At 30.5% G+C, this 129,938-nt stretch overlaps 8 protein-coding genes across 12 annotated transcripts; 4 read left to right on the forward strand and 4 right to left on the reverse strand.

Moving 5' to 3' along the window:
- Positions 1-449: 449 nt before the first annotated feature.
- LOC130445939 (S-adenosylmethionine synthase) lies at positions 450-15,876 on the forward strand. 2 transcript variants are annotated; one of them, XM_056781851.1, is made up of 9 exons: positions 450-704; positions 3,526-3,802; positions 5,394-5,471; positions 5,671-5,793; positions 8,178-8,290; positions 13,077-13,220; positions 13,730-13,948; positions 14,128-14,444; positions 15,082-15,876. In XM_056781851.1, the coding sequence occupies exons 2-9, from the start codon at positions 3,691-3,693 to the stop codon at positions 15,185-15,187; spliced, it is 1,212 nt and encodes a 403-aa protein (XP_056637829.1). In that variant the 5' UTR covers positions 450-704; positions 3,526-3,690; the 3' UTR covers positions 15,188-15,876. The 2 variants fall into 2 exon arrangements, with proteins under 2 accessions (XP_056637829.1, XP_056637828.1); XM_056781850.1 differs by lacking the exon at positions 8,178-8,290 and adding an exon at positions 11,415-11,527 and having other exon boundaries at positions 556-704.
- A 1,912-nt stretch (positions 15,877-17,788) lies between these two features.
- LOC130444975 (unextended protein) lies at positions 17,789-58,086 on the reverse strand. The gene is made up of 10 exons (XM_056780378.1): positions 57,532-58,086; positions 55,102-55,339; positions 54,006-54,303; positions 51,822-52,195; positions 24,955-25,318; positions 23,284-23,430; positions 22,999-23,136; positions 22,246-22,512; positions 21,903-22,132; positions 17,789-21,215 (listed from the first exon to the last, which is right to left on the reverse strand). The coding sequence occupies exons 1-10, from the start codon at positions 58,011-58,013 to the stop codon at positions 20,943-20,945; spliced, it is 2,811 nt and encodes a 936-aa protein (XP_056636356.1). The 5' UTR covers positions 58,014-58,086; the 3' UTR covers positions 17,789-20,942.
- Positions 58,087-59,123: 1,037 nt separating this feature from the next.
- Positions 59,124-69,070, forward strand: LOC130445901 (double-strand-break repair protein rad21 homolog). Of its 4 annotated transcripts, none has more exons than XM_056781789.1 (14): positions 59,124-59,301; positions 59,410-59,819; positions 59,931-60,114; positions 60,325-60,463; positions 60,519-60,681; positions 61,208-61,404; positions 63,690-63,925; positions 63,994-64,164; positions 64,224-64,650; positions 64,785-64,912; positions 64,995-65,192; positions 65,306-65,410; positions 65,675-65,830; positions 65,890-69,070. In XM_056781789.1, exons 2-14 carry the CDS (start codon positions 59,446-59,448, stop codon positions 66,013-66,015), a joined length of 2,604 nt encoding a protein of 867 aa, XP_056637767.1. In that variant the 5' UTR covers positions 59,124-59,301; positions 59,410-59,445; the 3' UTR covers positions 66,016-69,070. The 4 variants fall into 4 exon arrangements, with proteins under 4 accessions (XP_056637767.1, XP_056637769.1, XP_056637771.1 ...); XM_056781791.1 differs by having other exon boundaries at positions 64,224-64,626; XM_056781793.1 differs by having other exon boundaries at positions 63,705-63,925; positions 64,224-64,626.
- Positions 67,169-73,654, reverse strand: LOC130445903 (valacyclovir hydrolase). The gene is made up of 5 exons (XM_056781795.1): positions 73,004-73,654; positions 72,615-72,872; positions 72,197-72,350; positions 71,419-71,671; positions 67,169-70,572 (listed from the first exon to the last, which is right to left on the reverse strand). The coding sequence occupies exons 1-5, from the start codon at positions 73,088-73,090 to the stop codon at positions 70,482-70,484; spliced, it is 843 nt and encodes a 280-aa protein (XP_056637773.1). The 5' UTR covers positions 73,091-73,654; the 3' UTR covers positions 67,169-70,481.
- Positions 73,655-74,168: 514 nt separating this feature from the next.
- On the forward strand, positions 74,169-77,920 carry LOC130445902 (T-complex protein 1 subunit alpha). The gene is made up of 7 exons (XM_056781794.1): positions 74,169-74,326; positions 74,492-74,733; positions 74,786-74,967; positions 75,871-76,135; positions 76,558-76,901; positions 76,987-77,366; positions 77,641-77,920. The coding sequence occupies exons 1-7, from the start codon at positions 74,254-74,256 to the stop codon at positions 77,826-77,828; spliced, it is 1,674 nt and encodes a 557-aa protein (XP_056637772.1). The 5' UTR covers positions 74,169-74,253; the 3' UTR covers positions 77,829-77,920.
- A 4,618-nt stretch (positions 77,921-82,538) lies between these two features.
- Positions 82,539-84,233, reverse strand: LOC130445802 (39S ribosomal protein L32, mitochondrial). The gene is made up of 3 exons (XM_056781686.1): positions 84,098-84,233; positions 83,775-84,020; positions 82,539-82,869 (listed from the first exon to the last, which is right to left on the reverse strand). Exons 1-3 carry the CDS (start codon positions 84,183-84,185, stop codon positions 82,607-82,609), a joined length of 597 nt encoding a protein of 198 aa, XP_056637664.1. The 5' UTR covers positions 84,186-84,233; the 3' UTR covers positions 82,539-82,606.
- On the forward strand, positions 84,103-127,028 carry LOC130445797 (all trans-polyprenyl-diphosphate synthase PDSS1). The gene is made up of 8 exons (XM_056781679.1): positions 84,103-84,488; positions 100,101-100,310; positions 105,985-106,124; positions 106,831-106,972; positions 119,671-119,760; positions 120,164-120,295; positions 123,433-123,627; positions 124,456-127,028. Exons 1-8 carry the CDS (start codon positions 84,336-84,338, stop codon positions 124,675-124,677), a joined length of 1,284 nt encoding a protein of 427 aa, XP_056637657.1. The 5' UTR covers positions 84,103-84,335; the 3' UTR covers positions 124,678-127,028.
- A 146-nt stretch (positions 127,029-127,174) lies between these two features.
- Positions 127,175-129,524, reverse strand: LOC130445804 (uncharacterized). The gene is made up of 3 exons (XM_056781688.1): positions 128,898-129,524; positions 128,553-128,733; positions 127,175-127,687 (listed from the first exon to the last, which is right to left on the reverse strand). Exons 1-3 carry the CDS (start codon positions 128,936-128,938, stop codon positions 127,580-127,582), a joined length of 330 nt encoding a protein of 109 aa, XP_056637666.1. The 5' UTR covers positions 128,939-129,524; the 3' UTR covers positions 127,175-127,579.
- Positions 129,525-129,938: the final 414 nt, after the last annotated feature.

Below are 129,938 nucleotides of genomic sequence, written 5' to 3' on the forward strand. Positions count from 1 at the left end.
GTTTAGGTTTTTGAAGGAACAAGTGTTGTTGAAAATAGTCTTCGAAGCGACCAGCAAAAACCGCATCTAATGATAACATACCTACTCTTAGATGCTTTTATAACTTTTATACAAACAGGGCCGGATAAAGGGCGATTGGGCGCAATCGGGAACCTCATTCGATCCGCCTGTATACAAAAAGACAAAAATATGATTTAAAGGATGTACAACGCTCTTTATATTGTCACATTTGTTTGTTGATATTCTTATTTGGATTAATTAATTCGTTCACATGCCTATTGACAACTGAGTAAAAACTTTCAGTGAACCAGATTAAATATTATCAAACGAACAACGGGAAATAAAAGGAAATGTTGAATACTTGAATGATAATATTGGATTTTCCCGATGCTCTTAAAACTTAATTGGCTTTATGCAACTTTTAAAATCACAAGATAAATTTCTTTAAAATATAAATTTTTATTATGTACTGATAAAGTATGATATGGCAGAATACCGTCGACCAATAGCGAAAATTTCGCCATCTTTTTGCATCATTGCATATATAAGTACGGCGTGAAACTAACCACGCACTCAGTTAATTCCCTCTTCTGTTCGAGACAAGAACAAACCCATTTCTCAATTCTCATCAGGGAAATCCCATTTCAAACAACTATAATCAGTTGACTGTGATATTTTAAGTGAAAACTACTTTTGTGAACTCGGTAAGTAACGAAATTCAATTTTCAAAATACTTTTTATCTAATTAACGATAAATAAATGAAAAATAATGAGAGGAACAAGTGGATGAAGATGTAATTTTGAGTAAATCGAGTTTTTTCTTTTGGAAACTTGAGTTATACTAAACATAAATATTTTTATAGCTAAAATTTGTATTTTTGTGAAACTTTAGATGATATGTACATTTTTTCAGAATCAAAACCACCCACAATAAATAAGATTTATTTGAGAAACATTTTTAGGTATAGCAGATAGAAAAAAACTTAAATAAAAAGTATTAAGAATATTTTTTCATCAGGTACAGTCCCATACATATTTCTCTTCCAATCTAATACCGATGTTTCATTTCAATTTTAGAAGTTGTTAACTTTTCTAATACCTAAAACTACTATTTTATAATATAACTCTGTATAAATGCAATCTAATCTATTTTATATTATCCTAAAATATTACTAGTTCACTCAAATCTAGTTTCTAGTACTCTAATCTTTCTAAAATTTCCAATAAACTATTTTTTTTTTCTGAAATTATGGTATAACTAGTCTCGTATTTACGTATTACACGTTCAATTCTGGAAAATCTTCGTCAAAATTTAACTATTCGAGCATTTTCAGATGCATTTACACAGTCCTTTATTTAGATTATAGTTGTACTGACGAGAACTAAGAACACCAAAACCTGTATATAACTTATCCTGCCCTCCTTTAACCCCAAACCAAATGTGACATTTTTCGCACTTTCCTTGTGAAAATGTAATTAAATATCAGTCGTGTTAATTAGTTTGGAAAGAGACAGCAAGTCTGAAAAAATCGAGTATCTGACTTTTCCGCATATAAAGATTTTATGGCCCCCACGTCAACCTTGACTTCTAAGTTAGCGATTAGATAACGTATCCTGTAGATATCTTTAGAGATATGTTTGGTTACATTTTACTTAAATATGGTCATTTTCTTTTACAAATATAGATCATTTGATTGATATTTCGTATTATTGGGTCAGGGGTTATCTTTTATTTCAACGTAAACTTATGAGAAAAGATTAAAAATAATTTATTGGAATGTAAATATAATCAGAGTTCAATGTTATGAAATTATTAAAAGTTTTTCGAAAACATATTTTAACAACTTTTTAATTCATCTCGAAAAATAATCTTGCCTTTACGAGGTTTGATCAAAAAAATACGGTGGACCAATTATTATAGCAACAATCACATATATTTCAAATAGTTTTAAATTGACAGTGCTGCCAACTTGAAAATCTTTTAAAAATGCTTTCAGTTATTGATTCAATTTTAATATTATCTTATAATAAATTTTGATTCCATTAAAATGCATTTATACACACCTCGTATTACGAAACACTAAATTCTGCTAACCATTTTTAAATTGGTTTTTTTCTTTCCTTTTTCTCCTTCAAAGTATATGTTTAATGGTACTAAATACTAATATAATCATTAATATTAAAAATACTTTATTAAGAAAGAAGTAGTGTTAAATTTGGCAACGTAGCAGATAATTTAAATCATTTTTCTATAATTTATTGATAACGTGACAACTGGTTTTTTGTATCATTCATAAGATACTAATAACCTTAAAAATATATATATTTAATAATGATTGCATGTCCTCGTTACAAAGAAAAATTTTATTGAATAATAATTATTGTCAATGTTTACTTTCATTACAGTTATATAGTTCACAATTCAACCAATTACAAACATATACTTGAAATTTGTAATTCCCGCAAATACTAATTTAACCTATAAGCACGGTCTTACATACAGGGTTTGAAACCGAGAACAATTTCTACAGAGCAGCGTGGTTTTCATGTTGTCAAGGTTGATTGTTTGAAATAGTCATGACGCGGCGCTGCTATCTAGAGATGGATACTTACATCATAACCTACTTTTACGTATTAACTACTTTTATTCATAACAATTACTTATAGAAATAATATCAATTATTATTATTATTATTATTATTATTATTAGGTTAACACAATTTGACACCGTTGAGCTACATTGCACATGCGCTTAATTTGTATGTAAGACCATGCCTATAAGTAACTGCCATCTTTATTGATGATAGAATAAATTTCAGCGTTGCCAAATTTCATTTTCTAAAAGTTAGTTATAACAGAATTAAATAGTTATTGAGTCCAAAGAATAATAAAACTACTAAAAAATGTCTTTCAACATACTAAGAAATTTTTTGTAAAATAATCGTTATTTCAACATCTATACAACATTATAATACATTTAATCGGTTATGAATATTTCAAAATCTCCAAACTTCTCAAACAATTGATTCACATTACAAACATTATTGTCACATTATATAAAAAAGAGTTTATCGAAAAATCGTTGTTTTTTTATATTTATCGGAGTGTGGATAATATTTACTTAGACTTAGAATTTTAATTGGTAATTGGGAAAATCATTAGGTATTTACATAATGTAATTGTACAATTTATCATATTTATTGTGAATAAAAGGTCTCTATGATTAAATTTAAACTTTGACCCAAGCCTATCAGTTAGTATTTAATGATCTATTTAATTCCTTTATAATTTTAACATATCGGTTCATTTCTATAAGTGCATAAGCATTTAATGAAAAAAATAAACGCTCCGCTACTGTTATTTGCTGGAGGTAAAGATTTCAGTTATCGAACTTAAATAATACGATTTTAATAATAAAAACCACTGTAACTAACTACTTCCCTCATATTTATTGTTATAATTTATTCTGTTATTCTAATTACATCGCCATTATATACAGAGCAGCTACTATTCTATTTATTTTAGTTTGTTTCGTCGACGGGACGCCAGGCTAAATCCAATTGAAGAAGTGGAATTTGTCACGTGACTAATACCGAAGTTATAAGTAGCGCCGAGATCACATCGACGTTCTCTTTTCCACAGTATCTAATTCGGAAGTAAATTCGTAGATTCTAATAATCAAGGTTCAGAATGCCAGAAACAAATTTGTCCAATGGATACACAAACGGCAATTCGGGATATGAAATGGTGGACGGAACAGAATTTTTATTCACATCTGAATCTGTAGGCGAGGGTCATCCAGGTTAGTACGTTTTATTTTTTTAGAAAATGGCAGAATAATCCAATACATTATGCCGCCTCATGGCTTGACTCTACATTATAACCTTTTAAAATAGTGTTGTTCATATTTTGTTATCAATACGTGTTATTTGACGGTATTTTTTAAACGGTTGTGATTCAAAATATTTTGTTTTTTTTTAACCTACAGCAACTGTTTGTTTACAAAACAGTAAATTTTAAAAGACTCGGTAATTAGGTTAATAGTAATCGAAAAGTTATTTTTATGTTAATCTACATTGTTGTAAATTGTTTTATACAATGTGGAATCAATTTAAAACCGGTTCATATTTGTGATAAATTGAAAACTGATAAATGAGGAAATTTGTGGATATAATTACTGCTTTAATCATTTTTTAAATATCTACGCAAATACAAGTTAAATTCCAGCTTCTTTCAACTTTTAATTTTATATTGAAAGTTGTAATTTTGCAATAATGTATTTTTAAAATTGTACTTGAAAAAATTTAGTTTTATATTTTTTGAAATGATTACAAAATTGTGTTTTCTTCATAGAATAAAAACAAATTAGAGATGTAAAATTCGGGGCAATAAATTGTCATTAAAGAGAATATTCAAGAATATTTTTCCACACATTATTCATAATACTAATATCTCTTTAAATCTTTTATGTATGAATTACTATATATAAAATAAATTAGTATATATAAGGAATAAAAGGAATTTATCTGAAAAATAATCTGAGAAATAATCATGTTTTAAACACTTTTATACATGAAATAATATAATTAATTACGAATTATTTATATAATTAATTGAAATTATCTTAATCATACAACAGAAGAGCAAATAAGAGGTTCAGAATTTATTCACCAACTAGCAGAAGTTGTTGAAAGTGTTTCAGAAGAGAAAATTATATTAGAAGTATCCTAATATCGAGCACAAGGTTTTTGTTGGCAAATATTTGTTAGTAAAACATTTGAAAATACAAATTCTACCACATGGTGGAAAGAGACATAACAAAAATCGGATTAATATTATTAACTGTGCGTTACAACTGAACCAAGTACTTTGAATTGATACATACTGCAAAAGGAAGAAATGGAAAACTATCTTTTGTAGCCCATAACATCAAATTTTTAAAACACGAAAGCGGAACCAGCAATGCTGAAACTCAAAAAAATATAAGTGACACAGAAGACTTGAGCAGAATTACTAAGTGATGCAGAGTCAGCCAACATAGAAATGAAAGAAAATATTTATGATAATGAAAGGTCATTTTCAGAACATGAAAATGATTTTTTTTTAAATTTGTTGCAAGGCTTGAATTTATTTTCCATTATTTGTCTTATGTAAAATAAAACTTGAATTGAAAGCTTGTAGTATTTGAGGGTTTCAAATGTTTTTATTTGAGAGTAAATAAAACAAATTTCAGTTTCTAGATAATATTCTTGCTTCACTCTCTAAAACATATAATTCAAAATTGAAAAATCTCTTTTTTTGTTCATGTATGTTTTAGCTTCTGTTATCTCAAAATATTTTTCAGATGAGTAAATTCAAAGATGTAAAAAATTAATTTGTTAAATATGTTGTAGATAAAATGTGTGATCAAATCAGTGATGCTATATTAGACGCACATCTTGAACAAGATCCCAACGCAAAAGTTGCTTGTGGTAAGTAGTTGAAATATTTCCTTTCTATAAACAAAAACATTAAAAATAATAAACTATAAATCCTGAATATCAAATTAGTGTTAAAGCTCTTCATTTGTAATGGTAAGTTTCAGGTGTTCAAGGATTTGAACAAATCTACAGAATTATTAATCCTGTATTATATAATCGGTGAAATACAAAACTATTATTTTTCTTGCAGAAACTGTTACAAAAACAGGAATGATCCTTGTTTGTGGAGAAATCACATCAAAGGCTGTTGTAGATTACCAAAAAGTAGTCAGAGAAACCGTCAAACACATTGGTTATGATGACTCTTCAAAAGGTGAGTATTTCACAATTTAATTTTATGTCAATGTAGTTGCACACTATTGCTATTTATTCTTTAACACTTTCTTTTTGTTTTGCTTATATTACTTCTGCACAGTAATTTTGTCCTTCATTAATTTCTCTTGAATTACAGTATAATGTTTTTTTAATAGATGTGATTATTACAATATTTAATCCACATATAACTAATATTAATTTCCTTTTTGTCCTTATATAAATATATATTTGGATATTTGGAACATTGTTTCTTAAACATACTCATACTTCAATAATTTTCATCTGTGTTGCTCATTATTCCAAAGTTGATTATTTTGAACTATATACAAGATGTCCATCAAATACATTCCCAAAGTACTGTGCTAGATTCTTCATAACCTTTTGTATTGGTAGTTCTTTCGATCTTTGTTTTGTTATATTGGGTATTTCTTTCCTTTCTATCATTGAATGAGTACTATGATCACGATTGATATAATCAGTTATTTATGTGTTTGGAACTTTATGTTTCAAATGTATACCAAATTCATTATGATACTCCATGACCTTCTAGTTGATACGAATGTTTCATCAGGATATTCCTGTCCTTATACAAGTGTCATTACATATCCAACACTTGTCTTTGCTCTCTTTCTTAATTTCGAAATATTCTTTCTTTTATAGCATTTTTACATTTGTTATTCTATATTTATTAATTGTTGCACTTTTTGAAAAATTGATATTAGTACAAATCGTGTATTTTATTTTTTTAATTAATCCTAAGCCAGCTTATATGTTTGATTGGAGGTCATGTATTCGATTTTTGTAGCTATTGTATTGTAATAATCGTATTCTGAATTTTAGCATAAATGTTGCATTTACTTTAGCGAAAAGATTTCATCAGTATATTTTAAATCCTGTGTGTAAAGTAAATACATGTCAAAGCAATATATATATATATATATATATATATATATATATATATATATATATATATATATATATATATGAAATGAAAGATACTGATTTTATGTTTGAATATATATGTTGAATCCAAAGTAAAGAACTAGTAGATATACTAAAAAGTAATTAGGGAGATTAGTCGACCTTGGCAACTGTATGGCATTTATAAAGAAATTCTGTATCAAAATTTAAATCATATGCTAAACATTTTGTTGAATTTTTTAGAATGAAAATTTGTTTAAACTAGATACAAATCAACTGAACATGTTACACATTATGAATGTATAATTAAAACGATTATAGATTCATCATATTTAAAAGTGAAAATAGTTAACATGTTTGAAAAGTAGTGCATTGTGGAACTTTTTTTTTAATGAAAAATTTGAAATAAATAGAATTGATGACATATAACCTCCAAAAATTTGCAAAGAATTATTGAATGGAATAAAATGAACAAAAATTTTGGAAAATTAACCATATCCAATTCTGAAGAACAAAACGGTTCAGCTTAATAGTTTATCTGCTTCAAAGATTTCAAATTTGACATAGAATATAATTATTATATTCTTTAAATAAATTTACCTCCATTCAAACAAATTTCCAACCAATTGAATGTACACAGTTTATCATTAAGTATTTGGGGAACTACTGTTATTTGTAAAATGGTAATTAATCTGTTTAATGTTTCTCGGAAGTCGAAGCAATCCTATAGTATAAAGTCAATGGATTTAACCTCTGGTAAAAACATTTTCTACTGAGAGGGATTCCCGTAACTTGAATTAGCACAAGTGTATAATAATAAAACATTTCCTGTTCATTTAATTTTTCCCCTAAATGACCAATAATGAATGATACAGACAATGCATGCATATGTATTTGAGAAAAACTATTAATGCAGTTTATATATATTAAACTTGAGATATTGAATTAAAATATAGTGATGTCAATCAAACTTTTTGTTTGTAACTACTGTCTAGTCTTAACATCATTAGAGCAGTCCTCGTTCGGGTTTGAGACCCCAATTGAATACAACGCTAAAGGGCATCGCAAACACCATGTGGCGCCATCCTCACTTCCAACTGTGAACCACTGGTCAAGTAGAAATCTAGCGTAATCGCCGTTAAATAGATTCCGATAATAAATGAGGTGTGAAAAATGTATAAATATAGAAATCTTTTATTTTGATACATTTTAGAGTAGAAATCTTTTATTTTAATACATTTTAGAGTAGAGATTATTCTTCTTTTTCGTGATTTAAAAACAAAGTAACAGTAAAGTTTTTCGTAAAACAAGTGTCACCTACTCCTTGTTGGTATGAAACATAAACTCAGTATCTTTATCATTTTATTTTAATTCCAAACAAAATAAAAGTGGGTAACAAATAAATTTTCGATGTTCGAAGAGGGGGTTATATCATATTTTCAAAATTTTTGAATCGTATAGGCTTCGACTGGCGCACTTTGAACCTGTTAGTAGCAATAGAACAACAATCGCCAAATATAGCAGAAGGAGTACATGTAAATAGAGAAGAACAGGAGATTGGGGCAGGGGATCAGGTATATCTAAAATTTTGTTTACAAATAAGGATAAAATCAGCTTGAGTACCACTCAAGTTTTATATAAATGTATAAAACTATGGTGTTACAAGGGGATCTTAACGCTTTTTAATCACGCTTTGCTTCTGCTTTAATTTTACACTTTCTAAAGCTTTGCTTAGTTTTAATATTTTATAACACTAATATTTAAATTTATTGTATGGTTTACCGAAATATGTATAAGGAAATGGAATAGAATGTAGAATAACCTCAAATTTATATGTAAAAAATTAAAAGGTACCAATGAAAATCCACAAATTGATTTATTTTCATAAGTATTACCTTAGTGGATACTAATCAGTTGATATGTTTCAAACTATCGTTTCTTATTTTGTTTAAAAAGCTTATTAACAATAACTTTAGTCGCATATTCATATTAACGAAATGCATATTACATTATTTTTATAATAAAAACTTTTGAATTGCAGAATTTCATCTCGGTCTACACTTTATAACTGTTAATATGCAGTTCGTTGTTGTTTGGAGTTAGAATATAATAGTGTGACTAAAATTAAAATCAAGGATAAAATACTCATTTTAAAATACAAAATATCATATATACATAATAATCATTGATTCATTGATTGAAAATTGATGATCAAAGTGTACTAATTCTAATATATTTCCAAACTTATTAATTCTGAATTCGATAGTTTTAATGGAGAAATAACAGAATTTAAAACACTACAATTTATACGTGGATATTCAAAAGCTTTGAAATATATTAGGATTAGTACACTTTGGTGTTTAATTTTGTCACAATCCCACTAAGAAAATTGTCATGAACTAGTTCCCATTCACATAATAATGAGTGGGGTCATGAGTGTGCTTTGGTTTCATAAATTTACCATCATAATGTACCAAGTCGAATTATCGATATATGATTGAATTAAATATTGTCTGTTGACATTTTGACATAATTACCTACTGATAATTGACATATCTGTATAATTTAGTATTTTACAAAAATTTTTACAGCTTCAGGCACATATCTAATCATTTTTGAGCCAGCTTTTTATTTTCTATTTGCTACTTTTTCCAAAAAAAATTAGAATCACTTCTAGTGTAGCTTTTGGGCATGATTTCATGGCTCTAGTTGTACATAAACAAACCAGTCTTTGTACCCCAAATCACTGCCCCATATGTGATGATTGGTCTCACAGTTGCCGTGCACATCCACAGTAGAATATTTGGGTTACAACCCCAATTCCTCCCTGCGAATTATCTGCATACCATCGGGGTTTTTGTGATCTCTTTTTCATGTTTGTTTACTATCTAAATTTTTCCATTCGATTACTTACCCGTCTAACTTGATGGACTTAGGTTGAGTTGTTTCTTCCTAGTGAAGCAAATTAGTTTATGATCGACATCACATTTTTTGTGTAGTTAAAAATTTTCTAATTCCATTTTATACAATATTCGTAATTAAAAATTAAAAGTAAACAACACGCTGTGTCATATAATTATGTTATTTTCATCATCAACAAGAGACAAAACAAATTTAATTGAGACTGTTTATCGTAAACTTTCTTCTTTATCGAATATTCTTGATGAACTTTATACAATAAACATAAATGCAATTGTACATCGTAATTAGATGTATATAAACTTATGTTTTCCAAAATAAATCATAGTTTTCTTAAAAGATTTCAAATTGATTTCATCTACGTTTTCTTGGAAAAAAATACTATCCTTTGACAGGACTATTTCTAAAAGGATGTGAGGAACATCACCTAGTATTTCTACGTAAAATAATGACCTAAACTTTTGTATAAAATAAACTTGAAACAAAAAAATGCGAACGATTGGCCTTGCTATTTATTTCTGGTCGTCGCAAATTCCAGACGTACCGGAAATTGTAAACTTTTAAAAACGAATGGTAAATCCTTTGGAATCATCGGTATACGTGGGATTTAGACATCCTCTCCTTTGTATTTTCCTTTTATGATTGTTACCACGATGACGTTTTTTATCACCTTTTTCACAGTCTTGTTTTATTGCACAGTCGAGGTTGATTGTGGTGAAGTGGTAATCCAGGCAATTCCAGTGAATTTAAAAATTGATTAAGAGAAACTTGTCATCTGGAAACAGCTGTTATATTTCTGAATAATGGTCAAAAAGTGCTTAGAATCATTTTCAATCCCAGAAACTAAAGAATGTAAAACATCTGGAGGTGAAATCAATTATGGCAATTTTAGTTTGCCTCCAGCACAACATAATCCAGTAGATTCATCACTGTATTTTAACGCCTCACAATATTTACAAATTATTGTCATTTACCCAATGGCTACCGATTTGTCGGCACAATAATCTGTTGCCGGATCAAGAGCACTGCGTCTGCGAAATCGCTAAATTTCATTATGTCTTGCTCGCTGTTGTTACGTTTGATGTGCACGAACTAGTTGCGTTCTAATCCTATCTACTACATGTACACTCACTAAAGAAGGCAATTCTGATATAGCAGTACGACTATTTTCTTGATTTCTCTCTCTTTCTGGTCATCGGTGCGGTTAGCGCGTGAAGTAGCTCACAATCAACAAAGAAAATTCTCGCGCACGTAGCGATAATCGTCATTCACAGAGATAGAAGGATGCACTCTTTGTATGAGGTGTCGATTGACATATTAATTCGTTGTCAAATGTCAAATAGCATGGTTGCGCTCAGAAATTTAATTTCTGGCAAATTATCAAGGAAAAACAAAATTTTTTCATATTTATTCGCCTTGTAAACCCTCTCTATACTTCCACGTATAATTCAAGACCAAAATTAGCCAAATCGGTCCAGCCGTTTTCAAGTTTTACCGAGACTAACGAACAGCAATTCATATTTTTTTTATTCAAAATGCAAACATACAGTATTGATAAAACTTTATGAAATATACACTGGTAGATTGAAATTATTTATTTTTTCATGTCGAGTAAAATTTTTTACGATACTTAGGAATCATATAAAGCCCATGATGTTATAGTATTTGCTACTATTGACTTAAAATGATACGAAACTTTTTCTGAGGCTTGAACGGTAAACGTAGAACTACACAATAATGACACAGTGACAAACATATTTTAACAACTAGGGTTTGTAGGGTTTGATTACAAGACGTGCAACGTTTTGTTGGCATTGGATCAACAATCACCAAACATTGCTGCCGGAGTTCACATAAACAAAAACGAAGAAGAAATTGGAGCTGGCGACCAGGTGAATTTAAATAATTTTTTTTTGTAGAGATGTTAGAGCAGCCTATGGAGCAGGATATAATTAATTGTAGACAATCTTACTTTTTTTATATACCTAATGCTTTTATTTTGGCAGCTTAATGCTGATTATTTTTCGAATGCTTTTCGCTGGTACTGTTTTAATCAAAGATACTTCAAACACTTCATTTATCGTCGTCGAAAACTAGTAACTAGTTCCTCAATAAACACGGGTGTCTCGTTTATTTTACTGGTTTAATCTATATTAAGTTTTGGTTATATTCGAATTGAATTTCTTGATACAATTAACGTTTCATTTGCTTCTGTAATTGTTTCAAATTGCATGCATTTATACCCGAAATTTTGTTATAATAATTAATTTAAAACGAATTTCATCATAAACATCATTAATCTAGTAAAAATTGCATGATTTATGTTCATTGAGTCATCAATTATTGATTGTATATTTGCGAAATCGACTGTGTTTATACAAAGTCACGTCTATTTCTGATAAAGCAAATAAAATTTAAAATAATTGTAATTTCTAAATACTTGTTTATCTTGGTGACATTCAATTCAACAGCTAAAACTTTGCACCTGTCTAAAAATTTATCGGAAATATGACTAGTAACTTGTAGGTGTTACAGCTAAAACCCGTTTTCAGTTGATTCTAGTGTAAACTAGAGAAAACTAGTTTTTACAAAGCCCCAGTATAAACTGAAATAAAATTACATTTGTGCCAATCGGTACGTTCCCTTATGCCAGAGCTTTTGTGCATGGAGGAGCATTTGCTATATAATAAATATAATATATATATAATATAATAAATAAGATAATATTGAGGTGTGGAACAAAGCAGTAATAGACATGGGCATAAAACTAAACAAGAAAAAGCTAGAAGTAAAGGAATAGATACAGAAAAACTGTAACAGAACAAGAAAAAAGTAAAATTCAACCGACAGAGGTGAATTATTCTAGAAGTGTGGAAAGAGTGACACAAAAAGATAAAATAAGAAACATATTTATAAGAAAAAACCCAAATATACAACCTACATGGAAACTATATACCCTAAAAGAACTTGGAAAGCGAAAATTAAAAAACAAACACAAAAAGATTGTCAAATAAAAATATAATGTATATCTAACATTTGAAAACTGGAATTTCCAGAAAATATTCGAATAGAACAACTGCAATATTGAGTGTTTTCCTCGAAATGCTTCAAAAAAGTAAACAGATACTCTTCGCAGAGCTGCTTAAAAATGATTATTATATCATAAATTTTTCTTTTAATATTCTACTAAAATGAATTTTTGAAAAATAAAATTGTTTGTAACTAGTAAATTCTAGTATTTCTCAGTCATAACTAGTATTAGCTGGTCAAACATGTAAAAAAAACTAGTTTCATCGCCGAGGATACTAATCAAAACTAGTTTAAATGATAGAGGTTTGTGAAAATTAGTTTTCCCTAATCAAAACTAGAATTAATTGAAAACTGTTTTTATTCGTAATAATATATAAACACACTACATGTATTTATTTACTTTTTAAACAGGGTTTAATGTTTGGTTATGCCACGGATGAAACTGAAGAATGTATGCCACTTACAGTAGTTTTGGCGCACAAACTAAATCACAAAATTGCAGAATTGAGAAGATCTGGAGAATTCTCATGGGCAAGACCAGATACTAAAACTCAAGTAAGTTTTAACGCATCTATATGATCATATATTATTTTTCTATCGGGTAATGAAGCATGGTCGGCTGTTATGTAGCTGGGTCTACCTCTATTTTCATTTAGCAGACCTGTTTTTATACACTTTCATTACTAGCTCCCTTCCATCTCCTTATGTATGATGAAACTTTGTACTATATTTTGAACATTGATGATACTACCTGGTGTATTTGGTTTTTCTTGAAAATCAATTTTATTTTCCACAAACTGTTTCTTGCTTTTATGCATGGAATCAACCACCATATTAACATCAAATTGGACATTTTCCTTGTATATCAGTACAAAACCCAAGCCTTGAACTCCTAAATCATCAGTTCATTTTTCTAGTCAAGCAGCTATCGAATTCCCAAGTAATCAATTCAAGACTTATTTTAAAATGCCATAGAAAACTTAACGAACTAGACATGATCCATTTGATTTGATTTGTATATCAAGAAGACAAAAAAATCATTTTGAGGTTTTCATTAATTTTAGGTTACTGCTGAATATACTTTTGAACGCGGAGCTTGCATTCCACGAAGAATCCATACAGTAGTTGTTTCAATGCAGCACAGCGAAAAAATTACTTTGGAAGAATTACGTATAGCGATTAAGGAAAAAGTGATCAAAGAAGTAATACCAGCTAAATATTTGGACGAAAAAACAGTAATTCATATCAATCCATGTGGACTCTTCATCATTGGAGGACCACAGGTAACAAGATAATTTTTAAAAAAAATCTCTGTTAGGTTTGGAAAAATGATGTTACTTTTAGAGTATTTGCTATCTTGAGTAAATATGATGTCAAAACCTCACTGATTTAAATGTATATTTCATCTATTTTTCAAATTTTCATTATGGAAATTGTTTGAATAAATAAATTTTACTTCCAGGGAGATGCTGGTTTAACTGGAAGGAAGATAATTGTAGACACATACGGTGGATGGGGAGCACACGGAGGTGGTGCGTTTTCAGGAAAAGATTTTACTAAAGTTGATAGATCAGCCGCTTATGCCGCTAGATGGGTGGCTAAATCTTTAGTAAAAGCCGGACTCTGCAGAAGATGTTTGGTACAAGTATCTTACGCCATCGGTTTAGCTGAACCTCTTTCTATTACAGTATTCGACTATGGAACTTCCGAATTGACACAAAAACAGTTGTTAGACATAGTAAACAAGAACTTTGATTTGAGGCCTGGCAGAATTGTGAAGTAAGTATCGTGTGACTATTACATTATCTTCAAAGATTGAAGATGAACTCATATATTGCCTGGTCTTTCGAGCCTTGCATTCATATCAGAATATTTTTTTCTAATTTGTTTGCCTATGATGTTTTTTTTAGTATTTGCTACTCTTGAGTACACATGATGTAAACTACTAGCTGAGGCAACAAATTAAAACTAGTTTGTTATTAGATTTTTCAAAATACCAACATTTAGATCTTTATTTGTAGTTATTTACATTTTTTGTTACAGCATTTTTTTGTGAATTCCTCATAGTTTTCGAGTTATTCGAGTTTAAAATTTTTTTTAGTATCAAGTCTCAAAATTTCGAAAATCCGTGCCCGTAATTTTGCTAAAGAGTTGCTAGACTTATTCGGTATCCCAACACTTCCAAAATCTAGAAAATCAAAACCGCCCAATTTGATTTAAAGTTTTAGATAAAAATCTCCTAATTTGCCTGTACTATTATGACCATTTAGTTTTTTATTACCAACTGGTTAAAATAAAATTTGTAGTAGATGGTTACCTTATATATTTTTATTGACATTTGTGAATTGTAAACTATTTTTTACCATGTATGTATAACATATATATATGAATAATAATGTAACGAATCTTTTTTTAGGGAATTGAACTTGAGACAGCCAATTTATCAGAAAACTAGCACATACGGACACTTTGGACGAGAAGGTTTCAGCTGGGAAGTACCTAAATCATTAATTCTACAATAGTTACTTTAATTTTATTGTTAATACCCATTTAGTCCTTCCCTAGTAAGTAGATGTTTAAGAATAGGAGAAAAATTCTGTGATCGGCGCTCTGAACCTTGAGATGAACGCGACATTTTGCTTCCTTGAAAAGTAAAATCGTTTTCGGAGACGAAACGTCGCGTATTTGCAAGTAAGTTTGGTAAAAATTCGCCCCAAGTTTTCCGATACAACCCACAGTGGTACTAAATGTTAGTGTCGCTGCAATTTAGTGTGAGTCAAAACGTTCGATTTCAAGTTAGGTATTTTACTCGCACATTGTGTTGTGTTTAAGAGAATAAATAAAAATTTGGAAAAGAGCATTTCTATAAACACTCCGGGATGTATCAGGAACGAGGAGGGATAACAAAAAATCAGACAAACTGTTGAATTTGGCGTTTTATAACTAAAAGAGATAAAATATAATCTATAAGTTTTATTATTTAATATATATACGAATATATTATTTTGGTGGATTATTTAATTGTATTTTATTTTTTGAAAAAGAGAAAAACATTTCACATAATAATATGTATTTTTTAATATATTTGTTATATCCAGTGTAGGTCAATAAATCCATGTAATTTTTTATAGTGTATTAATATTTTTATTGACATAATATATAAAATAGGCTCTTTGTCCAAAATAAACAATAAAGTAGATATTACAACAAATGTAGTTTGCATTATTTTTTTCTATAACCAGTATATTTTCATTCCTTACATAAATACTCATAAATAATTGAAAATCCACCTATAACTTTTACCTGCAACTCTCCACATTATTTTTACTTCTTACGATTAGACCTTTTTATATGTGTTATCTTTATGAAAAATCAGATTAAAATGAAAGGTAAACATTTTGTTTCGACTTATTTATTTGTAAGATTTCTATTCGTTGGGTTAATTAATAAACACTGTCTCTTACGTTCCTATTTTATTTAAATATTATACACTACACTTACCTAACTTATAATAATCCATTTATCACTATCACTCAACTAACTTAATTTATTTAAATTCTTCAATTACTTTGCTAATTCGTTCTGCAGACACGCAGAACTTCAATTTATCGGGACTAATTTCTTTGGAGGTGTAAACCTGTGGAATCAGCTACCAAGGCACGTATTTCACGAACTTCAAAGATTCAACGAAATTCAAGATCAATTTCTACAGATATCCCTATACGGTAGGCACTACTCAAATGTAATGGGGTTTACCCTCTTGGAATTGCTTTCTACATAAAATTTTACACAAAAATATCTAATCCAAAGTTTTTTTTTCTGCCAAAAAAATATACAGAACCTATTGATTACTATCCGCATAGATGTTATGTTACATCATGACACACTTTACGTTATTTACTTTTTAAAGAGTTTGGTTAATTACCAAAAAAATCCAGTTGTAACTAGTTTTGAATTTGACAGACAACTATTTGACATTTAAAATGGATCCCAACAAAAAATTATCTTTACTGGACCCCAGATTAAAATCCAAACTGTATACTACTTGGTAAATACAATATATTCATAAACTGTTTTAGGATTATTTGATATTTTGATAAATTTTACTTTAATGTAAACCAGTTAAGCACTCCACTAAAAAATTACAAATTAATAATAAAAAATAACAACTTACAATTACAAGATAACCTTTTAAAGCTTTCGCTTTATTTTTTCTATCTTACCATTCCTTAATATTTATAACAACGCTCAAAACGCCTCTTATGAAACTTATGAATATTTCATCTGAATGAAAGGGAAGAATTGTTTTTTTATATTAATTATTTTAGGAATCAAAATGTTTTGAAATTCAAAGCGCATCAAAATATATTCACACATCCTAAGGTACATTATAATGAGAATAATTATCTTATAGAAGTGAGAAATGAATTATATGATTTAGGAAGAATAAAATTGAAGGTAAGTATCAAATAAATGTTGAGTCCTAACCACTTACAAAATGGCTGCAAAATCCAGCTCGTTTATCTACTCGGTAACATGGATAACGAAGAAGAGGATGACACTGCAGACCACGTCGTCTGTGAACGGGGGCTTCTGCCATGTTAGTTGTTCTTTTTCTTTTCAATTCAAATTTTCTCTTATAATGATATTCCTTATTTTGTCGTGTCTTGTTTAAGTTGTCTATTTTTTGTTAGAAATCTTATTTCTGTATTCTGTGTTAGGGTTTTTTTGTTTCTGCGTAAGTATACATGTTTCTGTTCCAAATGTCTATATGGGTATGGCTATTTTCTTCATTTGTTGTGGTATTTGATTTTTCGTTAGAAACTGTGTCTTAAATGCGTGACAATGTCTGGTCCTTCTAGCCGGATTTGGCTCAGTGTGAGGCTCGAGAACCAGAAAGTATATAAATGACAACAAAACTTCCAGAAATTTGAGCTTCGTTATATTCTTAGAGTTTATCTCTATTCACAACACATTTTCCATTGTATCCTATTTCTGGCAGGTTATAACTTTTCTGTTATATTTGTAGGAAAGACGAGAACGCCTTTTTAAAAAATTTTTAGAGGATTTTCGACAAGAAGAAAGTGAATTAAGAAGTGTAGATCTGGCATATATAAATACACAAATATAAATTTCAATAATGTTTATTTAAATTGCATCTACATATATTTCAACAGGAAATTAAAAGCACCATCCATTACTGATTTCTTTGCATTCAAAAATTGACGATAAAAATAACAAAGGACCTAGAAATCCATCATTTAGTAACACGAAAATTATAGAATCATCAACAAAGAATTTGAAAAGACATACCTTATAAAAATATCATTTTTATATGTTTGAATAAAGTAAAATATTCATAATTGTACTTCGCCAATTATATACAGTGAAAAAAAACTGTTATTTGATAACATTACAATAAAATGTGGAATATAAAAAAATAATCAAACTGTTATTTATGCATAATTTCATAAAAAACAGTTCCCTCAATGAATTTACCTACACTGCTTAATAATTTCACAGACTATTCTTACTACGCTACAGAAAATGTTTTATCAAAAAAAAATTTTTTCCAAAAATTATATCGATGTATAAGGGTATGGACAAATATACCACCTATAAAATTACAAAATAATATAACAATAAAATATATATACTAGTAGTACAGAGTGTCAATTAAATATTCTCTTGTATTAAAAGCTTCAACTTACAATTTCGTTCTATAATAATTAACAATCTAATAATGTTAAAAAAAATTAAACACCCCGCACTGCAGAACTCTTAAAGCAGATTGTCCCTGGTAAGAAACGACAGACGATATCAAAACGTTGATTAGACTAATTTTTGAAAATTTTTGTTGTGGATGACATTATTAATGTAGGAAAAGTTAGATCTTCAATTTACCGAAATATTTTAGAGATGAAAAGATTTTTTGTATATAATTAATATTGTAGGAAGACACCCGAAAGCTTATAAACAGAATTGTTGAGGTATTCTGTGTCAATTGACTAAATTAAGTTTAGACAATCAATGTATGTTCCAATGTAGAAAAGCCATTTTTCAAACAAATTAAACTTATGGCACTTTTCTATTAAATTAGCCCGGGATAACAAAAACAATTTTTACAAACTTGAACTCAGGAAAATCGATTCTTCATCAAAATGAACTTATATGATCCTATTTTTGTTCAAATTGAACGTATGGTACATCTTGTGCTAAATTATACCCAGAAAAACCAAAATTTAGCTGAGGAAAACCAATTTTTGATCGAAATAAACATAAATATTCTTGGTTTTGACCAAATTAAAGCCAGCACACAAACTCAGGAAACCAAATTTTTGAATAAAATAAATTTAGAAAGTCCCATTTTTGGTCAAATTAAACCCTTAGTATTTTTTTTACTTAATTACATCCAAAAAACAAATTTTGACAAAATTTAACTTAGGAAAACCATTTTTAATGAAAATAAACTAAAAAAATACTATTTTTGATTAAATTAAACTTTTAAATCAAATTTTGAATAAGTTCAATTATATTAAATAAGGAACTGTTAATTACTATCCAAATTAGTGAAAATTTTTCAAATATAAAACCACATTTTGAAAATTCGTGGAAATACTTGATTTTTTTTCGGTGACTGTTATATTGTTTTGGTTGCAACGTGTAATTATTTTCATTTTAGTTGTATATATTTTCAACGATTCTGATTTTTCTACTTTTACAGTTTCCAATTTTGTTCATGATATATTAAATTTTATAAGTACAAGACATTGAATCGAGTGTCTGAAGACATGTGAAGAATGGTTTTTTAGCCCCACAACGGCACTGCTATTTTTTGTCATAGATAGCAAACTTCGATTAAAAAAATATACTGTATATCTTTTAAATATACTTTATATTTTTTCTAGACCACACCATGAATTACAACTACAACAAGTTATATTAATTGGATTTTAAGTACTAAAAAACGTTTAAGTAAAAATTATTGCTCGTTTAAATGATTTTTCCCAAGTAGAAACCTACCAGGTCTTGATTGTTAATTTAAATCTTCTGTGTAACATAGTTTTATATAATCTACATATTAAAATTCAAATCAAACTTACGCTTATGGGGTTTAAGTACATATTGAAATTCTTAAAACTTTTATACAACGAACAATTTTTTTAGTAATATTAGTTCCTTAAACAATAAGTTCAGAAAAAATCAAATTAAGTAAATTTAGTGTTAGATACACTGCCCTAACGAAAACTTATTAAACAAAAAAATTGTGTTAAATTAACTAACAATAGAAAACAAGAAACTCAGAACATAAGACAAAATACGAAGGATCAGCATATGCAAAAATAGAGATCAGAGACACGGAATAAAAAAACTGTTGAAAGTTCCTGTACTTCTTGTACCCATTACGTCCATTTCTCTTAATTCACCGTTAGTTGTTAAAAAACATCAAAGCCCATAATTAGAAATCAACAACAACGAAAACGTTACTAAGAGAATTAACAGAGGGTATGCAAAGTCACCAAAGCAATGCAGTTGCATGAATTAACAAATTAACTTGTATGTGTTAATTAATTTGTTTTTATATCTGTATAATGTTATGATTAAATTTAATTTTCTGAACTTACCGTTATAAATCAAGACAGCTAAATATTGGTTAAAGGAAATTTAAAAAACAGTAAGTACCACTAAATAAGTTGCCAGTAGATACATCTATTTCAAAAAGTTGTTATTTCTATGATAAAATAATATAAAGAATAAAATTTGGCCTAAAAATATGGTATCAAAAAAAGTAGTAGCTAAAATAGCTAGTTAAAATTTTTGATGATGTTGAAGGACCAGAGAGTATAATTTTGAGTATTGCTGTATAGTAACAGTGTTTTCAATAGAAACACAAGGAATAGTGAAAAACTAAAAACAAAAAAAAACTGGTTGTAAAAAGAAAAATGAAAAAGTCGGTAAATTAAATGCCAGAAGTTCAGTCATAGCAATAGATGAAGAATAAGAAAATTTGCAGCTTAGTTTTTACAGTGTAGGTACTCTTATAATAAAATAAAGTTTTTTTGTAGAATTTGTAATGATCAAATAAAATAAATAAAAACTTTTCCAAATAAGATATATCCAGTGTCAGTTCTTCAATTTAAGATAAAAGATAAATGCCAATAGAGAATAACCATAAATAATATTTCTCCATTAACATTGAACTTAATTAAATAGAATACAATCATTTAAGTAGCGTTTTAAAAGTGGGCCCTAAATAAATAGGACCTTGAAAATTCGTTATGAATTTTTCGGCAAAAGCATGGTGTTTTCTTCATCCTTAGCCCCCACTATTTGAATATCGTCTACAGGACTTGCTTTAACGGAACCGTTTACGTCACGGGAACCAATACGGTGCGGAGGACTATTACTGCTGAAATGTGATGGTGTCTTTGGGCTGGTCTGACTCGATAAACTGTCCGGTTTTAATTCTTGAGATTTTCTCAAAGATTTCCGTTTTGGTGTTTGACTACCTGCGCTTATTATGTCGTCATCAGCCAATGAATGCATAAGCTAAAAAAATAACGTGTTAAATCGATACAATTACCATTTTTGAAATATTTATACATCACATAATTGAGGAAAGTAAACCAGGCACATAATGTGAGAATGGATCTATATCAAAAAAAGTACTTTTTGCCAACGACTTAGTAATAACGAAAGAGGACTACAGAAAAATATACACTTGGTACAGAAAAGAAGTTGAATGAAAATAAATATGATATCAAAAAAGTGACATATTTCAAATAGATTGTGGCAGTAATAGATATTAATGGAAACTAAGAACAGAAAAACATCAAGTCAAAGGTTTGTTACATCTCCTTTGCTTCAACAAGATTTTGTGTTACTACATTAACAAAAAATAAGTAATAACTTAATAAGGAAGTACGTTTAGTCACCCCAACTGTACTTCTTTTAACCCCTGAACACATCTATTTAGTTTTCATAAGATAAGTTTTGCCAACTTGATGTAAATATTAGAAAAACAAAAATTTATGGAACTTATACCTTATTCATTTGAAATATTACGTTCATCATAATCATTTCTCATCTGATAAAAAAATTCTGTTGCTGTCATCACAAGCTTCGAAAGTCAAAATAAAATCTTCGTCTAAACTGGGATTATGAAGGATCTAAAAAGGAAGAGATAACGGGATTTTTGGGTTGTAGAGGAAAGTTTTACCGTTGTTAAATAAATACCTTATCAACTTCTTCATCGAAATGTTGGTCCACGCCAGTATCGTCTTTTTTGGATCGTTCCATCAAAGTAGCTCTCTTTGCCGCCAGATAAAGGCTTCTCTTTATCTTCAAATAAAGCACCTCGGTGCTAGCACGAACTGTATAATCGGGAACGAAAGTGTGACGCAATAATGAATCGATGTTTAATGATTCCAAGCTACCCATTGCTGATGTTGTGACTGAAGGTGATTCTGTAAGATGAAAATTTATCAACTAAAATTGAAATTTAGCAATCTGTGTAGTTGATATTTAATCATATGGTTTTTAATTTTTCTTATACAATGTATAATAAAATATAACTTACCAATTCCAACGGTTTGAACCAAGGCTTGAGTTCCGAAATATGTGAATGGTCCTCCTTCGAATATAAGGTTTTCTTTGCCAACAGTTACCTCTACACGACCTTCAAGAATTAACACAAAGAAGTCAACCGATTTACCTTGGTTGTATATTACATTTGCCGGATCCGTACGCCATTCTTTATTCTTCTTTATATGTACGGCAATATCTTGTTTCAATAAACGGCGTAATATTGTCTCGGATATAACATTAGGGTGGAAGGATTCAACACCTAAAATAAAATTTGTATTAGGAATAAAAAATGCGGCATATTTATTTTATTTTACGTTATTGTTAAAGATGTAACTGTTATTTGTCAAGATTGTTGGATGATATTAATAGGAAATTATATTAAAGCTGATTCACCAGCAAAAAATCCGAAACTAAGAAAAAAATGTTACCATGTTACATATCAAACTTGTTAGATGAAAAATAATTGTTTTACGGACTAAGAACTTGCAATTGAAGTAGATTGTGTTTAAATGAACATTAGAGGGATAAGAAAATAAGCTTCGGATGCCTCCAAGGGAATTTAACTACATTTAGTTTTTGTTACTAACACAAAAATACCAACGATTAGATTAGAATATTTTTAATGGAACCCAGATATAGCTAATGGAATTTTCACTAAGAATCAAAATGAACCTTCAATACTGTTAACTAATAATTTATGATTAAGTAAAAGTTATAAATATGCGTTAATAAAATTTCTTCTTACTTGTGCTCAGATACTGGAAAGCAGCGAGAGTCAATTGAGGACTGATTCTTATTTTGTTAAGTTCGCCACGTTTTTCAGCGAATACAGTGAAGTCTTGTCTTCTTTCCGCATTTCTTTTTCTCTTTGAACGATTGTCGGCTGAAAAATAATGAGAGGTATAAAAATAAATTCATTTTAGATAAAATTAAATACAATTTACTATTATACCTACATAAGAAATTGAAAAACTAATTGTGACATACCAAATTCAGTTTAGGAAATTTTTGAATATCTAATATTACTTACTAAACACATCAGTCTCATCCATAATTTCCGCCTGGATCAATTCTTCGATTACATCTTCCAAAGTTATTAAACCAATAGTTTCATAGAAGGGATCACCTTCTCCTTCATTGTTCACTCTATGTACAAATGCCATGTGACCTTTGTTACCTAAAAATAAAATAAAAAATTCCTAGCTTTAGTGCTGCTGAATGATATTCATATTCAAATCACTGTTAACTACCACTGCACCAAGTCTCACAAACATCACTATCAGGTTCTTCAAGCAGGATATGAATCTATCGAAAACTCTAAGTTTGTAGTAAGTTATAGTAGATTTTGGCTTCATGAAAATTATACTTCTAGCAATTTATTTAAAACAGAATCTATCTCAAAGAGAGTTTTAGAATAGGTACAAGAAATTGAAATTAAAAAAAAATTAACAAGAATAACCAATTGCAATTGAAACTGTAGTTATGATTATAATACAAATGAAAGTTAAACAAGAACTTTATTTTAAAAATAGTTTATAATATGGTTAAAACTATCTGTATTTGTCACCTTTTAAATGAAGTAACCTCTAATTGGTACAAATATTTCAAATTTTCTATCTATCAGAACTGCTTTTAAGTTTATCTTCTAGTCCCAGTAAACTACAGTATCTGTGCTAGCTTTGAGGAGGTTAGATATTTGCTATTGAGGATACTTGCCCAAAGAATTATTCTGTAGGCAATGGTAAACAGGACTTCAATCCTCCTCCCCACAGATTCTGTATTATTTAATTTCTCCTAGACCAGTTCTCATACAGTTTCTTTTCACTTTTTTGGATATAGGGTTTTTTAAATCGATCCAACTATAATACTTTTTTTCCAATTCCCTTTCCAAATTTTTTTCTTTTAGATGCATTTTCCTTCACTACAGTAAGGCTCAAAACCAATAGAAGGAGTTCCAGTTCCTTTTGAGTGTATTAGCCTCATAACATCTGATTCCTATGTCACCAGGAATCCAGACTAGTGAGATTTTATTATTCATAAAGTTTTCTTTGGTATTCTCAGAATAGCTTCCAAACAATCACATGGGATCTCTATTTCACATATTTAATATTTATTTTCTAGTTCATCTCTACAAATCTTTCAATAGCAACAATGAACAATCACTATACCATTTGATGTTGTTTTCAAAGTTTAAGTGGTTCTTTACCTTCTACTTAGCATTGTGTGAAGTTCTATTCAATATTATTAATTATTTCGTCATAAAGTAAACAACACGAGTATATATTAGATAATCACGATTAAGTATATTTTGTTTGCTGCAGATATCAATATGGATCAAATAAGTAAACCTAAAGGTTAATACTATGAATAGAGGTTAAATAAGAAATATCAAAAGATTCCAATACATAAACCATACAATGGTTCGGAAAAGCAATGATAAATATTTTTTGGCAATTGTTAGAGTTGAAAAAATTACCTTACTTAAGAAATTTAAGATATCAGATCTTATCAAATGTCGAGGAAAAACTTTGGAATTAGAGTGAAAGGTTTTGAGGCATATTAAAACATGTAAATTGTTGTTTTACATGGAATATATTGTGGGAACAATCTAAACAGCGATTCAATTCAATGTTTTTCTCTATCGATTCTTCTTTATTTTATACTTTCTAATATACCTGTTTAACATATACTATGAACTCACCTTCTTTGAAAATTTTGAATATAACATCCAAGGTAACATCTTCGAAAACAAAATTGCAAGGGTTCTGATAGAATTGGCACAATGTTTTCAAAGGGGTGTTATCATCGGGATCGACAAACGCCAAATCTTTAATGTACAGCATCGTAACGATATTTTGACGCGACCCTTCATAAACGGGTATACGCGAAAATCCACTTTTCATTATTTCGGAAACTGTTTCAAAGTCCAATATAGCTTCGTAATCGAGCATAAAAACATCTTCTATTTTTGTCATAACCTCACTGACCGTTTTCTTACGTAATTCCAGAGCTCCGCTAATGATGTTTACTTCGTCTTTGTCCAAGTCATTTTCACCGGCTGTTTCCTGTAAAAAAATTATTATTATTGTGATTACATGAAATGAAACTTCTTTATAAAACTATAATAATGTAGAAAATTACAGATATTACAGACACAGCAACGTAAACATTATAAAAAAATATTTGAAATACAATTAGAATTGGAATAATTTAATATATTAATAATCACATAACAGAGCTATCTACCGTTAAAACAGGAAACGATATACTTAGAAAACGAATTTATTGTTTTCTTCGCTGTGAAGATCCCGAACTGTTCTGTCATCAGATTCATGGGCAGTTAGTTTAAAATGGTGCGTTCATGTTTTCATGTCATTTTTGTGATGTTTAGCAGCGATTAACCTCTAACTTTTTATATTTTTCTATGTTCTGATGAAAAATAAAACGTTACATAGGTCACAGAACATAAAAATGTCAAATTAAATGTTCATAAATCGTTCGTGGATAAATGGATGTTCAGAATAAACTGAAACGTTCTGACGGTATTCATAAAATATACGAAACGTATTCTTATCGCATATTCTATCTTCTTCTATTTTCGATTGGAAGAGAGGGAGACATAGATGAAAATTTGACAGTTTTGGTCTCAAATTAGGGCTTTTTTTAACTTCATTATAGCTTTTTTTAAACGCAATCTTCTGTAATATCATAGTTTAAATATTTATTCTTAGTATTAACTTCACACTGTGACATTTCAGATTTTTTTCAAATTTTTATGTTATACAAATTTAGGACGATAGAAAAATAGTTATTTACATAACAATCGATTTTGATTTATTGACGGTTGGATATATAATTTGATGAATTATGAAAAACAAAATATATATACGGGATGTATTATTTAAAAATCTATAAGAATTCGAAACTATCAACTATATTTATGAACACACTATATATGAAAAACGAATAATAATTAGTTTTATGATATATTTTAATGCCGAATATTGTGAAGAAATGAAATTCCGAGAGTTATTTACGTTTTGTTCCGCTTTATTTTAAACCTACGTGAATGCCTCAAGTACATTGTGCAAAAATTACGATAAAAAATCTTGTGGAAAGGACAACTTTGAGTGTTCCAATAGAAATATCTAGATTACATAATACATTTTTATTTCTGATCATCAATAACAGATAGGTGTGCGCATTCATATCAGACATCCAAGTTTCCACGTCGTAGTTAAGAGATTAAAAATAGACCGGATAAAATTATGTCGGAAAATTTAATAAATTGTATATAACAGACGAACACTGTTGTACGCGGATCATATTTGTTTCATTAAATTGTTTATTTTCGATCTACAAAAAACGGATGTTTCCATTAAACACCGGTTTTGATAGACGCGATTAAAAATAAAATCAATCAATCGATTAATTATTAAATGACAATAAAAGCGTCTCGACGCTTGATTAAGCGTTGTAACGGGATAAAATATAAAAATTAACTTTCAAGATACATTTTGTACGAACAACTTTTCAGCTTCACTTTTGTGCAAGCAAAAAAACTGGAGATTGAGATTTTCGCGTATACCAGTCAGTTTTTTTTTATTACGCGCTTGAAAACAGAGATTCCTCGAGAAAATGAACCGGTCATATTTGTAATAAATATTGCGTTTTATTGAAACGCATAAAAGTTTCTCAAAAAGTGTCATTGGAGGAAAAGGAAACAATTTTTTTTAAGTACTCTTCAGAAACTACCTGTGTGCCAAAAATCAATAAAATTTTGGCTACAGCGCCTGGACTACACGCCTTTATGAACACTTCGAGATTATTTTTCGTTTAATTACAAATTTTGGACTGTACTGTACAATGTTATAATGCTAGACACAGTAAATGGTAGTGACGTTTGCTCAGGGAATATTAATCCAAGGACAACTCATCCTTCGGCAATTTAGAAATTATGTTTGCGAACATTACGACTTAATGAAATAGGTGCGACCTTTCTATTCTCTTAAAAACGTGCTAAAAGTTCATTGAAACCTATTATTAGATACATAGTATCGATTTATGAAAAAAGAAGCTCGTAAAATCACAAAATACAGTCGTCACGACATTTCTAAGTTATCCAAAGTAATATAGAGGATGTCTCATATATAATGTCCGTTTCCAATGTTAATTTTGTTTATTAAATAATCAACTTAGTTAGAATTTTTGGAACCGTTGGTGATATTCGTACTGTTTAGCGTATTTTATGGTTTTAATCCAAAGTTCAGCAAGCTCATTCTATGGGTTTAGACGCTAACACTAAAAAAAGTGATACGCCTATGGAATACGAATGCTTCATCATTTTATTACTCTCTCATCCATAAGAATGGACTATAGTATTATTTAAAAGTTTTAATTTAATAATGACACTAATAAGGATAATAAAATAGTTTGATAAGGATAAAGTAATGTAGAGAAGCGGTAATTTTCTGATAACAAATCAGATTTTTATAATAACCGTAATTATATAAGACCAGTTTATTGGGTTATCATTTTATTATAATAATTATTCTCAACAACGTATTTACCATACTAGATGATAAAATAATTTTAGTCGTTGCCACATCTAGTGATAAATAATGCACATATTAGACTGGCCGTACACGCGACATTTTTTGTGGTCGCTCCCAACAACAAGTCTGCAATCGCCTCTCGATAACTAAGGGCCCTTTCACACCAAACGAATCCGAATCAATCAGGATCACTCCGAATCAACTTTTCCCGCCTTCAGACCGGACGAATCTGGTTCAATCAGGTTTTGATTCGAGGTCGCACTTGATTCAACCTGTCAGATTCCTCGTCCGGTCAGTCTTGAATCAACAACCATACTAGATGGACATGTAGTTATTTAATTTTGAAATTTAAAGAAAATAGTGCGATTTATGACGCCAATGATAAAAATCACAGCAACAGAAATCTCATATCTTCCGTGTGGAGGAAAATTGGCGGAAAGAGTGGAGATGACGAATCAGATTCAACTTGATTCGGAGTGATCCAGATTAATTCGGATTCGTTTGGTGTGAAAGGGGCCTAAGTTTCCCATAATATAAACGATGCTAACTGTATACAGAATTCTAAAGGTCGACATTTCTGGAATATTATTTGTTGGATGGTTTAAAAAAATTTAACGCTGGGGTTAAGTTAAGAGAACTTTGTTTTTTTTTGTATAATACTTGGCAAAGACCGATGACAATACAATAATTTCATAAATTCGTTTCTTTACCTTTACCAGGATTACCAGATTAACAGGGAATTTATTAACTCGATTTTTGAGCATTTCCAAACGTTAAATTCATTTGAAATTCTTTAAAATCATCAAAAGCTGGTGACATTACAATTATTTCATAAATTCGTATTACTATCCTTGTCGGGATCAACAGGATAGCATGCGAAGGAGTCTTTAAAACCGATGACATAATAATCCCTTAAATTCGTTTCTTTACCTTTACCAGGATTACCAGATTAACAAGGAATCTATTAACTCGATTTTTGAGCATTTCCAAACGTTGGATTCATTTGAAATTCTTCAAAATCATCAAAAGTTGGTGACATTACAATTATTTCATAAATTCGTATTACTATCCTTGCTAGGATCAACAGGATAGCATGCGAAGGAGTCTTTGAAACCGATGACATAATAATCCCTTAAATTCGTTTCTTTACCTTTACCAGGATTACCAGATTAACAAGGAATCTATTAACTCGATTTTTGAGCATTTCCAAACGTTGGATTCATTTGAAATTCTTCAAAATCATCAAAAGTTGGTGACATTACAATTATTTCATAAATTCGTATTACTATCCTTGCTAGGATCAACAGGATAGCATGCGAAGAAGTCTTTGAAACCGATGACATAATAATCCCTTAAATTCGTTTCTTTACCTTTACCAGGATTACCAGATTAACAAGGAATCTATTTTTGAGCATATCCAAACGTTAAATTCATTTGAAATTCTTCAAAATCATCAAAAGCTGGTGACATTTCAATTATTTCATAAATTCGTATTACTATCCTTGCTAGGATCAACAGGATAGCATGCGAAGGAGTCTTTGAAACCGATGACATAATAATCCCTTAAATTCGTTTCTTTACCTTTACCAGGATTACCAGATTAACAAGGAATCTATTAACTCGATTTTTGAGCATTTCCAAACGTTGGATTCATTTGAAATTCTTCAAAATCATCAAAAGTTGGTGACATTACAATTATTTCATAAATTCGTATTACTATCCTTGCTAGGATCAACAGGATAGCATGCGAAGAAGTCTTTGAAACCGATGACATAATAATCCCTTAAATTCGTTTCTTTACCTTTACCAGGATTACCAGATTAACAAGGAATCTATTTTTGAGCATATCCAAACGTTAAATTCATTTGAAATTCTTCAAAATCATCAAAAGCTGGTGACATTTCAATTATTTCATAAATTCGTATTACTATCCTTGCTAGGATCAACAGGATAGCATGCGAAGGAGTCTTTGAAACCGATGACATAATAATCCCTTAAATTCGTTTCTTTACCTTTACCAGGATTACCAGATTAACAAGGAATCTATTAACTCGATTTTTGAGCATTTCCAAACGTTAAATTCATTTGAAATTCTTCAAAATCATCAAAAGCTGGTGACATTTCAATTATTTCATAAATTCGTATTACTATCCTTGCTAGGATCAACAGGATAGCATGCGAAGGAGTCTTTGAAACCGATGACATAATAATCCCTTAAATTCGTTTCTTTACCTTTACCAGGATTACCAGATTAAACAAGGAATCTATTTTTGAGCATTTCCAAACGTTAAATTCATTTGAAATTCTTCAAAATCATCAAAAGCTGGTGACATTTCAATTATTTCATAAATTCGTATTACTATCCTTGTCGGGATCAACAGGATAGCATGCGAAGGAGTCTTTAAAACCGATGACATAATAATCCCTTAAATTCGTTTCTTTACCTTTACCAGGATTACCAGATTAACAAGGAATTTATTAACTCGATTTTTGAGCATTTCCAAACGTTAAATTCATTTGAAATTCTTCAAAATCATCAAAAGCTGGTGACATTTCAATTATTTCATAAATTCGTATTACTATCCTTGCTAGGATCAACAGGATAGCATGCGAAGGAGTCTTTGAAACCGATGACATAATAATCCCTTAAATTCGTTTCTTTACCTTTACCAGGATTACCAGATTAACAAGGAATCTATTAACTCGATTTTTGAGCATTTCCAAACGTTGGATTCATTTGAAATTCTTTAAAATCATCAAAAGCTGGTGACATTACAATTATTTCATAAATTCGTATTACTATCCTTGTCGGGATCAACAGGATAGCATGCGAAGGAGTCTTTAAAACCGATGACATAATAATCCCTTAAATTCGTTTCTTTACCTTTACCAGGATTACCAGATTAACAAGGAATCTATTAACTCGATTTTTGAGCATTTCCAAACGTTGGATTCATTTGAAATTCTTCAAAATCATCAAAAGCTGGTGACATTTCAATTATTTCATAAATTCGTATTACTATCCTTGCTAGGATCAACAGGATAGCATGCGAAGAAGTCTTTGAAACCGATGACATAATAATCCCTTAAATTCGTTTCTTTACCTTTACCAGGATTACCAGATTAACAAGGAATCTATTTTTGAGCATTTCCAAACGTTAAATTCATTTGAAATTCTTCAAAATCATCAAAAGCTGGTGACATTTCAATTATTTCATAAATTCGTATTACTATCCTTGCTAGGATCAACAGGATAGCATGCGAAGAAGTCTTTGAAACCGATGACATAATAATCCCTTAAATTCGTTTCTTTACCTTTACCAGGATTACCAGATTAACAAGGAATCTATTAACTCGATTTTTGAGCATTTCCAAACGTTGGATTCATTTGAAATTCTTCAAAATCATCAAAAGCTGGTGACATTTCAATTATTTCATAAATTCGTATTACTATCCTTGCTAGGATCAACAGGATAGCATGCGAAGGAGTCTTTGAAACCGATGACATAATAATCCCTTAAATTCGTTTCTTTACCTTTACCAGGATTACCAGATTAAACAAGGAATCTATTTTTGAGCATTTCCAAACGTTAAATTCATTTGAAATTCTTCAAAATCATCAAAAGCTGGTGACATTTCAATTATTTCATAAATTCGTATTACTATCCTTGTCGGGATCAACAGGATAGCATGCGAAGGAGTCTTTAAAACCGATGACATAATAATCCCTTAAATTCGTTTCTTTACCTTTACCAGGATTACCAGATTAACAAGGAATTTATTAACTCGATTTTTGAGCATTTCCAAACGTTAAATTCATTTGAAATTCTTCAAAATCATCAAAAGCTGGTGACATTTCAATTATTTCATAAATTCGTATTACTATCCTTGCTAGGATCAACAGGATAGCATGCGAAGGAGTCTTTGAAACCGATGACATAATAATCCCTTAAATTCGTTTCTTTACCTTTACCAGGATTACCAGATTAACAAGGAATCTATTAACTCGATTTTTGAGCATTTCCAAACGTTGGATTCATTTGAAATTCTTTAAAATCATCAAAAGCTGGTGACATTACAATTATTTCATAAATTCGTATTACTATCCTTGTCGGGATCAACAGGATAGCATGCGAAGGAGTCTTTAAAACCGATGACATAATAATCCCTTAAATTCGTTTCTTTACCTTTACCAGGATTACCAGATTAACAAGGAATCTATTAACTCGATTTTTGAGCATTTCCAAACGTTGGATTCATTTGAAATTCTTCAAAATCATCAAAAGCTGGTGACATTTCAATTATTTCATAAATTCGTATTACTATCCTTGCTAGGATCAACAGGATAGCATGCGAAGAAGTCTTTGAAACCGATGACATAATAATCCCTTAAATTCGTTTCTTTACCTTTACCAGGATTACCAGATTAACAAGGAATCTATTTTTGAGCATTTCCAAACGTTAAATTCATTTGAAATTCTTCAAAATCATCAAAAGCTGGTGACATTTCAATTATTTCATAAATTCGTATTACTATCCTTGCTAGGATCAACAGGATAGCATGCGAAGAAGTCTTTGAAACCGATGACATAATAATCCCTTAAATTCGTTTCTTTACCTTTACCAGGATTACCAGATTAACAAGGAATCTATTAACTCGATTTTTGAGCATTTCCAAACGTTGGATTCATTTGAAATTCTTCAAAATCATCAAAAGCTGGTGACATTTCAATTATTTCATAAATTCGTATTACTATCCTTGCTAGGATCAACAGGATAGCATGCGAAGGAGTCTTTGAAACCGATGACATAATAATCCCTTAAATTCGTTTCTTTACCTTTACCAGGATTACCAGATTAACAAGGAATCTATTAACTCGATTTTTGAGCATTTCCAAACGTTGGATTCATTTGAAATTCTTCAAAATCATCAAAAGTTGGTGACATTACAATTATTTCATAAATTCGTATTACTATCCTTGCTAGGATCAACAGGATAGCATGCGAAGAAGTCTTTGAAACCGATGACATAATAATCCCTTAAATTCGTTTCTTTACCTTTACCAGGATTACCAGATTAACAAGGAATCTATTTTTGAGCATATCCAAACGTTAAATTCATTTGAAATTCTTCAAAATCATCAAAAGCTGGTGACATTTCAATTATTTCATAAATTCGTATTACTATCCTTGCTAGGATCAACAGGATAGCATGCGAAGGAGTCTTTGAAACCGATGACATAATAATCCCTTAAATTCGTTTCTTTACCTTTACCAGGATTACCAGATTAACAAGGAATCTATTAACTCGATTTTTGAGCATTTCCAAACGTTAAATTCATTTGAAATTCTTCAAAATCATCAAAAGCTGGTGACATTTCAATTATTTCATAAATTCGTATTACTATCCTTGCTAGGATCAACAGGATAGCATGCGAAGGAGTCTTTGAAACCGATGACATAATAATCCCTTAAATTCGTTTCTTTACCTTTACCAGGATTACCAGATTAACAAGGAATCTATTTTTGAGCATTTCCAAACGTTAAATTCATTTGAAATTCTTCAAAATCATCAAAAGCTGGTGACATTTCAATTATTTCATAAATTCGTATTACTATCCTTGTCGGGATCAACAGGATAGCATGCGAAGGAGTCTTTAAAACCGATGACATAATAATCCCTTAAATTCGTTTCTTTACCTTTACCAGGATTACCAGATTAACAAGGAATTTATTAACTCGATTTTTGAGCATTTCCAAACGTTAAATTCATTTGAAATTCTTCAAAATCATCAAAAGCTGGTGACATTTCAATTATTTCATAAATTCGTATTACTATCCTTGCTAGGATCAACAGGATAGCATGCGAAGGAGTCTTTGAAACCGATGACATAATAATCCCTTAAATTCGTTTCTTTACCTTTACCAGGATTACCAGATTAACAAGGAATCTATTTTTGAGCATTTCCAAACGTTAAATTCATTTGAAATTCTTCAAAATCATCAAAAGCTGGTGACATTTCAATTATTTCATAAATTCGTATTACTATCCTTGTCGGGATCAACAGGATAGCATGCGAAGGAGTCTTTAAAACCGATGACATAATAATCCCTTAAATTCGTTTCTTTACCTTTACCAGGATTACCAGATTAACAAGGAATTTATTAACTCGATTTTTGAGCATTTCCAAACGTTAAATTCATTTGAAATTCTTCAAAATCATCAAAAGCTGGTGACATTTCAATTATTTCATAAATTCGTATTACTATCCTTGCTAGGATCAACAGGATAGCATGCGAAGGAGTCTTTGAAACCGATGACATAATAATCCCTTAAATTCGTTTCTTTACCTTTACCAGGATTACCAGATTAACAAGGAATCTATTAACTCGATTTTTGAGCATTTCCAAACGTTGGATTCATTTGAAATTCTTTAAAATCATCAAAAGCTGGTGACATTACAATTATTTCATAAATTCGTATTACTATCCTTGTCGGGATCAACAGGATAGCATGCGAAGGAGTCTTTAAAACCGATGACATAATAATCCCTTAAATTCGTTTCTTTACCTTTACCAGGATTACCAGATTAACAAGGAATCTATTAACTCGATTTTTGAGCATTTCCAAACGTTGGATTCATTTGAAATTCTTCAAAATCATCAAAAGCTGGTGACATTTCAATTATTTCATAAATTCGTATTACTATCCTTGCTAGGATCAACAGGATAGCATGCGAAGAAGTCTTTGAAACCGATGACATAATAATCCCTTAAATTCGTTTCTTTACCTTTACCAGGATTACCAGATTAACAAGGAATCTATTTTTGAGCATTTCCAAACGTTAAATTCATTTGAAATTCTTCAAAATCATCAAAAGCTGGTGACATTTCAATTATTTCATAAATTCGTATTACTATCCTTGCTAGGATCAACAGGATAGCATGCGAAGAAGTCTTTGAAACCGATGACATAATAATCCCTTAAATTCGTTTCTTTACCTTTACCAGGATTACCAGATTAACAAGGAATCTATTAACTCGATTTTTGAGCATTTCCAAACGTTGGATTCATTTGAAATTCTTCAAAATCATCAAAAGCTGGTGACATTTCAATTATTTCATAAATTCGTATTACTATCCTTGCTAGGATCAACAGGATAGCATGCGAAGGAGTCTTTGAAACCGATGACATAATAATCCCTTAAATTCGTTTCTTTACCTTTACCAGGATTACCAGATTAACAAGGAATCTATTAACTCGATTTTTGAGCATTTCCAAACGTTGGATTCATTTGAAATTCTTCAAAATCATCAAAAGTTGGTGACATTACAATTATTTCATAAATTCGTATTACTATCCTTGCTAGGATCAACAGGATAGCATGCGAAGAAGTCTTTGAAACCGATGACATAATAATCCCTTAAATTCGTTTCTTTACCTTTACCAGGATTACCAGATTAACAAGGAATCTATTTTTGAGCATATCCAAACGTTAAATTCATTTGAAATTCTTCAAAATCATCAAAAGCTGGTGACATTTCAATTATTTCATAAATTCGTATTACTATCCTTGCTAGGATCAACAGGATAGCATGCGAAGGAGTCTTTGAAACCGATGACATAATAATCCCTTAAATTCGTTTCTTTACCTTTACCAGGATTACCAGATTAACAAGGAATCTATTAACTCGATTTTTGAGCATTTCCAAACGTTAAATTCATTTGAAATTCTTCAAAATCATCAAAAGCTGGTGACATTTCAATTATTTCATAAATTCGTATTACTATCCTTGCTAGGATCAACAGGATAGCATGCGAAGGAGTCTTTGAAACCGATGACATAATAATCCCTTAAATTCGTTTCTTTACCTTTACCAGGATTACCAGATTAACAAGGAATCTATTTTTGAGCATTTCCAAACGTTAAATTCATTTGAAATTCTTCAAAATCATCAAAAGCTGGTGACATTTCAATTATTTCATAAATTCGTATTACTATCCTTGTCGGGATCAACAGGATAGCATGCGAAGGAGTCTTTAAAACCGATGACATAATAATCCCTTAAATTCGTTTCTTTACCTTTACCAGGATTACCAGATTAACAAGGAATTTATTAACTCGATTTTTGAGCATTTCCAAACGTTAAATTCATTTGAAATTCTTCAAAATCATCAAAAGCTGGTGACATTTCAATTATTTCATAAATTCGTATTACTATCCTTGCTAGGATCAACAGGATAGCATGCGAAGGAGTCTTTGAAACCGATGACATAATAATCCCTTAAATTCGTTTCTTTACCTTTACCAGGATTACCAGATTAACAAGGAATCTATTTTTGAGCATTTCCAAACGTTAAATTCATTTGAAATTCTTCAAAATCATCAAAAGCTGGTGACATTTCAATTATTTCATAAATTCGTATTACTATCCTTGTCGGGATCAACAGGATAGCATGCGAAGGAGTCTTTAAAACCGATGACATAATAATCCCTTAAATTCGTTTCTTTACCTTTACCAGGATTACCAGATTAACAAGGAATTTATTAACTCGATTTTTGAGCATTTCCAAACGTTAAATTCATTTGAAATTCTTCAAAATCATCAAAAGCTGGTGACATTTCAATTATTTCATAAATTCGTATTACTATCCTTGCTAGGATCAACAGGATAGCATGCGAAGGAGTCTTTGAAACCGATGACATAATAATCCCTTAAATTCGTTTCTTTACCTTTACCAGGATTACCAGATTAACAAGGAATCTATTAACTCGATTTTTGAGCATTTCCAAACGTTGGATTCATTTGAAATTCTTTAAAATCATCAAAAGCTGGTGACATTACAATTATTTCATAAATTCGTATTACTATCCTTGTCGGGATCAACAGGATAGCATGCGAAGGAGTCTTTAAAACCGATGACATAATAATCCCTTAAATTCGTTTCTTTACCTTTACCAGGATTACCAGATTAACAAGGAATCTATTAACTCGATTTTTGAGCATTTCCAAACGTTGGATTCATTTGAAATTCTTCAAAATCATCAAAAGTTGGTGACATTACAATTATTTCATAAATTCGTATTACTATCCTTGCTAGGATCAACAGGATAGCATGCGAAGAAGTCTTTGAAACCGATGACATAATAATCCCTTAAATTCGTTTCTTTACCTTTACCAGGATTACCAGATTAACAAGGAATCTATTAACTCGATTTTTGAGCATTTCCAAACGTTAAATTCATTTGAAATTCTTCAAAATCATCAAAAGCTGGTGACATTTCAATTATTTCATAAATTCGTATTACTATCCTTGCTAGGATCAACAGGATAGCATGCGAAGGAGTCTTTGAAACCGATGACATAATAATCCCTTAAATTCGTTTCTTTACCTTTACCAGGATTACCAGATTAACAAGGAATCTATTAACTCGATTTTTGAGCATTTCCAAACGTTGGATTCATTTGAAATTCTTTAAAATCATCAAAAGCTGGTGACATTACAATTATTTCATAAATTCGTATTACTATCCTTGTCGGGATCAACAGGATAGCATGCGAAGGAGTCTTTAAAACCGATGACATAATAATCCCTTAAATTCGTTTCTTTACCTTTACCAGGATTACCAGATTAACAAGGAATCTATTAACTCGATTTTTGAGCATTTCCAAACGTTGGATTCATTTGAAATTCTTTAAAATCATCAAAAGCTGGTGACATTACAATTATTTCATAAATTCGTATTACTATCCTTGTCGGGATCAACAGGATAGCATGCGAAGGAGTCTTTGAAACCGATGACATAATAATCCCTTAAATTCGTTTCTTTACCTTTACCAGGATTACCAGATTAACAAGGAATCTATTAACTCGATTTTTGAGCATTTCCAAACGTTGGATTCATTTGAAATTCTTTAAAATCATCAAAAGCTGGTGACATTACAATAATTTCATAAATGCGTACTACTATCCTTGCCAGGATGGATAATATAACATGGGACGGAATCTTTGATTTTTTTTAATTACTTTCAACAATGAGATAAATTAAAAATCTTGCATATGTGCGGAGGACTGATGACAATTTCGCGCCTATGTCCTTTTACATATTTTAAGAAGATAAGGTGATATTAAGTTAGTGAATTTTATTTCCTCCGAGATATTTTGGGTCATAACAGTCAAAAGAATAGATTTGCATAAAAAATGTATACAACGTTTTTTGTAGAGAATTTCAAAAGCTTCATTTTATTTTTCATACTTTTTTCTGTTAAATCAATATTCTCGGAGATATTAAGTAAAAATGTTACAACTTTGAAGGGCGCTGGGGTGGTGGTTTAAAGGAAGCTTTGCCGGTAAAAATTCTTTTTAGGGATTATCATATCTAATTAACGACAATCTTCGGAAAAAATTCTAACAAAATTGGTAAGTTCTTTGGTCTTTATATAATGTTTGACGGGTTGTTTCAAAAGTTCTTTGAAAAATATTTATTATAATATTACTACGAACTGAAATATTTTTCCAATTCATTCAAAACAAAAATCTCGCATTTTCTAAAAATACCGCAATCGGAAGTTAGTACCATCTTGTATCAAGTTTAAATATAAAACACGAGCGTGAGTTACCACTTTCATATAGAAGTAAAAAATAAAACTTGAACTAATATAAAAATTTGAATGATAATATTGTTTATGGATAATCCCAACCTTGGATTTCATCGTCTACATTTTATTGAATAATTTAATTGCAACGAGCGAATTATACGAAACATCTGGTCGTAAATGATAACCTAGCGAACGGGACGTTGCCACAACGGTTGATACGGATTATGCATATCTTTCCAAAATGTGCGATCTTCATAAATAATAATTAAAGCCGCGGCGAAATATTGTTAATTGTTAAAAACTACATTTGATACGCGACAAAAGTTATTTTCAGAATACGATGACACACAGTTATTACCTTGAAATTTACCACGATGATAATTGAAGTTTCTGTGAATCTATGTCAGCCGAAATACGTTTAGATCGAACATTTCTGCTCCATATACAGGGTTTTTCTGAAAAATATTCGGGATTTGTACGCATCATATTTTTTACGAAATATACCACCTAAAACACTTGGAACAAACGTACACAGAAGATAGTCGTTGGAGTATTTAGAGCTGGCACAATCTATTCTTACTTAAAGTACTGTCTGTAGAACGTATGGAAGAATTCCCACCACAAAACTGATATACAACTGTAAGAAATAAAATCTTGATGATTGGTTCAAAGTAGCAATCCCATTATTGGTTTGGACATGAAGATCAGCAAGTAAATTGTATTATTACAAGGATTGAACGATTGGATCCTACCCAAGATTCCGGGACACACCGGGAAATGAAACAGCTGATAAGCTCGCTAAAGCGGGAGCAGACACGCTCCTCATGGGACCCCATATCAGCCACAGAACAATAGAAAAAACACTGGAAATTACGTAGATAGAAGCTAAACCAATTATTGGGACAACCTACAAGCAAAGACACAACCTAAGTAGAAGATCTCTGGCAATTGAAAAAGGAGTGGGATTGATGGATCCGATGTAAACACTGGGTTCTCCAGTATCACACCAAGAAAGGGGGTAATAATAGATCCTTTGGGTCGCAGTGTACACGAGACCCAAATCCATACATACGGTACATCATATCCAAATGGTTCGGAGCAAATTGGGAGCAAAACTAATCAAATTTAGTATCAAATCGTAAAGATGCAAATGTTTTGATACCATTAGATAGATAATTTCTGAGCACATCTAACAAAAAAAATCGTAAAGCCTCAAAAAAACTTTTACATTTTAAAAGTCTTTATTAGAAAATTTTGCAAGTCCAAACCGTCTTTTTGTTTAAGGTTAACTGCACTAAGTGTTAATTTATTTTTACGAAATTTAATATCTGTTATTAAAAAAAAACACAGATCAAGTGTTTAGTCAATTTTTTTCTTCGATAAGTTTTTTGTGTCTACTGTAAAATTTGGTTCTATTTAGTTACGAGGTTTGTATGACAAAATTGTACAGATCACGAAGGAAAAACAAGTCAATATTCTATAAAACTGTAATTAGTGAATATCTAAATATTTTAGATAAAAATTACGACAACTTTTTGTAAAACTTCTAAATGTAATTCCCAAAGCCGCACAAATGTATGATAAGAAAAATATTAATCGAGACATCAATCTGTACGATAATAACACTTAAACATTGTAACGAGATTAATCTAATTAAACTGATCTTCGTCTTAATACAATCATAATTTTTTAATCGAATTGTATCATTGACGCAATTTAAAAGGTCAGCAATCAATTAGGCTAAATATTATTATTGAACTGATACAGCGAACTTTTTATTTTATGACTTGTCGACATACATTTTAATTTTATGGTTTTCATTCGAAAATTTCGTATGAATATAGTTTTTGCCCACCCCAAAATCTATTAAATTTAACAAATTTCCAGCGCCACAAGTTAACAAGTTAAAACTTGCAAGTACCGAATCATTTTTTAATTATTTTTTCGCTGTTTATAATTGTAGTTTAGTCCTAGTTAGCCCTGTGAGGCACAAGAACGTCCTGTGATTTATAATTTTTGGTCCAACACACTTTTTGTAAAGCAAATTCAGACTTGTAAGTTTTAGAATGGATAAAACCAAAAAACTATCAGTGGAAACAGAAACTTTGGCGATAGAAAACGTTCGAGGCGGCTTCGAAAAACCACAACCGCTGAAAATAAACGCAGTTTATCGATCAGTAAACGTGATCGACGACTGACGCGCCCAGAGATAGCAGCTCGGATCAATGATTCTACGGATCCGACTTTCAAGTACTTGTACAGTGAAAAGGAGATTGAGTTATGAGTTAAAGTATGAGGCTTTTGGTTCTAAGGGAAGAGTGTTTGAGCGCATTTCAAAAGAAGAACGGATGTTAGATTTATGCGTAATCCCGACTGTAAAACACGGCGGAGGCGCGGTGCTGGTTTAGTACAACTAGAAACCTGGTAAAAGGAAGGCTACAAAGAATATTAAAAGCTAATGTAGGACGTTTTGGCCAATACAGAAAATTAATCTTCCAGCATGAAAACGATCCCAAGCTGTACAAAGAGTATTTGAAAGAATCGGAGAGAAAGAATGTAATTGTTTGGTCCGACCTCAACCCGATTTAGTTAAGACAGGGATGTCAGAAAACAGTGTTCTTCTTGAAAAAGGAAAGGAACCAAATGGCAAAAGTGTACGCCGAAATAAAATCGTTGAATCAAAAATTTAAATATCTAACAATCTTTGTTTTTTTTTTTTTGTTATTTGTTGCGCAAACTATGTGACGGGTAAAATTTCAAGAAGTGAGCAGTTTGAGCCCAAAAAACAGAGGTGGTTCTTTGCGCATTGAACTGGACTTTAGAATAAATATATAGATTAATAATTATGATTATTATCAGAAATGTTGATGATGCAGCATTGTATAAATGCACATTGTATTATTTTGGTTTCCACTTTTTTGCGAACAAATATTTTCTAGATATGTCGTTGTTTGGATATATTTAACGAACTTTTTATTTTCAAAACCACGAAAACACGACCTATATTCATGGAAACTAGTTTGACGTAGAAATTCTAATTTTAATTTGGCTTCGTTCGTGAAGCGTTCAATTCGCAAGTCTAGACGACTCGGCTGTTCGAAAATGTATTAAAAATCAAATTCAAATACAGTTTTGATTTAGAATTACGACATTTTCCATACAACATCCAAATGTGTTACAACAAAAAAATATACTCAAAAATGGTCAAAGATTTCGCATTATTTATTTTAGTTGATCAAAATTTCAGTTTAGTTTCAAAACAAATATTGTATCAACAAGAATTTGATTAAATGTGGATGGGGAGTAGTTCAAGTACTGCGTAACGCAATTTTAACCTCCTAGAGGATATGACAGATCAATGGACAACAAGAACTGGTGGAAACTTGCACGATCCTTTGTCTAACCGATTAGGTACCACGAGCTTGCTTGATGTTTGAAAGATTGGGGAGGATGCCGATTAGAAAGTATCTGGAAAGACAGATTTTTGTGCTGGGATTGTTTGTTTCCCGGAAAACATTAACGAAAAGGGTTTCTAACTTGGAAGATTTCATTTTTCTAGTTTTCTGTAACACATCGTAGCGTTTTACTAGACCCTCCCTAGCTTAACATGAAGCAATAAAGCAATATATCAGTTAATGGATCAGGCAATTTTATTTTTTTTTTATTTATTTTAGTCATGTTGATAACCAAAGTATGAGAAGGTGCGATGTCCTGATGGAAAAGCTCTTTATTTATCATACAACTTTCAGTATATCAGATTTTGGTTTGTTATATATTCAATTCGAAATAAAAAACCAGATAGACTTGTTGTCATTCAAAAACAACACTCAACTAAATCTTTCAACGTAACTTTTATACTTAAACTTGAATTTTGACAGTGTCCATGGAACATTTCCCGTACTAAAATATTTTGCGTGTTTGAATATCGATTTGGAGTTATACTTAGAACATCTTGAACGAAACTATTTTGGCAGTAAATACACTCCAAGGTTATTAGGGAAATGTAAATAGAACAACCCACTTTCAAATTAATTTTAACGATCTCACTTCGAAAATCGGTACAGAATTGGATTCCAATATTCAGGATATTACCTTGAACGTTTAGATAAATTGGATTCAAAAAAATACATAACGTAAAGTGATTTCCGACGTTATGACGTACTAGCCACTAAAAAAACATCAAACTTCGTGTTTTTGGGGGCGCTAAGTATTTTTCATTGATGCGAAAAGTTTCTGAATTTTGTTTTTTTTTTTCGTTATTTTCGATTTTCAATAGAAAATGTTGCGTGAGGAAGTTTTGAGATGTTTGTTCCTTAATATTGGACATAAGAAAGCGGTGGGCAAGATGGGTGCCGCGTTTGCTCACAATGGAACAAAAACAGCGTCGTGGAGATGTTTCCATCGAGTGTTTGTCAATGTTTTATAACCATGGATGAAACGTGGGTCCATCACTTCACACCCGAAACAATCAAAACAATGGAATTAAAAGGGGGAAACGGCTCCGAAGAAGACAAAGACCGTTCCATCTGCAGACAAGGTCATGGCGTTGGTTTTTTGCCATGCGCGTGGGATAATTTTCATTGAATATGTTGAAAAAGGAAAAACTATCAACGGTTAGTATTGTGCGAACTTTTTAGCGAAGAAATTAAGCAAAAACGGCTGCATTTACCTAAGAAAGTGTTGGTTCATCAAGACAATGCACCAGCTCACACATCTGTTATTGCAATGGCCAAAATTAATGAATTTAAGTTTGTTAATAGTTAATTTGAGGAGCTCGACGATTTTTATCATAAAAAGGGTGGGAAAAATCGCTTGGAAAAATGTATGGAGCTAAAAGGAGATTAAATATATTCTTTTCCAAAATGTTTGCGTTTACTTTGTTGGGTTATGTACTTTTGAAGCCAATCGGTGGGTTCCCGTTTTCGGAACTCCAGCCAAATATCAGAAATTTGATAGTTGTAATTTAGGTAAAAGGGGGTCATTTTCCTATTTTCGTAATATTCTTTTCGAATTTTAGTTCATTCCAATCCGAACCAATAATAATACAGGAATGAGGTTCCAGATTTGATCTACGATTATTGAGTCACCAAATAACGAATAATTGCTTTTTATCACTTTTTTATATACAGGGTGTTTCTATAAGTAAATATAAGGAAAAAAGTTGGTATAACAAAACTTCAAAACGATTCGTAAGCGAGTTATGGATTTGTTTGGTCTATACATATTTTGACCTGAAAAATTGAATAAAATAAGTCTCATATCTGTAACTGTAATAGTTTTTACGTTAACTCGCGTAAATTACAAAAAACTCAACTCCAAAATACATTTTTTGGTAATTTTATACTTTCATGGTTCTAGAAAATCGAAAAATCATCCGATTTCGATGAATTTTTTTTAAATCTTCGTTTTTACGGCAAATTTATGTGAAAATATATAAGAAATATCTCACTTGAAGATTTTATATGGTTTTATAACTTGAAATGTAGTCATAAATGCACTTTTTGAGTTATAATCGTTCATAACTTTTGTGCCAAGCGTCAAACGAAGTTCATATGTTTTTTTTTATTTAATTCAGAAAAAATGTCTGATTTTCAAACAACCTACTACCCGCCCCACCCTTTAACAGTCAACCTTAGTAAGATACCATTTTTTTATGGAGAAAATTTTCAATTTTTCAAAATTAATTTTTAATCTTGTAAACTTGATTACAATAAGTGATTTTAAGAATGTTTTTGTTCATATAATTTCAATGATTACTTAATAAAAAACGATTATATGTGAGAAAAAGTCAATTTTAGAGAAATTTTTATTATTTTTAATTGTAAAAACATGATAAATCAACATTTTTGTACAATTTTTTTTTCAATTTGTTCGTTGTTTTGTGTAAATTATGAAAAAAAATATAACAACTTCATTTGATTATTTGGAAAAAAGTTATCAACAATTATACGTGAATGATCATTTAAAGCCGTGAAACCAATCTAAGTTCTAATTTTTTTTATTCCCATAATTATTTTCGTAAATCCGCCGTAAAAACGAAGATTTCACAAAAAAAAATCATCGAAATCGGACGATTTTTCGATTTTCTAGAACCACGGAAGTATAAAATTACCAAAAAATGTATTTTATTCAATTTTTCAGGGCAAAATATAGACCAAACGTAAATTTACTTTCATTTCGCGAGAGATTGGTATGTTATTTCGAAACACCCTGTATATAAAACGTGATAACATTCAATGGGTACCGCTTGAACACGCGGCCTATTTATTGTTATCGATTATTAATTGTTTTATATAATATATTTAATTGACTGATCTAATAGATTGATAAACTATTATCTATAGCGAAAACATTAAAAATTATCTAATTATATATTGATAACGCTTATGGAAAATCGAAGTTTTTATCGATCTAACTGAAATACCACTCGAAAAAAAAATTTCTATACAATTCAAATAACTATCTTATCATTATTGGATGCCAATAACTTTAAAAACAAATAGTAACCTCGTGATATTAAAGTGTTTTTTATCAGATTTATAATTACGTAATTGATACAATCAATTTATTAGAAGTAATTACGAACGCATGGAGAAAATAACGTGCAAAAAATTCTATATACTATATATTATGAGGTCCAAGAGCCCCAACCAAAAAAGTAGGTTCTGGGGTGTCCCCCTGAATGTAAATCCAAGTGGCCGTCACGTTTTATTAAATATCTCGCGAACCGCGCATCGTACGACAAAAATTGTAGAGATCGTTATTGTAGATAATAATATTTGCAATCTTTTTTATTTGAAACTTTTTTTTGTATAACGCATACATTTTTAATTATAACGCTCCAAACTTTTTTCAATATGGTTTTTGCTAAATAAATTTCATTGGAAACCTATGCGTCATACAAAAAAAAGTTTCAAATAAAAAAGATTGCAAATATTATTATCTACAATAACGATCTCTACAATTTTTGTCGTACGATGCGCGGTTCGCGAGATATTTAACAAAACGTGACGCCCACTTGGATTTACTTCAGGGAGTTCAGCCCCCTGAACATATTAAAAAAACCCGGCTCTTGGCCCATTACACTAAAGCCGAGTTTACACGTAACTAAAGCAAGTTACCAAGAGCGGTAACGAAAATTTAAGTCCGGTTTTTAAACGAGTGTCTACATTTCGTTTTAGTTGGCATTTAGTATTGTGGAATTAAACGTGGCTAAAAAAATACATGCAGCAACACGGCATTGTATATTGGACATATTTGGTGGATTATCAGAAACACTTGCAAAAGAAATGAAGAAAAATAAAAACAAACGTTGTTGGGTACGAAAATGGATGAGTCGAAGAGATGTAGATGGTGCATCGCCTTTCGCAAGATTCTTCTAGAAACTTTAGGTTTGTTCCAACCTGCTTGTCGGGACGGTACTTGGAACGGTTATCGGAAGCGTTCACAAACGATAGGTTGGAACGCAAAACAGAATCGTTAGTATAACGGATACCGCCCTTTTGGAACACGTAATCTCTTTTACACGCCCATTTTGATGGGTTGGAACAAACCTTTTAAAGTTGTCGCTTCACTCCAACCAGAACTAGACTAAACCAACCTGTCTACACTCGTTTATTAGGCGTTTTAGTTGCCGAAAAACATAGAAATTGTTTCTATTCAATTGACTGAAGTTAGCTACTTGATTTGGTAACTTGCTTCAGCTACTTGATACGTGTAAACTCAGCTTAAAGGCGAAGCGAATTTACAAGGGGATAGAAGCTAAAGGAAGTAACTAAAACCAGTTACCAAATTTAACAACTGGCATTGTGTAAACGTCTGATTTAGTACCAGTCACTAATTTAGCGAAAATTTTAATCAAGTAGATAGAAAAATTCGCGCTAAACACGTTTAGACAAGTCTTTTTAGTATAGTTGTAGCAGTTTGAGTGGCAATACCTCGCTGGGTCGAAAATACCACCCCGAAATTTGTTCAGGAGTATCGCTTGAAATAAAGTTTATGGACCACAAAAAGTGCTGTTTATAAAAACATAAATGGCATCGCATACTTCGGGAATAAACTTCCAAATTGTTGGTCAGGATACGTGAAATTGTCTTTGTAAAGTTCTAAATACGATAAAGTTCTTTCCTCATCTACTAGTAGGACATCCTTTATAAACTACTAGAAAATTTTATTGATGGCGCGGAATTATTTGAAAGTAGTACATTCCGCTACCTCGGAACTAATAAATTTTTAAATTTATGTATCACAAAACGTGAAAATTCGACAAACTTTATATGAAACTCTTTCAATTCCTTTAGTTATAATAACCCCAAGAAAACTTGTTACGAAAATTGATTTAATAACGTAACTACCCCAACATACGAGAATGGAAACAGAAAATAATCCGAGAGGTCTAAATCTGGCGAATAGGGTGCATTAGATAGCTATTGAAACTTAATTTTGGCCATTGTAATAACGGATGCGTGCGCTGGTCCATTGGTGAACAACACTTTCTTCTTAGCCATTTTTGCTTGATATCTTCGCTGAAAACTTCAGATAATAATCGCAGTTGATAGTTTTTTCTTTTTTAAGATAGTTAATGAAAAATATTCTACGCGTCATGATTTTGCCTGCAGTTGGAACGATCTTTGCTTTCTTTGGAGTCGGTTCTCCCAGTCCATTGGAACCATATTTAATCCATGGTTATGAAACGACGCCATTCGGTTTTATTTCTGTGAAACATTGCCAAACACTTGATTAAAAACATCTTCTCAACGCTGTTTTTGTTCCATTGTGAGCGGCACCCATCATAAAATATTTTTTTTAAGTAAGATATCGTTGAATAAAGTAAATATTCAGGAGATAATCAGTCAAAATAAATATTTATATTCATAAACATCGCAAATTACGATTATAAATTTCCAGATAAATGAAATAACCACTTTGGATTATATTGAAGTCAACGTAAATTATTTTCAGAATATGTTAACGACGATTGACTTACACTTTAGTCAAACAGAAACTGAACGTTCTAAGTTTCTGAAATTTTGGTGAGAATCTATTCAGGTTGGGATCGGAAACTTTTAAGACAACCCTCATAAAACAGCACCCTAAGTAGTAAATTATAATTATTGACTTCTGTCTATAGATATTGAAACCATATCATACGATGACAGGCGACGAATCACGAATCTATGCATCAGAAACTGAATTTAAACAACAATCGATTGTATGGGTCTTTCGGGACGAGGCTAATCCAGCAAAAGTTATTCGAAGAACCTCGAAGCAAATGGCCGCACGTTTTTTCGAAATAACTGGACGTAGAACGATCAATTCTGAATTGTACACACACGAGCATTTGTTTACCAGAAGTGTTCGAAACATTCAGGGAAACTAATCGCAGAGGACGGATCATTCACCACCACGACAATGAGAGCTCAATAGGAAGGGGAAAAAAGTTTCGACAATTGGTTCAAACGCATGCAAAATTATATTGATCTTAACGGAGAATATTTTGAAAAACAATGAAGACATATCCAATTACAAATATTTGTTTTGATTTGTCTTTCTCAAAACTTATGTAGCAACCCTCGTAATAATTGTTTGTATTTATATGTTCTGTTTGTAAAATATAACTCGTTATTTAACTATATAATGATACTTATATATAAATACAATGTAAGATAACATTAACATCCCAGAAAGCGATAATATATTCCTTTCCGATGCGTCATTACTAATTTTATCTTTCACGGTTAAAGACTTACACATTCATTATTCAATTTTCGAAATTTGTTTGTGTTTGTTATTTGCTTATCTTCGTATCATGTTTAAATGAATTTTTATTTAGAAAAAATTCGAAAACAAAACTGTCGAAATATAAAAGAAATCGAAACGTCAAATTTTCATCTGTCTTTGTCAAAATACAAAAGAAGTCGAAACGTCAAATTTTCATCTGTCTTTGTGAAAATATGAAAGAAGTCGAAACGTCATATTTTCATCTGTCTTTGTGAAAATATGAAAGAAATCGAAACGTCAAATTTTCATCTGTCTTTGTCAAAATGTGAAAGAAATCGAAACGTCAAATTTTCATCTGTCTTTGTCAAAATGTGAAAGAAATCGAAACGTCAAATTTTCATCTGTCTTTGTCAAAATGTGAAAGAAATCGAAACGTCAAATTTTCATCTGTCTTTGTCAAAATGTGAAAGAAATCGAAACGTCAAATTTTCATCTGTCTTTGTCAAAATATGAAAGAAATCGAAACGTCAAATTTTCATCTGTCTTTGTCAAAATGTGAAAGAAGTCGAAACGTCATATTTTCATCTGTCTATCTCAAAATATAAAAGAAATCGAAACGTCAAATTTTCATCTGTCTTTGTCAAAATGTGAAAGAAATCGAAACGTCAAATTTTCATCTGTCTATCTCAAAATATAAAAGAAATCGAAACGTCAAATTTTCATCTGTCTTTGTCAAAATACAAAAGAAGTCGAAACGTCAAATTTTCATCTGTCTTTGTGAAAATATGAAAGAAGTCGAAACGTCAAATTTTCATCTGTCTTTGTGAAAATATGAAAGAAGTCGAAACGTCATATTTTCATCTGTCTTTGTGAAAATATGAAAGAAATCGAAACGTCAAATTTTCATCTGTCTTTGTCAAAATGTGAAAGAAATCGAAACGTCAAATTTTCATCTGTCTTTGTCAAAATGTGAAAGAAATCGAAACGTCAAATTTTCATCTGTCTTTGTCAAAATATGAAAGAAATCGAAACGTCAAATTTTCATCTGTCTTTGTCAAAATGTGAAAGAAATCGAAACGTCAAATTTTCATCTGTCTTTGTGAAAATATGAAAGAAGTCGAAACGTCATATTTTCATCTGTCTTTGTGAAAATATGAAAGAAATCGAAACGTCAAATTTTCATCTGTCTTTGTCAAAATGTGAAAGAAATCGAAACGTCAAATTTTCATCTGTCTTTGTCAAAATGTGAAAGAAATCGAAACGTCAAATTTTCATCTGTCTTTGTCAAAATGTGAAAGAAATCGAAACGTCAAATTTTCATCTGTCTTTGTCAAAATGTGAAAGAAATCGAAACGTCAAATTTTCATCTGTCTTTGTCAAAATATGAAAGAAATCGAAACGTCAAATTTTCATCTGTCTTTGTCAAAATGTGAAAGAAGTCGAAACGTCATATTTTCATCTGTCTATCTCAAAATATAAAAGAAATCGAAACGTCAAATTTTCATCTGTCTTTGTCAAAATGTGAAAGAAATCGAAACGTCAAATTTTCATCTGTCTATCTCAAAATATAAAAGAAATCGAAACGTCAAATTTTCATCTGTCTTTGTCAAAATACAAAAGAAGTCGAAACGTCAAATTTTCATCTGTCTTTGTGAAAATATGAAAGAAGTCGAAACGTCATATTTTCATCTGTCTTTGTCAAAATATGAAAGAAATCGAAACGTCAAATTTTCATCTGTCTTTGTCAAAATGTGAAAGAAATCGAAACGTCAAATTTTCATCTGTCTGTCAAAATGTGAAAGAAATCGAAACGTCAAATTTTCATCTGTCTTTGTCAAAATGTGAAAGAAATCGAAACGTCAAATTTTCATTTGTCTATGAAAAAATAATGAAAGAAACTAATTTTAAATAAGAAGAGGCCTAAAATCAAGAACATTTAGAAGCATAAACAATCATTTTATTGACTTTAAAACAAAAATAATGACATGTTGGCAAAATTGAGAAAATTATTAATCCACACTTTTTTTTCCTGTCATAATGAATTTGAAGCTCGGCAACGCCGTAATCATTTTGATGAAATTTTATTTATACGTTACAAAAATCAATTGAAAAAAATAAAGAAAAAACAAATAGAATTTAACGATATATGATGACTTTTTAAAAAAAAATGTCCAAAAACAATTTGAAATATTGACATTTTGAAAGAATTTCCACCCTATTTCACACAATTTTATTTACTCGATATAATTAATGTGAAGTTTGACAACGCCATTCGACAATAATAATTTTCTTCAAATTTCATTTTCCAGTTATAAAAATGCCTCACAAAATAAATCAATTTAAGAAAAAGTTTATAGAAAACATGAAATTAACAATATACGATGTTGTCAAATTTAATCGATGTTTTAGAAAGAACTATTAACTCACACATTTTTCCCTTACATAATGAATTGAAAGTTTGGCAACGCCGTAATTATGTTGATGAAATTTTATTTAACCGTGACAAAAATCAATTGAAGAAAATAAAAGAGGGAAAAGCTGACTTTTTAAAAAAAAATAGTCCAAAAACAATTTGAAATATTGACATTTTTGAAGGATTCTGACCTTATTTCACTTCTAACACAAATTTTTATCCTCAAAATAATTAATGTTAATAAAGTTTGGCAACGTTTTTATTCATTTTCCAATTATACGCATTACAACAGTAAAGAATAACGTTGATTTGACGATATTCGATGTTGTCAAATGTAACTGTATTTCTGAGACAATTGGAAATAAATATTTTAGTTTAAATGAACTTTTTATACTTTGAATTTTTGTTGTTATGAAATGCATTTATTCGAAAATTTGTACATGCGAAAAAATTTTCTTTTAATATTTAAAAATTAATATTAATTATTATTTTTATGCCAATTATTTTCCTTAAAATTTTGAAAAACACTTTTTCAATTTGTATTTTTGTAATTTTAGATCTGAAAATGATTTTTTTCCTCGACATAATGAATATAAAGTTGACCAAAGCTGTTCGATAATTTCTTATAGATTCAACAATAAAAAACACTCAAAAATTACGTTAATTTGACGATATTCGATGTTGTCAAATATAACTGTATTTCTGAGATAATTGGAAATAAATATTTTAGTTTAAATGAACTTTTTATACTTTGAATTTTTGTTGTTATGAAATGCATTTATTCGAAAATTTGTATACGCGAAAAAATTTCCTTTTAATATTTAAAAATTAATATTAATTATTATTTTTATGCCAATTATTTTCCTTAAAATTTTGAAAAACACTTTTTCAATTTGTATTTTCGCAATTTTCGATCTGAAAATAATTTGTTTATAAAAAAATATTCCACACTTGATATTCTCACAATTAAAAAAACAAACAACACTTGAAATCATTATATAATCACGTTTTTTTCACTAATTTGTCTTATAGTTTACACGGACATTTAATTGGCTTAACGATCTGATATTTTTTATGATCACAAATAATAAATAAAAAAAAAATTTTTCCCATATACCAAAACGTAAAAAAAAATCAAAATAATCCAATTTTAACAACATCAAACGATATAAAACATCTTTGTACTGTTTAAATTTAAATATATTTTTAAAAATTGGTTATTCCAAACATGAAAATATGCATTTAATAAATAAATTTTAAATTTAAATTAAAACTTACCGTTACCAATTTCTTCAGTCTCTCCCTGGTGTACACGTTACCGATTTCGGCACCCAAAAGACAATCCAAAAATTTGGCTACTGGATAAGATAAGGGGAAAGTGAGTAACATCAAGGCTTTCGTCAAAATAATTGTTTTGGCTCCAATTTCCAAAGCGTGACGCGCACATATTGCCTGAGGGGTAATTTCGCCGACGAGCACGATTAATAAAGTCGAAAAAATAACAGCCACCAAACCGGAAGTCAAATCATCCAAAAGTACGGTAAATACTGAATTGACAGCAACGTTACCCAATAAAATGGAACACAACAGATAATTTCCGTGATTCCTTACTGGCTGAATTGCTTTCGCATATTTCCTTTCTTCTGGTGTACCTATAAACAAATTGAATTTTCTCCTAGTTTTAAATTTTTTATATGTGAGTTGTTTGAACTAATTTTCGAATTTTTTAGCTAAATTTTGAGTTTTTCTAGCCAATTTTTGAATCTTTCTAGTAAATTTACAAGTTGTTCCAGCTAATTTTTGGATGTTCAAGATTCTATATCATCTTATTTTTGAGTTTTTCTAGATGATTTTTGAGTTTTCTAACCAACTTTTCAGTTTATCCAGCTAATTTAAGAGTTTTTCTAGTTAATTGCTAATTTTTTCCAGCTAATTTTTGAGTTTTCGAACTAATTTTTGAGTTTGTCTATCTAACTGTCGAGTTAGTCAAGTTTTTTTGGTATCATTCAAGTTTTTCTAGCAGAATTTTTGAGTTTTCTAGTTTTTCTGGCTAACTTTTGGGTTGTCTAGGTGATTTTTGGGTTTTTCTAGCTAATTTCCCATTTTTTAAGATAATTTTTGTTATTTTTCTACCTAATATTTGAGTTTTTCCTGCAGATTTTTGAATTTTTCGAGTTAATTTTTGAGTTTTTCCAGCTAATTTTCAAGTTTTTCACGCCAACTTTTGGATTGTTCTAGTTGATTTTTGGGTTTTTCTAGAGAGCTTTTTTCTAGATAATTTTGAGTTTTCCAGCTACTTTTCGAATTTTTCTATCCAATTTTTGAGTATTTCTAGATAATTTCTGAGGTGTTCCAACTAATTTTTTGGGTTTTTTAAGCTAGCTTTTGAGTTTGTCTAGCTGATTTTCGTGCTTTCTAGCTAATTTTTCAGTTTTTGAGCAAACTTCCGAGATTTTCTACTATTTCTAGCCAATTTCTAGATTGTTCCAGCTAATTTTTGGGTTATTCTAGCTGATTTTTATTTTCCAGCTAGCTTTCAAGATTTTTTGCTAATTTTCAGATTTATAGGTAATTTTTGGATTTTTGTAGCTAGTGCTCAAAATTTTTTAGCTGATTTTTGAGTTTTCTAACAAATTTTTCAGTTTTTCAGCTATTTCCGGGTTTTCTGACCAATTGATAATTTTTCCAGCTAATTTTTGAGTTTTTGTATCTAAATGTTGAGTTTTTCAAGGTAACTTTTGAAATTTTCCGGCTAATTTTTAAATATTCGAGCTATTTTTGAGTTTTTCTAATTAATTTTCAGTTTAAAGCTGATTTTTTATTTTTTCCAGTTAATTTTTGACTTTTTTAGCTAATTTTTTAGTTTTTGAAAATAATTTTCGAGCTTTTCTTGCATAGAGACCAAAAATAAGAAACTAAAGGAAACAAAAAAGGACAAATCATAGGTAAATTCAATAAATCTCATAGGCTGAAATAGAAAGGGACAATCTGTAAAAAGAAATTGGAAAATGATGCAAATTATATAGATGAGAGTAAACACACGAAATAACAGAGAAAACAATAAAGAAATAAGATTATAAGAAGCCATAATTCAAGACTCGCTTAAAAAAAATCAAAGAGCTTCAAGAGCAGTCCAAACTCCCTTGAAACATATCGTCCTTTGATATATTTAACATCTTATAATAAATTGTTAAAATTAGGAATTTCAAATAGTTTTACACAAATAAAATTTATATATATATGAACATTGGTAATCAAAAAATAGTCAGAGAAGCTATAAATTAAAAAAAATATCCAGATTATTTTATCAAAAGTGGTTTACATCAAATGACAGGTTATATTATTTAAATGACACTCATATGATTGATGATTGAAATATTAAAATTGAGTTCTAAACGTATTAAAAAATAATTAAATTGAAAAGATATATATATTGATAATTATAAAACTATCCGTACTTACCGGTGTTAACTAATATTTTTAGATCAGTAATATCCAAAGACATCAATCCCAAATTCAATCCAGAGAAACAGGCAGAAAAGCACAGACATATGAAAATAAGAATCAACGTAGCCCAAAGTGGTATTCTCTTATCGTGAATTATAATTTGTTTCCAACTTTCCGTTCCTTGATGTTTGAACACTGTGTCTAGATCTGTAGCACCATCTTTGGCACAAATATAATAGGGTTCGTCGCCTATGGAAGGAGGAAGATTTACAATAATTTGAAAGCTGTCTGGGGAAAATGTTCCATTTTGAATCTGCAAATAATAGTTTGTTGTGCAACCAATTCATTCCGTAAATCAAGACCTGAATTCATTTGTGAATGTTTTTATTTTTAATACAGACAAATTTTTGAATTTTCAATGAAAGAAAACTGAAAAAGTTGTAACAACGATATGACAAACAAGTCAATTATAAAATCCATAAACAACTGTATATGACAAATTTAGCCGCAATTTTGAGTGAGAGCCCATCTGCAGAAAAAACACACATAGAAGTAGAAACTTGCTCTGGAAATCATTTTATAATAGAATTTTCAAATAGCTTATATCAAGAAACAGAACTCCTCCTGGGCCTTCTAAGTATAAGTTTGAAAATGTATCATCATTCAAATACCTGGGAACACTAGGGACCGAAAATAATGACAACTCGATAAAAAATACTATAGTATACACTAAGAGAACAAACTCAAGATGATACACTAATAAAAATAAATATTTTCTCAATACAATTTTAGTTTTATGAGTATTTATGAAAAAGACTGCTTGATTCAAATATCAAATCTCAAAATTTCAAATTTAAAATTAAATATTTTATAGTTCATTGTGCTTGGATTGCACATATACACATTTTATTACAGTGTAAATAAAAAAAAACTAGCCTCAGTGTAGTTTTTTGTACCTAAAGATTTTCCAGGAAATTGTAGCTTATCTTCAGTGTGAAGCTCCCTGGCCTAACCTATATCATCCCAACTCTTTCAAAAAATCCAACACTGGTTCTCTCATTCATTTACTATCAATCAATGTAAAATAAAAATTTTAGAATATAAAATTCACCTGAAATACATTTCCACCAACAGGTATATAACAATCTTCCTTATTAGCTGTGAAAGTTATAAGAGTTGATTCTGTAAAACCAACACCGAATATACGGAAAACGTGGTCATGATTTGATAATAATGAGGGTATGCCACCCTCCTCAAATTCTGGTTCTTTATAAGCGTGTTCTAAACGCAGACCCAGTACACGAAGGGTGTTATTGTTGTTACTTAATGCCCTTCTTTGAAGGGATAACCTGAAACAATAAGAAAACTTTATAAGGGTATAACGGCGTAGGGTTTTTGGGAATTCAGTATACATGAATGAATCAAATGTTAAGCAACTACAAATACGGTCGAATAAAACAAGAAATTCTACAAAAAAACTACCTTGACTCAAAAATATTTTCTCACAAAATCTAGTCTAGTAAAAGTAAACATAGATCTATCTCTATCACAAGTTAAGAAATCTAACACAAAGTTAAATGTATACGTGTTCTCTTCCCTTAATTGTTCTCTATTTTAGTGAAAATAAATATTTTTTAAAATCTTTTGCATCTTCAGAAAACTCTCCATAGTCCCACAGTTATTTTGAATATAAATATATGATTTACCCTCGTATACATATTGAGTCATTACTATTTATAAAGTAATATAAGTATTATGTATGGATTGGTTGAGACCAAAAACATTAAAATGTCGTTTGAATAAAAATTGACGAAATTTGGAACAAAACCTTGGGAAGTTCTAACATTTATTTTATATTTTAAATAGTCCCGTGCAGTGAAAACGAGAAAAGCCAACAGGCATTATTATTCAATAACATATATTAATAAGAAGAAAAAAACCAAGAAAAAGATGAGATAGAAGAAGATTATGCAATTACAGATTGGAAAAGAATTACAAAGAAAATACAAAAACAACTAAAATATAAGGTTGATTCTGCCCAAAAATATTCAAAATTACAGAGATAAATTTTTTGGTAACTTTAATCAAAATATATAAGATATCAAGAAAACATTCTTCCTATCCTTAATTCTTAAGAAAAATGTCAACTTTAATATATAAAAGTTAATAAATTGAAATCCAAATGACAGTATTAACAAATATAGTATTAAGGCCGATACATAAACTTGACTTTCCGTTTCATATTTGCAGTTTGACGTCTATGTTTGGCTGATCGGTCTGCCATTAGTTACCAGTGTTCCCAACTCCTAAAAATGTATTTCCCTAAAGCCTCTAAGCCCCTAAAATCCCCAAAATAAAATTTTTATTTTTGTTCTTATTCTTTAAAATCATACATATTGACATTGAATAATTTCAGTATTGTTGTGGATGGTTGAAGTGTTGTGTATGATCCACCATTCCGTTGAAGTGTGGATCGAACTTATACCTAAAAATATAATACCCCTAAAAACATCCCATCCCAAATTTTTTTCCCTCTAAATTTGGGGTGACTTTCAACATAAACGAATTTTATCTTTTCCCGTCGGCCGTTCATATCAATAGAAAAAAACAAATCATATCAGTTTCCGTTTGTCACGTTTATCCCAATCAAAAAATTCTTAGTTATTTTTCATAATATCGTCCGTAAATACCGAATTACAAACAAAAACAGAAAAATATCATTAAAACAAAAGGCGGTACACACATCAGAAAGAATAACAAAAGTTGTAGGTTAACGGCGGTTTATGAATAGGGTGTAGAATTTGCTACGAACGGCAAACGTCACCCACGAACGGCAATCGTAAACGGAAAGTAAAGTTTATGAATCGGCCTTTATAATACTTAATATCAAACAGCGTAACCCAAAGATTATATCTTACAAAAAGGAGGTATATTCATTAAGAAACAACATAGGAGAACCATACATGACAAAAAAATAAATTAAATCGTAACTACTTGGGTCTGAAGTTTAATAAAACCTGAAAAACTTAATATAACCTAAAATAATATTAATAAGATGCACAAAGAAAAGAATACCTAACGTAAAAGGTAAATAAGACAATAGTTCTTTGTAACTTAACACAATGCCTACCACACAGAAAGTTTACAATATTTTTTCCTATTTATTTTAAAATTCTAGTTTAGATCTAACAAAGGGGTGAAAATTACCAAATTTTTTTTAATCCTGTAAATTTTACATAATAAATGTAAGAGTTATGTTTATTATTTGTTGTTAAAGTTCCATTAGACGTTCAATGTTATATGAATCATAATTTATTAATTTCATTGTGACATCAAATTCTCATTTGCACTTCAAGAAATAACATTGATCATTCATACATATTTACATGTACTGGTATTTCTATCTGTAAAATACGTCACATCAATAACTTTACGATACATAAATATAACACATTAACAAAAAGATATGTTTACGTTCATATCGACAGATCACATAATTAGGGTAAATTACAAGTGATTATATTTTAATAAAGAAACTTACTTCAAATCTGTGTTATCAGAAGATACATCTACACTAATATTAGGTCCCTGATGGTACCATTGATAAAACTGGCTATTATACAGCGGAGGTAGTCCACTATTTTCTCTAACTTTTCGGGGTAAGCAGAGATAAATATTACCCTGCACATTTTTTGGCACTGTCAACTCATACTGTGCCGATTGAAATTCAAGAGATTGTATTTCACTAATATTATACGGAACTTTCAAGTCCTCACATTTAGTATTTCTTTCAGAAATATTTTTCGTTGCTTTGATTTGAATGCCATGGTAGATATTTCTTCCGCGCACTTGAAATATAATTTTTTTGTAGTCCTCATATTCAACTGGAGGTCGTGCAGTAATAGAGGTAAATTCTGGATCGTAGGAATCTTCTAGTGGTGAAGTTCGAGTAGGATTAACTATTGCGAATAAAAATATTATAGATAAAATCTTGTCAACAGCACGAGGCGAATGTTTCGCCATGTTACACGGAACTAAACTGACAAAAAGAAAAGTACGGTTACTTTATAACCTCCTCTTTCTCAACGTCATAGTCACATTACTCCATTGTTGTCAAGTTTATGTTAATTTTAAACTGTAACTAATTTATGCCCTATCTGTTTATTCATTCACATAAATTTAACACCTAGATACAATCCTATAAGTTAATTGGTTATTAATAAACTACAATAAAATTATTACTATTTTCAGAGTAAATATTTTTTGTATATACTTTGGTTCGTTAATTGTTTTCTTCCACTTTTTTTACCATTCCTCTAATGAACTGTGGTAGACATAGATACAGATCCAAAAAAGCAGTTGTTTCTTATATCGACAGTATATGTAAAAGTGACTTTATAGAATACCTCGCCTATGTCGAGAAACATTATTATTATACGATAAATACTTGATTAACTGTAAATCTGCTACAACTGACAACGTGGATTAATTCATGAGCTCTATTATCGACCGTATAACTATTAGTATTTGTTGATTTTTGAGCGAGATAACCGCTTTTACAGGAACATAAAATAAATTATTATTTGATAAAAACGCATTTGTCCCAGTTAATCACACATTCTAGACAATAACAACATTAATGTCAAAAGAAAACAAGTTAAAAGGCTTTAAGCTGGCAGACTTTTTGAATAACTTGTTATTTGAAATTGCTTACTCAATCACTTCATTTGCGCAAGCTTAAATGTCATCGCCTTTGTTGTCATATCAGAACAGATTAACTTAGAACTGAGTTTTTTTACTTCATTTATGAAGGACGGATGTTTTATATTTGATTATCTTATTTGAAAAGAAATATATATGATCGTTAAGACTAATAAGTACTAAGAGTTAAGTTGTTTCACATTTCTACTTTGTACTCAGAAACAGAAAATTATTTTATAATTAGAATAAAGTAGCATATTTAATAAATGGTACGTCATATTAATATTCTTATCTAAGCTGTGTAGTAATTTTTTCTATGCAGATTTATTATTTGAAATTGAATATTAGTAAAAAATAACATAAAAATAGTATGACGGTTGAATACCTGAAATTACATTCATGAACCGTTATGACTAAGTCTTTTCATCGTATGGCAACATTGTTCAGGCGGTTAGTTGAATCGGTCGCCATTTTGATGTAGAGAACTGTTGTTTACTGTTCATGTACAAATATAGAATAATTCCTCCGGGAATGGAAATTATCGCTCAAAAATATTTGGAAATAGATTTATGTATACCTCATATTACTTAATTTATAAAATAATTTATAGGTAAGTTGAGAAGTTAATGTTTTTATAATGTTGGTGTCTTCGGCGCCAACGCGATGTTTGGCAAAACAAGCTGTCAGTGATTACAACATTTTTATAATTATTTTTCAGGTTTTTTGTTAATATAGGAATTAAGTAACTATCAAAATGTTTTACGCACATTTTGTGCTCGCTAAAAAGGGCCCGTTAGCCAGAATTTGGTTAGCGGCCCATTGGGATAAAAAACTTACCAAAGCCCATGTATTCGAAACCAACATTGAAAAATCTGTGGATGGAATTTTACAGCCAAAAGTAAAAATGGCTCTTAGAACATCGGGGCATCTTTTATTAGGAGTAGTGCGAATTTATTCTAGGAAAGCAAAATATCTTTTGGCAGACTGTAATGAGGCCTTTGTTAAAATCAAACTCGCCTTTAGGCCTGGAATGGTAGACTTACCTGAAGAACATAGGGAAGCTGCCGTTAATGCTATTACTTTACCTGAAGTTTTCCACGATTTTGATACTACCATGCCAGAATTGAAGTAAGTATGTCAATATATAGGTATTACATTATATTTTTATTATAACTACCATTACTAAGAGTTTGTGGCATATGAATTTGCCTTATTGGTAGCTAATTGAAACTATTTCAGTGATGTTGACATAGAAGCACAGTTTAGTCTCAATCAATCAAGAGCTGAAGAAATAACAATGCGTGAAGATTATGGAAGTATAACATTGGTTAATCATGATGATGGTTTCGGTGATATGGGTTTTGACACAGATGGTCCGGATCTAATGAGACATGCATCAGGTTTAACTCCATCAATAGATCAGGTTCGTATATTTTTTACTTAAATTATGTGAAACACTTACTTACATTTAATTCTATTATTTGCTTCCTGTTTAGCCAGTCTATTCCTGTTTTTTCTGGGTTTATTGTTTCAGTTTCTCATATCACTTGAACTGTTCTGTCCTCCTTCATTCCCACTTTGTGTCCATATCATAAATAAAGATACAATTGAAATTAAAACTAATTATTTTCAGAGTAATCTACTATTTAGTGAACCAGTGTTGGATCAAGTGGGATTAGAAAAAGAACCAGAACCAATTCCATCAACATCTGGTACTCAACCAGATACTCCCATGGAAATTGACACTGGTGTTAGAGATGATAGTTTTGGAGGTAACAGAAATCATTCAAAACTAGTTATAGTCTATTGAACATTATTTATTTTTAGCTGGTGGTTTGTTTGAAGGCGGTTTGTTTGATGATGCACCCATGGGAGAAGTTCCTGCCGTAGATGCCACTATACCTGAACCGACTTCTCAAGAAATACCTGAACCTCCAAGTGATGATGAATTGGATAATTTCGGTGGACCTCCATCTGCGGGCGCTCCAAGGTGAATAATGATTACGAAAAAACTCATGTTGATAGTACATTATCACCGTCTCCTCGTTTTTTAGCTCTAGATAATTGAGAAACAGTCAGATTTTGATAATTTTTCTTTATTTACTAAAAAAATTACAGGAATGAAAAATATATTAACTTCAATTCATATATAATTGTTTATAATTTATTGTGAACAGGTTATAAAAACAAAAAAGAGAATTTTTATTCGCCAAAATGTATATTCTATTAACATAATACACAGAGCTTGCTTCACGGTCTATGTCAGATGAATTCTATACATCAATTTTCATTGATTTTTTTCTGCAAAAATTTTAGAAAAATATATATCACATAGACTGTTTGTATTTTTGCTATAACGTCAGTTACAGGATTATAAAAAGTGATTTGCTTTAACACTATTGATACAATGTTTGATGAAAGTCCTCTTTGACTCTCCCATATTCTTTAGCAAACTTTAGCGATAAATACTTGTTGCATTTTTATTTAAAGTATTCCAAGTTTCTATCTAATTTTAGTTCTAATGGATCTCGTCCACCAACGCCGTTACAACTTCCTCCAACTGCCCCTACGCCTACTCCTTCTATTCATCCTGAAACCCAAGTTGAAGAACCTCCCCACGAAGAAGAACCAGTTTCTGCACCTAACAAAAAAGTTGTAACAAATGAAGAAGAAAGTTTTGCTCTGGCTCCAGTAGACGCGAGTCAGTTAAAAGGTAGGAGTCAATTTTATTTCTAAGAATTTATTACAATGTACAGTTGTATTAATAAAGGTATGGTATAACATATTAAGCTTCGCTATAACAGCATTTGTTAATTAATTAACAAAGCTTTTGCAGTAGAAATTGATGTAGTTGTTGATTAACCATCTATTAAGCAATATTTTTAAAACTGTACAGAACAATTGCAGTTTGAGTCAAATATTTCTCAAAAATAATAAAACTTCTATCAGTAACCAATTACAATTACATTTGTTAATTTGAACAGTCATACCATATGTTTTTATACAACTGTATAATGGATTATTGAATCTTGGTGGATCTTTATTTGTTTTATGTTTAAAAAATATATAAAAAAGTTGATCCATATTATTGGCAACATGGAAATTTTATACAGTATTGGAAAATATTCTGGGAGACAATAATATCTATGTAAAATTTTTAATCAACTCAATTACAATCTATCAGTGTAAATTTCAATACAATACTATGTTAAAGTATAATACATAACAAGAAATACATCATTTCACTCTTCAAGTTCCCTACTTTTTTTGTAAATCTATTGATGAACTAGAGCTTGTTCGTTACTCTACCTAGCTAACATTTTGACCTATTGATCTTTTGTGTGCCCCTGACTGTTCACCAGTCAGATAGCAACGACTTTGCAAAGTATCTTGAGGCTATGCGGCTTACCTCTTCTAGCTTGAATATAAATCTATTAGTAATAAAATCAATCAGTGTCAAAACAAGACCAGGAAGGTGTACATTGAATATAATGATATTATTTGTGCAAAGAAATGTTGCTTTAAAAATTGAAACAAATATTTGAATGAAATGTTTGTTTAGGGAACAGTGTAAAAAATTAGTTCATTGAGGTCATAAATAATGAGAAAAATAGGGTCCTTTCTTGTACTATTAAATAATTTTTTCAATTAGAGATCTAAATATTTTTAAAAATCCACCATTTTTCAATTCTAATAAACACTGAACCATAAATGAATTAATTTAAGGTTTCTGAGACAATAAGTTTGGTATAGATCTATAAAATTTAATGCAATCAAAAAAATACTTCGAATAAGTTGGAATTTCTAGAATTATTGGTGATATTGATATTGATCACTACATGACACGCATCTCCGAAATCAAATTATTGTTTTTGAAAACTTGTAGAATGAACTGAAGATGATAACTTGGTTTTTGAAACACACATCAAACAGTGAATCAATAATATGAAATTCTTTTTTAATTTATGTAAGTAACCCTTTCAAACTAAAATGTAAATGCATAATAATCAAGAATTTGAATAGTGTCATTGAAAGTATTGATTAGATCAAAAATATATCTCTAGAAACAGACTAGACTGTAACATTTATTTTGTATTTTTGAGGTGGTAATACCCATTTGGTTCAGTGTTTGTTAATTATTAAAATTATATAAAGAAAAGTTTATCAATTTTGAGTTGAAAATAACATTAACATTGCATGTATAGGTAGATTGTTTTACTTTAATTTTTTACTGTAGATTTATTAACTGATAACATTTATTCTGTTTTTTGTGTTAATATGTCTTTGTGCAAACAACATACCACTTTCAAAATTGAGAAATTTTTATTATTTTTTTTTGTTTTATTTTTACTCAAATAATTACAGATTTCCATTTTTCTAATAAATTTCCTGTAGAAAAATCTAAATCTGTAACTATTGGTATTTCATGTTATAATCTTGGTATTATAAGAAGTTAATTTCAAAAATTCATATTTTTGCACTGTATTTTGAAAATTATACAATCATTGAAAACAATTTGCGTAAATTGAAAAAATGTTTTTAAAATCTTAGATATAGGAGATTTTACATCTACAAACTATTATTTGCTCTTCATTTATTCTATATTTTGATTTAAAAAATATTATTTTATTTCTAATGGATCTCATATGATACCATTTTCCTTCTTTTTATACTTTTATGTTAATATTCATTATATTTAAATTTGTTGTTTCGAATTTAGTCATTTTTGAAACTTCTTTTTAATATAAGGTTTTTTTTGATTCATTTGTATTGATACTATTTATGTGTAAAACCCAGGCGGAACGTTGCAAATCTTTCAAAAACTTGAGCTATTATTCAAAAAATATTTTTACATTTCTTCAATTTCATTGATACATTCACTGACTTATAGTTTTTTATAAATCAACAATTTCATATCACCAAGATTGTACTTTTTATATTTTAAGTTTTTAAAGCTGTTTATGAGAATGTTGTTGATAAATTTAACATAAAAAACAGATGAATTCTACCTAGGTCTAACAAAGACCAGGAAGAAAAGGAAGCTTATCGTCGATGAAGTAAAGAATATTTCTGGAGAAGAAATGAAAAACCAGCTTAGTGATACTAGCGATATTGTGACAACATTGGATTTGGCCCCTCCAACTAAGAGACTTATGCACTGGAAAGAAACTGGTGGTGTAGAAAAATTATTTGCTTTACCGGCGAGACTTATTCCAGCCAGAATATTATTCAAGGTGAGCTGTGGTAGCCTTATCAAAATATAAATAAAAATTATATTCTGAAACAAATTTTATGGTTTTAGAATTATCAAAGGCATTTGTCTCTTCGAGCCATTGGAACAGAAGATTTTAGTGTATTGGGAGATGCCGATTCATTAGCATTAGACCAAGCTAGAGACCAAGAAGAATCCCTTCCTGTCGAACCCGTTACTCCAGCAAGAAGGGGTAGAAAACGGAAAATTGTTGAGGAACCTGTAAGTTTTTTCTCTTATACCACTCAATTTCTTTAAACTAAACTATATTTAAATTTTAGAGTCAAACACCAATGCACGTTCAAGAAGAAATGCAACCCCAACCATTACTTTCTGCCGAAGAATCAATGTCTGCTATGCTGCCACAAACACCATATCCTTTAGCACCTACCCCATTACCTCCTCAAATGACATACCCTACGGCACAAACTCCCATCCCTCCATCTCCTTATCCTATGGCACCAACTCCCGTTCCTCCTCACACACCTTATCCGACTTCAAATACTCCAATCCCTCCCCTAACTCCATACCCTATGGTACACACACCTGGTCCACCGTTGACCCCTTTTTCTTCAGCGCCTACCCCTATGCAGCCTCAAACGCCTTATATGTCTCAACCTATGACACCAATGATGTCTGGTCAAGATGTTGGACAAGAACTAATACAACCACAGACATCACAAGGTACTATAACTTCATTTAGCTTAGGTCAGTTGATGAAAATCTGTGACATTTTCACTTCTTGTGGAAATTTTTACATAAAATATTTCTTTTATTGAGGATATTATAAACAAAACTCTTATCGATGGTATAAATTTTAATTAACCCTATTTTGTAATAAGGTATGTTACCTGCGAATATGTTGGCACCTTCAACGCCGGGTTTATTGTATTCCCAAACACCCGGATATCCAGAACCTCCCACACCTTTGCAACATATCGAAGAAATGCCTCAGTTGGCTGCAGATCAGGTAAAAATGGGATTTTTAGATTTAATTTAAATAAATAAAGCAACAAAGGTGCCGTAAAACTAATTAGAATGGTTTCTTAAAGGTCCATTCAATATTACAAGAACAAGAAGCTTTGAATGCTGTGCCTGAAATAGCACCAGTATCTACTAGTGAAGATCTACTCAGAGAACATATGGCCACACCTTTAGCATCCCAGGATATTAGTGGTAGTTTACCTTTGGAACCCTTAGAGAATTTGCAAAGGGATCTTCCTGCTATGGAAAATATGGGTTATGATCAGGTGAGATTTAATTTGGTTATTCACAATGAAAAGTATAAAAAAACAGAACTCAGTTATTTTGATTGAAATTTTATATTCAAATAATATAAAAATATTTTTTCAAATACTCATAGAGTCAAATGGCAAACATGGGTTACGACGAACATGCGGCAGCTGGAAGTATGTCTGAAAGGGTACCATCACCATGGGCAGGAGATTATGATTACGATACTGGTCCTGTAAGTATTTTAATCAGTTTTTACCAGAAAAAATAAAGTCAGAATACAGGAAATTATGTAAATTAAACAATTCACTGAGTGTATTTCATTGAAGTAGTATTACTAAATTAAGTACCTGAAATTGTTATTTGAGCGAGTTTGGTTCACCTAAAACTGTTGTCATAAATAATAAATTCATTTATCAAACTTTCGTTTATATTCTTTGTTAAAATTGTAATTAAAAATTCAGGTTGGTTTATTTATACAAGACATATATCTTTGTAGCCTGAAGAACAACAAGTTGATGAAACGGATGAACAGTTTGCGGAAAGAGTATTGAATAAACGAGCATATCAAATGTTCCAAATTGTTAAACACAAGTTTAAACAGGCGGACAGAATGAATTTCGAGGAATTAAGTCACAGAAATAATAAAAAAATGGTAAGTAAATATGTTATATATATATACGAATATAATTTCATGGTAATATTATTATTTAGGCTGCGCAAAAGTTCTACAGTTTACTGGTCCTTAAAAAAGTCCACGTGTTGGAACTCGAACAGGAAGAGGCGTACGGCACAATTACTATTCTAAGGGGCCCGAAATTCGACAACCCCGCAGTGTAAAAAGAAAAGAATTCGCATTTTTCTAAATTATCGATGGTAATTCCTCGTAAATTATTTATTTAATATTGCATACATCTGCAATGAAAGTACAAAATATATAACATTAAGTCTGCCGTTTGGCCCAAAATTGTGACGAATATTTATTGGGTATTTCAATTTTTGTTAAATATATTTCTATCATTATTGATTCTTATAATTTGAATCGTATAATACATAGGTGGGGAACCTTTGCACCATTAGAGGTCACATTTAAATTAAGCAGTAATAAGAGAAGCCTTATAAGCTGATTTGCCTATGAAAGTGACTTTTGTGCAATCATACTTTTGTATTTATCCATTTATTGCATTATATGGAATCAATAAAATATAATATAACAATAATATAAAAAATAGCAAAATTACAATATAAAATTTTTTTTTAATATCTAAGTTGCTACTAATTATCCTCTAAATGTACATCTGTGATTTGCATTTTTGCACTTGTTTTAATTTTTTTCATGTGAGAAAATGTCTTACAACAGTAAGTATTTCCAAAGTAAATATGTTTCGTAGGTATATTCAACAGCATTTTTCCAGATTTCTAAGGGATCTTTTTTAGCATTAAAAAGGGAAGTCAAGTAACTCCATTTTTAGTTCCGCAAGGAGCCTCGAATAAATCTACTTAATATGGTTGAAATGCCAGTTTCATGGCAGGAGTGTGCTCGCCAAAATCAGAAAATCTATTTGTGTACTCTTTTATTAAAGAATCCAAGACACCTACATATTCATCGAATATTTTATTTTCACCGTTCTGCTAATTTAACATTTGAACAGTTTACTGCAGGTTGCTACAGATCGCCAACTATGGACAAGCGCTGAGGGACCAGGGTTTCGTTAATGCGTATTACCATTTTGTACTGGGTGCTGTTTTAACTTTTGAAACATACATACAATAATTAACATTAGAACTATATTTTATGAAGGCCGCAGGTTCCCCACCTCTATTATATTATATCACTAATAGTACATATTCTTTAGTGCTGATTAGTGGTGATTTCTTTTTTAAATATATTTGCCATACTTATTTTCCAAACTTTTGAAAATATGATATAGTACTTTCAATTTATCTACTTTATACATTTTTAGAAATATTCTTTATAATATATAATAAATAAAAATTGTATATACACTTTATTTTTTCAAATATAGGGAACAAGTGTCTACCAAAGTTCTGCATGTTTTATGTGAAACTAATGCGTTACACAAAATTTATTATATATATATGTACTTTTTATTAAAAAAATAATTATGTAACGTATTAGTTAGATTTTATGCTCACATAAGGTAGTTTTAATTTTTTTTTTTTTTCATTTTCTTTTTTACTAAAAAACATGAGCTGTATATTAAATATTGTTAACCGAAAGTATTCCAAAAGTGTGGTTTATAAATTATACATAGAGTGAGTCGTAATTTTTAAATGATTGGTAACGCCTTTGGTAACTTGTACTTGATATGTCCTTTGACGTCTGCAAAGGTGTTTTATTTGATGTACTTCGGTAATTGATAAACAATTCATGAAATGTGAACACAGAATTGTCTTTTTTACAATTTTGATAAATCTATCATCCATTTTATTGGCTCTTGGCCAGTAAGGTTAGTTTTCGACCCGTTGTCAGACTTCATCGTTGGAAACTCTTTAGGTTTCTATTGGATATACTTGAAGGATTCTATGATTCGTCCGTAGCTTTTTGTTTTAGGAATCGAATCTTATAAAAAAACAAAGAAATCAAAATCAGAGTTATTTCTGATGATTTTTGAGAAAAATAAAACAATTATAGTGATAGTAAATTGAAGAATTTGTAGTCTCATATTGACTAATCAATTTTTACTGATTTTCAATGTGAATGGAGTTTCAACCAATTTGAGTTTTTTTTATAATAAAGTTACGTAATGTTATGTTGAGTCATTGATGTTTACAAACCGCACTTGTTGGAAAAAAGAGGTGAAAAATATATGTAAATGTTTATTTTTGTACATAAATTTAAAACTGTCTATTAGACCTTTCTTCTGTCGATATCTAGTATTTTTTAATTAATAAATCGTTCGCTCTTTTGACACATTTGATTGTCGAGAAGTAATTCAATTTTTCAAATTTGTTACCTTTAAAAACTACTTATTGTTTCAATACCGACAAGAAACGAATATAAATTACCAATCTTGAGTTAATTGATTTAATCTACAAGATTGTTATTTATATTTAAAAAAATATTGAAATTAAATTCCGTTGATTATTCGGAAAAAGCCACGTAAATTGGCCGTATATCAAGCTGAGCGGGCCATTTTAGAATTCGCGTTCCAGATCTGGCTCATAATTTGTTACATGATGATTGATTTTGTTGATCCAGAGAGTACTACTTAGGGTAGCCAAGTGCAAGATATCGGTAATGGAGGTAGCTGGCTACTCCCCGGTCAGTTAACTACTTTATCCCATGTTGTTTTACTTTTTTATTTTTAACTGTTCTTGCTTCCCGATTAATTTCATGAGTTGCATAATCTCCAGATCTTGTCATATTTGACATTTGTTAACGTGAGGTGTGGATTTTCTGTAATGTCTTATTTTATCAAAACTAATTTAAAATCAATATTTTTTGTTACTAAATTCAATAATTTTAAATATGTAGATGTATAATTGTGCATGTACAAATTGAGGAACGGTTTTTTTTTTGATAACAACAAAAATTTGAATCACTTTGTATAATTGTGTCTGTTGTTTTAGATCAAGACTAACAGAAAAATATATGGAGTTCAATTGACCATATATATTTTTTTGTTAAACTTTTTACCACTTGATAATTTTTGTACATTTATTCTTTTTTCTTTTTCTCTAATTTAGATTACAAAAAGATTTAATATGGAGGTAATATTTAAATATTGTTACTACATTAATAAACTTTATAGCTATTCTGACTTGTCGAAAGTGTTTTTTTCGCAAGTCAAGTCTGTATTTTGAAACAGATGCTAGTTTGTCATTTTTTTAATTGAACTTGTTTGTAAAAAATAATAAAACATCGCAGCAATAACGTCTATAAATTTTACTACTTTCTCCCTATTTGTTGAAGACTTGAAATATATACAGGGATAACAAAAGTCATCACCTATAAGAAAAATCATACAAACTGTTACCGAAATTATTAATCAGAGAAGGAATTAACAAAAAAAAGATTTTTTTTTAATTACCAAACCTGAATCATGTCTCAGGACGAAATATCAAAAAAGTTGAGCTTTGAATTTCAGCGAATTTTTTCATCTTATTTTTTGCATTTTCTGAGAAAATTTACTATAGTGATGGTAATATTTTTTTACACCATCAAGAAGTGTAGAGATTCTAACGAATAAAAATTTTAATGACTTTTTAAAAAAAAAGCTGATATTTTGACGGGAGAAATTTCGTTCGAAAATTATATATATGGGACATAGAAAGCTAACTTTTCACTAAATTTCCTGAAAAAAAAATGTTTTTGTAAAAGATAAAAACAAAAAATTCGGTTTTATGAATTTGTCACATAAATTTTGCGGTTATCTGAAGAAAGTTTAAATTCGACTTTTTTCCATAGGACTTATAGCTTTGTCGGAAATCAAGATAAACCGTTTTTCACCCTTAAAAACTCACCCCCTTCCAATTCCCGACCTCAGATCGCTCGTAAATGATTCTTCCTTCTATTTTTATCATATTGTCATCCTTTTCCAATGTGTTTGATCCTACTATCATTTTTTGGGTTTCAAAAGTTATCGATTCTGGTCTATGATTAAATAAGAGACTTTTTTTGTCCTCGAATCTATAGTTCTAAGTTGAAATCACAAAGACGAAACCAGGAGAAAAGTTTAATACGTTTTTTTTCTATTCTAAGATAATAAAAAAAAACCATTTGGGCAACATTTTTCATTGATTTGATTAATGATTTGCCTGACTAGAATAATTTTTCATTTTGAACCAACTTGTATGTATGGGTGTCTCGAATACACTGAAACCCAAAGGATCTTTTGTGTCTTACAAATTTCATTTTTTCTCTCAAAACAGATCAGGAAAACTTACAAATCTCCAGATCAAAAATTATTTTATTAAAACAATTTTAATATTGTTTTCAATGATTGTAAACAACAGGAATTATCATTTTATGACTATTTAACAGTTAGTATCAGACTAAATAAAATAATTAATTAATTGAATAAACAATATAATCACAATTCTGTAATAATCACACACAATGAATTTTGATGACAGCATTTATGGCTTTCTAAATTAAAACGCCATATATGCCTTAAACCGAACAAATAAAAGCTTCAGCTTTATATTAGTGAAGATTATGGTACTATAAAAATTATGTTCAACCTCTTTAATCTTACTGTGGATTAATAATTTAATTTTATTGATGTTGGTGCTGATGAAATTAAATAATTTTATATTGTTATGTAATAATTATATTTGAACTATTGTAACAAAAAATCTGACACCAATTTATTGAAATCTTCTGCATATTTCAAATGGATGTTATGTTTACCATCTGGATATCTATGTAACCTAAAGCAAATAATTAGAAATTATTATATTCTATAAATGTTAATAATACTAAAAAGTAGTTATAGCTTTTGTTATTAATGACACTCGCCTATAGTGTACCATCATTTTCCTTTACCATGGAATCTATAGTTTCCCTATAACTTCTAAGATACAAGTATTAAACCAGTATTCCCAAAATTGTTCATGTAAACCCCTCGGGAACTCTACAAATTTCCATTTTTGGATCTGAACTTTACATTTTAACAAGTTTTGGAATGTGGTAGAAGTGAAGTAGTTGGGAATCCGCCGAATAATCGAGAATTTATTGTTTAAAAACTGGTAGGCGAGTGCATAGGATTTAAACAAAAATAAATTGTCACAACCAAAAGCATTACAACAAAGAGATCAAATTGTTTACATTACAATGTGATAAATAATTGTCTTATCAAAGTTATTTGTCGGATTATTGAATTGAAAATCGTGAAGTCATAAATAAAAACATCGAGTTGTCTGCTTGATGATCACGAAGTTATCGTTGCCGGCATCATAGCGTATACTGTTATAATACTATTTTTATTTATTAGTTATGTATAAATAAACTATTTTTCTATAAATAAGAATAAATTGAATAAAACTTTTAAATTAGATCATTTTAATCCAATTAATCATTTCATCTGTTTACAGGTTGAAAAAATTTCAAAATAATAACCATCCACGATTAAATGGAATTTACAAATAAAACAGTCTCTGTTATAATGTCTTTAGTTCCAACATAACAAGAAAACAAATTATTTTTTAATGCTCCCTAAAAGAACTTCTGATGCAACACTACCTTAAACTTGATTTTGAAAAACACGTGTAACTTACTTAGCATCTTTGATTTTCGATAAGAGATACCCAGGATGTTCAGGAGCAATCATAGGATCTTTGTCTCCATGAAGAATAAAAACTGGACACTTTATATCATTTAATAGATTACTACAAATATTTCCACCATTATCATATATTTCTCTCAGTGTATCGGAGAAAGCATTCCACATATCTTGTAATCCTTTTTCTGTATAAAGTTCTATGAGTGGAGCTTTCATTTTATCTGACCACTTACTTAAATCTCTTAGATCTAAAAGCACCAAAGGTCATACAGAATTAAAAATAAACAAAGCATAAAACACTGATAGTAAAATAAAGAAAAAAAACTTTGAATTCAGAAGATCTTGAAACACTTGAATCAGAAGACTATTGAAATTCTGGAAGAAAAAGATGATATGTTCCAAAAGGTTATTGAAGCTGAAGGTTTTTTCCAAAAAAAATATTGAGATTCCGGTACCACTAGAAGATTAATTGGAAATTGTTTAGAAAGTACTTTAGAAATAGCTCATATATGGAATTTAACACTAAAAAAACTGTTGATAAAATTATTTTTACTTGCATACTCATTACAGATAAAATTGTAAAAGTTATATTGTGAAATTTGCAAAAAATAGACAATCAAGTTTGAAAAAAGAGATACTTTAGGCTATTATCTGATAGGATAGCAACATTTTATAGTATAATGAATTTTTTTAATACAATATAATAATGTATGAAGTATTATTGCAATTTACAGATAATGCGTGTTTTTGTGGAAGATATCAAATATACTAACCATCACACACTTTAAAGTCTACCTGAGTAACATAACTATTAGATCCCCAAACAATTAGTTTTTCTATATTGTCTGGAAATCTCGCAGCCATTATCAAACCTGTTATACCACCATCACTCCATCCCAGAACTGAATACTTATCTATTCCTATTTTCTAAAAATTTATAAATTATACAAAAATTAAATATAAGATATGTAGCTTTTCATAAAAACAGTTTTCTTCAAATCATAATTTATGTGATTTTTTTACCTCAAATTTGGTTTCACTGTGTTTTGTTTTCAACTTTTTAAAACAACAAATAATTTATATAAAAAAGCGACTATTTTTTATAAAAATTATTAATTGCAGTTTATTCCAATTCAATAAGCAAAAAAATACGTTAATTCAAATACATGCAATAAAAAACACGTAATATACCTTCATAAATTTTTGAGCACAAATGGCATCATTCATATAAAATTCAGTATTAAAATGTCTATTAGGTGGTCGACTAAAACCATAACCAGGAGGATCCCATGCAACCACGGTAAATTTACTTTTATCCAAGTTATTAACTTGAGGCTTGAAATCAGTCCAAATTGTCCCCAAAACTCCAGGTAAACAGACAATATTTTTAGGACCATTACCAATTTTAACATAATTTATTAGTTGTCCATCAATGTCTATTTTTTCAGACTATAACATAATTATATCGAAATTCTAATTATCCAAAATTTGTTAAAAATTTTATCAATAAAATAACAACTCAAAGCCACATGATTCAAAATTGTATATTAGGATTATAATTAATAATTATTAAATCATACCTGTATGGCGCTAACGGTCGACATTTCCGCAAAATTTTTTATATAATTACCAGTAAATTTAAAGGAAGCTCTAAATAATCTGATCATATTCGTTTTTTTTTTCAATTTATCCTATGACCTAATCTAAAACTCTCACACTACGGAATTGACGATTTATATTTTGTCGTTCCGAATTCAATTATTTTTATAAATTTTTATCGGTATTCAGTTTTTTTTTATTCATTCATAACAATTGCTGAAAAAGCGGTCTGTTATAACCTTGATAACCTGACCTTCATAGCCGGATAACGCTTATCACCTAGACACAATCCACTATAGGAAATTAATTTTTAACCCCAAATAATCATTGTAATATTTAGATATTGGATATATTGTTTTCAACTATCAAATATATTTCAAAACCACTTTACTAGATACTGAAAATAATGTATGAGATGTTCTATCGTGTTATATTCATAAAGCGTCTTTTGCGAAGTACATGATAAATTCAAAATTAAAGTCTGTATTGAAATTTGAGGCATGGAAATCGATTTTTTAATCTCAGGATTTTTATTTTAAAATGAAGTTTTTGTCAGTCAAGTGTAGAAATTTAATTATACCGTAGAGTATATTTTCACATCGTGATCTGTGCCATGTACAAGACTAATTTTACTGTCATATGCGGAGATGCCAACCGGTTGAAATTTTTTCCCCCAAGCATATTTTAAAATCCCCTAAATTCACACTAAAATACCCAAGTTTTTTTGTGATATTCTATTGTTTAAAGTAATAACTTTAATAAATGAAAAGTCCAATTAAATATTTTTAATAAATTAACTCACTTGCGTATTTTAATTATAATGAAATAGTTTTAAATAAAAAAGTTATATTAAAATGTAACATAGGATTGATAGAAAAACTCGTGTATTGCCTTTACATAAGTACGTCAAATCTTTTAATAAATGAATATATGTATAACGAACGATAAAGGACGACCATCTACTTTTCATTAGAATTCCAAAATTTACATATTTTAAATTTTATTTTTCTGTAGGCTTTACTTTCTAGCTTGCTTAAGCGAAAAAATTCCGGTTAAAGAAGTTATTTATTTTCTCCCTAAAACTTTTTATCTCCGAAATAATCCCCTTATTTTAATTTTTCTCCTTAAATTTAGGAAAAAAATTCCCAAGCTGGCATCACTGGTCGGTCATATGTCATTATCATTTGATTCTTTTGCGGCGAAGCTGAGTTAAAAACTTATGTTATAAAAAATGTCGATTTTAGCTAGCCCTTTATCTGTAGCCGGTTCCAGAACAACTGGAAGTTCAGTTCGTACCCAAAATGGTAAGTTAAAGTATATTTTATAATAGATATTCTTGAACTTAACCTAAAAATTGGTGCACGAGGTAATTTATATTATTTAGAAGATACTATGTGCTTCAGAAAAGTATTTATTCAAATCATTCTTAAAATTTAGTAAAACTGTTAATTCAATTAATTTTTTTCTAGTTATGGCTGCATCTACAATCGCAAATATAGTTAAAAGCTCCCTCGGGCCTGTCGGCTTGGATAAAATGTTGGTAGATGACATTGGAGATGTTACAGTTACAAATGATGGAGCCACAATCTTACGTTTATTGGAAGTTGAACATCCCGCTGCAAGAGTTTTAGTTGAATTGGCTCAATTACAAGATGAAGAAGTTGGAGATGGTACAACTTCTGTTGTAATAATTGCAGCAGAATTGCTTAAAGTGGGTATTGTTTTACAAATTTTGATTAAAATATAAATTTTCATTTTTTCAGAATGCCGATGAATTAGTGAAACAAAAAATTCATCCAACATCGATTATAAGTGGTTACAGATTGGCATGTAAGGAAGCATGCAGATACATTCAAGATCATTTAACAATCCCCGTTGAAGAGTTGGGAAAAGAATGTATTGTTAATGTTGCTAAAACTTCAATGAGTTCAAAAATTATTGGAGCGTATCCTTTTAAAAAATGATTATTAATTATGTAGAATCTAGAGTTGTGGTTTTACAAGATGGAAAAAATAGTTTTTTACTTGTTTATAGTAGAATCCCAAATGTAATCAGGTAGCTAAAAGAAATTGTTGAATACAAGGCGTTCCTAAAGTATAAATTTTTAAACAAAACTCTATTGAACAATCACCATATTCAACTGATGTGTCTTTGACTGATTTTTTCTTTATAAAACCGAAATTACGACTTCAAAGCTTCTTTAAAGTGTTAATTTCATTCAGTAGGATGTGAAAAGAGAATTTGTGGAGGGTGAAGAAGTAGATTACTGAAAATTTCTTTAAAATTAAGGTATTTGGCAAGCGTGGAATTTTCTAAAAATAGATTTTTATTTTCTAATTCAAAAAATTATCTCCAAAAGGATTATTGATGGGAAAAACCTTTAAGTACTTGGATTATGGCAGATTAAAAGAATTTGCAAAAATATTCATGATTTTCAACTATCTCAATTTTGCATTTTTTTAAATTGGCTGGACTCAGCTCAGACAATTTTCAACCGATTGACATGAAATTCTGAAAATACAGATTTTTTCTTTATGTAGCATAGTTCATTGGTTATTTACTATTATTTAACGACTTTTTGAGCAAGTTTTAAACTTTTCACCTTAGAAGTGCGCCATTTGATCAAAAATCAATATATCGCAAACATTATACATACTTCCATAGCAGTTATTATAGATAATCAAAAAAATTCATTGGCTCATTATGATTAAAGTGGTCTAAAGCCTAAGTTATTATAGATAATCAAAAAAATTCATTGGCTCATTATGATTAAAGTGGTCTAAAGCCTAAGATGTATGTATTGGGGTGGATAAATTCTTTAACAATAAATTTCCTTAATGTATCTTAGTGATGCGGACTTTTTTGCACAAATTGTAGTAGATGCAGTGAATGCAGTTAAAGTGAGCGATGCTAGAGGTAATAATATGTATCCAATAAAAGCTGTCAATGTACTTAAGGCACACGGTAAAAGTGCAAGAGAAAGTTTTCTTGTTCCTGGTTATGCCTTAAATTGTACAGTAGCCAGTCAGGCAATGCCGAAAAAAATAGTAAATGCTAAGATTGCCTGCTTAGACTTCTCCTTACAGAAGGCCAAAATGAAGATGGGTGTACAAGTAAGTATAGGTGTTTGATATAATGGTCTAAATCTACTTAAATCAATGATGGATTTAATTATATTCCAGTGATGAGCAGGACAACAGTTAGAATGGGTAGGGAAGGGTTTGTCTAACCCGATCTGTCTTTTCCATTGCTTTGTTACTAAAAATGTACATTTTTTATCACAAGCTAAACCTACTGATGTATGCTAGGTTTTCACCTAGGACCGGAAGTATTCCCCCTTTCCTATGCAGTGTCATCAACAATCATAGAATCATGCCAGACATGAATAATATCAAACATTTTTGTCAATTATTGTCCTTTTTGAATCTCATTTTCCAACTCTTTTCAGTAGTAAAAATTTCTCCAAATATTGTTACTACTTATACTTATAGTAATAGATTAGTTGTGTTAATCACTAATACTGTTCCTTACGAAGGTTTTGATCACCGATCCCAATCAACTTGAAGCTATACGTACTAGAGAACTGGATATTACCAAAGAACGTATTCAGAAGATCCTTTCGACTGGTGTCAATGTTATATTAGTATCTGGTGGTATAGATGATTTATGTTTGAAATATTTCATTGAAAACGGAGCAATGGGAGTCAGACGAGTTAAAAAAGTTGATTTGAAAAGAATTGCCAAAGCTACTGGTGCAACTTTTGTTACATCACTTAGTAATATGGAAGGTGAAGAGAGTTTTGATTCTAGTATGGTAGGAGAAGCAGCGGAAGTTGTACAAGAAAGAATCTCAGATGACGAATTGATTATTATTAAAGGGTAACTGTTTATATTCTTTTCTAATTTATAACATACGAAGGGGATATGTTTTCAATGTAAAATGTTTATTTTTATATAATTCTAGTCCAAAAGCCCGAACTGCAGCTTCAATTATTCTTCGTGGTCCGAATGATTTTTATTGTGATGAAATGGAACGTTCAGTACATGATGCTTTATGCGTCGTGAAACGCGTGCTGGAATCTAAAAGTGTAGTAGTGGGTGGAGGTAGTGTAGAAGCAGCTCTATCAATATACCTGGAAAATTTCGCTACTACATTGAGTTCAAGAGAACAGTTAGCCATTGCTGAATTCGCTAGAAGTTTATTGGTTATTCCTAAAACTTTGGCTGTTAACGCGGCACAGGATGCTACCGATCTAGTCGCTAAATTGAGGGCCTACCAGAATTCCAGTCAAACAAAAAAAGATCATGCTCATTTGAAGTATGTTGGACTAGATCTTATTGAAGGTAACACTTTTTTATTAATCCTTTTTACTCTTAAATACACTCTTCAGTTGGTAATTTGGCTAAAACTCAATAAAAGAATGTGAGATTTCTTTTATTGGCCTAATTTTGTTCTTGTCCTAATAATTTTACTAGAAATAGTTTAATAATAGAAGTTTAATCAATTTGCAATGTGATATAAATCTTTATTATTGTTAAATAGTTTTCATAAAAAAATTAATTAGATGTGATTGATTTGATAAATAGTTTTGGTTTCAAATTCCGCCGTTTATTTTAGGTACTGTTAGAGATAACAGGAAAGCTGGTGTATTAGAACCTACAATGTCCAAAGTAAAATCATTAAAATTTGCAACGGAGGCTGCAATAACTATATTGAGAATCGATGACATGATCAAATTGGACTCTGAACAAAAAGGTGGAAAGAACTACCAACAAGCAATGGAAAGTGGAGAATTATACAACTGAATACATGTACTTTAAACGTATTACTAATTTAAATATTTTGAAAAGCTTATAATCAATCGTTCGCATTTTTTTTAATAAATCTTAACAACACTTAATTTAGTTTTATTTATAATTTTTTTTTTTCATTTTTCTAATATACTGAAGTAGCTGTAAAAAGTTGTCAAAACTTATTTTTATACATCTCAATCCTATCCATTAAATTGCTTACCCCCCTGAAATGTTTTTATTTGATGTAAAAAAATATTTACAAAACATGAGTTCTATAGCTCAACTCTAAGGGGTCGTTTTTATATTTTATTTTTCCATTTACTTAACATGGGTAAAATGTTTTGTGACGTTTTTGTACGTCGAATAGAAGCATTTGAGAGAGTAGAATTAGAAAAGCACCTCATTATCCATACCATTGTTTTGAAAATTTAAATCTTGATAAAATCACAACAACACAATTTCCAAATTCATTCTTTAGTTCTCAAAATTCCTTTATTTTGTTAATTCGTTTATTTTAGTTGTTAACACAACTCAAAATTAATAAATAAACAACCTTGAGAGCTATTTTAGCCCTGTTTGAAAATTTATCTTGTATTATGGTAGCAGTATGGATCACCCTTGAGTAGGCTAGTTGATTCTCATAATGAAAGTGCTGCTGTTCTTTTAATTAAAAGTATTAAGTGAAAAATCTTTCAGAAACTACAAACACGTTTTTTTAAAATGATTTAAACAAAAAAGCAAGATATTTCAAATTCCAGATGTAACTGTTTTACCAACAAGATTATTTTATTCCCGAAATTGGCAGGATTGATTCAAGCTATTTGACAACACACTAAATTTTGTCAGTTTTAATTTACAAATGATATTTTTAAATGCCATTTTATATTTATTCGTTTCTTATACCTTATACCCATTTTGCATGCCCTCAATACATCCCATCGAACCGTATCATTTAAAATTAGTAGAAGAATACGTTTATGCCCCGTTCAAACAATGCAACTACTCTCTAAAAAATCCAAAAATTGTAATCAACCCCTACAAAAAACAAATAGAGAATTTGGTGCAACCAAAACCTTTTGCATCGTTTTGTTTGAAGTGTGCAGCCTGCATATCCGTTGCAAATGAGGTATATTATTCAATATTCCAATAGTAGAATAAATGAGGTTTTAAAATAATGAATAAATTCGGAGATCAAGAAATTTTAACAGTACCCAAGAAAAACCCACATTGAAGGGTAGTCGCTGATTCCGACGTGACACTTGTTCCTCTCCTATAAAAATATGTCCCTTCTGAAATTTTTAAAATAAAAACACATGATTAGGAACAGTCATAATTTTACAAATAGTGTAGACTTAATTGATACTAAGTGATAAAAAAACTCCTACTTACATAAGAAAATATATAATCAAAAATAAGTGTACCAATAACTTTTGTAGATAAGGAAAACTTTAAAAACCGTTATATCAGATTTAAATGAAAACTTGGATTTTAACAAAGAAGTGACCAATAAAATTAACTTACTGTGTACTAGAGGTTTTAAAAAGTAAGTAAAACGATAAACGATTTAAAGCAACACAATCACATTTGTTTTTAGTTTCGATTTAAGAAAATGCAACGAAGACATTTTAATCACAAATAAAGTATTGTGCACAGAACATGTTAGAAGCAATATGGATGGCAGTTGGACTAGAAAGTAATAAAATTTGTATATTCTATAAAGAAAAGTTAAAATAACTAAAAGTATACACAATTTTTTCAAAGATGTTAAAAACGTATATTCTTCTTATGTGCATCATCTTGGACATATACAACAAACCGACCTTTTAGCAAGTGGAATATGCGACTATTTTAGGACTTTTCGTAAACTATAACCCGGATTTCGGTAGATCACTAACAGCTGATTGCAGATCCTAACCCAGAACGAGATTTAGATCACAGTTTTCGAACATTGCGTTCAATTGTCGGTAGAAATTTCTACAAAAACTTTTGATTTTCATTGCTTTTTTGTGTGTTGATTTTTCCATGATATTTATTAAGTTGTATAATAGATTCTATTCTATTGAGCAGTTATCAACGTTTCCCCACCTCATACAGATTTTTGGCACTGAAGTTTAATTCTAATAAGCTATTTTTATGCTGAAATGCCGCACAGTATGAAAACCGCATTAACCTATCAATGAAGCTACTCCCCAAAAAATAATAGTAGACTGCCATTTAAGGGAAATGAATAATTTTTACATTTCAAAAAACCATAGACAAATAAAACAACCTATCAGCTGATCGCATTTTCCTACGGTCTTCCATGGTAGAAAGGTATCATATGATTACGATCCGATTGATTCGATAAGTTTCCCAACAACAATGTACGTGATCTGGGTTAGTTTCCTAACATTCAGATCATGATCAGACTAACCCGATCATAGTTTCCGAAAAGTCCTTTTGAAATATAAATCAGTAGCCAGATCAGTAGTAATAACGCCAGAGGAAAAGGTTCTTTGGATTCTTTGTGGTTTGGATGACATTATTCACGATGGAGAAGGATTAATTGGGTTCGTCACTATTATAGGAAAGATTTGTCTGCAGGGCTGGAGTTGTGATGTGTACTGCAATAGGCTCATAGACAAAACAAAAAAGAAATAAATAAAATTTTTTTCAAAAAAACTATCCGTTACGATTTTGAGCTATCTTCTGATTCTGTTCCAAAAACACATCTTCAGATTATTTGAAATCATAATGCGAAATATGACAATTCGATCTAGTGCGTATGTGTTATGCACGGCACGAAATGCAAAATCGTGCAGCTTGTTAGCACGTTTTTTACTCTTAAATTACATTAGAAATTCACGCTTATGTTGTAATAGTGTGTATGAAATTCTTTTAGGTTGCGTGAAATGTGTCATCTATACACTTCATACTTGGATTTAAATAGCACTAGTTACGATTTTGTTGTAAATTCAGAAGAGCTCCCAAACAAACTATGTAGGTAGGTAATCAAGCTTGTCAGTTCGAACTAAGGGACCAAGTCGAATATAGTTTAACAAACGTCTAGATCATGACTCAATTGGTATATATGTTACATTGAGAATGATAAATTGTTGATTATATATACATAATCACCACTGAATTTGCTAAATATGAAAAACTCGTAATGGGGAATGTGATAAATATCAGGACTTATTGGCAGTGCAGTGATACAGATCTTAAACAGCATCATAATTGAAGTAAATTTCATGCCAGAAGCTAACCTAAACCACTGTTTGTTTTTTAGTATCCATAATATTAAGTAATTTGGAATTAAAACTTTCAAGCATATCAGCCATTATTCGATGTTTTATTTTTTACGTCTACATGCAACGAAATCTACTCCTGAAATCACGTGGTTGTCACGTGCTAAGTAGTTGCGCAAACTGAACGATTTTTCGTTTTTAGGGAATTTTATCACATTCTCCATTACAAGTTGGGTATTTTATAAACTAACCAGTAAACTCAATAATATGAAATAATTTATCATATTCAGTGGTGATTATGTATAATCACCAAATTTAATACTTTTACCGTAACATATACAACGCAATTAAATTATATCAGTGTATGATTGGTATCTTCATTATTTCGAGTACTAAAAATACGGATGCTGAGCTACTAAACTTGATCTATTTGATTATGGATTGATGTTTACCTTCTCAATTTTTAGAAGTTCTGGTATATTTAGGGATTGCATTAACGTTGGCGAAGAAACATACAAAAATCTTACAAGTGAAATTAATTTATGTGAGCAATGTAACTGTTTACAATAAAATATATTTTTTTATTATAGTCTACATGTCTAATGATTTAAAAAAGAGGATTTTTGACTAAAAGACTAGTTTTTAATCACTTTTTGAACGTTTTTTTTTTATAAATCTAATGGGACTAATATTTTGCTATTGTTTAAATAAAAGAAGTTACAAACGACATTGTTTATTATTTATTTAATAGCTGAATAACTTGAATACTTCAATAAACTGTCTTTTCACTGTGCATAAAACCGGTATTGATACATAATAACTTCACTGGGTACCTGGAGGTATCAACTTTAATAGTTGATAACTGTTATTACTACATCACTCAATAAGTCGTGTGACTGATACACAAATGACGCTGTCATGATCAAATCCATATGACGTTTGGAAAGTACCAACTTCCAAAAGACTATGTAAAGTTTCATGACATTTTGACAAGTCAGAAAAAAGTGACAGCCATTTAAGTGAACCTTATTTTGTTATTTGAGAGAAAATCAAAAACGAATACCACTTAAAGTTGTTGGATCGTTTGAATGCAAAAATAAAGGTAAAACGGCTTCCTATGTCGAAGATTCACAAGTCGATGGCAACGATAGTTAAATTGAACGAATTGCTTCCTCATCCACCGTATAGTCCGGATCTGGCCTCCAATGACTATTGATCTCAAAAAAATGCTTGCCAGTAAGAAATTCAGTTGAAATTGAAGCCTATTTTGATGCATTGACAATTTAGAGAACCCTTGGAATGATTGTATTGCTCTTGAAGACTATATTGATGGCTAAAATCGATTTTTAGCAAAAAATTGTGTTTTCCTTAGTTAGTCACACGACTAATTGAGTGATGCATTGAATAATTGATTATAAAAAAAATTGAATTCTGGGGATCCGAGCGGTCATAAAATTATTTTTTTGTAAGTTCATCTGCAAACCAAACAATAAAACAACAAAAAGTTCAATATTTATTTAAAGAATAAACTGACAATACTTTCAAAACATTCTTAATAGTAAATCATCCCAATTCAGATGGTTTAACTTCTTTCGTAGTTGCATTCTTCTGTGTTGTTTCTTGTAACAAGTTTTTACTAAACCATGAAGGTCTAGCTTTTTTCATTTCAACTATTCTTTTTCCTTTGAAAAATTCTTCTGGTTTTTCATCTTTTTCTCCATCATATAATACAACTACTTCTTTCTCTACTGGTTCCAATTGTAACTCATTTTGAATTTGTTCTTGCATTTCTTTCGTCTCATTTATAACTTTTCTGTAGCAAGTTGCTGGAAGCAAGGAAGCTCGAAAGGATCATTTACAAATAACGATTTAGAATACTCAACAGAAAAAGACATTAGAATTTGATTACAAAAATGGTAATTAAAAATATAAAGAAAACAAAATCTCAACAATATTTAATGCAATTCTGATCCATAGAAGCACAGTGGAAAGATACAGGAACCTTTTACTACCTCCAACTGCATTTGTGGGAAAATAACTATGAACAAGCCGTTATGAGAGTAATAAGAATGAGGTTTTACCTTACTTTTAGTACTATTGATTCAACTCTACAATTAACCATACATTAAATATAATAAGAAAAAACAATAATTATATAGTATATTGAAGAAAATAGAACCGTTTAGTTTGTGTGAGCACTATCAAACACCGCTAGAAAATAGAAAACATTTGGAAAATAGAAACTTTCACAAAATGCAGAGGTAACACTCTCAATGGACAAATACAGATCAAACTGAGTATAATACCTAAGTCTGAACATACGGAAAACTCAAATTTAGTAAAGAAAAAACTATTACACTAATTACCAGAAGTTAAGTGAAAATTTCAAATTATCAACCATATCAAGAATATGTAACTAAGTGATGCAAATAGAGCGGAACATCAGCAAAATTACATGTAGGAATGATATACAGTATTCGATTTAAAGCTCCTAGTCATACCATGACTTGATTAAATTAATCAGAAGAATTTTATAAAATCTAGGAGAGAACAGTATCTCACAATAAATTAGTGAACATAGTACTCGCTATGTATTGATAAATTAATGTGAAAGTTTGTTAATTAACATGAAAAAATAGATTTTCCAAATTTTGTAACGTGTATGCAACCAAATATACAATTAATGTTGTTTTGTGTAAAACTAAATATTTCAAATAGAACTAGCACTTACGACACAAGACCCCTGCCTGATGGTCATCCCCGCATACATTACATGTTCGTAAATCTTTTCTTGGAGTCAATAGTTTTAAAACATAATTTGGATCACCATACTTCCTTTTCCATCGTTTTTCAACACTTCTTCTATGTTTTGGGACAGCCCATAAATATCCGTTGCCCAATAAGTCTTTTAATGAAAAAGGAGTGGACTCGTTTTGAGCTGTTTTATTAATTTCAACTCCGGCAAGGCACAAGGCATCTGTCAAAAAATGAGGTTAGGTTAATTTCAGTATTCATTAAAAAATATTATATAATGTTATGTAATAATAACCTTACCTGGTGGAAATCCTCGTCCAAAAGTGAAAAGTAAAGTTTGTCTGAGGTTTTGCACTGCAGTATTTATTCGCAACAAAATTGAATTCATTTTAAAGGTTAATTTATGGAGATGGTAATGCTTGCTTAGAGTAGTGGAATTGCGGCGACGTTGTGTACTTCGGTGGAAAGGAGCTGGTGATCGTTAGGGGCAACGCCGTGTCTCTTCGTCGTGATTTGCGGTCTCAGAACAGTTTTGACAATGGCTTCTCTCGGATATAGTAGAATTTGTGCTCGTGTTCATGAAAAACTGTGTCAGTGGGGACATTCCCAAATAAACAAAAACTCAATTTGTGTTCGCTCAAAAATTGGATTTTGCACATTGACTAGGAACTTTTCAGAGGATACAAAAAAGGTTTGAATTTTCACGATTATTACTCAGTATAGGTATATTTAAATGAATTCCGTATATATTTATAATTAATTGATTTGTTATAAAAATCCTTCCATTCAAAAATCACGTTTGAATGAAAATGAAAGTGTTTTTTAAATTCACACAAAAATAACTTTTACTTTTTTACTCGAATATTCGAAAGTTTATTGATGATGAGTTTATTGTATTAATTTCTTGTCCCACATACGCTCTCCGTGTCCATAATATAATGAATTAACTACGAGACTGAGGCACCTGTTATAATCTTTATTTCGCTTTTACTTTCTTTGTGACAGTCAATTCTATATACATTAAAACAGATGTTGAATAATTTGGTATTTTTTTTCCTCCAGTAATAGAATTTAATCTACATTTTTTTTAGTAAATACTGAGTTATCAAATATGGTACTGTATAAGGGTACGACTATTCGGACATTTTAGATAAATAGTTTTTGAAATTATATACACAGAAATACATGTTGAATCGTTTTAGAATAGATAGAAATTCATATTTTATTTTTAAATTTTAAAATCATTATTAAGTTAGCTAGGAATACAATACAATTATTGCGTATAATAATGGCATTTTCAAGCTCTATTCAGTTTAGATCTATGGTTCTTGGGAATATTCGTAGAAATAGTTAATGATAATTCTGAACCCGGTTGACTAGTATATAATTCGATATCTAACTCATTAAAATAAGGTAGCCTTCGGTTTTTCATTTACTTTGAATTAACGTAAACAAACAGATAACAGAAAACATTCGTATAGGTTGTCGCTATAATTTAAACGATATCTTATTATATATTTACATTTTTTGTTTGGCCGTTAGATAATTTTTCATATTTATTAAAATCGAATAACCTCATGGCACTATTAGTAGATAGATAATTATGAAACTTAACCTAACTTATTTCAAAATTATTGTAATTTTACATTACTTCATCGCTTCTTGCATATTTTCTCTTAATTTGTTAGATATCTATAAAATTTATTTAATGCGAATAATTGGAGAAAAGAAAGCCTGTAATATTCTTGAAGAAAAATAGTATTTAATTGATTGTAGTTCATTAATTTCTTGGTCACTTATTTACGTATATTGTTGAGAATTTAATTCGTTCTAAATTAAGTCCTTGGAGCGAGAAAACGTTCAAATTTGAAAGTTATGAACGAAAAGAGATTGAATACAACATAATATTTAAATTAATAGTTATTTTATGAAAGTGATTATTATAAACAGTATAGGTAGTAGGTGCTCAATTCGAAATCGTACCTGATAAGACAACGCTAATATCTTTATGTTTAATGCAAATAGTTAATATAGAAAACAAAATGGAAGAAAAAATAATATGAAAATAATACTTGTTAATATATGATTATAATAAATATATTCATTTAATTCTTATTTTGGAAAATAAAAACAAGATAAACTAGTTTGAATGAATTTTCGATCGTGTTTAAGGTAATGAAAATTTCATATAACTCTTCATACGCAACTTGTATCTACTTTCCCAATATTCCATCTTTGTCTCGTCGAATAAATAATACGCTTTCTTTAGTTTCTTTTTTACCGATCGTACTTAACGCATTTTATATTAAAAAGTAAAACTGATTTAACGTATAATATGAGGTATGAACTTCGATGGCAATGACCTTCAGATCATCGGTTTCGATTGTTAGATTTACCTCAGTGAACATGCGCCAATTTCGTAGCAAAATACCGCTTTAAATACATATGTAATTAATCCAATGAATACGTAAAGTACGTTATGAATAATGAAACTTTCTAATGAAACTTTTTGTTGTAATTATATAAACATATATAGAATTAATTTAAATGCTAATAACATAATTATTTTGACTACTAATATCAATACAAAAAGACTTGGGTTTCGCGCGCAGTGTGTCAAAATTAATGAACGCCATTGGAACAATATGACATGAATTTTAACAACGTTGCCAGATTTTGAACGACGTATGAGTTTTGAGGAGGTGTAACAGTTGAAAAACTAATCAAATAAAAGCGAAACAAGTAGAGGTTATGTGAAAATTATAGAAGACGAAATAGTTAGCTTTGAAAAATTATTCGATGGAAAGGAAATGCGAATTTAACTGTATGTAGAATTACTGTGAGAAAAAATCTCCTTTTATTCGAAATTATTTCAATTTTGGGTGCGCTGATATCCACTTTCACTACATCTCGATTACATGATACCTTCGAGCGATGCTCGATGTTACCGATTTTCTTAAAACAAGTAAATGACTGCCAAGTTATCCTTAACGAGAATCGAACATAATTTAAAAGTTATTTCAACCCAAAATTGCTGCTTAAAAAGCTGTTTGTACAAGATAATTTCAATTTGTAAAGATTTCGTGAAATAATTCACTTAAAAAGTTTATTATTCAAGATCTCATACACTTGACAACACGAGCAATATGTCTTTTCGAATTATTGAATTTGTTATATCAAATACCGAAAATCTTATCTTTACAAAAATAGTTAAGAGACGCCCCACTACGAACTGAATAGTAAATAATTTGCCCAGATCTGCATTATAATATTTAATTTTGAGAATCATCGAATCATTTAAAAGTATAGATAAACAACGGTTTACAGTTTGTAGTTAGTTGTGAGCTGTGCAAGTATTCGGTATATTTAAGGTCAAATTGACCTTAAATAAAAGTTTTATGAACAATAAAGTCGATTTGCGAATTCGGTAAACGTCCTACTAAAGCCCTAGCATAGAGAGAGGCCAAACAATTGAAAAGACACGGCAATATCTATCAAAAGATGCTTTAAAACAGATTTCAATTGTTTTTAACCGATTTTGTAGTCGAGGAATGTTCAGAAGAGTTGCCATCCAGAAAAACTCGTACCAGTACCACACACAAATAGTGTAAGTGTGTTGGATAACGCCTAGTATCTAATTAAATCTAATTAATTATTATTCCAAAGGAGTTTCTACTTGAACAGGATTTATATTTCGAAGAGAATTATACAAAGAAGTAGCTCATAAATGTTTTATAAATAAAAATAATTTCCAAAGTATTTACTGTGTTTTATGGCAATAAAAAGAGGGAAAAATGATATTGACAACTTTTTCTGCCAAATATTTCTTAGATCTATGAGTAATTTTCATCAAAAAGTGTTATGTAATTTGGCAACTAATTCTTCTGTGTATTTAATTTTACTGAAATTATCTTCGCTAGTCATATTAAGTACAACTCTGTACAATTGTTAATGGTGGGTACCTTATCTATGTTTGTTAGCCGATTTTATGGTTTTACAAGGTGAGAAAATGTGTGATAACATTTTCGCTATTTGATGACCGGCATTATAGTTTTTTCGTTTCCAATTATAAAATTTTTAATCAGGACTTGTGCGACGAGCACCCAACAAAGTTTTTGATCTAATTACCTCAAGTTTAAATGTCGATTTATTGGTGTAAACATGGAAAATATACACCCCAGTTTTTTCAATAATTAAAACATACAAGTACGTATTTAAACGGAAGTTAAACTCGGAATAAAATCATAAGTTTGTGAAATAATAATCAATTATTTTAACATTTATTCCGAATGTTTTCAAATACTTATAGTTTTCTAACAATACTAATAAGATATTTCACAATAACGTCCTTGTTTAATAGACAATAGGGATTACAAAATGGCGTTAAGTTTTTCGCATGCAATATTCGAAGTTGAATTAGAACATAAAAAATGCAATATCCTCGTAATTATTCTATGCCAAGAGAAATCAAAAACCTTACACAGAATTCCTGGACTAAGTAGGTGAGGCCAGAACAATGATAGAAGTTTAAATAAATTTTTAATACACAAAATTGAGCTTTGTGTATCTATGAGGATGGTCCCAGAAGTACCTGGTCTGACCTGGCGGTAGTTGCTTGAAAAATACCATTGTAGTAGAAAGTACACAATATATGAAGCATATGTTCCGAGTTTGAAGACGCCACGGTATAAAAACTGAACTAGATTTGGGAGTTTAAACGAGACCGTACGACCTACTAAGACCAGCATAGCAGTGGTCGACCAAATAAGGTGAAGACTCCAGAAATGTTGATGAAAATCCACTAAGTGGTACTGGATGATCTTGGACTGAAAGTGCGCGAGCTAGTAGACATAATAGGCATTTCAAAAAGTGCTGTATATCACATATTAACTGAAAATTTAGACATGGGAAAGTTGTGTGCAAAATTGGTACCGCGTTTGCTCACAATGGAACCAAAAAAAAGCATCGTGATGAAGTTTCCATCGAGTATTTGGCAATGTTTGAAATAATAACCATCATGGATGAAACGTGGGTCCATCACTTCACACCCGAAACAAAAGAGGAATCAAAACAATGGACTGAAAAGTGAGAACCGGTTCCGAAGAAGGCAAAGACCGTTCCATCTGCAGGCAAGGTGATAGCGTCGGTTTTTTGGGATGCGCTTGGGATAATTTTCATTGAATATCTTGGAAAAGGAAAAACAATCAGCGGCGAATATTATCCGAACTTATTGCAACGTTTCAGCGAAGAAATCAAGCAAAAAACGACATTTCACGAAGAAAAAAGTGTTGTTTCACGTAGACAATGCACCAGCTCAACATCTGTTATTGCAATAGCTACAATGAATCAGTCCTACGAGGCTTGTTTTTGATCTGTTTGGAAAAAATTAGTTATTCCATTTTTAATTGTACTTTGATCTACTTTTTAACAACACGGTCGTATTTGTTTCGTCGTTGTCATGATTCTTAGGCGTTTCTTTAAATAAAACATTATTTGTTAGTCACTGGGTGCTAGATCGGAACTGTAGGGAGGATTATTAAGTTCTTTTTAATCAAATGCTTTAATCAATTCTTGATCAATGACGCCCTCACTTTTGTTAAAGTCCTACAAACTCTTCGATATTACACTAAAATATGATACAAATCGTTTTTCGTACTGAAAATGTCAATTTTACATATTCTGTCATAATTTCGTACGGAACAAGTCGAGAAATTTGAGGAAACTGGCGAAACTTGTTAACTTGAGATTTAAAATCGAAGAAATGCGTTATTTAGTTAGTTCTTTGTATAATTTCCCCGCCTCGTCGTATTTTTAACTTATCTAATTATTGAAAATGAGATTTTTCACCTTGGAACATAATTTTTGTCGTTATTGCACGTTTCTTTTATGAAATAACATTTTGGTGTCAAGTTGGGTGTCTTACTCAACACGGTCTAACAGATTCTGGTATTGCCAAATCTTGTTTGTTTTATTAGTTAGATTTAATTTTATTAACGAATATTATTATGGATAGAAAATAAACAGAAAAACAAATGTACAATACAGTAGAGGAAATATGATCGTGCGTATTTAAAGTTACTAAAGAAATTGCTCAATTGCACACATTTTCAAGTTGAATTTCAGTCAGTTTTTGTTATTAATGTTTATTTATGTAACTTATCCGACAAAATTTCAACCAATACGATGGACTGACCGGTGTGTGGGGCTGTACTTGCACAACCCACTAAAACCCTTTCTCTCTAATCTGAAACTCTCTGAGGTTCCCATCCTGGACTCGCGTTAGCATTCCACAAAATGCTCCTTCTCCGCTTTGCGTTTACTCTGTTTATTTGTTGTTCTGTAACATCTTTAGCTGGTGATTGGCGTGACAAAATTTTTTTTCAGATAGAACCCAGCTGCGGTGTAGCAGCTATCGTCATTCTCGGTCATAATACCTACAATTTTCTCGGGAGTGAATTTTCCGATCTCGTTTGAAGTATTTTTCCTTGTTTGAACAGGTGGAATCGGATGAAACCGCGTCCATACAGGTGTTGGGTAAGGTAATACTTCACCTCTCCGTGATTTCCCTCTATACAGCCATAGGATAAGAGGCACGCAGTCCATCAGCCTCAACCTTTACTGTCATTGGTCTATTGTCACAAATTATTTTTCCTTAGAGACTTTTTCGATGATTCCTTTGGCATTTGCGTATTCTTTTGTACATTCTCTTGCGTTCAAGTGCTGGAATGTCTACTGGGATGGCTCCCATACTCTAAGAGCGGCTCTGCGTTGAACTCTGGCTAATTTTTGCTATGGATCATTTATCTGCGTAGTTTTTTTACATATTTCTTCGTCGTATAAAAGTATTGAGTTTATGACTGACATCAACAACATATGTTCACCGAAACTTATTTTAACAGTCACTGGAATTGTCTTCAATCACTCCCGCTCCCACTCCCACTCCTACCAGTACCTTATATTTACTTTTGCGTTGTTTTATAACATGATTCAGTTGGTCTAGAAATAGTTAACGTCTTTGAGAAACATCGTCGACGTAGTTTCGATAGATGGAACTACCCACAATTTCTTTTAATAGTTTCCACTATATCAAATTATGACCGGAGCCGTTAGATGACGTGCGGCTGTGTCCCCGTTACATCAAGTTCGTTCTAAACAATTTTTTCAAACTTTGTATAAATCTATCTCAATTATTTCCATTCCAGTATTAGTAAATTATATTTTATAATAATATTCATTTGCTGTTGCAATTTTTTAAACAACGATAGTTATTCAGTTAGTTTCAGATGAGAATTATTAATATAAAATGCACTATTAATGACATTGGCATACTTTTTTTTATTATAGATATTTATAATAAAGTGAATGTTGATTTCTAAGCGGAGATGAACCTTGTTTCTAATAAGATTATGCAACAGTATTTTTTGTTTAGATTAATTTAAAATTAAGTGTTGAATCCAACAATGTGGAAAATAGAATAATGAAAATTATGAAACTTCCGGTATAAAATGAAATCACTATATTTTGTGATTTCGTCTCTGTATTTTTGAGATATACACAAAGTGAAGTTTCAATATACCGCCCCAATTATTGTTGGTATTTAATATGGCTAATCCTATGTAATTGTTATATTTTAATAATTTATATCCTGACCGAAATCCCATTACAATATTTGATATAGTTGATAGAAACGTTTAGCTACATTTATGCCGAAAAAAGAGGACGTAGGCTTGTGTTATGTTAAAAGAGGATTCAAACTGAAATCTAATTATTCCAATTATTCGTGGATGTCCACATGTGATGGTAGTATCGTGATTGCGGTTCTGGAAGGGGCAATCAAACACTTCATGATTCGTTATCATCCGCCTTGTTTCAATTTAAGTTATTGATTGATAATAAAAACATCTCTGTTATTAAAATGAAATAAAGCTGACACACTATTACTGCAAAAACAAAATAAACACTTGTAATGTCGAGGCTTCAAACTTTGTTTGCTTCAAAAATTGTCAAAGCCAAAATAATTGGAATATTGATATGAAATTTTGGAGAAGTGTTTTTGAAGGTTAGTTGTACGTCTACAAAAATCAAGACATTTGTAGGAATCACAGTATTGAAAATACAGGGATTTAAATTTATTCGAATATTAATCCAAAACTTATGCTTTCTTAAAAAATTACTCAGGTTAAAATAATTGGGATATTGAGCTGAAAATCTAAAGACGTGTTTTTGAAGGTTAGATATACTTGTTTAAAAAATCACTCAAGAAACAGAGTGTTGGAAAAGTTGCGGATTTATTTTGCAATATAGTCTCTTTTTGGTTTGATACCCCTAACCCTACTCTGACCTAGTCTTCCCGGTAAATGACTTTTTGTGTTTGGAAAAGAAGTCACGTAAGACTGAATCTGGATAATGAGGTGGATAGGGCACCAATTCAACCGTAACAAGGTGTGCCATTGGTCAGTTTCTTCTTCAATTCGGCGTCATTTCGGTCAGTGATTCTGAACGTTTCGTCCTCATCCATAAATTCTGGATTTTATAAAATGATCCACTGTTTCGACTTTTTCTTGGTGTCTGGTTTGGATCCACGTTTCGTAGTTTGTTCGGAAATGACGCCCTTACTTCATATTGCGATTCTACAATATCAAACACTGCTCTGAAATTGTCTCAGGGTTGTGATTGTTGTCCTTTTTGTGCAAAAAGTTCTCTTATCCTCAAAATTTGATGCAGGATATGACCCACGCGATCTTTTGGATTTCCTATTGTTTGAGCTATTTTTCTCTTAAATTCAATGGTATTTTAAGTTTTAAATAGCCAATTAGAACCCAATTTACTAATATCGTAACTTCATGGCATGTTTCGACTTTATTGCACCTCTTCAGTGTAAGTTACATACCTTCTTGTAAAAAAATTGTCGAATCGAAATAGAAAATGAAATAATCACAGCCAGTTTTAGTTCCTATCAATCTAATAATAACAAATACATGTGCAATAAATCTTTGGCTTTGGTACTTTGTAACCCACATTTGCAGCCGCTGCGGAATGTGAAAGTGCATTCACCAATATCAGCTCTCTAAGGAAGAACTGAACCTGATCGCGCGCACACAAGCGTAGGTTGATTTGAAATCGCGGGGAAAAATATTATCAATTTATTTCATTCTCGCATCACCGAGACGGTTAAATCAATGCGTTTCGTTGTTTTGTTAAACTGATTTGGTTAAAAGATAGACGTTCTTCGTAGTACATTGGCATAACCAGCTCCATAACTCCTCTTGTTCGATTTTCTGATATTCACCCAATTGTTCACGATATCTGAGCTCAGTCTGTTGATCCAATTTAGGATCTGTCCGACTGTTGAACGAATTCTTTAGGGACTATCCCAGGGTTACCGAAGAAGCAGATAAGCTTCTTTTTCTCTTTGAACTAGTTGCGTGCGAGCTTCTTCTACGACAACACGATGCGTCCAATGTTTCCAATGTTCGACGCTGTTATGATTGGATGCATCTAATAGTCGTAGTGTGAAATTGGAATCAATATTTGTGGTACAACTACACACACTTCTTGTCCTCTACGTGTGGATGAAAAAGCAACGTTGCCAATATCATCCAGTCCATTTCGTAAGAATTTATATCTGTTATATGCTGTTCATTACTTGTTGCCACGTTTTCATTTCTTTAGGTAAGTTTAGGTAAAGTTTGAAGTTGAATTTTGGCGCAAACGTCGGATGCACCGTGTGGTACCGGCTTTATGTGTCTTAACGATCTTTCAATTTAACTAGATAAATTAAATTGATTATTTATTTTTTGTTTTAAATTATGATAATTTAGATAGTTACGTTTCGCGTTGCGAGCCTCAATTAACTACTAGTTCATAGTATGCTCATTCGATTCAAATACCGCACCTGCATTAATTTTACTTCTATTTCTTCACCACTTTGCAGCAATCCGAGCCGATATTTCAAATTGCACCGCTTGGTAATCATAAATTTCGTAACATAACCTTGGTCTTATATATTTCAATCATAGATTTAGTATAATTACTGGAAAAAAAATTTTAAAAAGTGGGACATAAACCCCCAACGAAATGTCAAGCTACTTTAATATTTTTTTTTCATGAAAATATCATTTTCTCTATGATTTTCTTTTCTATGAATATCATTTTAAAATAACAAGTAAAAATTAACATTGATTAATATAAATACGCAAATTGTCAGTGTCAATATCATATTTTGATAAAGACTCAAAGAAAAGTAGAAACGTCAAATTTTATCTTCCAAAAATTATTAAAAAAAATAATTTTAAAACACAAAAGACCTAAAATCAAGAAAATTAGATGCATTAAAATTGACATTTGACCTACTTCAAAATATTTCGATAAAGATTGAACTGTCAATTTTCAAATGTCATTTTAAACTGATTTAAAGCGTTCTTAAATCACGATAAATTGGGCACTGTGTCAAACGAACGCACTTCTGAACTAACTGTGAATTCAACATATACTTCAAATAACGGACGATCTAAGAACACAGCTGATATTTGTCAAAATGACGGCCGTGGGGTAAATAACCGTGTGTACCCGTCAAATTTTATCTTGCAAAAATTATTGAAAAAAATAATTTTAAAATAGAAGAGACCTAAAATCAAGAACATTAGATGCATTAAAATTGACATTTGACCTACTTCAAAATATTTCGATAAAGATTGAACTGTCAATTTTCAAATGTCATTTTAAACTGATTTAAAGCGTTCTTAAATCACGATAAATTGGGCACTGTGTCAAACGAACGCACTTCTGAACTAACTCTGAATTCAACATATATTTTTAATAACAGACGATCTAAGAACACTGATATTTGTCAAAATGACGGCCGTGGGGTAAATAACCGTGTGTACCCGTCAAATTTTATCTTGCAAAAATTATTGAAAAAAATAATTTTAAAATAGAAGAGACCTAAAATCAAGAACATTAGATGCATTAAAATTGACATTTGACCTACTTCAAAATATTTCGATAAAGATTGAACTGTCAATTTTCAAATGTCATTTTAAACTGATTTAAAGCGTTCTTAAATCACGATAAATTGGGCACTGTGTCAAACGAACGCACTTCTGAACTAACTGTGAATTCAACATATACTTCAAATAACGGACGATCTAAGAACACAGCTGATATTTGTCAAAATGACGGCCGTGGGGTAAATAACCGTGTGTACCCGTCAAATTTTATCTTGCAAAAATTATTGAAAAAAATAATTTTAAAATAGAAGAGACCTAAAATCAAGAACATTAGATGCATTAAAATTGACATTTGACCTACTTCAAAATATTTCGATAAAGATTGAACTGTCAATTTTCAAATGTCATTTTAAACTGATTTAAAGCGTTCTTAAATCACGATAAATTGGGCACTGTGTCAAACGAACGCACTTCTGAACTAACTATGAATTCAACATATACTTCAAATAACGGACGATCTAAGAACACAGCTGATATTTGTCAAAATGACGGCCGTGGGGTAAATAACCGTGTGTACCCGTCAAATTTTATCTTGCAAAAATTATTGAAAAAAATAATTTTAAAATAGAAGAGACCTAAAATCAAGAACATTAGATGCATTAAAATTGACATTTGACCTACTTCAAAATATTTCGATAAAGATTGAACTGTCAATTTTCAAATGTCATTTTAAACTGATTTAAAGCGTTTTTAAATCACGATAAATTGGGCACTGTGTCAAACGAACGCACTTCTGAACTAACTGTGAATTCAACATATACTTCAAATAACGGACGATCTAAGAACACAGCTGATATTTGTCAAAATGACGGCCGTGGGGTAAATAACCGTGTGTACCCGTCAAATTTTATCTTGCAAAAATTATTGAAAAAAATAATTTTAAAATAGAAGAGACCTAAAATCAAGAACATTAGATGCATTAAAATTGACATTTGACCTACTTCAAAATATTTCGATAAAGATTGAACTGTCAATTTTCAAATGTCATTTTAAACTGATTTAAAGCGTTCTTAAATCACGATAAATTGGGCACTGTGTCAAACGAACGCACTTCTGAACTAACTATGAATTCAACATATACTTCAAATAACGGACGATCTAAGAACACAGCTGATATTTGTCAAAATGACGGCCGTGGGGTAAATAACCGTGTGTACCCGTCAAATTTTATCCTGCAAAAATTATTGAAAAAAATAATTTTAAAATAGAAGAGACCTAAATTCAAGAACATTAGATGCATTAAAATTGACATTTGACCTACTTCAAAATATTTCGATAAAGATTGAACTGTCAATTTTCAAATGTCATTTTAAACTGATTTAAAGCGTTCTTAAATCACGATAAATTGGGCACTGTGTCAAACGAACGCACTTCTGAACTAACTGTGAATTCAACATATACTTCAAATAACGGACGATCTAAGAACACAGCTGATATTTGTCAAAATGACGGCCGTGGGGTAAATAACCGTGTGTACCCGTCAAATTTTATCTTGCAAAAATTATTGAAAAAAATAATTTTAAAATAGAAGAGACCTAAAATCAAGAACATTAGATGCATTAAAATTGACATTTGACCTACTTCAAAATATTTCGATAAAGATTGAACTGTCAATTTTCAAATGTCATTTTAAACTGATTTAAAGCGTTCTTAAATCACGATAAATTGGGCACTGTGTCAAACGAACGCACTTCTGAACTAACTGTGAATTCAACATATACTTCAAATAACGGACGATCTAAGAACACAGCTGATATTTGTCAAAATGACGGCCGTGGGGTAAATAACCGTGTGTACCCGTCAAATTTTATCTTGCAAAAATTATTGAAAAAAATAATTTTAAAATAGAAGAGACCTAAAATCAAGAACATTAGATGCATTAAAATTGACATTTGACCTACTTCAAAATATTTCGATAAAGATTGAACTGTCAATTTTCAAATGTCATTTTAAACTGATTTAAAGCGTTCTTAAATCACGATAAATTGGGCACTGTGTCAAACGAACGCACTTCTGAACTAACTATGAATTCAACATATACTTCAAATAACGGACGATCTAAGAACACAGCTGATATTTGTCAAAATGACGGCCGTGGGGTAAATAACCGTGTGTACCCGTCAAATTTTATCCTGCAAAAATTATTGAAAAAAATAATTTTAAAATAGAAGAGACCTAAATTCAAGAACATTAGATGCATTAAAATTGACATTTGACCTACTTCAAAATATTTCGATAAAGATTGAACTGTCAATTTTCAAATGTCATTTTAAACTGATTTAAAGCGTTCTTAAATCACGATAAATTGGGCACTGTGTCAAACGAACGCACTTCTGAACTAACTCTGAATTCAACATATATTTTTAATAACAGACGATCTAAGAACACTGATATTTGTCAAAATGACGGCCGTGGGGTAAATAACCGTGTGTACCCGTCAAATTTTATCTTGCAAAAATTATTGAAAAAAATAATTTTAAAATAGAAGAGACCTAAAATCAAGAACATTAGATGCATTAAAATTGACATTTGACCTACTTCAAAATATTTCGATAAAGATTGAACTGTCAATTTTCAAATGTCATTTTAAACTGATTTAAAGCGTTTTTAAATCACGATAAATTGGGCACTGTGTCAAACGAACGCACTTCTGAACTAACTGTGAATTCAACATATACTTCAAATAACGGACGATCTAAGAACACAGCTGATATTTGTCAAAATGACGGCCGTGGGGTAAATAACCGTGTGTACCCGTCAAATTTTATCTTGCAAAAATTATTGAAAAAAATAATTTTAAAATAGAAGAGACCTAAAATCAAGAACATTAGATGCATTAAAATTGACATTTGACCTACTTCAAAATATTTCGATAAAGATTGAACTGTCAATTTTCAAATGTCATTTTAAACTGATTTAAAGCGTTCTTAAATCACGATAAATTGGGCACTGTGTCAAACGAACGCACTTCTGAACTAACTATGAATTCAACATATACTTCAAATAACGGACGATCTAAGAACACAGCTGATATTTGTCAAAATGACGGCCGTGGGGTAAATAACCGTGTGTACCCGTCAAATTTTATCCTGCAAAAATTATTGAAAAAAATAATTTTAAAATAGAAGAGACCTAAATTCAAGAACATTAGATGCATTAAAATTGACATTTGACCTACTTCAAAATATTTCGATAAAGATTGAACTGTCAATTTTCAAATGTCATTTTAAACTGATTTAAAGCGTTCTTAAATCACGATAAATTGGGCACTGTGTCAAACGAACGCACTTCTGAACTAACTCTGAATTCAACATATATTTTTAATAACAGACGATCTAAGAACACTGATATTTGTCAAAATGACGGCCGTGGGGTAAATAACCGTGTGTACCCGTCAAATTTTATCTTGCAAAAATTATTGAAAAAAATAATTTTAAAATAGAAGAGACCTAAAATCAAGAACATTAGATGCATTAAAATTGACATTTGACCTACTTCAAAATATTTCGATAAAGATTGAACTGTCAATTTTCAAATGTCATTTTAAACTGATTTAAAGCGTTCTTAAATCACGATAAATTGGGCACTGTGTCAAACGAACGCACTTCTGAACTAACTGTGAATTCAACATATACTTCAAATAACAGACGATCTAAGAACACAGCTGATATTTGTCAAAATGACGGCCGTGGGGTAAATAACCGTGTGTACCCGTCAAATTTTATCTTGCAAAAATTATTGAAAAAAATAATTTTAAAATAGAAGAGACCTAAAATCAAGAACATTAGATGCATTAAAATTGACATTTGACCTACTTCAAAATATTTCGATAAAGATTGAACTGTCAATTTTCAAATGTCATTTTAAACTGATTTAAAGCGTTCTTAAATCACGATAAATTGGGCACTGTGTCAAACGAACGCACTTCTGAACTAACTGTGAATTCAACATATACTTCAAATAACGGACGATCTAAGAACACAGCTGATATTTGTCAAAATGACGGCCGTGGGGTAAATAACCGTGTGTACCCGTCAAATTTTATCTTGCAAAAATTATCGAAAAAAATAATTTTAAAATAGAAGAGACCTAAAATCAAGAACATTAGATGCATTAAAATTGACATTTGACCTACTTCAAAATATTTCGATAAAGATTGAACTGTCAATTTTCAAATGTCATTTTAAACTGATTTAAAGCGTTCTTAAATCACGATAAATTGGGCACTGTGTCAAACGAACGCACTTCTGAACTAACTCTGAATTCAACATATATTTTTAATAACAGACGATCTAAGAACACAGCTGATATTTGTCAAAATGACGGCCGTGGGGTAAATAACCGTGTGTACCCGTCAAATTTTATCTTGCAAAAATTATTGAAAAAAATAATTTTAAAATAGAAGAGACCTAAAATCAAGAACATTAGATGCATTAAAATTGACATTTGACCTACTTCAAAATATTTCGATAAAGATTGAACTGTCAATTTTCAAATGTCATTTTAAACTGATTTAAAGCGTTCTTAAATCACGATAAATTGGGCACTGTGTCAAACGAACGCACTTCTGAACTAACTGTGAATTCAACATATACTTCAAATAACGGACGATCTAAGAACACAGCTGATATTTGTCAAAATGACGGCCGTGGGGTAAATAACCGCGTGTACCCTTGTTTTTTAATCGGTAGTGAGAGATTTTCTTTTATTTATGGTGTTTATGGTGTCAAGAGAACTCCTTAGATATTTTTTAGATCTGTTTCAGTGAAATTAATACATGTAAAACTGAGTATTTTAGTCCGTTTGATTTCAAACTATTACAACACTGTGTTTATTTTGTGCTTAAATTACGGGAGTTAGTACTTAGCACAACACCCCATAGTAGAAAAAAACCTAACGAATGCACGTTTCCAGGGGGAAATTTCGCACTTCTTCTAGTAGTTACTTCTAAATAAAACTGGAAAAATTAACAAATCACTCAGAAATTTATGACAAAAGCATTTGTTTACCCCACGGTGGTCATTTTTAAAAGGTGAATTTTAACAATTCATTAGATCGCTCAATTTCATTTAAATGTCAAATTCAAATAATAATTCTGTTCATCATACCTTTTCTTCGAAAGGGAATAATTGAGCTTGAGGATTTGAAAATATGATGGGGCACACTTATTAGATTAGTGCGAAAATCTTAATTCGTTGGATTAGAATGAATAAAAATAGAGTACAAAAATTCCGTTAAATGCCATCCTGGTAAATATAGCGGAACGAATATTTTTAAGTGTATTTTTTTTACAGTCGCGAGTTCTAAAAAACGCCGTTGGAGCAGCAGCAACCTCTCACGTACCAGGATGTTGGCATCCTTGTATTCGACCAGAAATACCGACTACAACTCGAACGTTCGCCACGATACGTACGCAACAACCCGGGTCTTTACTCGAATACCAAGAAGACCCTTACAGTTTGCTGGAAGACGACCTTAAAGATGTTTATGTATATATAAGAAATGTAAGTAAAACTTGATAATTTATGTCACTGATCCCATGGAATCACTATGACGTCGAATTGTTGATTAACTTACGGCTGCTAGTCTTTTATTTCATATATCAAAACCACATTCTAGATCCTTCTAGAAGTTTCTAGTTTGCTGTGAACAAACAAAAAAACTTTCTTGCCTCTCTATTTAGCCTCGATAACATATTAGAACAGTACCGGCATCACGGTCTAAATCAAGTGGCAAGCTCGTAACGTTGTTTATATTTCGAAGAGCGCTAAAATTCTATTTTTTTTTCATAGTTACTTGTCACGCCTTATCGTCGCGAGAACACTGTATTTATAACCAGTTCTTCATGCGGTGCGGGTTCTAAATTGCTCTACTAGGGCTGTTCAAAGTTTATACCTATCCCAAAAGACGCTAATAATCTTCTTTAATGACAAGGTTTGCGATATTTTGATAGAACTTTTTCATAAACTGTAATTTTATCAATTGTATATGGACTTGACTCGATCAAGTTTCGTTTCCCAAAAATGTGACACTTACGTTGATCTACAAGAAATTTTGGTAACCACATTGCACAAATTTTGTAGTAGCCTAACTTCGAACTTTTTGTGAGTGTGGCAAACAAAGTGAAAAGTCTTTAAGGAGGTTTTTCTCGTTATCGTAAACGTCATTTCGGTTATTTCGAAACTGTATTCCGTTTTTCGTTTTTTCTTAACAAAAACCGTATCACGGGCAGGATTTTCAATTGCAACGCACATTTGATCAACACAAAACACGTCGACACAAAGCTCTTGATATTGCTGCCATTTCTGACCTGATGTTTTCCTCCAATTGGGTTAGGTTCGTTGGATTATTTTGATAAACCTTACTTTTAAGGTATCCCCATACAAAATAATCAAGCGGGCTAAGGTCGGGGCTGCTGGGAGGCCAGTTGATGTTACCCCTTCGCGAAATTACTTTATTAGGTTATAATTCATTCATAACTTCCATCGAGGTATGGCAAGTGGCCCCATCTTGCTGGAACCACGCTCTTGAGTTGAAACCTGCAAACTCCAGCAAATCTGGGACCAAAAAATTTCGCAATATATCGCAGTAACGATCACTATTCACATTGATTGCTCGACCTCGTTGATCTTCATGAAAATAAGGACCTTTAGCAGACATAGCGGACCAAACAATGACCTTTGGGCTGTGCAGATGTCGTTCATGCTTTCGCCTCGGATTCTCGACTGCCTAGTACCGACAATTATGCTTATTAACATGATCATTCAGGTGAAAATTTGCTTCGTCGCTGAACAGTATGTTTTCAAAGTTGTTAAATCGCTGCATCATTTCGATTAGCATAGTCCGTATCCTTCAATTCTTAAACCAATTAAATTTTACAGGCTTTTAAATGCAAATTTTCCTTTATAATCAAATGTAAGGACGATTTTTTGATGTTTAACGGTTTCGGATGGATAAAGATGGATTTCTCTACGAACCGACGCCCCAACTTCTTCAATTGTTTCTTCATCGCGAACTGAGTTTGGAATTTTAACTGTCGCACCTGTATTCTCGAACATCCTGATCCATTTACTAATGCTATAGTCACTTGGCGTGGCGTGGAGTGTACGATATTCCGCACGATACAGACGTTGAGCAGTCACTATTGAATAACCGTTACGATAATACGTTGGTACGCAAAATGCGCGATGCTTCCCCGAGTACTGTTCCATCTTGACTAAAACTCCACAAAATGGCGGACGCCACGAACCCCTCCCCGCTCCCTTTCGAATGTGGCGCGAAAGCAAATACCCGATATTCTTTTTGGACACCTTGTATAAGTGATCAAAGATTCTTTACTTTTTGAATAGCCTTCGTATATATTACATTATGTGTGCGCGTGTATAACCGCATTACGTATACGGGAGATTGAGAAATATTAACTGAAAATTGCGTCTTCCATTAGCAAATACTAATACTACAATAATTATAAATAAAAGAATTTTAGCTTATTTACGGATTTTTTTGTGTCATTGTCATGTGTGTGGAAAATGGGCGTTTAATGAGAGAAAATTAATGTTTGACAGCAAAACTTATTCCGTTTAATGATATGTTACAAAAAAAAGTCGATGGTGCGTTTAATTACAATTGTTTCTACATATTAAACCATGACTCGTACACCCAATGCTTATAAACCAATCGATTACGTACATCATTTTTCATTTATGTGTATAATATCAAATGACCTTTACTCTCACATAATTATTTTCATCGTATGTAAGTGTGAAAGAAAAACTACGTTCAATTGTTTCTAAATAAAAAAATAAACAAAAAATTTGGATGTAATTCCTTCAGGTATCGGAATTACTGGCAGCAATTCTGAAGGTTTCCTTTGGAATGGCTTCCATCTACTCTGGTGTGATCTTCCCATGTATACAGGGTGTTTCGACAAAAAATTCTCGAGGGCAGGGGCGGCTCACGCCCAATGGTTAACAATCCGTAACATCCAAATATAGCAGAGATCAATCGATTTTTTTAAAAAAAAGTTACTTTATGTTTAACTCGATATAATTTATGGTTTAGCGGATATGTAGACGTTTAGATCGTTGAAAACCGCTCGCTATAAAGAGATACACTGAAGAAAATTATCATAAATTGTAATTATTTATTGAAAATACTTACAGGAGGTATAAAAACACAATCAAACATTTCTAATCGATGTTTCAAGACCTCCTGTAAGTACTTTCAAAAAATAATTACAATTTATGATAATTTTCTTCAGTATATCTCTTTACGGCGAACGGTTTTCGACGATCTAAAAGTCTACATATCCGCTAAGCTATAAATTATAACGAGTTAAACATAGAGTATCTTCTTGTTGATAAATCGATTGAAAAATTCATTTCCGCTATCATTAGATTGTACAGGTTTCATTTCATATGTTCCAATATATAAAAAAGTTCTGATTTCGCAACTTTGAATGCATATAACTCCGAAACGATTTGTCGTATGAGAAAATTTTTTCATGCCACAGCATTCGAGTCATTTACTCATTTACCCGAATTTTTTGCATCAAGTCCCGAGACACCCCATCACCATATCTTGTCCTGGTATCAAATATTCCGCAAATTTTGAATTGACATATTCCATAAAATTACTGATGCCTGTTTTTTGTACTGTTTTCAAATGTAACATCCAAAATAATTGGTTGAATCTTCTTCTATTCTTCTAGTAAACACATTATTAAAAAAATATATTTTGGTATTTATACTAGTAGACCAATAACCCAGCATATTTTGCAAAACCATCGGTCCCATATTCAAAATTAAATTTGTTTCCAAAACAACTCATCCGTGATAAAAATTGTGACGGTTCTTCGATGTTGAAAACTCGTATCCCTGGTACTTTATTTCCCATTAAAAAATTGATTTTTTGTAAGGGAATGTCGCTTACTTTGAATCACCTTCAAGAAACAACGCTAAATTTATAGCATCTTCCACATCGGTTGTTTTCCAACTAACATCAATATTTTCGCCTTCGATTTTTTCTACATGAAGGGTTTCAACGTTATAATTCTAAGGAAAAGAAACTAAATAAAGCAATTATTATAATGTCAAGATTGTATATTGTCGCCGCTCCTGTTTAATATATACTCTAAGGCCATCTTTCGAGAGTCACTTGAAGATAGAGACATTGGGATCAAAGTCAATGGAGCCTGAGTCAACAACATACGTTACGCCGATGACACAGTACTGATTACAGATACAAATTAATCTAGAGTAACAAATAATGGAAAACCTATAGAACGGGTAGAAAAATTTAAATATCTAGGAACATGGCTCTATGAAGAATGGTCGACGGACGGTGAAATAAAATGCCGAATTGAACATGCTCGAAGTACATTCATAAAATTTAAAAATGTATTTACATGTACCGACTTTGATCTTGATCTTAGACTTGTGCGGTGCTACGTTTGGTCAGTGCTTCTTTGCGGGATGGAAGGTCGGACCCTTAAGGTGAAAAACATCAACAAATTAGAGACATTAGAAATGCGGGTATATCGTAAAATCCTGAAGATACCATGAACTACCAAAGTGAGGAATGAGGATATTCTCAGGCGTATCAATAAAGACCGTGAACTCTTTAACATCGCGAAGAAACGAAAGATTGCATATCTTGGCCATATAATGCGAGGCCATAAATATCAATTCCTTCAGCTGATAGTCGAAGGCAAGATTGAAGGTAAGAGAGGATTGGGACGGAAGAGGATGTCATGGTTGCGGAACGTGAGGCAGTGGACGGGTATACAAAATATTCAGACATTGATCCACACCGCTAGAGATAGAGAAGTCATGAAAAATGTGGTCGCCAACATCCATTAATGGATAAGCATTAAAAGAAGAAGATTATAATGTAAATCTATCATAAACACTAGATAAACACACTTTCAAATAAAACCCACTTATAATATCCATTCCTACATATGAATCTAGATACTAGATGCTAGAATAAGAAAGTGGAGGCCGAGTACGGGCTGTGGACTTTCGGAGACAAGAATTCTCGTGCCTCCAGATTTTATTTATAATATTTTAATATGGTTTAGAATGACAGGGACAGTGAAAAGAAGAAAGACTTTGGGACGCATTCTGTCGTCAGTAGTAGAGTGAAAATGGCCGCAAACAATATTTTTCTAATACGACGTTAAATATTAAACATAAATACAATACGTGTGATTTTATTTTATTATTATTTCAAATATACAATTAACATTGAAAACATTGCAAATTTTGGTGGTAGCGTTACGAAATTTGGCGATTGGATTTTTAAATTTGGCGGATCCGTCAAAATTTTGACAAATGAAATAGTTCTTCTTCTTCTTTTTTTGTAATGATTATAGATAATAGACCAACACCACAACCAAGTATACATTTTGGTATTACTAACTACACTAAAAGGATCAGATTTATACTTCCGTGTACTATATATAGTTTTAAGATCAAGTTGTTGAAATATGTAAAAGATAATGGTTGATATTCATTAATTCAGATTGTAAGAAGTAATTCTCAAAACATCCGGGTTCTTTTTTTATAAGGATTATCAAAATTTATCATTTGTTATCAATCACTTCCCTTCCCACAATCCGACGATTTGATTATAATAAAAAGTAAATTAGATGATCCCAAAAAACGAGGCTTGTCCATGAATATGGTTCCCAACGAATTTTCATAATGAAAAACATGTTTATTGGCATGGTGTTTGGAAAGCTTTTCTTATTTTCGACACGTGCGGTTATTCTATACAACTAATCGTAACAGTTGTTAATTTAACATCGATGTAGTTAACGTTGCAATAAAAATTAACATCGTTATTAAAAATCGGGTTCTGAACAATCTTCTTCATACCTTTAAGCTTTTCGTAGTTGTGGAATGCGTCCCTCTTAAGTATTTCTCCAATTAGGGATGTTAATCGCTGTGTGGTAGCTTCCACACGTTGCCGTTTGTTGTTATTTGTCAGAATTTTCGGTACGTACCTTGCACAAACCTTATAAGCGGTTTCTCGAAATGCCAGACGATGGTCGATAGATTTTTTTCCACAAACACCTCACACAATTGATGACAAATGATTTTTTGATTTTAAATTGGAAATTAACGTACCAATTTATCGGGATACGGGGTATATATGCGGATAATTATTTTCCAGGTACTTAGACGAAATACATTCCAAGATAATTTATACGAAATAGCCACATATTATTTCGATGGACATGGGAAAGCGATCAGGCCTATGGTGACTATATTAATGGCAAGGGCAATCAATTCACACATGTACAAAGAGAACAGGTTAGAAATTTATCTAATATTTTTATATATAATAATTTTCTATCGATTATTCGTAAATTATGAACAATTATGTGGATATACAGAAGATAACGAATATTTTATTGAATAATTAACAATTTTGGACGACTTAGCTAGGTTAGCGTTTTCTCTTTCACATGGTACATTATCGTCGTTGATTAAAGACGCTTTGTCACACTTTCACCTTTTTCGAATGTCGAATCATTTGTAATTTTCGCAACAATTAATATAATTGTGCAAATGTCCTTTTAAATTGTTTAAATACAAATAATTTTTGGGTTTTTTACGTCCATCCTATATCAATATGATTAATTAAATGTAAAAAACAATTGACTTTGATAAAGTATTCGAAATATATAAATATATTCGAATAACATAGATAACAGTAGATATTCTATGTTGTAAATTCAAATGAACCGCGAAAATATATTAGTTCCGCCACGTACCATCGAAGGCACTGGCATCGAAAATAAATCCGCCATATTGTTTTCACTGAATAACAACCTAAGTTTGCATTTCTTCTTAGGGTGTGTTCTGTGCCTCAAGCTTGACAGCTGACAGTCGTTAACCTGTCTGTAGTAGCATTAGTTTCTATAAACTTTTGACTATTTGTATGTCTCGTACACGCGATCGAATATGACCGTAATCGGATAAAATTCAAAAATGTATATGTTTTTTTTTGATCCAGTGGTCTTTTATCATCGCAAAGAGAAGTAGCGATGATATCAGAAATGATCCACACGGCTTCTCTTGTCCATGACGATGTAATAGATCAATCAGATTTCCGAAGAGGTAAACCGAGCGTAAACGTTAGATGGAATCACAAAAAAGTGAGTTAACACTTTTTTTTTAATTATTATTATTTATAAACATATAGTTCATCAATTTTTTTCTAATTACAGTATAATTATTGAGATTATTTTTTTTATATTGAAATAATATGTTACAACATATATTATTAAGTCTGTGAACATATTTCTAAATTCTTCCTTTATTACAACTCTATTTTTTTTTCGTATCATGTCAATCTATTTTTATAAAAAGTTGCATAGAGAAAAAATCCATGGAAAATTTTATATGAAACCCCAAAAACAAAAATTAATAAGTTGAAGATCTAAACTTTTTAGTGACGAATGTTTTGCACAAAATTTAGGAGTTTGAATTATCATAATTATACAATATCGAAATGGCTTTATAAACAAAAAATTGTTTATTTACTGGACATCAGTTAGACAAGCCCTTTTTATGTCAATTGCATTAAAAGGTCTTGTAAAAAAAGGTTGAGTTGGTTGTACACATTTCGCATTTTTTGAAAACAAAAATATTTCGAAACAAAAGCGTTTATCACAGGGTGCAGAAGGAATACCACGTCTGAATCTCTCAAAAAGAGGAAAACCAAGACTTTTTTTAGAGAAAGTGCAGAAAAACTTGCATAAAAAGCAAAAGACAGAGTTGGAGTGTCCTACACACCAAACTAATTAGCACAGATACAAATATGCTGTCATCGAGAAGCAAAAAAATTATGATCTGGTGTGCAATTTCGTCAAGTTGGATATCCAGACCTTATGAGTATCGAATAAGGGGGGAAACTGTAGATTCCGAAAGCCTGTCTCACTAAATAATTTGATTCCGTACGTGAACATCACGTTGAAGACGTTACAATCTTTTGACCGGAATTATCGTCTTGCCGTTATTCAAGTGCAGCTCAAAATTGGCTAAAATTCACCTCAGGTCTGTCCAATTGAAGATTTCCTGGCACTTTTATGTAGCAAAGTGTGTGGCAGAGAGTGACAAGCCAGAAATCCAACGTCTAGGGTATAGACCGAAAATATTTTATTATATTTTCTTTATATCAACGCAGCTGTGCTCCATCTTGTAAATGCCACGTTTTTTGCTTAAATTCTTAAATTTACGTCTTCTGAGAACTCTGACGAATAATTCTTATTGTACTATATCCGTGATTAATAACGGATCCAAACGTTTATCTCGACAGTTTATAATACAAAGAATACGAGGTTAGCTACTCGATTTTTGAAATATGGCAACGCTGGTGTTAATATGTCAAATCTGACGTCTAGGGTCGCGTTTTTTGCTTAAATTCTTAAATTTACGTCTTCCGAGAACTCTAACGAATAATACTTCTTCTTTTACCATATTCCTGGTTAACAATGGATTCAAACGTTTATCTCGAGAGTTTTTAATACAAATAATACGAGGTTAGCTACTCGATTTTTGAGATATGGCAACGCTGATGTTAATACGTCAAAACTGACGTCTAGGGTCACGTTTTTTGCTTAAATTCTTAAATTTACGTTTTTCGAGAACTCTAACGAATAATACTTCTTCTTTTACCATATTCCTGGTTAATAACGGATCCAAACGTTTATCTCGAGAGTTTTTAATACAAATAATACGAGGTTAGCTACTCGATTTTTGAGATATGGCAACGCTGATGTTAATACGTCAAAACTGACGTCTAGGGTCACGTTTTTTGCTTAAATTCTTAAATTTACGTTTTTCGAGAACTCTAACGAATAATACTTCTTCTTTTACCATATTCCTGGTTAACAATGGATTCAAACGTCTATCTCGAGAGTCTATACTGGCCAGAATACGAGGTTAGCTACTCGATTTTTGAGATATGGCAACGCTGATGTGAATATGTCAAATCTGACATTGCGATTATAAATCTTGACATTTTTAATGGTGAACGTACTCAGAACGTGGAGCTACGAGTGGTATTCGGATTAAACCAAAAGCAGTGCGCCGATCAACTTTTTTCGCTGGTTTTCCGAATTGACTCGTGGTCGTATTCACTACAGAACGAATTTCGTGATGGTCGTTCAAAATCGCATGATGTGACGTATCGAGAGATTGAGACATACTTGGGCATAAGGTCCACTCGTATATATTCAGTATTGCATGAAAATTCGTGGATCGATGTATATGAAGAAACTTAACAACAATCGACTGTATGGATCTTTCAAGACGAGCCAAATTCAATAAAATTTCCCCACAGTTCCATTAGAGCAACGTGGTTAGAGTTCAACTCTAAATGTTTGTTTGCTAGTAGTTTGCGAAAATTTGAGAAACCAAACGCAGAAAACGAAAATACGAGCTTTCACACATGAATTCAAACGAAAACGGTTTTTGATAGTCAAAACATCGAATTGATGGGCCATTCGACGTACAGTCTTTGTTTGGCACCCAATGATTTCTTTTTAATCCCGCATATCAAAAATAAATTACGAAATCAACGTTTTTCTACACCTGAAGAAGCAGTTGATGCGTTGAAATCACATTTTTTTAACTTGAGTCGTCTTGTTTAGTAGAAAAAGTACCATTCTAATTACCGCAATGACCTTAGTCCTTCTTATTTATTAGATTTAACGATCACCTGGAAGGATGAACGATTTTATTGAATTTTACTAAGGAAAATACAAGAAATAGCAGTTTATGTAGCTTGTAACTTAAGGTTTCAAACACTCGATACATTCGTAATGAGTAATGTCAATTTTTTTTTGGACATTTAGTATACAAAAGTATTTCAAAAGATTTCTTCGAGTCTTTCGAATGTGACAAATTAATTTTGAAAGATTCCGTATGCGTGAACCTTGCAAAAAACTTTCATTTGACGACATCACTATCAGTTGAATTTTAATGAAATCTCACTATAATTTGTACTCGGACTACGTGTGTCTGTCGTTGAAATTTTTTCACGTGCTCATCTATTTTCATCATATTTGACCAACTTAAAAGGATAGTAGTCGTGACGTAATAACGTTTAATTTCGGATCGACGGATTTAACTTTCGCGTGATTTTTGGATGTATACAATAAGCAAACTTTTGAAATACGAAAACGGTATAGAGAAAATCCTAATACTGGATATTTCGCTCATACAAATGCCAATTTTATTTTTAAATCGACAACCAAATTTACTTCAATATTTATAATATAAAACTGCGTAATACATCGTACAATTGGCGAACTTCACGTGTCGCCAGATGGCGTTGAATTTGGCTTCTATAGCAGTAAATAAAACAATATATTGTAAAGGTGTTTAGTTTTATTGTGTATTTAATACTATTTTATTTATTTTTATCATTTCCGTAACTTCCTAAACGTGTTTGTGTGGTTAGAACAATTGACTATTTTTAACATCATTGAATATAATGGAGTCCCCTCGTTTTTTGGCTCTAGAAAATTGAAAAATTATTCGATTTCGATGATTTTTTTTTTCAAAATCTTCGCTTTTACGGCAGATTTATGAAAGAAACATATGGGAAATAAATAACCTGGAGATTTCATATAGATTTATGACTTTAAATGTGATAATAAACGCATTTCTTCGCATTTAGTCGTTCATAACTTTTTTACAAAGCGTCAAACGCAGTTGATATATTTTTTTTGTTAATCTACACAACATTTTGGAAAAAAAATGAATGAAAAATGTTTGTTTATTCATTTTCAACTCAGTTAAAGATTTCATATGGTTTTCTGACTTTAAATGTCATCATAAACGCTCAGGAAAATCGAAAAATCATTCGATTTCGACGATTTTATTTCAAAAATCTTCGTTTTTACGGCGGATTTATGTGAATAAATATAGGACTTATCTCATTCGAAGATTTTATATGGTTTTATGACTTTAAATGTGATTATAAACGCATTTATTCGCATATAATCGTTCATAACTTTTTTACAAAGCATCAAACGCAGTTGATATATTTTTTTTGTTAATCTACACAAAAAAACCAACATTTTGGAAAAAAAATGAATGAAAAATGTTTGTTTATTCATTTTCAACTCACTTAAAGATTTCATATGGTTTTCTGACTTTAAATGTCATCATAAATGCTCTAGAAAATCGAAAAATCATCCGATTTCGACTATTTTATTTCAAAAATCTTCGTTTTTATGGCGGATTTATGTGAAAAAATATAGGACTTATCTCATTCGAAGATTTTATATGGTTTTATGACTTTAAATGTGATTGTAAACGCATTTATTCTCATATAATCGTTCATAAATCGAATAATCATCCGATTTTAACGATTTTATTTCAAAAATCTTCGTTTTTATGGCGGATTTATGTGAAAAAATATAGGACTTATGTCACCTGGAGATTTCATATAGATTTATGACTTTAAATGTAATCATAAATGCTCTAGAAAATCGAATAATCATCCGATTTCGACGATTTTATTTCAAAAATCTTCGTTTTTACGGCGGATTTATGTGAAAAAATATAGGACTTATGTCACCTGGAGATTTCATATAGATTTATGACTTTAAATGTGATTATAAACGCATTTCTTCGCATTTAGTCGTTCATAACTTTTTTACAAAGCATCAAAAGCAGTTGATATATTTTTTTTGTTAATCTACACAAAAAAACCAACATTTTGGAAAAAAAATGAATGAAAAATGTTTGTTTATTCATTTTCAACTCACTTAAAGATTTCATATGGTTTTCTGACTTTAAATGTCATCATAAATGCTCTAGAAAATCGAAAAATCATCCGATTTCGACTATTTTATTTCAAAAATCTTCGTTTTTATGGCGGATTTATGTGAAAAAATATAGGACTTATCTCATTCGAAGATTTTATATGGTTTTATGACTTTAAATGTGATTGTAAACGCATTTATTCTCATATAATCGTTCATAAATCGAATAATCATCCGATTTTAACGATTTTATTTCAAAAATCTTCGTTTTTATGGCGGATTTATGTGAAAAAATATAGGACTTATGTCACCTGGAGATTTCATATAGATTTATGACTTTAAATGTAATCATAAATGCTCTAGAAAATCGAATAATCATCCGATTTCGACGATTTTATTTCAAAAATCTTCGTTTTTACGGCGGATTTATGTGAAAAAATATAGGACTTATGTCACCTGGAGATTTCATATAGATTTATGACTTTAAATGTGATTATAAACGCATTTCTTCGCATTTAGTCGTTCATAACTTTTTTACAAAGCATCAAAAGCAGTTGATATATTTTTTTTGTTAATCTACACAAAAAAACCAACATTTTGGAAAAAAAATGAATGAAAAATGTTTGTTTATTCATTTTCAACTCACTTAAAGATTTCATATGGTTTTCTGACTTTAAATGTCATCATAAATGCTCTAGAAAATCGAAAAATCATCCGATTTCGACTATTTTATTTCAAAAATCTTCGTTTTTATGGCGGATTTATGTGAAAAAATATAGGACTTATCTCATTCGAAGATTTTATATGGTTTTATGACTTTAAATGTGATTGTAAACGCATTTATTCTCATATAATCGTTCATAAATCGAATAATCATCCGATTTTAACGATTTTATTTCAAAAATCTTCGTTTTTACGGCGGATTTATGTGAAAAAATATAGGACTTATGTCACCTGGAGATTTCATATAGATTTATGACTTTAAATGTAATCATAATTGCTCTAGAAAATCGAATAATCATCCGATTTCGACGATTTTATTTCAAAAATCTTCGTTTTTACGGCGGATTTATGTGAAAAAATATAGGACTTATGTCACCTGGAGATTTTATATAGATTTATGACTTTAAATGTCATCATAAATGCTCTAGAAAATCGAAAAATCATCCGATTTCGACTATTTTATTTCAAAAATCTTCATTTTTACGGCGGATTTATGTGAAAAAATATAGGACTTATCTCACTCGAAGATTTTATATGGTTTTATGACTTTAAATGTGATTATAAACGCATTTATTCGCATATAATCATTCATAAATCGAATAATCATCCGATTTCGACGAATTTTTTTCAAAAATCTTCGTTTTTACGGCAAATTTATGTAAAAAGATCATAAATATCATAAATGCACTTCTTGAGATGGAATCGTTTATAACTTTTGTGCTAAGAATCGACGAAGTCCATATTTTTTTGTTAATCTACAAAAAAAAACGATTATTTTGAAAAATAAAAATTAAATAATAATGTTTACGTTTTGAAAATCAACTTTTATTGTTAATAATGGTACATAAAATTTATGTATTTAGTGAAATTATACTTATTTCTTTGGTATACACAAAAAATTAATATTTACAAAAAAAATTATGTACAACTGATGAATCTTGAATGTTAAGTAACTTAAAATAATACTTATGACTTCAAAATTTGATATTTTCATGTTTAATGGCAAAAAAATATAATTTATTTGTATTTCAAACAAAAAATGGATAAAATTTCCAATGAATGATCTCAAAATAACAAAATAAAGGAAATTATCTGTGTATTATATTAAAAAAAAAACATTTAAAGCCTTACAACTAATATAAGTATTTTTATTCCCATAATTTTTTTCGTAAATCGATTTTTCGATTTTCTAGAACCACGAAAGTATAAATTTACGGAAAAAATTATAGTACAGACGTCAGTTCTAACTTCCCTGGTTCACGAGATAAAAATTAATCTGAATGTGTAGTTAAAGATTAGAAATGCGTTTGTTCTTATGGATGCCTTCCCTGCCCAGCTACAATGGAATTTAAAAATTCGGTGAAGGCGCTTATTTTTTATGAATGACGGAATTCGTTTCATCTCAAGTTTTTATAGCAGGCGGTTTATTTACATTGTTTCTTTTGAATAATTTCTAGGAAGGTCTATTTATTTGTTTTGCCTATTTAATTTTCTAGAAGTTTCGAGAATTATATTTGGGATATATAAATAAGTTTAAATTCCTTTAATTTCTTATTTCTTAGAACTTTTGGTATATTAATGCTTCGAAATGTTCTTGATTTTAGGTTTCTTCTGTTTTAAAATTAGTTTTTTTCATAATTTTTAAAAATTTTAAAACAAAATAGACCTAAAATCAAGAACATTTAGATGCAATAAATAAGTTTATTGAGCGCAGTTGAGTTAATCTATACCAAATAGTCGTAGTGAACAGTAATCGAAAAATTTAAATAAATTATTTAAGTGATAGTGATAAGTGAATAGTTAAGTGTTTAAATAAATTAACAACGTAAAAGACATTCTACGAAAAACATTACATCATCTTACTATGTACATTAGAATTCCAAATAACACTAACTAGTTCGTATTCTGGTTTTATTGTTCACCTCTAGTGAAGTTTGAAAGAAAATCAACAGATGTCGTCGACTTATTGAATTAGTATGAGGTCACTTTTTAACGTTTTTAACGATTAAGTTCTAACTTAATCTAATAGAGTTTGAAACTTAAAACTGGAGGTATACTCCATCAGCGTTCCTTAGGATCTATTAAATAGATTTCACTAAAGTTTAATGTGCACACACAATATCTGCTTCTAAATTAAAAACACTAAACTCAAAGTGATTGATCTTCTTTCTAACCCGAGGAGTTGGATATCCTCTACATTGACGTGATGATGGAACCTTTATACATTATTTTTGACTCATTTTTCGACGTCCTGATGCAACAGTGTTCATTTCCAGTTCACTATTGCTAATTTACTAAGTGGCATCTAGTATGAAATTATTATTTTCGTTAATAATAAATTTGATAGCTCGAAGACAATTACATTAAAAAAATATGTGACTGAAGTGAAAACGTGTTAAAGATTATTGGTTTTGAGAACCACGGCGATTTTGCTGGTGTTTCTGAAAAGGCTGGTTCAGGGAAATCGACTGTGGGATGCGTGCCTTCAGCATTTTCTTATAGAAACCCATGTTGGGTGACGATGTAAATCATGTAAATATTTTACACAGGAAAGAGGATATGGTAAATTTAAATTTACAAACCAGTTTTTGGTTTCATAAAAACAAATCCATTATATACCGCAAATAAATGTATATTTGCTTTCTCTTAAACTATTATATTACATAAGATTTCTGTTTGTAAATTTTCGAAATTATACAACGTCTGCCGTTACCTTTTCTAGTAGTCATATCGGTCTTTGCTAATATGTTTAATAATATACCGGTTTTAAATGATTACGGATTATTTTCTATACCTTCTACATTAGTTAGAGAACACGTTTTGTTTAATACAAAAAATGCGGCGGCCTACAAAATATTATACAGGGATGGGATTTCTTTTTTTCGTACCACAAATTTTGATCGTTACCCAAAAAAAAGCAACTATTCTAACGAAAACTGACTTATATTAACTTTAAGGTTCGATGCTTTCAATATAGGGTAGGGCAGCCCTTTTGACTCCCGATCGATACTAGGCTTTTGGGAAAACTACTATTTTAAGTCTCCAAGAAAAATCTGCTAGTATTCTTTGACTCCGTTTCCCTTGATAGCGTTTCTTTAAGAAAATGTCCTGGTGGAACAAATTTACCGGAAAAAATCCACACGAGTGGATTTAGGAAAATCTATTATATCCCAAAGCTTCAAATGACATTATCAGTTCATTTATTAAGTCTTTGTAATGTTCCGATTTACGCTTTCCTAAAAAATTTTTCACAACGTTTACAAAATTCCGTTTTTCTTCAAAGCTCTTATCCTTTATTGACCTTCAAATGTGCCCTACTCAATTTTTTCCTCTCTGGGTTTGGGGAGTTTCTTTAGTATACGGGTTTTCCAATAAGAGGTGTTATTTTGAACAGCCCGCTATTGCGGTAAATGTCACTTTTGAAGCTGTCATTTTTTGACACTTGACAAGTAGAAACTACTTTATTAATGGAACGATACACGCTTCAACAATGCATTGAAATTATTAAAATTCACTATAATAATGGTGAAAGTTTGGCAGATACGGTTCGGAAAACTTAAACATTTTTGGGTCGACGTGAAGCACCTTCTCGGACCGCAATACAGAAATTGTTGGAAAAATTTGAGCTGTTGGGACAAGTTAGTGATGTGAAGAATAAAATCCGTGCACGTCGCTCAAGAACAACTGAGAATATTGCTACTGTAGCCCAAAGTGTTGAAGAAAACCCAGGGTTGTCCATTCCTCGTCATTCTTTGGAATTAGCCATTCCACAAACGTCATTATATCGTGTTTTGTAAAAAGACTTGGGTCTTAAGGCCTATAAAGTTCAGTTAAACTTCAACAACGTCGTGTCTTTGCTGATCGGGTCCTTGAAATGCATGAAAATGATCCAAAATTTCATCGAAAAATCATCTTAGCTGATGAGGCCTTGGTGGTTACGTCAATAAACAAAATTGTCGAATCTGGGGCTCGGAAAACCCAAGAGTTATTGTTGAAAATCCTCTCCATCCTCAACGCGTGACTGTTTCGTGCGGTTTATAGTCTGGCGGTGTCATTGGACCTTACTTTTTCGAAAATGAGGCTGGAGCAACAGTTACGGTGAATGGATTGCGCTATCGAAAGATGATTAATGATTTTTTATGGCCGGAATTGGATGGTATTGATTTGGACAACGTTTACTTTCAACAAGACGGCGCTACGTGCCACACAAGCAACGAAACCATCGATCTTTTACGGGAAAAATTTCCGGACCGTGTTATCTCTCGAAGAGGTGATCACAATTGACCACCGAGATCTTGTGATTTAACACCTTGCGACTTTTTCCTTTGGGGCCACGTGAAATATAAGGTCTACGCCAACAGTCCAGCATCGATTGAAGACCTCAAAGATGGAATTCGTGAGGCTATCGAGGACATAGGGCAGCCGCTTTGCAATTTTGTTACGGAAAATTTCATGAAAAGGATATGGTCCTGTAAGCGCAGTCGTGGCGGCCATTTGGCTGATGTTGTGTTCCATTATTAACGGCATACCTTCCTCTTTATAATGAAATAAACATCCGATCATTGGCATTTTTCTTTGAATATCAAAATAACACCTCTTATTGGAAAACCCCTTATATACAAATCCATTGCTACAAATATTTTTACCAGACCGATCCTGGAGTGAGTGATTTACGCTCCAGCCAATTGTTTTTAACCCTACTGTCCCATTTGGACACGAAACAACAAAATACCGCCTAACCAAGCTGTGATCCAAGCAAAAGTTAATTTAAAATTGGAAAGTTCAGATGATCCTAGAAGCAGCTGGCCCAACAAGGAAAACACAAAAATTTTGGAACAAAGTATATTTATTTTTCAACGTACTGTCCTTTTAGCTCCTTACACAGAAAATAATCTGATGGTGCTGAATCTGGCGATTAGGGTGCTTCCAGTTTTCTCTACTCTGAGTGGTTGCTACCCAGTTTGTCCGTATTCTTAATATCGCCAGTCCATCTCGTAGGGGGTCTTCCTGGATTTCGTCTGTCTGTTCTCATGAGTGCATGAGTTAGCAATTCATTAATTTTGCCTATTACAACAACAAATGTTGAGCTGGTGCATGGTCTTTATGAAACAACACTTTCTTCTTAGCCAAATGCGTCCGTTTTTACTTGATTTATTCGCTCAAACGTTGCATAATAATCGCCGTTGATAGTTTTTCTATAAAAACCGACGCTATGACTTTGCCTGCAGATGAAACAGCCTTTGCCCTCTTCAGAGCCGGTTCTCCCAATTCAATTAACTAATTCTTTTGTTTTGGGTGTAATCTGATAGACCCATGTTTCATCCACGGTTATGAAACGACACAAAAATTATCAAACACTCGATGGAATCATCTTCACGACTCAGTTTTTGTTCCATTGTGAACAAACGCGGCACGCATCTTGCCCACACCTTTTTCATGTCCAAATTTTCAGTTAATATGCGATGTACCATACTACTATGTCTGCTAGTTCGCGTTCTTCCAGTCGACGATCATTCAGTACCACTTAGTGGATTGTCTTCAACATCTTTGGAGTCGTCACCTCATTTGGTCGACCAATGCGGTGATGGTTCAGCCTCGTTTAAACTCTGCTACCCAATATTTTACTGGGGAGGAGTCTCACCCCGAGTTTTTGATGAACGAATTACAAGGTTGATTTTTTTATGTACTCATAGGAAGGCGGAATATGGACGGTTTGCGAACCGACATATTTGTAAAATATGCATATATATGTAAAATTTTGAATCTTGAATCGATACTGTTTGTGTGTTTCAATTCCCTTCACACATTACTAGTTTTATATAATTTTCTTCTCGATTGCGTATAGTAATAAATATATTTTAGTTATTGGGGAGTGGCAGTTTCTTCTGTTTTGTGAAGGTTATATTCATATTATCGAAAGAAGTCTATATTGACATACTTATTTCTATCTTTAAGATAATTTAATATTCATTGTTTGGTATTGACTTTTACATAAAATGACTCTATCCTTAAGCGTCCATAATATATATCGTTTTTTGTTTTTCCATAAAAATTTTTATCTCAAAAAAAAAACCGAAATACTTGCTTTTTATACAGCGACATGAAATAGAGGTTATGTTAGATACTTTACAATTTTTATCGCAAAGATAAACGCTAATAACAAATTGCCTGTGGATCGAAACTCTTTAAAAGAAAACCAACAAAAATATTCTGCATACAAGGTTGCAAATTATTAAAATTTGTTTTTTTATAACAAAAAATTAATATTCTTTAATGATAAAAACATTTATTCCGCGTGATTATGTTGTATGAAGACTTATTACATTCAAAACAGGTGTGCTCCATTAGATCTCGTTGTTTCCACTAAGTACATTCATATTTGTACTAATTTTTTTGGAAACAAACTTGGAAAACTTTAGAAAAACAGATTTGTGTTATAGTTTCGAAATCGTTGAAAGTTTTTCTACGCGCAAAGTATTTAGTGGAGGTCGTTAAGTCTTAATGCGGATCATCCGTCTATCCACCTCTGTTAACGACGATAACATCAAAAAAGTTGAGAAAAGGATGCTTGAAAATAGTTGTGTGGACATCCAGTAGAAAGCAGATCATCTCTTATGGACCCACTGAACATATTTTGGTTGAATAATTAGTAAAAACATCGTCGGTTTGAGGTCGCCAAAGAGATATTTAATAGCGTAGCAGAGGACCATACATTCGTCAATTGTATCATCATCATCATCAAATCCTCTTTTGACTGAGATAATAAATACTTGTATTAAGATACGGAAAAAAGTTTATTTTTGGGACAATCCAGGTCAAGTGGTATATGCCTAGTCCTAAAAATCACCCTCGATAGGTTGAATCCCCAATTCCCTAGAAACTTTAATTGTGATTCAAGTGACCGGAATTGGAGGGGTTGTATTAACCGATAACATGCTTGTTTAATTCGATATCTAATTTGTTCGAATAAAAAACAAAATTCCTTATATAGATGAACAATAAATAAACATGTGTATTAACAAATTGATTTTCCTACAATATTCATATCAATTAATTAGATTCAATTTGTTTCCAAATGATAATTACGTACGAATGTCATTCATTAGGATTTATAAACAATTATATTTATTTATAAATCAAGGTAATAATGACCTTGTCACAAATTAGATGCACCGTGAGATTTCATTTAATAATATTGGTGCATAATTATAAATGAAATGTTTGCATTTCAATTATTTATACTCGGAGTTGATTCAAATAGCGTAGGTTAATTTACCTTTTAATTTAATATCGAATGAGAATAACACATTTTAATGTTCTTGACTCATTTTAAATAATTAAATAATTTCTAGGTTACAATGGCGGGTGATTTCATTTTAGCAGTAGCGTCGATGTTGATAGCTAGGTTAAGAAACAATGACGTCACATCCGTTTTAAGTCAGGTAAGTTCCTTATAACGTTATGCAGCTATTGGGCAATTGGTTCTATCATTTGCTTCCTGTTTAATCCGTTGTTTTTTTTCCCAGGTTATTTCCTGTTTCTTTATTCCGTGTCTTTTTGGGTTTGCCTCTTCTTTTTTGTTACGGTTTCTTATATCAACTTAACTGTTTTGTTTCCCCTTCAATCTCATGATGTACCCAGACTATATCAATTGTTTTTGCTCAATTTTTTGCACTTAATTCGCGTCTAATTGTGTCGTTCCTTATTTTATCTAGCCTCTTCGCTACTCAATATTTTAATTTCGTACTTTATTTTTTACTGGTTCAATTTGTTGGTTAGAACCTAGGATTAGCAACCATAGATCAGCCATATCATCAACCATATCTATTTTATTTAATATTTTAGGTTGTAACAGATCTAGTCCAAGGTGAATTTATGCAGTTGGGATCCAAAGAAACAGAAAATGAAAGATTCGCACACTATTTACAAAAAACTTATCGGAAAACAGCATCATTAATTGCCAATTCTTTAAAAGCTGTGAGTATATTCTCCATATATACTTAAATACAAATTAAACTTGAATTAATTTTTATATTGGATATATTCTTCGGATAAAATCTATGCCAGTTACTGTTGGCACATTTTAACTGTTATTTAACTTAACTGTGATGTCCTATTTAACTTGATTGATGTTCATTTTAACTATGATTTAACTTAACTGTGATGTTTGATCCGGGATTTAATTTAACTTTGATGTTTTATTTGTGATTTAACTTTCGGTGATGTTTTATCTTTGATTTAACTTGATTGATGTTCATTTTAATTGTGATTTAACTTAACTGTGATGTTTTATCTGGGATTTAACTTAACTGTGATGTTTTATTTGTGATTTAACTTATCGGTGATGTTTTATCTTCGATTTAACTTGATTGATGTTCATTTTAACTGTGATTTAACTTAACTGTGATGTTTTATCTGGGATTTAAATTAACTGTGATGTTTTATTTGTGATTTAACTTATCGGTGATGTTTTATCTTCGATTCAACTTGATTGATGTTCATTTTAACTATGATTTAACTTAACTGTGATGTTTCATCCGGGATTTAAATTAACTGTGATGTTTTATTTGTGATTTAACTTATCGGTGATGTTTTATCTTCGATTTAACTTGATTGATGTTTATTTTAACTGTGATTTAACTTAACTGTGATGTTTTATCTGGGATTTAACTTAACTATGATGTTTTATTTGTGATTTAACTTATCGGTGATGTTTTATCTTCGATTCAACTTGATTGATGTTCATTTTAACTATGATTTAACTTAACTGTGATGTTTGATCCGGGATTTAATTTAACTTTGATGTTTTATTTGTGATTTAACTTTCGGTGATGTTTTATCTTCGATTTAACTTGATTGATGTTCATTTTAATTGTGATTTAACTTAACTGTGATGTTTGATCCGGGATTTAATTTAACTTTGATGTTTTATTTGTGATTTAACTTTCGGTGATGTTTTATCTTTGATTTAACTTGATTGATGTTCATTTTAATTGTGATTTAACTTAACTGTGATGTTTTATCTGGGATTTAACTTAACTGTGATGTTTTATTTGTGATTTAACTTATCGGTGATGTTTTATCTTCGATTTAACTTGATTGATGTTCATTTTAACTGTGATTTAACTTAACTGTGATGTTTTATCTGGGATTTAAATTAACTGTGATGTTTTATTTGTGATTTAACTTATCGGTGATGTTTTATCTTCGATTCAACTTGATTGATGTTCATTTTAACTATGATTTAACTTAACTGTGATGTTTCATCCGGGATTTAAATTAACTGTGATGTTTTATTTGTGATTTAACTTATCGGTGATGTTTTATCTTCGATTTAACTTGATTGATGTTTATTTTAACTGTGATTTAACTTAACTGTGATGTTTTATCTGGGATTTAACTTAACTATGATGTTTTATTTGTGATTTAACTTATCGGTGATGTTTTATCTTCGATTCAACTTGATTGATGTTCATTTTAACTATGATTTAACTTAACTGTGATGTTTGATCCGGGATTTAATTTAACTTTGATGTTTTATTTGTGATTTAACTTTCGGTGATGTTTTATCTTCGATTTAACTTGATTGATGTTCATTTTAATTGTGATTTAACTTAACTGTGATGTTTTATCTGGGATTTAACTTAACTGTGATGTTTTATTTGTGATTTAACTTATCGGTGATGTTTTATCTTCGATTTAACTTGATTGAAGTTCATTTTAACTGTGATTTAACTTAACTGTGATGTTTCATCCGGGATTTAATTTAACTGTGATGTTTTATTTGTGATTTACCTTATCGGTGATGTTTTATCTTCGATTTAACTTGATTGAAGTTCATTTTAACTATGATTTAACTTAACTGTGATGTTTGATCCGGGATTTAATTTAACTTTGATGTTTTATTTGTGATTTAACTTTCGGTGATGTTTTATCTTTGATTTAACTTGATTGATGTTCATTTTAACTATGATTTAACTTAACTGTGATGTTTGATCCGGGATTTAATTTAACTTTGATGTTTTATTTGTGATTTAACTTTCGGTGATGTTTTATCTTTGATTTAACTTGATTGATGTTCATTTTAATTGTGATTTAACTTAACTGTGATGTTTTATCTGGGATTTAACTTAACTGTGATGTTTTATTTGTGATTTAACTTATCGGTGATGTTTTATCTTCGATTTAACTTGATTGATGTTCATTTTAACTATGATTTAACTTAACTGTGATGTTTGATCCGGGATTTAATTTAACTTTGATGTTTTATTTGTGATTTAACTTTCGGTGATGTTTTATCTTTGATTTAACTTGATTGATGTTCATTTTAACTATGATTTAACTTAACTGTGATGTTTGATCCGGGATTTAATTTAACTTTGATGTTTTATTTGTGATTTAACTTATCGGTGATGTTTTATCTTCGATTTAACTTGATTGATGTTTATTTTAACTGTGATTTAACTTAACTGTGATGTTTTATCTTCGATTCAACTTAATTGAAGTTCATTTTAACTGTGATTTAACTTAACTGTGATGTTTCATCCGGGATTTAATTTAACTGTGATGTTTTATTTGTGATTTAACTTATCGGTGATGTTTTATCTTCGATTTAACTTAATTGATGTTTATTTTACCTGCGATTCAACTTAACTGTGATTTTTTAGCTGTCATTTAACTTATCTTATGTTTATTTTAACTGTGATCTAACCTAACTGTGATGTTTTATCTGGGATTTAACTTAATTGTGATTTAACTTATCGATGATGTTTTATCTATGATTTAAATTAATTAATGTTTATTTTTAATTTAATTGATGTTTATTTTAACTGTGATGGTTTATTTGTAATTATTATTATTATTATTATAATTATATTATAATTAAAAGTTTCCATAAACTTTTAAGAGAAACGTCGTCAATGAAATGTAACAAATTTGATGTTTATAGATAGTGGTTTTTGTAACTTAAAAAAATTATTTAATAATCTCGTTCATACGAACAACTCTGGTATCTACCCTTAGAAAAAACTTGGGAGATAAAATTACATTTAATACCTTTTGTTTGTGACCGAAGAGAGTTTATATACCTATACATGTATACGCTTAATTCCCAGGTTGCAATTTTGGCAGACGCCGATGAAAAACTAACAGACATTTCGTATCAATATGGAAGAAATCTAGGACTTGCTTTTCAATTAGTAGACGATCTTCTCGACTTTGTATCTTCTTCTGAAGCTATGGGTAAACCTACAGCTGCAGATTTGAAATTAGGTTTGGCAACTGCACCTGTATTGTTTGCTTGCGAAAAGGTAAATCAAACAAATATTCTAACATTTTGTAACATATAATATTTAAATAATTTTCGTGGGTTTCTTTGTCCTAAAATTTTACCTCTTAACTGATTCTTGTAGTATGAAAATATAATAAAATTTAGTTTAAATGGAATTTTTCAACACTAATTTTGGTAATTATCAAATATCCAACAATTATGAATCAATTTGAGGTAAATAAAGTTGAAAAATAAATATTTACTTCGTTTCTTTGGATATTAGAATACAGGGTGTCCCATATGTTCTTTAGATCGAAAAAACAATTATGTACACTATGAATTTTTATTAGAAGGATTATTTTTTTACGAATCACTTTATCCACAATTTCGTTCTTGACATTTTTCATCCATCTGATATTTCCAGTGGCGTACCAAGGTCTAGTGGCACCTGGAGCGGGATATTATCTTGTCACCCCCTCAGAAATGAATTTGAGCATATTTTCTAGTTCAAATTCCGCCCACAAAAATTTTTTTAAATTACGGACTTGTCACTGTTAAAACACGGTGTTGATAATTCATTCATGGATAAATTTCGAGCTGCTTGATTTAAATTTTCGAATAAACTAAATTTTGACTGGTTAATCAAAACTCGTTCTCTAGTAACCAACCTGATATCTGTCACTTGGTCTTTGTTAAACTTGAAACTTTCTTTTTCTAACTTTGCCTTAAGCAAATTCAGAAATCGATTTCTTCCTTTCTCAAAGGACATATGGAACACCTTGTACAGCAATTGTACAAAAACTATTTCTCATTAAAAACCATATAGAACGGAAAAACGATTAGGTATTAATAAAAATGTTTTGTCTAGTATCCCGAATTGAATCCTATGATAATGAGAAGGTTTCAAGAGCCTGGTGATGTAGAAAAAGCTTTCGAACTAGTTCACAAATCGAGAGGATTGGAACAAACACAATTTTTGGCACGTCAACATTGTCAAGAGTCAGTGAGACTTGCCAATCTCCTACAAGAAAGTCCCTTTCAAAAAGGTTTAATAGTGACTGCGGATTATGTTTTAAATCGTATGAAATAGCGTAAAAATATTTTAGTTCTAGATTAGGTAGATGATTGTAGTTATGAAATTATAATTAGATGGATTTGTGGGGTATTACTGAAACATTTTTCCATTCGGTTCAGTGACTATATCGAAATTGTTTGACCGAAAAAAAAAATATTGAAATTAAAACAAAAATTATAGGAAACCGAAATTCAATATTTCGAAAATGTATTCTGCCGTTCTTCAAACGAGAAAACAACTACTTTCCTGGCTAACGCCTCGACGAATATTTAATTCCATTAAAATTGAATCAAACTTGTTATCCCCTTCATAATCACACCTAAAATATCGTAATTTAAAAAAAAATATCAATATACTCTTAGATATTAATTATTATACTTATCGATAATTAAATTTGAATTCTCCCATATCGTTCTTTTGTATTATAAACCTTTTCTTTTTAAATTAACTTTATTTTAAATGTATCTATTGCTCAATTGATATTACTAATAAATCTATACACAATTTAACACGAAACAAATATATAAGTACATTCTAATTAACTTTAGATTTAGTTAAATTATATATTTTAATACTTTATATTTCAGAAAATGTAAATAAAAATGACAAGATTTCAAAAAATATAAATTTTCACTAAAATTTATGAAAAAACACTCATAATCCTTAACCTTTTTACTGTGAAATTCAAAGTATTCTTCATTTTTCGTTTTGTATTATCCAGCTTCATTCCGATTTATTACTAACATCTCTACCTCGTCCTAATTTATCCCTGACACTTCTATCTCATTATTCCTTCTGCCTTGTTCCAATTCATCATATTATTTATTCCTCATTCCAAATTGTCCTTAACACTTCTATATTATATTTATTAAACTCATTTTGAGTATCGGTTTAATATTTAATCCAAATAGAAAAATAAGTTTCAATTTGGAGTATTGTTAAGTTTTTTTTATTAGTATTGGTTTAATCAGTTTCATTCTTCTCATTAACTCATTAATCACTTTTTTATTTTCTCTTCTATTTCATTTAAATATAAATATTTGAAAGTGTATGTCTTCAAAAATGTCTTTTGAATTTACACACTTTATAAATTTGACCAGGTTATTAAAAGAATTTTAAAAAAATTAATTATATGGATGAAGAACTCTCTCACCGCTAGTTGTAGTGGCAAATAAGGAGGAAGAGGAGGAAATGGGACAATAAAACATATAGGGTGAGGCATCTTTCTGTACTGAAAGACTACCAATACTCAATATGACTAAGTGACAGCCGAAGAATATTTGAAATACCATAAAGGTTTCAAATTTTTTTTGTTTTTAAAGTTATTTATGAATGTTACCTGATGTACAGGGTATACCATGATTTTTTAAAAAAAAAATAAAAATGATAAAAAATTTGGTAGTTTTAGGTAATTTTTAGTTTTTCAGTTGAAAAAACTCACTTCCTATGAAATCTAAAATCCCTCAAAACATATAAAAAGGTCTAAAAACTGAAAAGTTGAAGAACATTTTTTACATGACTGGGCATTTTTTTGAAAAAAAAATTGTGTATATAAACAATTCAAATAACTCAAAACTGAAAACCTTTAGATGTATGATGTTCCAAATAAAGTTATATTGAAATTAATTATTACAAATTCCAAAAATGCATCAAAAACTTACGTTTCATTAAAAAAAAAACAAAGTTGGAAAACCATAGATAACTGAAAATACAATTTTTACAATATACATTTCGACTTATTTCATTGTGGTACACCCTGTATGAAAACATTGTTATATTTTTCAACGATAATTGGATGAAAAGACGTTGATTGTATTTTTTACATTACAAAGTATATTTATACAACTTGCACCATATATTTGTGTATAAATGTACAGACATAATATTATATATTGATAATAATAAAATAAATTTTATTGACTTAAATTATTGTTACCTTCCTTAAAGCTCCTGTACTAATTACAATAAAAATTTTTCGATTGTTACTTTGACTATACATTATATAGTAGGAACAATGTGGTCCTTTGTATATTTCTGCTATGATGCATTAAAATTAAATTGCAATTTCTACTATTAATTGTAGGTAAGAAACAAAAAAACTTCTTAAAGAATGTAATATTTCAATAAGTAGACAATTTGTAACAAATTTTCTGTAAAATTCATCTTTTTATGAATGAATACCCCTACAAGTTTATTTTTTCAATTACAAAGTGTTCTTAAATAGATGCACTCTTATGTAAAGTGTAATTGTATAGTAGCTTTGGATAACTTTGTTGTTGTTTACTTCACACTTATAATTGTGTATATATATTGGTAATTATCTTATTGTTTACAGATTAATTAAAAAAATATATTTTATAGCAATACTCAACATTTAATTTTTTCCTATCTCATCCTTAAGCCCTCATTTTACTTATTATGGTACTTTCGGATCAATTTGAAATACGAAATAATGGGGAAATGCTGAAAGTTTCGAAAATGTTATTTTTCGAATCCCTAAAATGTTTTGGGACTAAAAAGTGGATCATATTTGTATTATTGAATCTTAATTCTGGATATGATATCATCTCAACAAATAATGAAAAATTAGATATCACACATCCCTTCAAAAACGTTATTGAAAACAAAGAAACGAACATACAAATTTAAACTTTAGATATCAACATAGCTTACAAAAGATTAAGATTGAATGGAGTAGATGAAGAATGAGGGAAAATATGAAAACTGAAATGAACTCAATTCTCCAGTATTATATCAATGGTAGGAAGACTAATGAAATAAGTTATGGTGCGGTAATTTACAGATTTTGTCATGTATTTGATTATTTATCAATATTTGGTTGATAACAGTGTCCTGTTCTTGGAAGATCATATAGGATTTGTGTAATAATTTCAAGTACAAATCTAATATTTAATAATTAAGTTAAAAATACATAAAATGGTTTTTGAAGGAACTCAATCTGTCCAATTTCAGATTCAGGTACATTTTCTTTGTGTAACAGTTTAGGCAGTTCTTTGTTAAGTACCTAAAATAAAAAAAAATATTAACAATATTAACAACTATATTAAATGAATTTAGTTTGCAATGTGAAATAATAATTATTAAGTATAGAAAATTATTGAAGTAAAACATTGTTTTACAATGTTTATAAGCAAGTTAATTTTTCAACACTTCCGTTAATGTGAACATTCCCAAATCAAATCAAAACATTAAGTAAATGAATCACCTTGTTGAAGTGAACATTCCCAAAATTATCAATAACTTTAATTCAAGCATTAAAAGGAAACTTCATTGTGTTGAACATAATTTATGAAGACACTAAGTAGAAATGAAAACATTGTTTAACGTCAAATTTATCTTTTTTGATAAGAAAACAGATTGAGTCCTACTTCCATAATATTTATATCCCATAAGGATCAAGTTTAGGATTGTTACTACTTACAATATGTTTTAATAATTTATCGTTTATGCAAGAAAATTAAAAATTACCATTAAACTATAAAATTAAATTACTTGCTGAAAGACATTGAAATGGTACTTGTGGTTCATGCTAAAAATTTACAGTAAATTCTAAGCAAAATTGAACTCACCAACTTTTAACTTCTTAGTTTAATTCCTCAATTTTGTGAGGTTATGAGCATAGAATACGTCAAGTCTGTATTGGTTAGGTTATTGTTTTGTTTACATCTTTAATTTTAAAAATATTGTTATAATTAATTTACTGCATCAACCAAAAAATTAACAACAAGAAAGTTTAGTTTAATGTTAATTTTAATTTTGGCTGCACAAACCAAGCTTTAGAGAAAACGTGTCAACTAAATTAATAAACCGTTAATTTACACTTTATTAGATATAATGTACCTTCCATTACATGAATAAATAATGTTTACCTGTGTTCTATTAAGTAGTTCACGGCATTTGCAGTTTCTTTTCCTTCTGCGCCTTTGTCTTTTATGAAAACTTGATTTAATTGATGTGAAAAGTGTTGAAGGTGTTGTTAAATTTTGATTATCAACTTGTACATTCGTAGTTTTATTATCACTTATATTTACAAATGCTTCAAGAGCTACTCTAAAATACACGCTGATGTTAAAGAGAATAATAAAACACACCAACAAAAAAGTAGAAAATACTCTGATAGACTTTTCATCATTACTATACTAGCATTCACAGTAAAACTATCTTACAAGCGATACGATTAAGATATTTTCTTATTTATTGAAGGTAAATTGTACCTAAGCACACATTTTGAGTCGATATGCAGCCTGCGTAACATATGAAGGGTACATTTCACTAATACCCACGTCCCAGGAATGCAGAAGTTTCCATTTTCAGTAAAGTAAAAAATATAGTATCTTGGTGAAAACGTCTACTTTAGAATACATAATTATTTCCATAAAATTGAAGTGGAATTTAATTTAATATAGATTCAGATGAACTTATGGTTGCATTTTTACATACACACCAATAAAATCAAAAGAAACTTATTTCTTTTTCAAATCACTAATCAGTTTGCAATGAGTAATCAACTTGTACATGAATGGTGAATTCCAGTCGATTGACGACCGGTTTAAATAAAACTGAACTCAAATCACCCGCCTCTCAAAGGTCTCATTGGACGAAGCTTATGTTGTTTTCAATCTGATTTTTACAACACGTTTTTTTCACTTCAATAGGTTAATAATTCGTCCTAGTTAAATTACTGTCTTCATTTTATTTATTTTTCTTTGTTTCTTGGAACTATATTTGTTATTTGGCCTTGGTAATTGGTTTCGCAGGCTTGCACTACTCCAAACAAAGGAGTCCCGATAAATTGAGGTTAAAATTGAGGTTATAAGCGCATGAATGATCTACGTCTTCCTGTCGAGTAGGTCTCTGCTCTAATTGAGATTATGCTGAAGAACTCCGAGGCAGTGTTGCCACATTTTGAAAGCTGAATGTAAACATTGAACTAGAAAATGTACTAGATTGTACCAACTTCAAACAAATTTAATAAAATTATAAAAAGATGTATAAACATAAGTTTAAATTAATTTTTTTTTCCAAAAATGTTATAGACTGTGTCAATTATTATTTTAAGGATGAAAAATATATATAAAGTTTACCGATAAAATTAGCAATGCAGTACAAGAATCTCACGATCTAAATATAAATCAACTTCGCTCTGTTTTCTAATTATTGTTACAATCTAGTACAATTTCTAGTTTATTTTATTAAACGAAAATATAAAATAATTTTATATTTGCGAACGCAGGGAAAATGTATTAGAAAAAAGG

The sequence above is a fragment of the Diorhabda sublineata genome, chromosome 6, assembly GCF_026230105.1.
Source record: "Diorhabda sublineata isolate icDioSubl1.1 chromosome 6, icDioSubl1.1, whole genome shotgun sequence".
NCBI lineage: Eukaryota > Metazoa > Arthropoda > Insecta > Coleoptera > Chrysomelidae > Diorhabda > Diorhabda sublineata.

What these genes read in the sequence shown, in the direction of transcription:
- LOC130444975 (XM_056780378.1), bottom strand. Translation starts at nt 58,013, where the DNA reads ATGGCGAAACATTCGCCTCGTGCTGTTGACAAGATTTTATCTATAATA. An exon ending in AAAAATATTAGTTAACACCG is followed by an intron (nt 52,196 to 54,005) that starts GTAAGTACGGAT and finishes ATTTGTTTATAG; the next exon opens with GTACACCAGAAGAAAGGAAA. An exon ending in ATTCAAAATTTTCAAAGAAG is followed by an intron (nt 23,431 to 24,954) that starts GTGAGTTCATAG and finishes TTTTATTTTTAG; the next exon opens with GTAACAAAGGTCACATGGCA.
- LOC130445901 (XM_056781789.1), top strand. Translation starts at nt 59,446, where the DNA reads ATGTTTTACGCACATTTTGTGCTCGCTAAAAAGGGCCCGTTAGCCAGA. An exon ending in AGACGCGAGTCAGTTAAAAG is followed by an intron (nt 61,405 to 63,689) that starts GTAGGAGTCAAT and finishes CATAAAAAACAG; the next exon opens with ATGAATTCTACCTAGGTCTA. An exon ending in TATAACTTCATTTAGCTTAG is followed by an intron (nt 64,651 to 64,784) that starts GTCAGTTGATGA and finishes TTTTGTAATAAG; the next exon opens with GTATGTTACCTGCGAATATG.
- LOC130445903 (XM_056781795.1), bottom strand. Translation starts at nt 73,090, where the DNA reads ATGATCAGATTATTTAGAGCTTCCTTTAAATTTACTGGTAATTATATA. An exon ending in CGACCGTTAGCGCCATACAG is followed by an intron (nt 72,873 to 73,003) that starts GTATGATTTAAT and finishes ATTATGTTATAG; the next exon opens with TCTGAAAAAATAGACATTGA. An exon ending in TCGAAAATCAAAGATGCTAA is followed by an intron (nt 70,573 to 71,418) that starts GTAAGTTACACG and finishes TATTTGCTTTAG; the next exon opens with GTTACATAGATATCCAGATG.
- LOC130445939 (XM_056781851.1), top strand. Translation starts at nt 3,691, where the DNA reads ATGCCAGAAACAAATTTGTCCAATGGATACACAAACGGCAATTCGGGA. An exon ending in TTATGATGACTCTTCAAAAG is followed by an intron (nt 5,794 to 8,177) that starts GTGAGTATTTCA and finishes TGAATCGTATAG; the next exon opens with GCTTCGACTGGCGCACTTTG. An exon ending in TCATCATTGGAGGACCACAG is followed by an intron (nt 13,949 to 14,127) that starts GTAACAAGATAA and finishes TTTTACTTCCAG; the next exon opens with GGAGATGCTGGTTTAACTGG.
- LOC130445797 (XM_056781679.1), top strand. Translation starts at nt 84,336, where the DNA reads ATGGCTTCTCTCGGATATAGTAGAATTTGTGCTCGTGTTCATGAAAAA. An exon ending in TTAGATGGAATCACAAAAAA is followed by an intron (nt 106,973 to 119,670) that starts GTGAGTTAACAC and finishes AATAATTTCTAG; the next exon opens with GTTACAATGGCGGGTGATTT. An exon ending in TCACATCCGTTTTAAGTCAG is followed by an intron (nt 119,761 to 120,163) that starts GTAAGTTCCTTA and finishes TTAATATTTTAG; the next exon opens with GTTGTAACAGATCTAGTCCA.
- LOC130445802 (XM_056781686.1), bottom strand. Translation starts at nt 84,185, where the DNA reads ATGAATTCAATTTTGTTGCGAATAAATACTGCAGTGCAAAACCTCAGA. An exon ending in TGGACGAGGATTTCCACCAG is followed by an intron (nt 84,021 to 84,097) that starts GTAAGGTTATTA and finishes ATTTTTTGACAG; the next exon opens with ATGCCTTGTGCCTTGCCGGA. An exon ending in TCAGGCAGGGGTCTTGTGTC is followed by an intron (nt 82,870 to 83,774) that starts GTAAGTGCTAGT and finishes CCTTGCTTCCAG; the next exon opens with CAACTTGCTACAGAAAAGTT.
- LOC130445902 (XM_056781794.1), top strand. Translation starts at nt 74,254, where the DNA reads ATGTCGATTTTAGCTAGCCCTTTATCTGTAGCCGGTTCCAGAACAACT. An exon ending in AGTTCAAAAATTATTGGAGC is followed by an intron (nt 74,968 to 75,870) that starts GTATCCTTTTAA and finishes AATGTATCTTAG; the next exon opens with TGATGCGGACTTTTTTGCAC. An exon ending in TGGACTAGATCTTATTGAAG is followed by an intron (nt 77,367 to 77,640) that starts GTAACACTTTTT and finishes CGTTTATTTTAG; the next exon opens with GTACTGTTAGAGATAACAGG.
- LOC130445804 (XM_056781688.1), bottom strand. Translation starts at nt 128,938, where the DNA reads ATGTTACGCAGGCTGCATATCGACTCAAAATGTGTGCTTAG. An exon ending in GACTCAAAATGTGTGCTTAG is followed by an intron (nt 128,734 to 128,897) that starts GTACAATTTACC and finishes CGTGTATTTTAG; the next exon opens with AGTAGCTCTTGAAGCATTTG. An exon ending in AACTACTTAATAGAACACAG is followed by an intron (nt 127,688 to 128,552) that starts GTAAACATTATT and finishes TTTTTATTTTAG; the next exon opens with GTACTTAACAAAGAACTGCC.